This window comes from Rhineura floridana, chromosome 2 (assembly GCF_030035675.1).
Source record: "Rhineura floridana isolate rRhiFlo1 chromosome 2, rRhiFlo1.hap2, whole genome shotgun sequence".
Classification (NCBI taxonomy): Eukaryota; Metazoa; Chordata; class Lepidosauria; order Squamata; family Rhineuridae; genus Rhineura; species Rhineura floridana.
The window spans coordinates 152455060-152572149 of NC_084481.1; the positions used below are offsets into that span (position 1 = coordinate 152455060).

The following is a 117090-nucleotide window of genomic DNA, read 5'->3' on the forward strand; positions in this document are numbered from 1 at the left end:
AAAACACAGAGCCTCTTTCTGTCTTTCCAGTGTTAAAGCCTAGTGAAGAACTTGTACAAAAGCAAACCTGTATTGTGTGTCTACAGACAAGTCTTCCCCAAAATGTGACTATTGTTTTCAACTCACAGCTAGCTTGCCTGAGAGGGTAATAAGGATAAGCATCTAGCCTTCTTGGGCCTAACAGAAGATGTGCCTGGCAACTTTGCCACTGATTAGGGCTCTAAGCATACTAGTCACCTACAACAAAGCATTTTATTGGCCACATCTGGAGGGGCAATGGGTTGGTCTGCCGATCAGTTACAAAATCTGATCAGTTGTGAAATCTGTTTGAAGCTGATTTTTTAAAATAAAGCACTCAAGTGCTTTATAGTTTTACAGGTTTTACAGTAAAGGTGGAGATTGACTAGTGTTGTGTGCCCCCATTTTCAGAAAAAAGAGATGGGAGTGCACTGGAACTGGTAGAACAGTAAGTGTGTCTCTACCTTGTTAAGGGAGTATCAGCAGTTCTTCTGGCTCCATTCAGCTTGTTTATTGAGCCTATCTAAGAATATCTATTCTGACCAATGACAGGAGCTCTCCCATATTTCAGGCAGAGGTCTTTACCTCTGCTTGCATCATGAAATATTTTCACTTGAGATGCTGGGGTGCAACACTCACTTTTTCCTTTTTTCAAATACTTCTTTGAATCCCACACAAACAATATTAAGGGGTGCCAAACTTCCAAAATGGGACAAACAGATATGTAAGGTCTGGTGATTTACATCCTGCAACTGTGTGGGGTGGGTTGTATCCTATTAAGTTCTGCTCAGAAGATACTAATTGAAATTAATGGACACATCTAACTTAGGCCCATTGATTTCAGTGGGTCTACTCCGAGTATGATTAACATTAGATATAACCTTAGGTTCACTTCCCTTGGTAAAATGATGAGCAGACACATTGCTCACTTACATTTAAAAATTGCAACTTTAAAATTGAATGGAATTGAGATTTACAAAGGAGAAAGGAGGCAAAAACCCCACAACCACCTACCCAATCCAGTTGTGTTGGCAGACAGATCCAGGCGGGAACCTTAGTCATGTAATTTGATTAGCCAGTGTTAAGGCCGAGTCATAAAGCCAACCTGTATTACTATTGTTTATAAACAAGAAGCCAGGTCACATATTAAATCAAAAGGCATCAATGAATAACCACTTTTATTGGGAAAACCTCTTGTGAATAATCACATATTATCGCCAGCATGTCACCCTGCTGCTGAAAGAATTGTACTGGCTGCCTGTTAGCTACCAGGTTAAGGTCAAGCAATCTGTGCAAGATGTCCCTCCACTTTTTCTTCTCCATTTCCATCAAAGCAATAGTTTTGGCGTCAATGGTTTTGTGCAGCCTAAGTCCTGCTGCCAATGTTTCCCACTTTTCAAAGCAACGTAGGTGCTCTTCGGATGTCTCATGGTTATGTACTTTCGGGCTCAGTTTCCACCACTTCTGAAACCCAGTCACAAATTTGGATGTCGTATCTGTAGCACCAACGGCAAACAGTTGGCAGCAAAAACAGTATAAATTCTCGCTGACAAGTGAGTAAACCATCCATGACCGCAGAATTTTCTCGCCATTTGGCTTCATCTTGTAAAACCACTCTTTTGAAAGCTGGCGCACATCTCCCTATGCTTTTGCATCTTGCCTTGCCGCAACACTGAAAGGCCCATTTTTGTTCTGGAAAGAAGCACTTCCCCTTTTGACGATTTCAACCCAAAAATGATCTGGAACTGGTATCTCCCAGACAGAAACATCACATAAAATTTGCAAATCTTTCTCCTTAACGTCACTCATCTCATTTACAGTATCATGGCTAGAGTCACTCTCAGCACTCTCTTCTGCTTCAAATTCTTCCATTTCCACTCCTTCTTCTGCTTCAAATTCTGCCATTTCCACTCCTTGCTCTTCTGCAGAATGCATGCTAGCATCAGAAGAACGAGCTTTTTCAATTGGAGACTGACGAGCAGTGTCTTTTGATGAACCCTGGCCATCACCCGGTCTTTTGACATATTGAAGCATGGATCCAGCTAGTGTTTTGAGTGATTTATTTCTTGCCTCTTTTGCTTTCCTTTGCTGGCATCCACTTGGCCTTGTTGATTTATGCACTCCGTGTGGCATGATAGAATATCCCTGCACAATAAAAAGGGTTGTTGGAAAGACTCACAGGTTTGTTGGAAAGACTCCATACACACACACACACACACAAACACATTTGTAAAAATACACCCCACATAATAGTTTATTGTCAAACCAGTTGGTCATTGCAGAACTGCCTAATTGTTTTAAAAATAGGATTGGAGGGGGGGGGAAAGATTTACAACACAAACACAATTCTTTGTTATGTTTACTCAGAAGTCCCATTAATTTACGGCACAATCCTAACCATGTCTACTCAAAAGTAAGTCCTAATGAATTCAATGGGGTTTACTCCAGGTACATGTAAACCAGCATTCCTTTATTCCCAGAAAAGCAAGTATTGGATTAAAGCTTTCATATTGGAAAGGTTTTCAAAGCACTGCCCTCTCCAACAGCCCAGGGTCTGACTGCGTGCTACACACAAGAGAAAAAAACCTTTAACCCATTTTCTTACTTACTCAAACTGAAGACCTCAAAACCACCATTTTGACATTGTAATGAAGCCTAAGCACTGCCTGGGTCAACAAATCACAAGTCTGTCTCCCCTTATTGGCTACAATCCTGAAAGGGCGGGATTAGAGGCCAGAGCTTGGAAAAGTTATTTTTTTGAACTATAACTCCCATCAGCCCAATCCAGTGGCCATGCTGGCTGGGGCTGATGGGAGCTGTAGTTTAAAAAAGTAACTTTTCCAAGCTCTAGCTAAAAGCTGCTACACAGATTGGTTAAAAAACAGATTAAACAGTCGTGGGGGGGGCTGATGTTTTGGTGTATATCTTGGGAACCAGATGACCTAGAAACTTAGTGTTTTTTTTAAATTGAAGCTGAGAGTCCGGAGATTAAGGTAAGTTAGCTGGAGACCTGGAGGGGACCCCCCAAAACCAGAAACTCCAGCCAAAAATCGGACACGTGGTAACCCTACTCCATCTTGTACCCCCTGATTGACTGCATCCTGACCCCCCCTTGGTACGCCACTGAAGCATGCAGCAGGTTTACAGAGGCAGCGCTTGCCTGGGCTGGAGGTTTGAATCTCCTGCAGCCACTCTTTGGCTGCAGAGCGGTTTTTCCCCCATCCTGCCTGGGAAGCCACTCAGGCACACAGCCCAAGAGCAGGCAGGGGATTCAAACCTCCCACCTAAAATTCACAGGTGATGAGCGGGCAGGCCAGGCAGAATGGGGGAAAACACCGCTCTGCAGCCGAAGAGTGGGAGATTCCCCAAGAGGGAAGTGGCTGGCGAGATGGCTGCTGCAGGGCTGAAGATAGAGGAAAAACCCCACCGCAGCCCAGCTTCTCTATATCGCCAAGCGCGGGCCCCTCCAAACTCAAAGCGTGGGGCCCGGGACAACTGCCCCGCTTCTCAGTGCCTTGGTGCGGCTCTGGGTGTCACCCCCTCTGATGGTGTCACCTGGTGCGGTCTGCACCCCCCTAGTGACGCCACTGGGTCAAGGTTCTGGTTTTGGAGTACAAAGCCCTATACAGCTTGGGACCAGGATATCTGAAAGATTGTCTTACCCCTTACATATCCAATCAATCATTGCGCTCTGCAGGTGAGGGCCTCCTGCAGATGCCATCTTATCAGGAGGTCCGTTCCGCACAACACAGGAAGTAGATCTTTAGTGTAGTGGCACCTAATCTTTGGAATTCCCTCCCCTTAAATATTACAGGCACCATCTCTGTTATCTTTTCGGTGCCAACTAAAGACCTTCCTCTTTCAACAAGCTTTTTAAATCGCAGTCTGTGTTGGAATTGTTTCTTAAGATGTTTTTAAAGCTTTTTAAAAAAAATGATTTAAAAGATGTTTTGTTGTAATATATTTTGAAGTCTGTTTATTTTAAGAGTGTTTTTAGTGCTTTTGTTTGCTGCCCTGGGCTCCTACTGGGAGGAAGGGCGGCATATAAATCTAATAAATAAATAAAATAAATAAAAATATTTCTTATGAAGTGCTCACTTGTTTATTACTGCAGTTCCTTCATGTCTATATCTGATAGGCTCTCTCTCCTTGCAGACAGTGTTGTTCCATTTTGAGCAATGAGGTACAGAGATGAGAAGAAGCTTCATTAGCACCCTGGACAGCTCCATGCAGGGTTCAAGTTAGAGCTTCCATAAAAGCAGAGCTCAAATGTTGTTTCAGCAGCAGCAGCCATTCTCAAACTGAGCCTTAAATAGGAGCTGTAGCTGTGACTAACTAAGCTCTGTCTTCCATAAATGAAGCATCTTCCTTTAAAGTGGTCTTGCCTACTGTAGATATCATTGATTCTGACTAAGGGCAGGAAGACAGTGATTCCACTAGGGCTTTTGAGCTAGAGTTGTTGGAGTCAGAGGAAGGCAACACAACCTCCTTAGGCTGCAGAGGCCTAGCACAATGGGCTTTTCTTGCACAAGTGCTTCTGCTTTAATACATACAGCTGAGCCTGGCCCTAAGGGCAATTCCCTCTCCAACTTCAAATCCCAGCTTCATCCTCTGCAAATGGGGATTCCAACCCCAGCTTTATGACAGCATTCCAAGTAAAGTTTCAGCCCAGATATTGGAATAACAGCTTCAAATGGGGAAATAGATCTTTAAAATTTAAACAAAAAACGAAAATACTCCTTTTTCTCCAATACATTAATTCCTGAGAATCTGATTAAGATAACAGTAATCTGAACACCACTTGAATGCAGGGCCGGATTAAGCTGATGAGGGCCCCTAGGCTGATTGGTGTTTGGGGCTCCCTATCCCCACGCTTCACCTACCTTTCTGTTGTTTTTTGTGGCGTGCACAGGTTTGCCATCAATCAAGGTGGTAGCAGAGGTTTCCCTAAGGAGCTGAAGCCTCTGCCGCCATCTTTGTTGATGGCAGCAACGCGCGTGTAGCATGCATGCGTGCCATCAGCCAAGATGGTGGCAGAGGTGTCAGCTCCTTAAGGAAACCTCAACCGGCATCTTTATTGATGGCAAATCTGCGTGCCGCAAAAAACAACGGAAAGGTAGGTAAAGCGCGGGGATAGCGGGGGATGGCGGTCCACAGATGCTTACGCAGATTGTGGAAGGAGAGCAGAGGGCCCCCTGTAGCTCCAGGGACCCCCGGGCCGGTGCCCCACAGGACCCCAAGAGCTCTGGGCCCCTAGGCTTCAGCCTAAGCCTAATGGAAAATCCGGCCCTGCTTGAATGTTAAACCTCTGTTTTCCTTGCAGCCTTATCTTCTTATGATATCTGAATTTATTATCTTATTTCTCTGGAAAGAAATCCTGATCATAGTTCTCTCCCCCATGCCCCCCAAATATGAAGATAAAGAGGAAACAAGCTGTATCTTCCTTGCATAGAAGGAACACAATCATAGAGCTGAGATTTATTCATTTTTTAATAACCAAACACATTGATTCCTTCCCAGTTGATATCCGTCATCCAGGATGTTACCTCAATTAAACTGTGCTGGCAAGTGGCCCATCTGGAGACATCTGTGCTAAGCTGCACATGCTAATACGGGGTGCAGGGTAGAGAAAATTATATCCCTTCCCACTGCAATTACAGCACTATTTTGTCAATTTTGTTCTTTTCTTGCAGATGTATTCAGCAATGTATACTCAATGTATACTCCTCCCCCCCACACACAAAAAGTTATTTTCCCTTTTCTGTCCTTTCCCTGGTCTGCAGAAAGAATACTCTGGCTTGTCCCCATCCCTGTATGCACTAGAAGGACCAAGTGACTGGCTGTCTCATGTTGAATGACGCAGATCCATTTCCTGCTACTTTCTCAGCCAAGAGCAGTTGTGTCATGCATAGTCCTAACATCAGAGAGATGTATGTGTTTTTTGGCACCCGGGAATAAAAATGGCATTTGGTAGCTTTTATTCCTCACTTGAGGCAGGTATGTAGCTAGGTGAAGTTATATGAGAAGTGTGAGCTATATGGAGTGAGAACGTCATAAAAAGCGTGGAACAGGTTTGTTTAACCTGTACTTACTTGAATCAAAAACTTTATCTCAGATTTGTTTGCAATAATGTGCATGGAATTCCAATGTCTTGCAGTCATCATGTCTCTTGGATTACTATTGTAGATCATTAATAGTGACTGACAGTGTTATAAATACGCTGTTTGATAAATGTGAAGTGGCTTTTCTAGGCCTTGTTGTGTTCTGCTCTGTAATGGGCCATCAAACTGTACTTGTTAATAAAAAGACCATCACTGGTCCTTTGAAAGAGGACGAGATAATGGGGATGATTGTCCCAGGCCTCACACACCAGCAGGGCCCACATCAGCATTGACAAACAGTCCAGTCCAGCTGAGAAGAGAAGGAAAGGGGGCCACAAATAAACATTCAACGCTTGGGCCTCTCAAGGACTTAGGAAGCCTTGGGCCAACTGCTAGGGGTATCATAGTTACCTGCCTGAATGGTGCAAAAAAACCCCAAGGATTATCTTTGATCTGAAGGAGAAAAGAAGCCAATTCAGGCTGGCCAAAAAGTGTGAGATTTTGGAGCTACTTTGCAATAAAGTCTTGGGGGTGGGGATGGGGCGAAGGGTGTGCTATAACTTTGGAGAACTGATGGCAGCTGGTTGTTTCAGGACTAGCATTGCCAGTCTGTGTTCCTACTTACTCTACTTGTATATTTGTAAGTATACAGATACTTCAGAAATACTACATGTTGAAAATACAGTAATACCTCAGTTAATGAAGTACATGTATTCCTGGATATTACTTCTTTAACAGAAACTGGTACCAGAATATCATGGAAAGAATAGGGATAGGTTCCTGCGCTACACACAAAAAAGAGCAGTTCAACCTATTTCAGCAAACTTTTTTATTCAAAACTAACTATATGCATGTCTGAAATGAAACAACCAGGTCAGGTAAGCCTTGCATATGCACAACTTGAAGGCTTCTTCCAACATGCATCCAAGAATGCCTGCTTTGCCTTTTTTCTTTTATCAAGTAGCATCTTGCTACAGCAATCTAAAGCTCTGAGCACATTTCTCTTCTCCGCATGCTCGAGCAGGCAGGCAAGGGGAACCCCCCCTTGCTTGCTCTCTCTCTCTGACTTCCCTACACTTGAGCAGACGTGTCTGCAGTAAACAGTGCTTCCATGGCACCTGAAGCACTGTTTACTGTAGCGGCGCCTGTGCTGCCTGGCAAGGAGCACCATTCCAGTCACACGTGAGAGAGCTGCCGCAATCCAGTGCCCCTGCCACTCAAAAAAGACTTTTGTTAAAAGGTGCTTCTTTTCTGGAGGATTTATTAACTGTATTCTATATTCTCTGTATTGTGTTCTAATTACTATATTCTGTTCTCACAATGAAATGACCCCTCTAAAGCTGCCCAGGGACTTCCTTCTGCTTAGGGAAGTGAGAAACGAGCAAAACAATCATTGTGGGATATGCGCAGGGCCAAGCTATCCATAAGCTAAATGGCACGTTTGCTCTAGTTGGTGATACTGTAGAAGGTAAAAGAAAAAGGAAATGAAAATCCATCCTACAGAAACGAATAGCAATACAAAATTGGGTTTGTGTATCTGGGTCTAAAAACTATTAGTACCAAAGTTCATAAAATAAATAAAAGTGTCCAACTTTAATATAAAATAATTAATGTGTATGTGTGTATATGTAAAATATCAGCTAATACACCCAACAATGTTGTGACAAACCAAATGTAACATACAAAAACTTAGATAGTAGACCAAACGTGTTTCTAGCCTGAATAGGTCTTCTTCAGTGGTCAATATAGATACAACATATGTTTCAATTTTGTAACTACATATACAGTTTGCTGTTGTAACAGAGCATAATTTAATTACCTACCTTCTCCTGAGAGTATATTTATATCCTTTGATGGATTTTGAATGAACATATGATTTGCCCAATCATTCCTACTAACAGGCCCTTTTCCAAATAGGAATTTTCTCACAGGTAAGCCAGCAAACAGTAAATCACATGTTAATGTATATATTCAATACTGTAAATTTGATACTGTAGAAGGTGCCAAAAAACCTGCCTCTCCCACTCCTTTGGCTGACACCACTTCTGGGTGCCACCGTGAGGAAACTAAAGGTCTTGAGGGCTGGGAAGGAATTACTCTCTGCGCTTGGAGCCCTAGTCATTGGACATGCCTCTTAGAGTATAGATGACCGTCTGGGGCTGTACTTTTTGCACAGTTTTGCCAATAGCAGAAAGAAAGTGCCCTTCTTTATTTATTCCTCATTTATTTCATTCTTTTATTTACATTTTAGATACATGAGCTATTATAGGGTTGAAACACAGCAAAAGAGCCTTTGTTGTGTAAAATTGTAAACAAGGCTGTAATACTAATTTACTTTTCTTCAATATCATTTTTAATCTTCAGAGAACAATATTTACCAAACTCAGTATCACAAGTTCCTCTGACCTGAAACATGCCCTGATTTGTGACATCTTGCTCTTTTCATCCTGATGATGATACCATGCCTATGTTTAAATAATGAGTCATTCCAGGTGTTCCGGCTTGCAGCCTGAATGGACAAAGCTCATGCTGCCTCTTAATGTAACAGGGTTTAAGGAGAAGTGTTTTGTGTAAACTGTGTAAAAAGGGCATGCAGATGCTTACGGAAAGCAACTTTTCGCATTCTCTCTCCCCCCTCAGCCCTTTTCTACTTGTTGTTCTTAACGTTTTAAATTTGATGTTCTTCCTTCAACAGTTCTGAAGGATGACCTAAGTAGGATACATTGGCTAAAACTAACAAAACATGGTGATTTTGTTAAAAAATCTTCAATCAGTAGTAAAATAGAGACAGGTTCCAAACCACAGGACCATCTGGATAAAAAAAGAAGAAGATAATATATACATAGGCTAGCAAGGGGGACCAGCTGCTTTCTTGGACTCCCTCTTTGGCTATTTGTGGACATGCAGCTGGAAAAATCTCACGTCCTAATTTGGCCCCATCTGTTTCTGCTGTTAGATGCTCCACCTGACCCAGGTCATGGTAAGTCATCTGTTGAGCTTATATTGTGAAATAAATTGCCCTGTGGGTTATAGAATGAAATTTTATGGGGGTCTTAAATACTCACTTCAAGAGTGTCTACAACTGGATCAGAGACAGCTGATAATCTGGGGATAAACATGACCACCCAGAACAGTTGCCTTGTCTAAGACCTCTAACCAAAATAGAAAATGGATCAAATCTTCTCTAATGCTTATTCTTTTTTTTCTTTTTCTTTTGCAATAGGCTGAAGCTTTTCTTCTGAATTTCTGCCAGTTGATAGCGAGAATACTAATCGGAGGCTTTCTGCACAATCACCTTCTTCTGCACAATCACCTTCTAGTGCAACAACTGTATACTTATTGCTTGCTTGGTGCAGCAGCAGTCTGCATTGCTTTTGTTGCAGCCATTCACACTCTCTTAGAAAATGTTTGCTATATTTTATCATGCCATAGATGCAATACTTCCTCCAGGCAGAACACCCACTGCAGTATGGAACGTTATCTGAAGGATGGGTATAGACACTTTTTGTATATTATCTGTGACATTATTAGAGATGCCACAAATGGTCCATGACTGTACCCTTTTTGTGAATGTCTGTAATTGACTTGAAGGCATATAACAACAACAACATTTTATTTTACTATTAATAGCTGTGCATTCCCTAGCGGTGCAACACTGTGCTAGAGTGCTCATCAGTCCCTCTATTTCTGATGTTCAGGGATGAGTGGCATTGCTTAGGTAGACAAAACAGTACCATCTATACAAGAGGAAGGATCAGCAGGCTCAGGGAAAACTGAAAGGTTTGCATAAAAATCTTTAGGGATTAAAAAAAAACCCTGTTTTGGAAGGGGGGGGAATGTATCCACAAAACCAGCCCAGTGAGGATCAGTGGCCACGAATGCTAACTGACTGCTGGAGGGATGAGGAAGTTAATGGAAAGCCAGCCAGAAGGGGAGGGGAGCAGAATGGGGTAGACTGGATGGGAGGACCCCACACTGTATCATGTTGTTGCAGGCCTCACTTGTTCAGACCTATGTTTTAAAACATTGCCAAGAGCAACAAGACTCTTCTCCCCCACTTTGCCCTGCCATCTTCTCACACACCACCTGTGCCCTGTCATTCTTCTCTCCTGCAGGAACATAGGAAGCTGCCTTGTATCAAATCAGACCATTGATCCACATAGTTCAGTATTGTCTATACGGATGGACAATGTCTCTCCAGGGTTTCAGGCAAGGGGCATTCCCAGCCCTACCTCGAGATGCCTGGGACTAAACCTATGACCTTCTGCATGCAAAATAGATGCTCTACAGGTTTGCATAAAAATCTTTAGGGATTAAAAAAAAACCCTGTTTTGGAAGGGGGGGGAATGTATCCACAAAACCAGCCCAGTGAGGATCAGTGGCCACGAATGCTAACTGACTGCTGGAGGGATGAGGAAGTTAATGGAAAGCCAGCCAGAAGGGGAGGGGAGCAGAATGGGGTAGACTGGATGGGAGGACCCCACACTGTATCATGTTGTTGCAGGCCTCACTTGTTCAGACCTATGTTTTAAAACATTGCCAAGAGCAACAAGACTCTTCTCCCCCACTTTGCCCTGCCATCTTCTCACACACCACCTGTGCCCTGTCATTCTTCTCTCCTGCAGGAACATAGGAAGCTGCCTTGTATCAAATCAGACCATTGATCCACATAGTTCAGTATTGTCTATACGGATGGACAATGTCTCTCCAGGGTTTCAGGCAAGGGGCATTCCCAGCCCTACCTCGAGATGCCTGGGACTAAACCTATGACCTTCTGCATGCAAAATAGATGCTCTACCAATGAGCTATGGTCCATCCCATAATTACAAATCCACAATAAGTGCTGATGCGCCCATCCAGCCCTATTTTAAAAAAAAAGTTGTGAAGAGCTGCACATCAACCCCCTCCCCATCCTACCACTTTGTTAATCTTTTTTGGGGGGGGGAGGTGAGGTTCATTTGTTACAGACTGTGCACTTCTTCACTAGTGACCAATACACAATTATGTCATTACAGCCCACCTCTTTCCTCCTTCCACTGCATGGGGACAGAATATCATTTTTTTGCTTTAAAAGTGGGTTTGTTGCTCCAGGCAACAGGATGCTTTAATCCACTATAACTGCATAAACCTCAAATTACTATGTGTGCTTGAATCCCTCCCACAAAATACTATCTAGAAGCAACCCAAACGCTCACATTTGCAGTATATAAACAAAGAGCTTGTGTACACTGGAGTTTAATGTAGAAGCTGCTTGTGTCTCTATTTTGTTTTAGGTTTTTTTGGTGGCATCCACACAATGTCCTCTTCATCCAAGTAGCAGCCCACACTGTTCCCCTCACTAAATCTGGATTTTCCCGATGCATGGATAATCCGATGAGAGGGAAAAAATCTAATATAAAATTGCATGTTACCCAACTGTGAATGCACTAAAGCACATTGTATGGGTGGGTTTTTTTTCACATGTGTGGTGAAGTTTCACTGGATGCTGTCTGTTACCACAACCTCTGCTTCCATTTTGTTTCCATCAGCCCAAAGGAAAAGATGTAGCCTGCCTTTTCCCATCAGTTATTGTTATTTGTTATTTTTAAAACAGCTCCTTTGTGCACAACTGCTCTTGCACAAAACAACTATATTAAAAATAAAAAATGCCATTGCAGGTACAGGAGGCAGGAAAGGAAAAGAAGAAAGCAAGAGGCAGCCTTATAGAATCATAGAATCATAGAACAGTAGAGTTGGAAGGGGCCTATAAGGCCATGGAGTCCAACCCCCGCTCAATGCAGGAATCCATATTAAAGCATACCCGACAGATGGCTGTCCAGCTGCCTCTTGAATGCCTTCAGTGTCGGAGAGCCCACTACCTCTCTAGGTAATTGATTCCATTGTTGTACTCCTCTAATAGTTGGGAAGTTTTTCCTGATGTTTAGTCAAAATCTGGCTTCCTGCAACTTGAGCCCATTATTCTGTGTCTTGTACTCTGGGATGATTGAGAAGAGATCCTGGCCCTCCTCTGTGTGGCAACTTTTCAAGTATTTGAAGAGTGCTATCATAGCTCCCCTCAATTTTTTCTTCTCAAAGCTAAACATGACCAGTCCTTTCAGTCTCTTCTCATAGGGCTTTGTTTCCAGTCCCCTGATCATCCTTGTTGCCCTCCTCTGAACCTGTTCCAGTTTGTCTGCATCCTGCTTGAAGTGCGGAGACCAGAACTGGTTGCAGCACTCAAGATGAGGCCTAACCAGTGCTGAATAGAGGGGAACTAATACTTCACATGATTTGGAAACTATAGTTCTGTTAATGCAGCCTGATATAGCATTTGCCTTTTTTGCAGCCTTGCACTGTTGCTCATATTCAGCTTGTGATCAACGACAATTCCAAGATCCTTCTCATGTAGGCCCCTTCCAACTCTGCTATTCTATGATTCTATGAAAATATTTATATAAGCATGACTATCAAATATGTTTATTATTTATACAATCTGTAAATATATTTATAGTGCAATCCTATGTTTGTTTCCTCAGAAGCCCCAATGTATTCAATGGAGCTTACTCAACCAGGGAAAACTGTACCCTAAAGTGATAAGTAACAAGTCTTTTAAGTTGAGACCTTATCCCAGTCTGTGTCTGTGTTGGAATTGCTTTTTAATATGTTTTTAAACCTTTTCTTAAAAAAAAATGTTTTTAAAGCTTTTAAAAATGTTTTTAAAGATGTTTTGTTTTAATATATTTTAAAGTCTGTTTTTATCATTTTTAAAGTGTTTTTAGTGCTTTTGTTTGCCGCCCTGGGCTCCTACTGGGAGGAAGGGCAGGATAATTCAAATAATAAATAAAAATAAATAAATAAATAAACTTACATTCATTTTTAAAAAAAATCAGTATTAGTTTCCTACATAATAAAAACGGTGATAAACCCTGCCTAATTTCTTTAAAAATAGGGTTGGAGGGAGAGAGAAAGATTTACAACACAAACACAAGTCTGCGCTATGTTTACTCACAAGTCCCATTAATTTACAGCACAATCCTAACCATGTCTACTCAAAAGTAAGTCCTAATGGAGTTCAATGGGGTTTACTCCAGGTACATGCTTTACTCCCAGAAATTGCTTTACTCCCAGAAAAGCAGATATTGGATTAAATACTTTCATATTTCATAGCCCAGGGTCTGACTCTTAGACAGAAGAGGGAAAAAAAACGTTAAGCCTTATTACTTACGCAAACTGCAAAAATCTTAAAGCCACCATTTTCTGACATTGAGCCTAGGCATGCCTGGACCAACAAGTCACAACTCTGGCTTCATTGGCTACAATCCTGAAAGGGCGGGGTTACAGCCAGAGCTTTGAAAAGTTACTTTTTTAAACTACAACTTCCATCAGCCCCAGCCAGCATAGCCACTGGATTGGGCTGATGGGAGTTGTAGGTAGAGCAAGGATCTGTAAAAAAACAGTCGAGCAGGGGGGCGGTTGACGTTTTGGTGTATATCTCGGGAACTAGACCACCTAGAAACTTACTTTTTTTTTTTAATTGAAGCTGAGAGTCCGGAGATTAAGGAGTGCTAGCCGGAGGGGCCCCCCAAAACCGGAGATTCCAGCCGAAAACCGGAGATTATGCAACATGGAGGCAATTCTGGCCGGAGGTGAGAAAGGCAAGGGCGGGGCCGGAGATCTGGCATCCCTATTGCTGAGCCAAGTATTCCCCATCTTTTAACTGTGCATTTGGTTTCTTTTTCCTAGGTGTAGAACTTTGCATTTATCCCTTTTAAATTTCATTCTGTTGTTTTCAGCCCAAAGCTCCAGCCCATCAAGATCACTTTGACTTTTGTTCAAAGGGTATCAATTGTCCCTCCCAATTTTGTATCATCTGCAAATGTGATAAGCAATTCCTTCACCTCCTCATCCCAGTCATTAATAAAAATGTTGAAGAGCACTGGGCCCAGGACCGAACTCTGTGATATCCTGCTCATTACCTCCTCCCAGTTTGAGAAGGAACTATTGATAAGCACTCATTGGGTATGATTCCGTAGCCAACTGTGGATCCACCTGATAGTTGTTCCATCCAGCCCACATTTAGTTAGCTTGTTTATCAGAATATTTTAGGGCATTTTGTCAAAAGCTTTGCTGAAGTCAAGATTTATTATGTCCACATCACTCCCACAGTCTACCAGGAACATTACCTGATCAAAAATTGAGATAAGATTAGTCTGGCAGGATTTGTTCTTGATTAACCCTTGTTGGCTTCTAGTAATCTACCCTGCCTTCATTTTGTGTCTTCTGCTCCAGGTATATGAAGGGGGAGAGCTGCCTGAAGTTGGGTGTGTGCACTTAGCGTCGCACTTGGCATCATCTTGGGGTTGTTTCGGGGACAGAAGACAATGGAAGAAATGTTTATAGTGCTATTGGTTATGGAAGATGGGGCTAGGTGGGGAGAAACACAATGACATCGCAGAATGTTGTAGATATTGTTATAATTGCTATGTTTGTTTTGTTTTATTTATTCTGTTATGTTATGTATATTGTTGAGATTTATTGTTTACTTATGTTTATTTAAAAGGTGATGTATTGTTTTTCCTTTTAATTGTACCAAATATGAATTGTATATTTTATATTATATATTGATTTTTATGTTGTAAACCGCCCAGAGAGCTTCGGCTATGGGGTGGTATAGAAATTTAATAATTCATAATTAATAATGATACTAAATAATAATAATAATAATAATAATAAATGCATTGTTTTCAAGGTGCTTACAGATTGACCGGTTTATAATCTGCTCCAGAATTTTCCCAGGTATTGATGTCAGATTGACTGGTCTGTAGTTCCCAGGTTCCTCCTTTGTGTCTTTTTTGAAGATAGGGGCAACAATAGCCCTCCTCCAGTCATCCGGCACTTCACCCATCCTGCACGATTTCGCAAAGATAATAGACAATGGTTCCTTCAATACTCTAGGATGCAGTTCATTGGGCCCTGCAGATTTGAACTCGTTCAAAGTGTTTAGGTATTCCTTGATCATTTGTCTATCAGTCTCAAGCTGCAATCCTGCCCTTTCACCTTCATGTTTGCGACGGGGATCATAAACCTTTGGGAGAAGAGTGAGCCAAAGTAGGAATTGAGCACTTCTGCCTTTTCATTGTCATCTGTTATCATTTTGCCACCCTTATTGAGTAGTTGTATCACTATTTCTTTTCTCTGTCTTTTACCATGGATGTACCTGAAGAAAGCTTTTTTGTTGCTTTTAGCATCCCTCAGCTCATTCTCAGCTGTAGCCTTCCTGATGCTATCCCTTCAATTCTGTGCTACCTATCTGTCCTTTTTCTTTGTGGCCTGGCCTTCCTTGCACTTCCTGTATGTGTCCTTTTCGGTTCTCAGGTCATCTCTAAGCTTTTTGTGAAGCCACATTGGCTTCCTCTGCTGTCTTCCATCTCTTTTCCTTGTTGGAATTATTTGCAATTGTGCCTTTACAATTTCATTTTTTAGGAACTCTCACCCATCTTGGACTCCTTTTCTCATTAGGGTCCCTTGCCATGGAACCTTACTTACCATTGTTCTGAGTTTATTACAATTGGCTTTCCTGAAGTACTGGGTACATGTATAGCTACTCTCAGCTTTTGCTTCCTTTAAAATTAAGAACTCAAGTATAAAATGATCACTTTCCCCCAGAGTTCCCATAACTTCCACTTCATCCACTAAGTCATCTCTGTAGGTTAGAATCAAGTCAGGGATAGCTGATCCTCTAGTTCCTTCCTTCACTTTTTGTAGGATAAAGTTATCTCCAACACAAGTCAGGAATTTCTTGGAGGGGCCATGTTTGGCAGAATTTATTTCCCAACAGATATCAGGGTAATTGAAGTCCCCCATTACTATTACATCATGCCTGCTTGAAACTTTGGCAATTTGCTTTTCAAAAGGTTCATCCTTGTCTTCTCCTTGATTGGGTGGTTGGTAGGGAGTCTTCCACTACTAATACTCTTCTCTTCTTGTTGTTGTGGGGCATGGTTTCATTGCTTCTGCTTGACTGATCTTCAGCCTCTCTGTAGCTGTCCTGTAATTCTTCCTCTGCAGGCTGTCCTTCAGGTTCATCTTCAAGCGCCTGAAAGAGGTTCCATAGTTCCACTGGTGCAGGGTGTCTTCTAGCTCTTCTGTTCCTGTCACCCTTTACCATGGAGTTTCCTCTGCTTTGTTGTTCCTCTCCTCAACACTCTCCTCTTCTGTTTCAACATGCTGTTGTTCTTCCATCTCCCATGCTTCTCTTTGCTGTTGTTGTTCCAGCATTCTGTCTAAGAAGTTTTCCATCTTCTCTTATACTTGAGCATGGCCACACGATGCTCCAGGCCTCTCACTTTTTCTTCCAACAGCTTTCACTTGTTGTATGTGTATGCCATGCTCTTCTCAGGCAAGAAAACATTGCACACATCTTGCAGGTCACCATGATTGGAGTGTCTTTGCCGTCCATTGTTTCTATTACCTTTTGTTTCTTTTTTTTCCCTACTTGAATTAAATGGCCTGTGCTTTGTCCTGTCCTCCTTGAAAGTTAACAGAAGAGTCCCACAGGTATGTGGTGCATGCTACAATAAAGTTCTTTTTAGGCACTCCCCCTTTTTATGGGAGTGACTCCAAATCCTTCCCCTCAGATTCCTGAAATTTTGGGTGGACAGGGAAGTAATAATTGAGGGGAAGAGCAACAACTTACAGCACGAATACATCCTATTGAGCATCAACCACTAGTGTGGATGGGAAGCATCAAATAATAATAATAATAATAATAATAAAATTTAATTTTTGTGTCGCCTATCGGGCCGAAGCCACTCTAGGCGACGTACAAACTAAAATTCAGTAAAATACAATACAATGCAGATAAAATGCAATGAAGTCATTAATCACAGCAACATGAGATCAGTTAGGGCAATCAATAGATAATAAGTATCCCAAAAAAGTTAGCCCTCCCCAGAAATCCTAAAGGCCTGTCCAAAGAGCCAAGTTTTTAAGGCCCGGCGGAATGTATCCAGGGAAGGGGCATGGCGAAGATCGAATGGGAGGGAGTTCCAGAGAGTGGGGGCCACCACTGAAAATGCCCTCTCTCTAGTCCCTACCAACCTAGCTGTTTTCGTTGGTGGGACTGAGAGAAGGCCCTGTGTGGCTGATCTAGTTGGGTGGCTTAATTTGTGGTACTGGAGGCGCTCCTTCAGGTAAACTGGGCCGAGACCGTATAGGGATTTAAAGGTTAATACCAACACCTTGAATTGGGCCCGTAAAACAACTGGAAGCCAATGTAGGTGAAATAATACTGGCGTGATGTGATCACGGCGGCGGCTGTTTGTAAGCAACCGAGCCGCCGCATTCTGCACCAGTTGTAGTTTCCAGACCGTTTTCAAGGGTAACCCCACGTAGAGCGCATTGCAGTAGTCTAATCGAGAGGTGACCAGGGCGTGTACCACCAGTGGGAGCTGATGAATAGGGAGGGAGGGTTGCAGCCTCCGTATGAGATGTAATTGGTACCAAGCTGCCTGGCTCACTGCCGAAATCTGAGCCTCCATGGACAGCCTGGAATCAAGAACCACCCCGAGGCTGCGGACCTGATCTTTCAGGGGTAAACTTACCCCATTAAACTGTAGGTCAACAGCACCCAACCTCCCCCTGTCACCCACAAGTAGCACCTCGGTCTTATCAGGATTAAGCTTCAGTCTGTTCCTTCCCATCCACCCACTCACAGATTCCAGGCACTTGGACAAGGTCTCCACAGCCATCTCTGGTGAAGATTTAAAGGAGAGATAGAGCTGCGTGTCATCAGCATATTGGTGACATCGCAGCCCAAAACTCCTGATGATAGCTCCCAGCGGTTTTACATAGATGTTAAATAGCATGGGAGAGAGGATAGAGCCCTGTGGCACTCCACATGTGAGGGGCCAAGGGTCTGAAACCTCATCCCCCAATGCTACCTGTTGATGCCTGTCAGAGAGAAAGGAACGGAACCACTGCAAAACAGTGCCTCCTATTCCCAATCCTTCCAGGCGATCTAACAAGATACCGTGGTCGACGGTATCAAAAGCCGCCGAGAGATCCAGGAGGACAAGAAAGGTGGATTCTCCCCTATCTAATGCCCTCCTCATATCATCCACCAGAGCGACCAAGGCTGTTTCAGTACCATGTCCAGTCCTGAAACCCGATTGGTATGGATCCAAATAATCCGTTTCATCCAAGTGTGCTGACAACTGGCCAGCTACCACTCGCTCAATGATCTTCCCCAAAAATGGCAAATTTGAAACGGGGCGAAAGTTGTTCAAGACTTGGGGATCCAAGGAGACCTTTTTTAAAATAGGTTTTATAATTGCCTCCTTGAGGGCTGGTGGCAATGCACCCTCCTTCAAGGATGCATTTACCACCGCCCTGATCCCTTTGCCTAATTTCTCCCTACATTTCATAAGAAACCATGATGGGCAAGGATCAATCAGACAGGTGGTAGGCTTTACCGTTGAAAGCACCTTGTCCACATCCTCAGAAGGAAGAGGCTGGAACCGATCCCACTGAACCGGACTGCAATTGGTCAACTCTGGATCCTCCACTGCATACACAGCGTACGGAATCGAGTTCTTCAGGTGTTCGACTTTATCAGCAAAGTGCTTTGCCAATTTGTCACAGGAAGCCTTAGAGTGTTCCAAGGGTTCCTGAGCAGGGTTCATTTATTTGTCATTTTATACAAAAAAGGTCTCAAAGTGATGCAATAAGATAAAATACAGTACATACAGTACACAATTAAAACCATAAGAAATTAAAATAATGGCAATACAAAATCAATAAAAAAGATTTGGAAACCATAACACTGAAAGCGTTCATGTGTGGACAAAAGGGCACAAATTCACACACAGAAACAGTGACCCATGTACACATTAACTCCCTCATGGGAAGACAGACCAAGCATTACCTTGACCATTGACAACCTGCTTTGCCTGAAACAAGCAAATTACAGATGTAGATTCCTGACTTCCTCTCCAAATCGTTTGGTAGCTAAAGAGTATAGGTTGATCTGCATATATCTTATATCCAGTGTTTCAGCGTCAGACTTTTGTTCATTGATATGTTTCATAGTTATTTTCAAATAATTAGAGCTGAAAAAATACTTTTGAAGAGGGATATGTGTGAAAGGACCAGTGGAATAATCCCACTGACGTCAATTGCCTAGTGTCTTTTTCAGAACTGCTTTCAGTTCCCATTCTCTTCCTCTTTTACATGCTTTACATCTGGCTGGTGCTTTTGTTACTGCAGCTGGAACAACAGTTTCAGCAGTTTCTCCATCTCCATCATAACTCACTGCTCATACCCTCTGTCAACAACATCTTTATTCTGTTCTCTGAAGGCTTACGCAGGCTGATGGTTTTCATTAGTACATGATCTCCAGTTTGCTCCTAGACTAATTTATCTGACCAGTAATCTTGACATTCAGGCCCACTGCAATCTGATCTATGCCTTGGAATTCCAAACAAGAGCTCCATGGTTGACTTTCTTTAGTGCAAAAGTATTGAACCTTCATTGAAGCAACTCCGGAGAGCCCTGCCTGTTGCTCCTTTATCCATTAATACCAAGAGAAGGGGAGGAACAGGAAGGAAGTATGTGTAGATATCACGACACAGTGAGACACGGTGAGACCAGAGTTCAATTTCGGAGCCCCCCTCGTAATTCTGGTCTCCGCTTTTATTTTACCTCCGCCTGGAGGCGTGGATTATTTTTTCTCCATAAACAGCCTATGACCTTTAACTATTGTATAACATCACGTACATACATAGTACAACAGCATTATCTACGTGGCAATATGCAGGCAGTTATTTAACCACTACAGATGTCAGTATCGTTTACAGCCATAAAGTTAACCACATCCTGTTTTTCCACTGGTCAGATCGCAATGTCTTGAGAGATAGTGTACTGAGAACAGCAGCGTGGTTTGCCAACGTATGCTGTTCATTCAGTCCACCCCACATCTCCCCCTTTTTTATTTTTTAGCAAAAAGTAATTACTACGTAATGGTCGCGGAGCAACAGGTGTACACGTCTGGAAAAGGTATTGTAAAAAACAGCATAAGCCTATACTTAAAATGAGTAAAAGAATAGCATATCTAAGAATCTGACTTAGCCATCCAGTGGGCAGCCAACTCCAAAGCCACTGCCACCAAGTTGTAGGGGCGTCCTGCAAAATGTTATTAGCTAGATCCTTCAAGTTTTTTACCTGTGCTCTGATTTCAAAACTGTTGTCAGTTAAATTAAAACAGCACATATTCTTTATAGTTTCGCACCCCAACTGATGTTGTAATAGCAGGTAATCTATAGCTGCACGATTATCCAAGATAGCTTGTCTTAATATACCCTGCTCTTCATTTAACAAAGCAATGGCTCGAGAGGTGGCATTTATCATCTTAACATAATTACAGGCTAATTTATGTAATTGATTGCTGTTACTTACTGCCAATGCAGGAAGTCCAACAAGGGAGATGGCTAGTGATACACTTTCTGCTTTATTAAGCAATTCCACCTTGTCATTACAATCAGCCGGCATGGCAACAGCTTCTCTTTTCCTACGTTGGGCTAGCAACTCCCTTTTATGAAGGAAAATGGGAACCAGTCGACTCAGGCAACAGATGGTATCAGAAATATTAGCGGGAACATAATTAAAAGTGGTTTCTCCACATGTCCAAAACCATCCACCTGGTAAAGGAATGTGTCCGTACATACTGGATATGTTAATGTGCTGTGTACAATTCCATGTGGGTCTCCCAACCTTTAGACATCCCTTCTGCACCTTATGTCGACTACAATTAACCATCCGAGCACACGTATTATTAATGGAATTTGCAACATGTGATGTAAATAATTGAAAAGCATTAACAGGCAGCTGGAAGGTTGGAGTTCCCCAATTCGAAACAGTATGATATTTAATCTCTGAAGTATTCATGAACCGCCCAAGTCCTGTAATGTTCCCAATATCCCCAGGTGCTTTGCATACGGGTATTAAACATGTTCCCAACATACCCATTTCCTGTACATGTTCAGTCATGCAAAAGTCACTCACATTTGTCATTCTTGCTAACTGAACCCAGATATTGTGTTGAAACCGCATCCCCAACTCCTGCCCCAACCTGTCAGCCCCGGCGCTTCCTAAAATCCAACAAATGCAAAGTACAAAAATAGAATTTGTATTTAAAGACGCAATTAAAGCAAGAATGGTATTCTCAGTTGTCTTGTCCACCCCGGCTTGTTCCATTGCTTTTTCTGCTTGTGTTGCTAAGTTCTTTATTTGGCCCCAAGTCACGGGAGGTTGCGGAACATTCCGACCACGCTTCCTGGAAGACATCCCAGTATCCTGAAGTTGCAGAGAAAAATTAGGGATGGGATTCTTAAGATTATCGTGCCAGGACATCGTCTTTCCAGGGCCGGATACACCTAGCAGGTACCCACACAGGACCGTCAGGCGTAGACACAGCCGCGTAACCTCGACCCCACGTTATAAGCGGAACTGGGCCTTTCCACTCTGGATTTGGTAGTTGCCGAAACTGCACCCGCGGGGCAGGTAGAGACTCCGACTGCTGAAAATGCCGCTGCGCTCGAGTAGAAAAGGAAAAATGAGTATTGGGAGATTGAGACAAATTTAAATGATTAATGGTAAACAACACTTGTGCCAGCCACTCCTCTTTGGTGGCCAATCCCAGTGGTACTCCTCCTTTTTGTTTTTGTTTAAGCAAATGCTCTTTAAGGGTACGATTGGTACGTTCGACGACAGCTTGACCTGTAGAATTATAAGGAATACCAAACAAATGTGTAATGGACCACTTAGTGCAAAACTGTGCAAATTGCTGTGAAACATATGCAGGGCCATTATCAGTTTTTATCGTCTGAGGTTGGCCCATGATGGCAATAGAACGAATGACATGATTAATAACATTCTTAGTTTTTTCCCCTTTCTGAGGAGTTACCCATATGTATCCGGAATATGTATCTACTGTAACATGCAAATACTTCCATGGGGAGAAAGTAGGAAAATGTGTAACATCCATTTGCCACAACTGGTTAACTATGAGACCTCGTGGGTTCACTCCTGGTTCTGGGGATAGAGTTAACTGTGTGCATTGGGGACATTGTTGAATAATGGCAGAGGCTTCCTGGGCAGTAAGATGGAATTGCTTCTGGAGTGCTTTAGCATTTTGATGATGAAGGGCATGACTTTCTATGGGTGTGCAAAGGAGGGCACGAAGAGCCTGATCAGCATATTGATTACCTTCTGTTAACAATCCTGGGAAAGGTTGATGACTGCGAATATGAAATATAGCAAATCGACAAGACCGAGTATGTATGAGTTTTTGAAGTGTAAGCATAAGAGCAAGTAGATTAGTGTCCAGCATGGGAGAGACATAACTACCGGGTAATGCAAGTACAACATTCTTAACATAAAGACTATCGGTAATAATGTTAACCTCCTGATTTGCAAAAGTCAACAGCGCCATACTAACAGCGGCCAACTCAGATCTCTGAGCGGAAGTTTGGGGTAAGGTGAAAATTGTCTTCCAAACCCCCTGCTCGTGCCATGCAACAACCCCTCTAGTTGGACTGCCATCAGTATAGACCGTGACCGCAGGTAAGGGTTGTAAACTGATTACAGATTGAAACTGGATAGGAATTTTTTGTGTAATTTGAAGCCGTGGATCTGATGAGGAACGACATGAAATTGTGCCCAAATAAGAGACTAAAGCCCATTGAAGGTCATCAGAAAGTGCAACAGCATTTTCCCATGTGTAAAGTTTAAGAGGCAACGAAATTTCAACCGGATCGATACCTAATAATTGCCTTGATCGTAATCGTGCTTTTTGGATTATTTCTGCTGCTTGCATTGGCAAAGTTGTGATAGATGACTTTGGTGTATGGGCTAAGTAAAGCCACTCTATTATATGTGTAGCATTGGAGCCTGACTCCTGAGTGAGTGCAGCAAAAAGTTGGCTTCCATCAAATAAAACAAATAAAATCAGTGGTTTATTCAATATTTGTCGATCCACCCAAATAGCTTTTAACGTTGTAGAAACTAATTCTAGGGATTGCCTTGCCTGTTCCGTTAAAGTAATAATATCTGCAGGTTGACGTCCTTGTTTTAAACATTCAAATAAAGGCCCCATGTCTTGAGTGGTAAGTTTACAATATGGTCGAATCCAATTAATAGAACCCAAGAATTGTTGTAGTTCTACATAAGTTGGCTTCATTGACAAAGTAAGACAGGGCAATACAGGAGTGGAGTAGGATTGCATTAATTTATGTCCTAAATACAGAAATGGTTCTTTGAGTTGTACCTTTTCAGGGGCAATCTGCAACCCTGACTGTGACAAATGATCAGTAAGGTGTTGTTGCCACATAGATGGGAGGGTTCTCCCAGCCACCAAGATGTCATCCATATAATGGTAGACCAATAATGTAGGGTATTGAGCCCGAAAGGGTCGCAGGGCCATGTCTACAAACTGTTGACATAGGGTTGGACTATTTAACATGCCCTGAGGTAGCACTTTCCATTGATATCGTTGCGCAGGGCCAGAGTTATTATATACGGGAACAGTAAACGCAAATTTCGGTGCGTCTTGCGCTTGTAACGGTATTGTGAAAAAGCAATCTTTCAGGTCTATAATAGCTAAGGAATAGTCATATGGAATTAAATTTGGATTAGGCGTCCCACATTGTAGCGGACCCATGGGCACAATTAATTTATTTATTTCTCGTAAATCATGTAAGAGCCTCCACTTTCCAGATTTCTTTTTAATCACAAACACTGGGGTGTTATAAGGGCTATTACTTTCTGCTATATGATCAGCTTCCAGTTGCTCCTTTACCAGTTGGTGCAGAGCTTCTAATTTTTCTTTGGGTAAGGGCCATTGTTCTACCCAAATGGGTATGTCTGTCTTCCATTGTAAAGGAAGAGCTGCCTTTTGTTGGCTAATCATTAATAACAATGGTGGTCTGGAATTGCTCCAGTAAATCCCTTCCCCACAGATTTACTGAAATGTCCAAAATACAAGGGCGAATGTGGGCTATACGATCACCATCAAGAGCAACAACTTGTATCCAATCCTTACTCCGTTTTGAATCCTGAGCTCCGCCCACTCCCCACACAGAAGGGGCCACTTCTACTGGCCAAGAGGATGGCCAGTTATGTTCAGCAATTACTGTGACATCTGCCCCAGAATCTATAATACCTTCAAAAATAACATTGTTTAAACAATACTTACGAACCGGTTTCTCCCTGGTCACTTCTGCCAGTACTGCAGCTACCTGTGGATGGAAAGGATTACCTGAAATACTCACACTCGGCGATTTCGTCCTTGTAGATCCGAATCCACCAGTACGTTTTTGGGAGGAAGTGTTCGATGTGAAAAGACGATATGGCAATAACAATAGTTGCGCAAAAGAATCTCCCTTCTTCAACTGAAGGGGAAGGTGACTCCAATACTGAATATAAATAATTCCCTGATAATCAGAATCAATAACACCAGGTACCACCATTATATTATTCTTGGAAGCAGAGGATCGCGGTAGTACAAGGCCTACGGTGCCTTCTGGTAAAGGGCCAGTGAGTGTGGTAGGCATTAAAAGAACTGCTCCAGGCAAAGGAACATCTTTTGACTCTGCATGTATTAAATCAATTCCAGCGCTTCCTTGAGTAGCAGGGGTGGGTACACTTCCTTGAGATTCGGGGCTGGAAGCCTGCCCCAAGTTCAGTTTCCCTCAATAGGACGGGAAGACACATTGGTATTGGTAGTGGGAGCTGAACGACACTGATTAGCCCAATGATAACCCTTTTTACATTTCGGACAGATCTTCTTTGGCCGGTTTGTAACAGTGCCCCCACCTTTAAATGCTCCTCCGCCAGGAGCCCGACATTCCCTTCTGAAATGACCAGGCTTTTGACAATTAAAACAATTGCCTGTAGGTTTGTTACCCTGTCTTAATGCCCCAGCTAACAATGTCATGGCATGAACATGTGTACCTACCTCTGCACAAGCTTGAATCATGTCTCCCAATTCATATTGCGGTCTATGAATAATGTTTTTCAAAATCTTTTTACAGTCTGTGTTAGAATTCTCGTAAGCTAATTTTAACAATAATTCCCCTTGTGCCTGAGGGTTATCAACCTGCCGTGTCAGAGCCTCTTTCAAACGGTCAACAAACTGAAAATAGGGCTCTGTTGCTTGCTGCCGTACATTCGTAAAAGAACGTAAGGGTTCTTTCCCAGCAGGCACCTTTTTAAATGCTTTCTGTATACACTCAGCAGTTCGATGAAATGCGGCTTCAGGCAATACCCCTTGTTGTGCTATGGTAGCAAAATTACCTGACCCATAAATTTGCTCGGGAATGATATTAGCATCCCCAGCTGCTATAGCAGCATGTCTAAATTCTTGGTCCCAAACTACATATTGCGAAGGAGTCAAAATCATCCTAAAGAGATCCTTCCAATCTTGAGGGATCATGTTATATCCAGTAGCTACTCCTTCCAACATCCCTTGTACATAATTAGCCGTAATCCCATATTCTCTTACTGCCTTATTTATTTCTCTAATAACAGAAAACGGAAGAGCTGTCCAAGTTGCTATGCGATTATTAGCATTATTAGGATCTGGCTGATATGTAACGGGAAAAGCTGAAATTGTACCCTCCCAGTCTCCCATTTCTTCCATAGATAATAATCCTGAGGCTGCAGCCTGAGCTATGGCTGCTTTAACCTTCCCAGTAACCTGTTCTTGTTGGACTGGAGGGCTATATGGAGGAGCATTTACAAATTTCTCAATATCCTTTTCAGGTGTAGGTAAAGAAAGTTGGGGATAAAGAGGAGTTTTCTGGTCAGAATTGGCAAACAGCGATGTCTCTTTTATCCCTAAATGACTAATGGCCTCAGCACACTTTTGCCATAATAAGAGATGGTGAATAGGTGCTCTTGGTTCTTCATGTAATTTTCTCCCTATCTTTATCCAATCTGACTGACGTAGCGATCCTTGCTCTGGATACCATGGACATTGACATTGAATTGTTTTTAACAATGATTCAATGTGAGAACGACTTACAAAAGCTGAGGTATCCTGTTTTAAATTTTTTTGTAGCTCTTGTGCATGAACCTTCTGCTGAGCTGACAATTCCCCCCCCATACTCACGAATGGGAGCTGTACGCTGAGGTGCACCGTTGGCTGATCCTGCCAGTGGGTACGAGGGTGTTTGTTCTGAATCACGTCGGGGTCACCAGATGTAGATATCACGACACAGTGAGACACGGTGAGACCAGAGTTCAATTTCGGAGCCCCCCTCGTAATTCTGGTCTCCGCTTTTATTTTACCTCCGCCTGGAGGCGTGGATTATTTTTTCTCCATAAACAGCCTATGACCTTTAACTATTGTATAACATCACGTACATACATAGTACAACAGCATTATCTACGTGGCAATATGCAGGCAGTTATTTAACCACTACAGATGTCAGTATCGTTTACAGCCATAAAGTTAACCACATCCTGTTTTTCCACTGGTCAGATCGCAATGTCTTGAGAGATAGTGTACTGAGAACAGCAGCGTGGTTTGCCAACGTATGCTGTTCATTCAGTCCACCCCACAAGTATGAGTGTCTCAAAACCAACATGTCATGTCTGGAGTCTTTGATCTTTGAAGTTAAATCCATGAAATGTGAAATCTTTCCATTTCACCATCAAGCTGAGGAGAGAACCCCCTGAAGTCATAGAATCATAGAATAGTACAGTTGGAAGGGGCCTATAAGGCCATCAAGTCCAACTCCCTGCTCAATGCAGGAATCCAAATCAAAGCATTCCCGGCAGATGGCTGTCCAGCTGCCTCTTGAATGTCTCCAGTGTCAGAGAGCCCACTACCTCTCTAGGTAATTGGTTCCATTGTCGTATGGCTCTAACAGTTAGGAAGTTTTTCCTGATGTCCAGTCGAAACCTGGCTTCCTGCAACTTGAGCTCATTATTCCGTGTCCTGCACTCTGACATGATTGAGAAGTCCTCTTAAGGGTGGATGGAGTATGTCTCACAGGCCTGATGGAAGTAGTAGGATACCAGCAAAATCTGCCCCAAAGGGGGAAATACCAAAGGGAGGGTTTTTCCTTTGGGAGAACCATTTACCTCTCAGAAGGAAACCCTCTACAACTTGAAAAGATGCTGTCTGGATGACACAGTTGATTGAGTGCGAAGCATGGAGACAGTTGATATCCAATTGAATATATTTCCTAACATACTAAGTTACTTTCTTTTTGATGTCCTATAGGATACCTCAGTGGGAGAGGTGTGGGAAATTCTTTTTGAACTTTTTAGCAAGTATCTCTTGGGATTCCATAATTTAATATTTTGGGGGCAGGGTACCTGAAGGATAGCCTCTGGTTGGTCGTGTTACTGCTGCTTCCTGGGAGGTGAAGGGGAGTAAGCAGTTAGAAGTGAAAATGACTCTTGATTTGTATAAAATTTGCTCATGTATTAGTTGCTATGAACCTTGATTATGTATTGGGTGTCTATTACTGTTTACTCTACTGATGCTGATATATGCCTGGGGCATTTATTGAATAACCTGGGGAGGTGGGAGGTGTGGATTGCTTTTTTACTTTTTTTATTGTCAGGTTTGACCCTGCTTTAGTACTCAATTGTATCAATTCATTGTGTATTGAATTTGACTTTTTCTTATTTAAGTTTATGTTTTGTAATGAATTGTCTTTTTATGGTGATGTGTTTTGATATTTGATGTGTATTGTGAGCCACTTTGGACACAGTCTACCAGCGAAAAGTGTCTATAAATTAAATTAGGGAAAAACTGAACTATATGGATACAAAAATCACACAAAATTAGAGGGCATTGCCGTTCCAAACCTGACATGCTGTTTGAGTGAATAATGACTGCATTCACTTCCAGTTTCCGGTATTTAAACTGATGATTCAGAGGCATTCAATCTTTGTTAAAATTACATTTTTAAAAACCCCAAACTCTTTCTGGTTGCCACTTTGTTGACTGCCTCAGCGTGCAAAAGTTATCAAGGCAATATTTGTTTTTCTTTCAGTTTTATTATTATTTTTTAATCTAAACAAAATCTTTATTATTATTTGAGACCTCTCTCCACACATTATTGTGGTTTTGGTAGAACATGGAAACTCAGTGCTGCGATAATTTGCAACCAGAGGCCTCTCCACCAGATCACTAACAATGGGGCAAAGGCCTAACAAGTTTAAAAAAAAAAAACTTTTCAACAAGGCCAAATAAAATTTTCTTCCATAAAAGGTAGCATGTTTCTACCCAAAGGTTCACATTCATCTTTTTGGCGGGTTTTGCACTTGTGTTGGAGCTTGTAACGTTCTTGCATTGTTTCAAATCCTCTTTAATTTTTTAGTTTTGAACTAAGCTGGGTATAGCAGACGACAGATATGGCTCCCTTCCCCAATTCTCTAATATTTATGTCTGCAAATGTTTTACTTGGAACTAATTTGCCAGAAAAAAAATGCTGGGCCCAGCTCCAGTTCATTTCCCTCTTCCATCTTAAGACATTCCAGGATCTGACAACATGAACTCTCACAGATAAACATTTAGGAGAAAGCAGCAGGGTTGTGTTACTGAGACACACAAAATGTGATTTGGATTAAATACAGAGTCACCTCACCTGCAGGACTGTGGGGAGAAGAGAATATGGCTTTACCACTTGCATGCCAGCGGTGATCGGGGCTAATACAAAAAGTGGATGTGGGGCCTCTCTCTCTCTCTCTCTCTCTCTCTCACACACACACACACACACACACACACAGACACACAGACAGACACATTCATACATATTCACTAATAGGCAAAAAACCTTGCAGTTTAAGAGCATACCTATAGCCAGCAGATATTTCTATCAAACTTTAAAAAGCAGGGAAATTGGGCAACTATAGTGAATGCACCAGGGGAGCAGGAGACCTGAACTCCTCTCGGAGATATTGGACTGCCCTACAAATTTGTTAAAATGCAAACACCATTTGAGTTGGTCTTTCACAGTCCAATCCACTTCTTGTGTAGCTTGGAAGAATTTGATAACATGTGCCTCTGAGCAGATGATGAGTGGTGGCAATACCTGCCATCTCCAAAGATGGTGAATTACATCTTTGTATGTTTGTTAGTGTTCTTACTTTGCTTCATTCCTGTGTTACTATTGTTTCTACAGAGAATCTAATCTAGAAAAGTTTATTTCCCTCGTTATTCATCCTAGAAACCTGTGTCAAATTTATTTTTATTAATTTCAAAGCCTTTTTATTGGTCAGTGTCATATGATGGTGAAGACAGCCTTTTGTGTTTCAAATTGGAGGTCATGTTCTATTTCTATTTTGGGTGCATTAACAGTTGAATCTGAAACTGCAGTTTGACTTAAAATCAGACTGATTACAATATGTTGCTGCTTCAGGAATGATTCTAGCTGTTGAAAAAAACAAACTTAGCTGGCCTAAGATGCATGTTTTCAGCCTGCTATGTTTAAACCACTTCATTTAAGGAAAGGTGGGCATGGTCAATTAAAAACATAGAGCACACCTAGAATTTTGCTATAATATATTTCACCTCGCACTGTTTTATCTTTCGCAATCTGAGACACTCCTGAGGTCCACTGGAAACTATTCTGCATTATAGTCAGTGCCATTATTCCACAGTTATGTTTGGAGTTTTTTAGTGTACATTTTGCAAAGTGTTGCTTCATATATTCACAGAAATAGAAGCAAAAGAAAATGATTTCCTATAGGAAACCTCACTAAAATTGCAAAGTAACTCAGACATATTTAAAGTGACCATCTGAACTATGTCAACTGTCTTAATAATGTTGCTTCCTCCCTGCTAAAACAAGATCAGCACAGTACATGTCCTGTGTCTATTATTTGGGCTGATTGCAGGTGTTGCCACCACTCATCATATACTCAGAGGCACATGTTAACAAATTCTTCCAAGCTACCCAGGAAGTGGATTGGACTGTGAAAGACCAACCCAAATGGAGTCTGCATTTTTACAAATGTGTAGGGCAGTACAATACCTCAGAGAGGGGGTCAGGTCTCCTGCTCCCTTGGTGCATTCACTATAGCTGCCCAATTTCCCTGCTTTTTAAAGTTTGATAGAAATATCTGTGGGCTATAGATACGTTTTTAAACTGCAAGGTTTTTTGCCTATTAGTGAATTTCTCTGCTTTTTAATCTGGGAGGTAAGAAATGGGATCCTGTGCACGCTTGCCGAGAATGGATTGATCATTTGCATGCTTATGGAGTTCAGTGGGATTTACTCCCCTGCAACCATGCTTAGGATAGGTGAAACTGACCACAGGGGATGAGGAGGGGAGGAGAAGGGCAGGTTTGATCGTTTGCATGTTTATTGAGTTCAGTGGAATTTGTAAATGTACTGCCTTCAAGTTGATTCCAACTTATGGTGACCCTATGAATAGGGTTTTCATGAGGCTGAGAGACAGTGACTGGCCCAAGATCACCCAGTGAGCTTCATGGCTATGTGGGGATTCAAAGCCTGGTCTCCCAGGTCATAGTCCAACACCTTAACCACTACACCACACTGGGTCTCTTCAGTGGGATTTACTCCCATGCAATCATGCTTAGGATAAAACTGACCGGGGGGGAGGGAGGGATGGCTGGAGTGGGCAGGGAAGGAGGAAGAAGGAAGAGGGGAGGGAAGGAGGAAGGGAGAGGAGAGGGGAAGGATGGGAAAGCCAGGTCTGATCATTTGCATGCTTATTGAGTTCAATGGGATTTACTCCTATGTAATCATGGTTAGGATAGGTAAAACTGACCATGGGGGAGGAGCAGGGGGAGGGGAGAGGAGAGGGAAGGAGAAAGGGAGGGAAGAGGGTAGGGGGATGAGGGGATTGGAGGGGGAGGGGCAAAGGAAGGGGCAGACGAGGGCAGGTTTGATCATTTGCATGCTTATTGAGTTCAATGGTATTTACTCCCATGCAATCATGCTTAAGATAGGTAAAACTGACCAGGAGGAGGGGGAGGGGGGAAGGAGAGGATTGGAGGGGGAGGAGAGGGAAGGGGCAAGAGGGAGGGGATAGGAGGGATGAGAAGGGAGGGTGGGTTTGACCAGTTTCATACCTTTTGAGTTCAGTGGGATTTATCTCTATGCAATCATGTTTGAAAATGGAAATGGACTGCCTCCAAGTTGATCCCAACCTATGGCGACCCTATGGATAGGGTTTTCATGGTAAACGGTATTCCGAGGTGGTTTTACCATTGCCTTCCTCTGAGGCTGAGAGGCAGTGACTGGCCCAAGGTCACCCAGTGAGCTTCATGGCTGTGTGGGGATTTCAACCCTGGTCTCCCAGGTCGTAGTCCAACACTGACCTGGGGGAGGGGCGGGGAGGGTAGGAGTAGGGGGAGGGAGGAGATTGGGTGGGTGCGCACTGGGCAGAGGGGAAGCCCCTTTCCTTTCCAAAAGGAAAACATTGTGAATAGTATCATTGCTTTTCAGGGTTTCCACCTTTTTATTCTACAGCAGAAACATGTAGCCTCCCACTCAAATTTAAACCAAAGCTTTCCCTGGCCATATCCACACCAGGCCTTTATTTCACTAGAGAGTCATTTCTTCTCTCAAGGAAACCTGGGAAGTGTAGTTAGTGAAGGATGCTGAGAGTTGCTAGGAGATGCTGTGTTTCCCTCATAGAGCTTCAATCAGAGCAATTGACTGTTAAACCATTCTGGCCACTGGAGCTCTCTCAGGGGAACAGGAGTCTTCTCTCAGCACCCTTCACAAACTACACTTCCCAGGATTCTCCGAGGGAAGCCATGACTGTCTCACGGGAAATCAAAGTCTGGTGTGAGTGTGGCTCCTTGATTAGGCAAGCCAACCAGCTGTGAGTCTGGCTTTTAGAACACTGACAGTTGGTTCTTACTGAGCATGCCCGACATTATCATTCAGTTCAATGCAAGATTTATTAAATTTTAATTAAAAATCAGCCACGCTTTTAAACTGCAGAAGATGAAGGCCAGAGTATGGGGCAAGGACAGTAACAGGATTACAGGTACTCTGTGAACATGGCTGATTTTTAATGAACTTCAACAGATTATGAGAACTCTGAGAGAAAAAAGACCAAAAGGTGTTTGGGTTTCCCCCCCTCTCTCTTTAGACGTTGAACTCTCGATTCTTTCTGACTGTTTTGTTTATCACCATGAAAATTGAGAGGGTTGTTAAGCAAGCGTTTCTGAGTTCAGAACTATACGTTTGTAAGGTTTTGTTTTGAAATGAGCTTATGAGAATCATCAGAATGGCTTTGGGGGTATTTTCAACTTAATATTGCAGAATGCAAAAAATCCATGTCGTCTATAGTATACAGCCATTCTTGTGGCTGTATAATCCACATAAAAAACCACACACTTGCATTCAGGGGGAGGGGGAACTAGCCTCCTCAGCTATGCCTACCTGAAAATGTTGCTCCCTCTCCATGCATGGTAATTAAGCTTGTAAATATTTTCTCACTGGAGCCAATCAGAAGCTTTTTTCCAAGCCTAATTGCTACAAATGGGGTGGATAGGTTAGAGTTAGGGTTTGAATATGCCAATTATGGCTTTTTGAGCTGAAGCCGCCCTAGGCTGGGTGTAGGAGATTAAATGTATTTTAAGGTATAGTAAATCAGTGGTTTTCAAATGGCATTCTAGGAAACATTGGTGTTGCTTGGAAGTTTATCACAGAAAATTAGTTAGCAGCAGATAAACTTCCCTGAAATATATTTTGTTCATAGCAATACCAATTCATATCATTATGGGTCTCCTGGCAGGTTTCACTGTGAGGTGATACCTGTGCTTGACAAAGAGTGTTGCTAGCCTGTGATACCACTGTGATGTATCTCCATGGTAGCTAAGAAAGCTAGGTGATGGTCAGAAAAGATTACTCATCTGAACCCCTTTCCTCCCAGACATACATGAAAAGATCAACAGGCTGCAATTTAAACTCTGTGAGTTTAATTCTCACAGAGAATTGAGTTTGGTTGCTGAAAGCATCTTAGGATGCAGACGTTTGATGTGGGAGCAGTGAACTTGGGCTGCCTGTTGTTTAATCTGTGCCTCCACCTATGCCCATCCTGTTTATTTATAAATAAAATGCAAATATTGTGAAACACCAATAAGCCTCCAGCGACCTCCTTACAAAGGAAATCAAACCTGGATAAGCACCGTGCCCCTGGAACTTGTCACCACTTAGGGAAATTGGAGGAGCACAACAAATGTGCTCCACATTTCCCTGTTTACCAGGGGCAGTTCTTATTTCCTGGTCCTGGTCTCTAATAAAACACTCTGCTTTATTTTGTTCCTCTTTTTCCTGGGAGGAAGGGTGGAAGAATTTTGGAATGCCTTTGGAAAATATTGTGAGTGTACATAGACATGCACTAGAGTTAGTCAGATTTCAGATTCCTACAGTCTCTCTGGCAGTTACATCTCTGAGTAAGCTACTTTGTGTTCATCCTGACCTCCTTCCACGGGGGTTAGCATGGTGGCCTTCTTGTCCCATTTCATTCTCAACCCTGTAAGATAGTCACTGGTGCAAGGTCACCCAGTGAGCTTCATAACTGAGAGGTGACTGGGGCTCCCTGATCTTAGTCTGACACTCTAACCGCTACACCACACCAGTTGTTCACGTGCATCCTGCTGGACAAGATAGCAAATGTTGTTGAATGTGTTTTGAGTAGCGACTATTCTATAATAAATACAACAACCTTTGCAGGATTAAGTATTTAAATAAATGTACAAACTATTAATTGACAGTTTACTAACATAACAAAGAACCTTGTGGCACCTTAAAAAGGCAAAAATTTATTGTGGCATAAGATTTTGTAGACTAGAACCCTCTTTCTCAGATGTGTCACTTATATGTATCTGGGAGAGTTTCTTCACGTGTTTGATTTCCACTTCGTGTGGCTAAATCTAGTCACTTCCATTGTAGAAATTTCCAGAGGGGTAGCTCTGTTAGGGCCCTCTAGACTGTGCTTTTTGTGTATGTCTGTACGAGTGTATTCTACAACATGTCATTGATGCAATAATAGTGCATTAGTGGTGGATTTATACTGGACTGTCCACACAGCACTCCACTTTATTAGCTGTTCTTCCATGCTTCTCCGATGTTATTGCATTATTGCCATCTGGTGGGGCAATCTTGCACTATAGTGCAACAAAAGTGGGACAAAAAATAAACCAGAACAGTATTTCAGTATCTCATGCACTGACTGGAAATGAAGTAGGATGTCTGCCTTGCAAGTTTTTGCAGGCACAGACAGTATTGATAGTCAGATTGTGTATCATCACCCCGAGGACATCATGGACACAAATAATAATGAATGCATAATAAAAAGGATGTCTGGAGAAGCCCTCTGTTGCGGCAAAAACAACTCTAATCCACATAAATTTAACACCATAATAAATGTTTCAGTCTTTTAGGTGCCATAAGACTTGTGTTTGCTGCAACAGATTAACACGACTGCCCCTCTGGACATTTACAACTTATCCTGAACAGCAAGAGCCTGTTATGGGTTTGTCATCCCATAAACTGCATATATTTTGTAACCGTTTCAACTGATGGGCTTCTATATCTATATCCAAGTACTGAGAAACATATTAAGCATGTTCTGATCATTTAGGCTGTAGGACACCTCACCGCCTACTTTTACATCAAAACATACAAAGTTTACACATCAATATATATATAATTGAAATCTATGCCATTTTGATGTGGGGGGAAGGGAGAGGAAGTGTCCTGAGACACACAAAATATAATCTGACACAGTTTTAGTGGGATTTACTTCAAACACTCCCATAGCCTCCCTAGTCCAAATGTTTGTGCCATAAAGACCGTGTCTGAAACCAATGTAGCTTTGAGTGGAAAATCTGTTCTAACACTAGAAGGACAAACAATATTTCACAGGAACCCTTTTCACAGAAGAGCTGCTTTGCTCACCTTACAAAGCATACGTCGCTCTTCTCGCTGCCTCCTTCCCGCCTCCCTCCAAGGGGCTCCAGATGTATGTTTGTAAAGGTACACCTGTTTGGAATCTTATGGAAGAAGAAGTGACCTCTCTTTTCACATCACCCATTTAAAACACATTTCTGTCCTCCAAAGAATCCTGGAAACTGTAGTTTGTTTGGGAATTGTAGCTATGCGAGGGATGAATTGCATGTATTTACATGTAATGTCTAGTTCACTCAGTTGAGTATTTTTGAGGTATTTCCTTATTTTGCAAATTAATAAAATCACGGAATGGGGGCACTTGGGTTTTCCACTAACCTCCTGCCTTTGTAGTGCCATCTGGTTTCCAAAACAAAAAGCTATAAAACCTTGGCAAGATGCCATCTTTCTGGCTGTTCATCAGGCCAACTGAGAATGCCTTAAAATCCTCCTTTAAAAACAGCCTCAGTGTTAACTGCATATCACCCAGAGTGGGTGATGTGAGTAGAGAGTTGGTTGAAAACCACAAATCACAGTGTACAATTAAGAGGTAAAACTGAAAGCATTTTTAAGGACATCAGAGTTCAGAGTAAACATAAAAAGGAAGACTGGATGAGGAAAAAGTTAACAGGAAAACAACAAGATGAATCAGGCCTTTCTACACTACCTAAGGCATGGTGCCGTGTTTCAAGCCATTTAAAAGATTTTCAAAATGGAGCCAGACGGCCACATATTACCTGGGCTCTAAAAGTTCAGGGTAACATGCATGAATCTCATAGGTCCCTCCTTGGTCTGAAAGCATATTCCATTAGAACTGGCAGAAAAGTTTCAATGTGGGGGAGGACTGACAGCTAGCCTATTGCAGAAGAGTAGGCAAATAGGTTTTTTAGAACTCATGCAGATGAAAGGGGAGGGGTTTATAGCTAACTATATGACTAATAACTTACCCCTTAACCTGTGGCCATCTAGATATTATTGGACTCCAATTCCCATGATCCCCAGCCAGTGTGGCCAGTGATCAGGGATTATGGGAATTGTAGTTCAACAACATCTGGAAGGCTATATGTTCCTCATCCCTAACTTTCCCATCCCATGTCCCTTGTGTGGGACAGGATTCCTGTACAGGAAAGTGTGCATGCATACACAGCAGCAGGCAGACTGTTTCCAATAGGGACGGTGGTTTGGGAGGGCTATAGAAGAGATGGAGGTGGTTAGGTTAAATTGACCATGGTTTTAAAATCTAGCCAATGTAGGTTCTTTCCACCACAAATGAGCATATAGTTCTTTCTTTTCTAGTATTTTTTAAAGTTTAAATGTGTTTTGCATTGAGAAACAAGAGATAACACTTACCCCTCCGTAAGTACCACAAACAGTTCAAATAGTATTATAATCTGCAAATACTATAAAGCCACCACTATATATTGCAAGTGCGGTTCTTGTGATATATGATGACAACTTTGTCACGCTATACTAAAGATATAAAGATCCTTGAACCTTTAATCACATCTCTAATCCTCTTTGCCTCTTCGTTGCTTTCCATTCAATCTCGGGTTATCTATATCTTTCTCAAAAACAGGACCCAACTTGAAAGGACAAAGTTCTCCAGCTGAGGTCTGAACATAGTAAAGCAAAGTGGTACTATCACTTCTTGTTTCACAAAGAAGCTAATGCTGATTCTATGATTGTAGCCTCAGACAGTATTTGATTGTTTTGCAACAGCATCACATTCCTGGCATAAGTTCTTTTTGTAATCCACTAGATGTTCTTGTCAGATAGATACACACACCAGAGCTATGCAGAATCATGTAGGATAGGTCTATGTTGTTGTTCTTCAGTGATCATAACTCTTGAGCAGTTCCATTACCTTCTTTGGATTTTTCTTTTTTGGCTTCTAGACTGGGATAATTCCCTATCTACCAATAATACCCAGTGGTGCAACTAGATAGTCTACCGGGGGGGGGAGCCGGGGAAGGCATTGCTATTTAGACAGGCAATGTGCATTATTTCATATTGGAGAAGGGCCATAGCTCACTGGTAGAACATCTGCTTTGCATACAGAAGGTCCCAGGTTCAATACCTGACATCACTAGGTAGGTATTGGAATGTCTCCCATCTGAACCCTTGGAGAGCTGCTGCTAGCAAAAGTAGACAATACTGAGCTAGATAGACCAATGATCTTACTTGGTATAAATGTCCTACGCTCCTACGTTCCTCAAATAAAGCTAAGCTACAAAGTGGGAAACACTGCTCTAGAGTTACTTATAGTGATGTACTTCAACAATGGAAAGTAAATTTTCTGGGCCTAGTACACTGTACAGTAGGGCCCCGCTTTACAACGCTTCACTTTACAGCGTTCTGCTAATACAGCGGTTGTGAATTGTAGAAAGGCCCTGCTTTACAGCGCTTGTTCCGCTTTTACGGCGGTTTTTTGCCGCCGGGCGCCATTTTGGTCAATGTAAGTCAATGGGATCCGCTTTACAGCGGTTTTCGCTTTACAGCAGGGGTCCGGAACGTAACCCGCTGTATGAGCGGGGCCCTACTGTATGTATATTTGGCACTCTGCAAATTAAGATGGCAGGTGGCAGCGGCGTCACTAGCGGGAGTGTGGGGGGGTGCGGACCTCTGGTGCGCGCCCTCCCAGGGGCATGGACGAGGTGGCTGGCTTGCATGTGCACGCATGTGCGTGCGCACTCGAGGCCAGCCACCCTGTCCATGCCCCTGGGAGGGCGCGTGCCGGAGGGGCACCCAGCCGGAGAAGGCCTGGGAATGCCGGCGCGCCTCCCTCGCCCTGCCGACGCTGCTCCCGGTCTCACCCACCCGCCCGCCTCCAAGGAGGAGTTGGAGCAGGCTTGCCGGGCAACGGCGTGGGGCAGGGCGGCTCTGGGTGTCACCCCCCTCATGGGGACACCCGGGTGCGGGCCGCACCCTCCACACCCCGGTAGTGACACCCCTGGCAGGTGGCTGGGGTCTCATCAGAATTGTAAAAACTTAAGAACGTGAGAAGAGCCTGCTGGGTCAGGCCAATGGTCCATCGAGTATTCAGAAGCATACTGCCTCCAACAGTGGAGGCAGAACATAGCCATTGTGGTTAGTAGCCATTGACAGCCATATCACAGTGAACTTGTCTATTCCTCTTTTAAAGCCATCCAAGGCTTTGCAGGCAGCCAGCTGCCCTGTAAACAAAGGGGGAAAAGTTTTTAAATAAAAGGAAGGGGCAGGAGATCCAGAGCCTAGTGCAAAAACCTGAGGCACACCTCCAACAATGACCATGACCACTTGCCACACTACTACACTTGCTGGAGGCAGTGGAGCCTCTGAAGAGGATCTCAAGGTTTGTGCAGGTATATGTGGAAGAATGTGATATTTCAGGTAAGCTGGTCCCAAGCTCTTTAGAACTTTAAAGATTAAGACCAGCACTTTAAAATGCGTCCAGAAATTGACTTGGAGCCAGAGCACCTGACATAGCACTGGTGTACTATCAAACAGCCACTCCTAGTTTGTAATCTTGCAGCCCTATTTTAGACCAACTACAGTTTCAAGATCGTTTTCAAAGGCAGCCTTACATACAACACACTGTGATTATCTATAAGGGGATTGCCAGAGCATGGGTACCTATGGCCTGGCCATCCATTTGTGGTTGCAGTTATCAGCCAAAGCTGGTCAAAGGCACTTCAAGACGAAGAGGCTACCTGGATCAATAAGCACCCCCAGGCTTCAGACCTGAGCCTTTAAAGAATGGGTTGAAAACCACTCATCCACATTTGTTACTGAAAATCAGAGGAGTGGTTCTGGAACCTGGATGAAATACCATTGGCACAGATAGACAGATGACATGCTGCTTCTCAGATAGATATGTATGCAAGGAAGAGTCATTGAGTCTTTATATCCACACAGGCTTTTAATTTCTCAACCTCCTGTATTTGTTTTCTTTACATAATTTCTGGTTATTTAAAGCTAGCAATTTGGCCTTGATAATTTAATCAGTTGAACACCTGAGATTTTCCCATGTTCGACACATCTGGCAGCATTCTCCATATATTGTCAGTATTTGAATTTGGCTAGCATTTAGTAAAATGCATCACTGGAGTACCAGTTTTCTCTCTCATTTCCATCAATGAGCTGAATTTTCAAGATGGTAAGTAGTGAGAACAAAGCAAAAGGATGAGGAAAACGTACAACTGTCATTGTCTGTTTCAATGCTTCCCTAATCCAGGTGCCAAGTAAGTGATTGAACTACTCTGGTTTCTCTGTTGAATCCAAGCAACCCAAGACATTTAGTAGATCTCCCTTTCTAAAGGCCAGTATGGCAGAAGAGAATTTGGTTTAAAGCTGACTTGGGGATAATCTCAAACAGATCACCACCAGCTATATCAGGGTTTTTTTCAAAGTCTTTTCAAAAGTCAGTCAGATGTTCTCCGTCACATTTCTTGCAGATTGACAGGAGAGTAAACTTGAATTATCCTTTGAAAATGAATAGCATGATGTTAGATACTGGTGGATTCAGGAGGCTTCGGATGCAGGCCTACACACACTTCACTGGGAGTAAAAACAACAAAGAGTCTTGGGGCATTTTAAAGATTATGGCATAAGCTTTCACCAGATGCATGAAGTGTTCTGCATCTGATAAAATGGACTGTATTCCATAATAATGTTGTTAGCCTTTAAAGGGCCACAAGACTCTTTGTTGTTTTTGCTGCTACCCCTTTGGAAATGGTTGCATAGGATGGAGTAAGTCTAACTGAACTCATTGAACTTCTGAATTGACATATTGCACTGCTAATGTTGAGACTGAAGTCAGACTAGGTGATAGTTATGACTGCAGGCTTGAATTAGTTTAATTGCTAGCTCAATCAAGTACAGTTTTGAACTTCTGATTAAATCCCCTTCATGTGGAACTAAGTAGCATGGTGTAGAATAGTGGTTCCCCAACTCCCCCCCGCCAACCGCTTGAAAACTGCTAAGGGTCTTGGCAGACCACTTAATGATTTTATGCCTGTTGCAGCAATTGTAATGCACTGTGCTTGATGCTGTCTGATTTTTAATTATATTTTATGGCTCCCTTTATTTCTTATATATTGTATTTTATTGTATTTCAATTTGAATTCCATAGCTAGCTACTAGGAAAAACTTAATAAGAGCAATTGCACAATAGAACAGTGTCTTTCCTGGAAGTTAAGTGTTGGGTTTAGTGGGAACTTAAGAGTAAATGGCAAAGACATTGGAAAACGGGTACCTCCTTACTGGTAGGATGATTGATTCCTTTTATCCAAATTTGGGGGATTTTTTGTCAGCAGGGACAGGTGAGCAGAGGTGTAGTCATCCAAGGTATCAGGGGGTCTTAGACACCTTACTTTTTAAGGGATCAGGTCCTATGTCTCCAGCATCCTACAAGTGGCTGTGAGGGGGTGTGGCATATGACTATCATGAAGGGACCTTGCACTTCTGAATTTGCCACTACACTACTGCAAGTGAGTCAGATTGGTGTGATTCAGATTCTTCCAAATATTATGTGTTATTATTATTGAATTTATATCCTACCCTTCCTCTCGAAACAATTTGTTTATCATTGGGAGGACTGACTCTGACAAGCACATGGAGTGGAAGGAGCTGCTGATCAGGTTTTAAGGGGTTGTCTGAGGTTCAAGGATAAGAGAGACTTTCTTCTCCATGGCTTGAATGAGTTGGGTGTTGGGATTTTATCTATAAGGGCTACCTTTGAGATCCAGTACTGGCGATTCTATGAACTTTCTTACAGGTCCCCAGAATTTATATTTGACTGTAACTGAGAAGTGGTAATATTATAGGCAGGAGGTAGCCTTGCTACACCATTAAACCAGAGGGAAAAAAGTATGAAAAATCAGCATTTTGTTTGGGAACATCACAGACTCTCGGGATTAGTATCTGTCTATTGACAATAGTAGAATTACTACTATGCAATAGAATATAAATACCATGTTTTCAGAGATCTAACTATGTTTAAACACCTGCTTTTTCTCTCACACTTTTAATATTATTTTTTTCTCCATCCTCATTAGGTTGGCTTCTAATCTCTTTTCAGTTTATTTTACCTTCTGTCCCTTATTTTCCTCATAACTACCTGAGAAAGAAAGCAGTGTTGATTTCATTGTTCTTTGTATAGTAACTACTTGTGGGGAAAGGCCGTAGTGATAGAGCACATGTTTTGCATGCAGAAAGTCCCAGGCCAATCTCTGGCATCTCCCTGGCTTATTATTAGATAAGTTTATAATTCTCCTGATTTGAAATATTCCGTTTGCATATGGAAAAATCTTTGTGGTTTTTCTAATTCTGGTCCTCTGCTCTTCTGCTTGTTGTAAACAAGCTGTCTGTGAGCCAACTACAAGCTTCTGTGGCCTTATCAGAAATACATTTTGTGTAGCAATCATCTGCATCCACATTCCCATTACTTTAGTTAGAACATTTGAACTAGTTACTGATCTCTTTTCTGGATGAGTGTGCATGCAGTGCATTTCCAGTTATGAGGGAAGTTCTCCCTCTTTGGATGTTGTAAGCAGCTTCTGTTTGAACTTTGCAGTGATCTTTTCAATACTGTGAGAGCCAGTATGGCGTAGTGGTTAGAGTGTTGGACTATGACCTGGGAGACCAGGGTTCAAATCCCCACACAGCCATTGAAGCTCACTGGGTGACCCTGGGCCAGTCACTGCCTCTCAGCCTCAGAGGAAGGCAATGGTAAACCACCTTTGAACACCGCTTACCATGAAAACCTAGGGTCGCCATAAGTCGGAATTGACTTGAAAGCAGTCCATTTCCATTTTTTTTAAATACAGCGCTCATGAAGCCTTTGCTAGCTTTAAAAGAAACAGAAAATGCTGTCCTGAACGAGTAACCACAGGAAGTGTGCTAAAGATTTTCATACACAATTGTGACAACTGACTATCAATGCATTCCTATTACAGCTAGAAAACTGGACAGGTTGTATATTGTTATGCACATCCCAATCTCCAAGCAGTGAGAGGTTTCAGGTGTTCCATCACATATCTCCAGTTTGGTTGTCTTAAATGAAGGTCACTAGAGAGACCACAAAGACTTTGTAATATAATATGCATTTATTTTACTCATATATACAGACTGAGCATAATGGAAGAGCTTGCAGCATTAACACTTCAACAAATCTTATTCTCCCATTGGGTTTCAAGTGGGGTCCCCAAAGCCATAGCTTTGGACTCAGCACAGACAGCAAGTCAGGCCTCTGTGTCTTCTGAGCCCCAGATGAGGCTGGCTCAGGTCTATTGTTCTCTTCACACTCACCAGTGACATCACCTCCAGCCAGAGGGGGGAGGAGCGGGAGGCCTGCCTTCTGGAAGCATATCCAGCTAGTAATTTCTCTGCCAATCTGTTACTTCATCTGTATTCTTCAGTCATGCAAAGAAAGATTTAACAGACTTAAAAGATTTAAGGTTTAAGAGACTGGCTTGCCAACTTTCTTTTTCCCCAGAAGCTACTGCTTTCCTTCTTCCTCTTAATTGCTACCACTTCCTTGCTTGTCAGAGAGAGCGCCAATGAGCATACAGACAGTGGCATCTGCTGCTTCTCCTTCTCACCATCTCTGTAATCCAGGCCAGAATGACAGGTGGGGGAGCATGCAAGCCGGTTATAATGTTGAGGAGGAGCAGGTCCAAAGAGGTGTTGCCAGTGGGCCCCCTGCTGGGGTATGGGCTCTTGGCAAGATGCCCAACCATGCTCACCCTTGACACTGACCTTGTTTGACCCTAATCAGATCACATGAGAGCTGACCAAATCACTTTGGAGAGAAGTCCATCACCCCAGCATAGCTTGGTTATTGTGTATCATCCTGAGAAGTGACAGCAAGGATTTTAATATATCTCAGGAGCAGAGTATGGTAAACTGTGTGGCAGAAAGTATGTCAAAATGTTTGTTGGTAATGGGCTCTTGGCTTGACTGAAATCCGTGAAACGCACTTCAAGATAATGGCTATAGTCCCATGAGAGAGCTCCATTTGCAAGATCCATGTTCACCGTTGGGCACTTTGGGAAGCCCTGCCTATTCACAGTGCCCTAAATGTAAATGTACTGCCTTCAAGTCGATTCTGACTTATGGCGACCCTATGAACAGGGTTTTCATGAGGCTGAGAGGCAGTGACTGGCCCAAGGTCACCCAGTGAGCTTCATAGCTATGTGGGGATTTGAACCCTGGTATGGGAGGTGGTGTTAGAAGAGGACTGAGGCTGCCCATACCGAGCCACTCATGCTATATCTTAAGACACATTGGAGTGACCTCATCCAGCTTGCAGCTTGGGGACTGGACATCATTGGGGCTTACCTCTCCAGTTCTGCTCTGCTTACCTAGACACTAGAAATATAATAAACAACATGCACTTTACAGTTGGTGCAACTTTAGCTGCAGGATAGCAAGGAGGCTTAGATTACTGTAACACACTCGATGTGGGGCTGCCTCTGAAGACTGTGTGGAAACTTCAGTTGGTACAACATGCTGCAGCCAGAATGTTAACTGGGGCTGATTACAGGGACCATACTACCCCCCTGTTAAAAAAGCTCCACTGGTTGCCAGTCTGTTTCCGGACACAATTCAAAGTGCTGGTGATGACCTATAAAGAATTCAAAAAAGGGGTCAAAGACCAAGATGCTGGAAAATAGGAACTTTTTAATTTTTGATAAAACCCAACGCATTTCAGCCTGTTATCTACAGGCCTTCATCAGGGGATAATAGCTTATAAGATTATAAGACAAGCAAATCGCTTTCTGTACTGTGCCAATATCAAATGTCTTATAATCTTATAAGCTATTATCCCCTGATGAAGGCCTGTAGATAACAGGCTGAAACGCGTTGGGTTTTATCAAAAATTAAAAAGTTCCTATTTTCCAGCATCTTGGTCTTTGACCCCTTTTTTGAATTCTCTTTTGGATGCTAGGCACCCTCTGCTTATTCTGATGACCTATAAAGCCCTATATGGCTCAGGTCCAGGCTATTTATCAGACCGTATCTCCCTGTATGAGCCTGCCCGGGCCCTGAGATCCTCAGGAGAGGCCCTTCTCTCAATACCCACATCTTCTCAAGTACGACTAGTGGGGACACGTGAGAGGGCCTTCTCGGTGGCTGCCCCTAGGCTTTGGAATCCCCTTCCTAGGGAGGTAAGAATGACCCCCTCCTTGCAGTCCTTCCGCCGACAAGCAAAGACCTTCTTATTCCAACAAGCCTTTGGAATTGAAGGCTGTTAAGGATAGGGCGTGAAGGGTGCTGCATTGCTAATGTCTATTATATTATTTTTAATCTAGTTTGAACTCTTTTAGTTATATGTGTGTATGGTTTTAATATTGGAAATAGTTTAATCTTATTTTAATGTAGACTTTGTATGTTTTTAATTATATGTATTTTTATCTGGAAGCTGCCGTGAGTTCCAGTTTTGGAAAAATGGCGGGTTATTATTATTATTATTATTAATAATAATAATAATAATAATAATAATAATAACCTTGTCCATTAATTTAAATGGATCTATTCTAACCTCATTGAATATCACCCAATGAATGATATGGAAAAAGTGAATATGGAGAGAAATGATTCATCCTTGAAATACAGGAATGTGGGGAAAGCTGATAAAACTCACTAGGGCACTTTCAAAGCACTAAAAGGAAGCTTTTGAGGTAAGCAAAATTACTACATGTAGTTCATTTTCTCAAGATGTTGTGATGGCCACTAGCAAAAATGGCTTTAAATACAGAATTAGATGTGTGTGTATTTCTATCAAACATGAAGTATCTAGATGGCCACTGCCAGATAACAACTGCTGACCTAGACGAGTGCTGTTATCCAGATGACCCAAAGTGAGATGTGCAATAAATATGCAGCTAAATATGCAGCCTGGCAGGCAGCATATAGCTGCCTTCAGTCACTCCAGACTCCTGGTTTATTGAGCATTCATCCTGATTTGTTTGCACAAAGTTTGCAGGGAGGTTTGATGATGTTGCATTAATCAATTGTTGTCTTACACTTTCCAGTGCATTTTCCTATCTCTTTCCTTATCGCAAAAAGGCCAACATTTTTGGGGAAGCAGGTTTGTTGTGCAAGGATGCCAAATCAGCTTTAATTGTGCAAGCTGAAGTTGCTGGTATGTGACTGAATCCCACCCCAAAAAAGCAACAGTCTGGAAGCCCCCTCCTTCTGTCATTTCAGTCAGGTTTTCTTTACTTTGAGGGGGAAGGGGAACTCCTAAATAACTGCATTCTTGCAAAATGGCCATGTTTTCAATATGCAGGAGTAGAAGGCACGGGGCACCTTCCATAGCCTCATAGTCCATCTTCCAGCACTCTCTGTTAAAGGCCTGGTGCATGTTCTGTCTCATCTCTGTCTAGAAGCCCGGAATTCACAAAGACAGTTCAACTGGATGCAGATTCTAAAAATCTATTGTCTAATATTGAAAATCTATATTAACAAGTTAGCCAAGAATGCTTTCCATGCTGGTGTGCAAAACCAATAATCTTCCAACTTTGCCTTTGGTATTCTTGGTTGCATGAACCTGAGACTGTGATTTTCTTATGTCACTCACATTTTTATATTTACTTCAGACTACTTGGTGTTGTGGCTTGATTTATGGGACATAGAGGATTTAATTATTCAGCCATCAATTTAATTTTTTTTACAGTTAAGCCTTCAGCCATTCAGACTTAAAAGGTTGTTCCAGCAAGTCCATTATATTTATTTATTTATTTATTGTACTTATATACCGCCCCATAGCCGAAGTCCTCTGGGCGGTTTACAGTAACTAAAACATTAAAACAAATATACAAATTTAAAAACACATCTTTTAAAAACAATTTAAAACACATGCTAAAATGCCTGGGAGAAGAGGAAAGCTTTGACCTGGTGCCGAAAAGATAACAGTGTTGGCGCCAGGCGTACCACGTCAGGCAGATCATTCCATAATTTGGGGGCCACTACTGAGAAGGCCCTCTCCCTTGTTGCCAGACTCCCAGCTTCCTTCCCAGTAGGCACTTGGAGGCCTTTGATCTTGAACCTAGTGTACAGGTGGGTCCGTATCAGGAGAGGTGTTCCATTAGGTATTGTGGTCCCAAGCCGTGTAAGGCTTTGTAGGTCAAAACCAGCACCTTGAATTGAGCTCGGAAACATACATGCAGACAACGCAAGTGGGCCAGAATTGGTTTTATATGTTTGGACCGTCTGGTCCCTGTTACCAATTTGGCCACTGCATTTTGCACAAGCTGCAGTTTCCGGACTGTCTTCAAAGGCAGCCCCACATAGAGTGCATTGCAGTAATTTGGAGGTTACCAGAGCATGGACAAATGAAGCCAGGTTATCCCTGTCCAGATAGGGACATAGTTGGGCCACCAGCCGAAGCTGGTAGAAGGCACTCCGTGCCACCGAGGCTACCTGAGCCTCAACTGACAGATGGTTCTAGGAGAACCCCCAAGCTACGAACCTGCTCCTTCAGGGGGAGTGCAACCCCATCCAGGACAGGTTGGACATCCACCATCTGGTCAGAAGAACCAACCACTAGCAGCATCTCAGTCTTGTCTGGATTGAGCCTCAGTTTATTAGGCCTCATCCATTCCATTGTCACAGTCAGGCACTGGTTCAGCACATTGACAGCCTCACCTGAAGAAGATGAAAAGGAGAAATAGAGCTGCGTGTCATCAGCATACTGATGGCAACACACTCCAAAGCTCCAGATGACTGCACCCAATGGTTTCATGTAGATGTTGAACAGCATGGGGGACAGAACTGACCCTTGCGGAACCCTATACTGGAGAATCCAGGGTGCCAAGCAATGTTCCCCAAGCACCACCTTCTGGAGGCGACCTGCCAAGTAAGAGCGGAACCACCGCAATGCAGTACCTCCCACTCCCAACTCAGCTAGTCTTCCCAGAAGGATACCATGGTCGACGGTATCGAAAGACTCTGAGAGATCAAGGAGAATCAACAGAGTCACACTCTCCCTATCTCTCTCCCAACAGAGGTCATCATACAGGGCGACCAAGGCTGTTTCCATGCCAAAACCAGGCCTGAAACCCGACTGAAATGGATCTAGATAATTGGTCTCATCCAAGAGTGTCTGGAGCTGGCCCACAACCACTCGTTCCAGGACCTTGCCCAGGAATGGAACATTTGCTACCGGCCTATAGTTATTAAGATTTTCTGAGTCCAGGGAGGGTCTCTTCAGGAGTGGTCTCACTACCACCTCTTTCAAGCAGCCAGGGACCACCCCCTCTCGCATTATATGTAATTTTCACTATAATCAGATAATTGTAAGGGCAATCTTCTTGTAGTTGTCCCTGGAATCTGACACAAAAAACACAGTCTGAGGCTGTTCTTTCTCCCCTTACTTTATTCTTTTTTATTTTAGTTTTTTCCCTCAAAACTGTAAAGCAGTCTGGTCTGGCCAGGAAAATATCAGTTCAGATCTCTACTCAGCCCTAAAGCCTACTAGTTTACCTCAATTTAACCCCTCACAGGGTTCCTGTGAGAATATCTGTCCAGTCTGACAATTATACTCCACATTATAAGCCTGAAGTGATTCATAGAACAAAATCCATATCATGCAGGAAAACCAAGGTGTTTTTTTAAAGTACTAAGTTAGAATTAAAAGGAGTTCAATCAAAATCACAACCATAACGGTAGACCAAAACATACTAATACAGCCCCAAAGGCTTCTGAAAAAAGGAAGCACCAGTCTGATGGGCTTTCCTGGAATTCCAAAAAGGGGTTGCCACAACTGAGAAAGGTCAACCCTCCATACAATCTCTCCTGTCAACCTCCTGTAGATGTTAAGGTGCATGGTGGGGGGGGGGTAAGATGGATCTCTGCAGCACTCCATGAGATAGTTCCTAAGATGTGGAGCAGGCATCCTTCCAGCACCATCTCCTGAGATTCCCCTGCCAGGCAGGAATGGAACTACTCATTTGCCAACCCTGACTGATGGTGTGGAAGGGTATTGAAGATGACTGAAAGGTCCAGGAGAATCAATGGGGTCACATGTCCTGTCTCCTAGTGCAGATGAACCCCAGGCAACCAAAGCAGTTTCTGTCCCACAACTGGGTGTGAAACTAGACTCAGATGGGTTCAGATAAATAGATTGCCTAGAACTGAACAGTCATCACTTGCATTTTCATTTGCCCAGTTATGACAACTTTGAGCATCAGTGAAATGGCTCATCAGAATCATGTTTTTCCCCCAGGAATCTCTGTTCAGAGTACAAATGATGGGAGATCAATGCTCACAGCTTGATGCCTTTGAAACTTGGTATGATTAAGGGATATATTTTCCAAGGGTGCTTAGGATTCATATAACAGGAGCAGCAGACAAATATTGGTATATTGATACCACTATCATTATGGAATAAAACCCTGGAGTTCAGGATTGTGCAACTAGGCAGGGGAAACTTTAGATCAGAATGGAAAGGCAGAGATTCTGTTGGGGCCAAGAGGGTGGTGGTATTGTCACATACAGTATACCAAAATGCATGCACATTGCTTCTGCAAAAATGTGGGGGAAAGCCTATAGCACCCTGCTTTGTCTTTATTTCCTATAGGTTTTGAATTTCTGCAGTTTTCAGCCTCTAAAGTTAACAAAGCTTCATTGCAAAAAAAATAAATAAACAGCTCTAAGGCTAGGCGCACATATCCAGGATCCAAGCTAAATTTTAGCCACTTCGTTGGAAACTGTATCCCACCTTTGTCTTATGTGGTTATTCCACGGTGAAGTAACTGGAGCTGCTGACTGTTGCTGGTTGTATGCAGTACAATTCATAAATGTGATGGAATGAATAAATGAAACCCCATCTGATGCGGAGGGTTTCCCCAAGCAGTTAACAGCAGCTTTTGGGTGGAGCGAAGTAGATTTTTGTTGGGGAAATTGTTGAAGGGGAATGGGTTAACCCCCTCCTCCATTGTCATGGCCCCAATCCAATTTGGATCCTGTTGTTGCATTGAGTCTTAAAATCTGTGATCTGTGATTCCATTGCCCAGGCTGGGTATAGTTTGATTCTTATTTAAAAGCCAGTGGTTTAGCTCATTCCTTTCGTTTGATGTCTAAGCCATCTAAAGATTGAAAACAAAACATGATACTGGAAGTAACATGAGATCAATTTGTCTTTAAAATAATCTCCCATGGAAAATGATGGGGATCTCACAGCATGACATTCTGGACCCAGAAATGGACAAAACTGTGGAGCGTGCAGAAAACGTCTGTTTGGCCACTGATGAGATGCAGAATGAAATGTTGCATTGTAGTTTCATCACCTTATGTTCCCTAAGAACGTCATCAGATCTTGATAATGCATTATGGATTGCAGTATTTAATATTCTACAGCATTACATACAGTCATGATGACGGCATCCCTGAAGAGATTTTTTGGGGTGTTCCTTTTTTTATCCATCACTTTAAAGCAGTGGTGTTAGAAGTATGACAATTGTTCTGCTATGATGATCTCAGTGGACATCAACTTTGACTTTCCTAGCTCTGATTCCTCTGTTGCTGGAATGTTAATTCTAAGGTCAAAATATCTGTACGTTTCTAAAAAATAAAATAACCCTTCTCTATAAGCATGTTACAAGGGTATTCGTACTCCAGTACACTGCAGTGGTTGAACTACCAATGACGTTTGGACAAAATGGCACTGTTCTTCAAGAAGGCCAGGAAAGAAGAACAGTTAGTTCAGTGTCCAGCTAACATAAAATAGTGCAATGCAGTTGAAGTAGTGATGTCATCTGAAGTAAATTCAACTGCCCATTTCCTTCCATCCTCTCTTCTACAGGATTGAATTAATAGAACTGCTGAATCTAGGACTTTGGTCAGCTTTGGTGCAATGTGCACTTTTCATAATTCTCAGGGCTTCTTGGGAGACAAGACAGAATATGAAACAAAAGCAAAATCAAAAGTGGGGGAAAAGAAACTAGATCCCTGATTAGCTGCAGGAAAGGAACTTTCAGGATTGTTGGGTGGACCTTTCAGGACTATTGGGTCAACATGTAATTATAAAGGCATGGCAAAGAAATGTATAGGTTGTTAATTTGGAAATCCAATCAACACTGGGATATACTATGCCAATTCCTGGCCAATGCATCAGTGCTGCCTGTGTCCTTCAACTAGGGTTCTGCAAGCCTAGCAGAGTCCAGATTAACGTAAGTGTGAATGGTGTTTACATACAAATCATGATGCATGCCATTCAATCACACCCATCAAAGGGAATTTAATGGGATGCATTTAAAAAGGATACGTGTGAAATATGGGATTTAAAGTGCAATGTGGCCCTCTCACTTAATGTACAGCCTTCACATACTGCTAGTCTGCTATTACTAATAGTTTTAGATGAAAGGGAGCATATATTTGTCTTAAAAATGGCATTATTTACATCTTTGCTTCATGAAATCTGTTGCCTCATCTGGACAGCAATATTTGAACCTTTCAGTAGAGACTGAAGTATCGCTCAGAACAATGGTTTTTCTCTTTCAGCACTGTTTTATTCTGAGATCTACTATCCGCAGCAGTGTGTGGGAGCCCAATACTCATAAAGATCAGAAAAGCAAAGCTCACGCAAGGAGCTGAGGACTCACAGGGACTGTTAACAGCTCTGAGCTTTCTACTTCTGCATCTTGGACCGCCAAAACAATGGGTGACTCATGCTCTCCTGATCACCCATTAAGAGCTGGTGCAGGACTTCCTTGTACCAGCTGTAGACTTGTGAAGACAATCCCTGTAGCTGCCCTAGCTACTGCAATTTCATCTGCCGCAACTATAGCAATCAACTCTATGCCACAAAAAGCTTCACATGCTGATTTCTGCATTGCAAATCTCTATTAAAGGTACAGGGGAAGGGCAAACATTCCCACTCACCCCCAGGCTACCTGGCAGTCCTAATCAGGTATCTTGGATAACCTGTTGGCAAAGTACTCTGATCAATTCTGGCCCCGATCCAGAGGAAGTACCACTGATTTCAAAGCATGTACTCTGGCCAAGGGAGGACAGTAGTGGTCATATAGTGCTGGTTCACCAGATCTCTAGGAACTACTGTTGGATGGATCTTTTAGTATTCAGTGCAGTGGTGGCTGGTGCCCATTGAGACTGGTAGGGTGGAAGGCAGGAAGACCAACAGTAGGTGGAGCCAGAGCCAAAGATTGGCAGAGCCAACCAATTCTAGTTTACTCCCCATGCTCCTTCTTTCTGAGTGCCCCTGGTCCTCCCGACTGGAACAGTCTGCCGATTCAGTAAACTGTTTAACTAACACACTGTGTACTGCCTTCAAGTTGATTCTGATTTATGGCAACCCTATGATTAAGGTTTTCATGAGACTGAGAGGCAGTGACTGGACCAAGGTCACCCAGTGAGCTTCATAGCTATGTGGGGATTCAAACCCTGGTCTCTCAGGTCATAGTCCAACACCTTAACCACTACACCACACTACACCACACTACACCACACTACACCACACAAGGGAAGTGCAATGCCTGATACAGTTTAGTAGCCAAATGCTAATACAAATACACCCAAGGGGCAGAAATACAAACTCTGGAATATTTGAACTGCAGGCCCAAACATGGAGTTCTCTATAGGCATGGCAGCAATTTCAAATAGTCCCTAATGTGTATATTTGAAAAAATTGTTTTATTTTGAATCAAGTTAAAATGGGAGGACTGTGAAATTTGGAGCAAAATGGAAATGGACTGCCTTCAAGTCGATCCCGACTTATGGCTACCCTATGAATAGGGTTTTCATGGTAAGTGGTATTCAGAGGGGGTTTACCATTGCCTCGCTCTGAGGCTAGTCCTCCCCAGCTGGCTAGGGCCTGCTCAGCTTGCCACAGCTGCACAAGCCAGCCCCTTCCTTGTCCGCAACTACCAGCTGGGGGGCTGTCAGGATCCCACCTGTAGTCACCGCCTTGTCACGGTCCCACCTCAGGGTCCTGGTCTCTTAATGGTTCTCTCATCGGCTCTAGCAAAGATCTCTCAAGATCCCACTGCTAGGCAGCACTACCAGACACTCCTTGTAAACAATATTGCCTTGAGACTGTGCCTTAGTCTCCTCCTGGCTCATTGATACGTTGTGTCTGGGTGCACTTGCAGGCCACAACCCCCCTGTATCTTTGTGCCTATAAAGAATACAGCCCTTGGTTGCTCTGGATACCTGATGATGTTACACTATCTCTTCACTGCTGCCACCATTGATACTGTTTCCCAACCTTGGTATATGCCCTGCCCACCCTTCTGGTCTGTGTAAACCCAGCCAAGGATCAGGCATTAGGTAAACCAAGAAATATTTATTTATATACACCGGGAATAACAAGATTACTTAAAGGTTTAGTCAACAAGCATGTGGTTTCATAAGATGCGTTACTCTTTATGTTTCTAGTCATCAATAACCTGCCTCACTACCTGCCTAATTTAATCCACCCTCCAAAACCCAGAACCAACCAACGAACTCCTAAACCCACCAACTAAAACCAACCCTCTCTCAACTGTCATCCTCTCATTTATACCTTCAGACCCTCAAGCACTCAGCCAATCATAACAGAACACACATCAACATTCCAACCCATGTACTCCCCCCTCTCACTCAGTCCACTTACTTCATTTACTCTAATAAACCTACACTTACCATATTTACAGTATTATAAATACAGGGGCATCACAGGAGCAACTGGGCTCCTTGGGACTATGCAGCTGGCCCACGGCTGCACAGGTGGCAGGGCACGTAAACCCCTGAGCCACTCACTGTGGGGGTGATCTTTAGCTGGCCCTTTACTCCCAGGAGACATGAGCAGGGATTTGAACTCACAGACTCTGGACTCCCAGCCAGGCTCTCCTCCCCACTGTGCTATACCAGCACATCACTGATTACCCAAGTAACTTTTCTGTTCCTTTTGCTAGGACTGCCAACTCTTTACTGACCTGCTTCTAGGACTCTTCTTGCACCTTTAATAGTTGTGTAGAAAAGGGAATTTTAGTAATGTCCTCTTCTTCACTGCTTTTATTTTCCACTGGGGAAAGATAATAGATATATTTTTCCAGAGCAGTAGGTGTGTTGCAACAAAAACAAGAAATAGTCCCCTTCAAGATTAACACCTTTTAATAACATAAACCAGCCTTTGCCAACCCGGTGCCCTCAAGATGTTTTGGACTGCAACTTCAATCATTAAAGCTAAATTAACTAAGCACATAGAAGAACAAGCCTTGCTGAAGCAGAGCCAGCATGGCTTCTGCAAGGGAAAGTCCTGTCTCAGTAACCTATTAGAATTCTTTGAGAGTGTCAACAAGCATATAGATAGAGGTGATCCAGTGGACATAGTGTACTTAGACTTTCAAAAAGCGTTTGACAAGGTACCTCACCAAAGGCTTCTGAGGAAGCTTAGCAGTCATGGAATAAGAGGAGAGGTCCTCTTGTGGATAAGGAATTGGTTAAGAAGCAGAAAGCAGAGAGTAGGAATAAACGGACAGTTCTCCCAATGGAGGGCTGTAGAAAGTGGAGTCCCTCAAGGATCGGTATTGGGACCTGTACTTTTCAACTTGTTCATTAATGACCTAGAATTAGGAGTGAGCAGTGAAGTGGCCAAGTTTGCTGACGACACTAAATTGTTCAGGGTTGTTAAAACAAAAAGGGATTGCGAAGAGCTCCAAAAAGATCTCTCCAAACTGAGTGAATGGGCGGAAAAATGGCAAATGCAATTCAATATAAACAAGTGTATGCATATTGGAGCAAAAAATCTGAATTTCACATATACGCTCATGGGGTCTGAACTGGCGGTGACCGACCAGGAGAGAGACCTCGGGGTTGTAGTGGACAGCACGATGAAAATGTCGACCCAGTGTGCGGCAGCTGTGAAAAAGGCAAATTCCATGCTAGCAATAATTAGGAAAGGTATTGAAAATAAAACAGCCGATATCATAATGCCGTTGTATAAATCTATGGTGCGGCCGCATTTGGAATACTGTGTACAGTTCTGGTCGCCTCATCTCAGAAAGGATATTATAGAGTTGGAAAAGGTTCAGAAGAGGGCAACCAGAATGATCAAGGGGATGGAGCGACTCCCTTACGAGGAAAGGTTGCAGCATTTGGGGCTTTTTAGTTTAGAGAAAAGGCGGGTCAGAGGAGACATGATAGAAGTGTATAAAATTATGCATGGCATTGAGAAAGTGGATAGAGAAAAGTTCTTCTCCTTCTCTCATAATACTAGAACTCGTGGACATTCAAAGAAGCTGAATGTTGGAAGATTCAGGACAGACAAAAGGAAGTACTTCTTTACTCAGCGCATAGTTAAACTATGGAATTTGCTCCCACAAGATGCAGTAATGGCCACCAGCTTGGATGGCTTTAAAAGAAGATTAGACAAATTCATGGAGGACAGGGCTATCAATGGCTACTAGCCATGATGGCTGTGCTGTGCCACCCTAGTCAGAGGCAGCATGCTTCTGAAAACCAGTTGCCGGAAGCCTCAGGAGGGGAGAGTGTTCTTGCACTCGGGTCCTGCTTGCGGGCTTCCCCCAGGCACCTGGTAGGCCACTGTGAGAACAGGATGCTGGACTAGATGGGCCACTGGCCTGATCCAGCAGGCTCTTCTTATGTTCTTATCATCCGCAGTCACCATGGCTCGTACTGGGAGGAAGAGCGGGATATAAATCAAATAATAAATAAATAACAATAAATAAACTGGGGTTGATAGGACTTGTAGTCCAAAACATCTGGATGGCCTCAGGTTGGCATAGTCTGATGTAAGCTTCATTAGATGCATGGTGTAATATTCAGTTGCAGTTGGGATGTGGGGGATTATAAACAGTGAGAACAGAGTAGGTATGGGGAAAAAATTCAGTTAGCATTTCAATTCACAGTTCCCGAACCAAAAAATGAACTGAAACACAGCTCTCCTTTGAAATTCACACTTCTCTGAATTTTGCAGTGCAGTTTTGCATGCAAAGGATGGATGCCTTAGTGAAACATGCACAGCAGTTGAGTATATCAGTGCCAATTATGTACAAGAATGCAGTCTATTAAGGGAAAATTGCTTGCCAAATACTATTTATTTTTTATTTTTTAAAAATATTTCTATCCCGCCCTTCTACCCTATAACAGGGTAGGTTATACAAAAATAAAATCAAACATGTACATAATAAAATTGTGAACAGTAAAATCACAAAAACATGAACATAAATTTAAAATACATAAAATACAATTAAAATATATAAAATATAATACACACACACACACATATATACATACATATAGGGATTGTTACTAAAGGGACTACAAAGGTAAACTTTAATGCAGAAGGCATAAAATCAGTGTCAGGCTCTACCTTCAAAGGCTCTCTGGAACAAGATCATTTCAGAAGTCTCTGGAAAACCAACAGGGAGGGAGCAGAGCTGACTTCTTGGGGTACAGTATTCCAAAGCTTGGGGACCACAGCTGAAAAAGCTCTCTAGGCAAATCTGTATACAAAAAAAGTGTATATTAGGAGAAATGCCCAAGAAACTGTGTTCAAATTTTCATGTGGACTTTTTAAACAAAAGTTTGCATATGCAAATGGCAATGAGGTGGACCAAACTGAAAATGGAAAAAAAGAAAAGAAAAACACATAGAAACTGAAACTGACAGATTTGCCAATCTCTAGATAGAAGGGAAATGAAATGCAAAAGGCAATATTCCACTAAGTCCTTGCATAAGCCAAACTTCCACTTGTGCAGTGGGACTCTCCCTCCCTCCTATGTGCCCCACACCATCCCCAAATCTGCCCCAGAGGGTTGGGGCCCCAGAACAAATTTAGGGGGCATGCAGGGAGAGGAGAGAGGGAAGTCCTTGTGTGCAAGCAGTAGTTTTTCCACTCATGCAAGGATTTACATAGCGCTACATTGAATACAACCCCAAAAGTACACCTACTCGTAAGGCAATCAGAGCTAGAGATATCCTTCATACATTTCAAAGATGTCAGTAGATCATGAGGTTCTAATAAAAAAGTTTAAAAACAGATCACAGAAGACTGAAGTCAGCCTACGTCTGAGCTGTTACACCTGAGGACACTATAGCTATAACGTTTGGACTTTTTAACTTGGAAAAAAGGTTAGTACTAAAGGGGGGACTTGATAGAAGAGTATAAAAGTATGCATGGTGTGCAGAAAGTGGGCAGGAAGAAGGTTTTCTCATTATACTAGAACCAGGGATCACCCAATGAAGCTGAATGTTGGAAGATTCAGGACAAAGACAAGAAAATACTTCTTCACATAGTGCATAGTTAAACTATGGAATTTGCTACCATAGGATGCAGTGATGGCCACAGGGAGTTAGACAAGTTTGTGGAGGATACGGTTGGCAATGCCTGCTAGCCAGGTTGGCTGTGTGTACTGCCTCCAGTGGTATGTGTCTGAATACCAGTTGCTGGGGTACACAAGTGGGGAGAGTACTGCTGTGGTCAGGTCCTGCTGGTGCGCCTCTCGTAGGCATCTGTTTGGCCACTATGAGAACAGGATGCTGGGCAAAATGGCCTGGTGCTCTCATTAAGCAGAGTTTTTCTTATTTTCCTATGGCCGTATGACAACAATGTTCAATGATGCTTTGTTGTTTTCTTGTTGTTATACATTGTGGTATGCTTGGATAAAAGAAAGTTCCACCAACTTTTCAAAGGTAAATCTGCAGATAGTTTTTAGGGTGCATTTTAAAACATGATAACTAGATATTTACATATCTCGATCCCTCTGTTCTTTTGTAGAACCTGTGGAATTGGTTTGTTTTTATTGAAATCATCCTTATGGAAAAAAATGTACTTTAGAGAACAAAAAATAAAATGAAATAAAATGAAACCAATGCTGACATCCAAACACTTCTTAATTCTTGACCAAGGTCCCTACCCTGCCAACATCTTTTGGCTTGAATGTGTTCTTCAGCTGAACAGCCTGGTATGTTCCAGCCAGTGAAGTCCCACTGAAACTCCAAATTAGGTTGCAAGTTTAGAATGCTTTTTCCGCTCATCTTCCAGAAAAACTGGAGATTTAGCGCCATCTCTTGGTAAATCCCTTTCACAACTAGGGCTGCTTTCAAAGAATTTGTTGTTGTTATAGGCCTTCAAGTCGATTACAAGTTATGGTGACCAGATGACCTCTCTTGATGAAGATTAAGCAATCTTTCCATTTGGCCTAATGAAAGATTCCATGTCACTTGAAAGCTTACAGATGTAAGTGAACGAGGAAAGGATTGTTTTGTGTTATTCTTTGGAAGTCCCTGACTGCTTAGTTTCCATCAAGAGAGATCATCTGCAAACACATGCAATATTTCAGACACATCAGACAGAGACTTGTTGTTGTTATGTGCCTTCAAGTCAATTACAACTTATGGCAACCATATGAATCAGTGACCTCCAATAGCATCTGTTGTAAACCATCCTGTTCAGATCTTGTAAGTTCAGGTCTGTGGCTTCCTTTGTGGAATCAATCCATCTCTTGTTTGGCCTTCCTCTTTTTCTACTCCCTTCTGTTTTCCCCAGCATTATTGTATTTTCTAGTGAATCATGTCTTCTCATTATGTGTCCAAAATACGATAACCTCACTTTCATCCTTTTAGCTTCTAGTGATAGTTCTGGTTTAATTTGTTCTAACACCCAATAATTTGTCTTTTTTTGCAGGCCAGGGTATGCGCAAAGCTCTCCTCCAACACATTTCAAATGAGTTGATTTTTCTCTTATCTGCTTTTTTCACTGTCCAACTTTCACATCCATACATAGAGATCGGGAATACCATGGTCTGAATGATCCTGACTTTGGTGTTCAGTGATACATCTTTGCATTTGAGGACCTTTTCTAGTTCTCTCATAGCTGCCCTCCCTAGTCCTAGCCTTCTTCTGATTTCTTGACTATTGTCTCCATTTTGGTCAATGACTGTGCCGAGGTAATCCTCGACAAGTTCAATCCTCGACAAGTTCAATGTCCTCATTGTCAACTTTAAAGTTACATAAATCTTCTGTTGGCATTACTTTAGTCTTCTTGACATTCAGCTGTAGTCCTGCTTTTGTGCTTTCCTCTTTCACTTTCATCAGCATTCGTTTCAGATCATTACTGGTTTCTGCTAGGAGAAGGCGGCAGCTGATTGGCTGGTTCGAAGCTGAGGGGACAGTTGGGTGACTGCTACGGATGGCGGGCGCCATGAAGGATTACTGAGGAGAGAAAGAAGAAGATGGCAAAGAGGTGGCGGCAGGATGCCAGAGATCAGAATGACAAGCCCAAGGTCTTCATTATGGATGAGACAGTAGCTGAATATATTAGGAGAACTGCGCTATGGATCCCACGTTCAGAAATAGCAAAAATGCTGGCTACATGGGGGTTTCTGTCTGAGACCCAGCTCCAGTCTTTAAACATCCATCAGATAAAAGAAAATGTGTCCCAAGGAGTATTTCAACTCTGTGAGGAAAACTATCAAGCATGCGGCAAATCTAGACATAATTTACAATTACATTTACAGAGACAAAAAGCTTTAGACAGTTTATCAAATGACTAGAGAAGAAGGTGATGAAAGTGACTTTTTTGACTTGGCAGATTTCAAAAAGAAGTTTAAAAGAGGTCTTCGGTCAGCTCTGAAAAATGTAACTTTCAGCTTTAAAGAATATGAAGACAATGCCATTTGGATTCGAGCTGCATGGGGAACACAGTGTACAAAATCAAACCAACAAGCCATCCTATGTCGTCTACCATTCACAGACTCCCTATGTCTTCATATCCAACTCTGTATATAAGAGCTGCATACAATTGCTTTGTCAGGCGCTGTTGGTTGCTACCAGTTACAATGATATCCATGAAATGGACCTCCAAAGTCATTGTTTAGACTCTCTTAAAGATATTTTACTTAAGCGGTATAGCAAGAGCTTTCAAACCGATCATCCACGACCTCTACAAGAAAGAAGCAGCACTCTGGAAAGAGTGGATCCAAGGATAATTCAGGAAGATAAACTTAAAGAGGAGAGAAATCAAAGAATTAATCAGGAAGCCTTTAGTGATGGTCCTCAGCTTGAGGCAGCGTTCAGAAATGAACAAGAAAAGGGCATCTTGAGAAATAAAGAACCATTTAGATGTATGGTGAAGTTTTCTAGTCCTCATCTTTTAGAATCACTGAAGTCACTCGGACCTGCTGGGATGGCTCCCCTTTCACCATTACTTACTTGCATCACCCAAAAAGCTAGGAACTATTTTAAAATTAATGAGAAAAAAAGTGCACTTTCACAAAGCCTTGCACGCTAATGGCATTTTTAAAGTAGATGAAGGGACTGATTACTATACATCTCTGATTATTTGTTTCTCATCAGCAAAATAAAATATGGAATCTGCTCCCAGGCTTGCTACAGTTCATCAAATTACAGTATGACAAGAAAAAAATAACATATTGGCAGGCTGTAAGCTGATGTGACCTGTTGACAAGAGTCTGTACTTCCTGTACAAAGTTTTTCCTCTGTTCTTATTGCATTGTTCTTGTATTGTATTTGCATTGTTTTTCTTGCATTGCATTTTTACTGTATATTTTTTACTGGTTATTTCTTAATGTATTTTTGTAATATGTTTTATAATATTTTGTTCACCACTTTGTGGGCCTTTTGGCCAAAAAGTAGTATATAAATAAACTATAATAATAATAATACTATGGTAAAATGGAAATGGACTGCATCCAAGTTGATTCCGACTTATGGCAACCCTATGAATAGGGGGATTGTGGTAAGCGGTATTCAGAGGTGGCTGACCATTGCCTTTCTCTAGGGGCTGAGAGGCAGTGACTGGCCCAAGTCACCCAGTAAGCTTCATGGCTGTGTGGGGATTCGAACCCCAGTCTAGTCCAACACTCAAACCACTACACCACACTGGCTGTCTAGTAGTATGGTATGGTATCATCTGCATATCTTAAATTATTGATATTTCTCCCTTCAATTTTCACCCCTCCTTCATCTTGGTCCATTCCCGCTTTCTGTATGATATGTTCTGCGTATAGATTAAACAAATAGGGTGATAAAATATACCCGTCTCACACCCTTTCTGACTGGGAACCAATCGGTTTCTCCATATTCTGTCCTTACAGTAGCATCTTGTCCAGAGTATAGGTTGTGCATCAAGACAATCAGATGCTGTGGCACCCCTATTTCTTTTAAGGTATACAGAGTCTGTCTACTCATAAATTCTCCCCCTACCAAAGCACAGGAAAAGACTTTAGTTAAGGAGAAGTCTGGAGGGTCCAAAAAGGCTAGTTCTGTTTTTCTTCCTCCCCTTTCTGTAGAAATCAGGTGTACTTCAGCTTCTTTATCTAAACTTTTCAAGGTTTTTCTGTACAATTGGTTAAATTGTGGCCTAGACATGATTGCAACCTTCAGACCCAGAGGTGGGCTGAAGGCATCATTATTATTATTTATACAAATCACCAGGCCATGACTCTGGTTGAGATGAGGACCCTAGCATGGTGTGGAAACTTTGCACTTGACTGTCTGCTGTGCTCCTGATCCAGACTGGAGGTCCTGCGCCTGCAATTTGCATTAAGGGGAAAAAAGCTTCCCATTTGCTTCAATTGCAGCTTTTTTCCTATGCAAATTTCAGGTGCAGTGGGCCTGATCCAGGCTGGGATCACAGCTGAAGTACCCTACTCACCTATGCTAGGATCCCAGTCCAGAGCAGGGATCCATTAGCAATTTGTATAAAACCCCTGCATTTAAAGGCACAGCTATGAATCTTATGTAATAATAATAATAATTATTATTATTATTATTATTATAATTTAATTTGTGGGTCGCCTATCTGGCCAATGGCCACTCTAGGCCACGTACAATTTAACAACAATACATTACATCATAATAAAATACATCATAAAATACAATATAACAATAAAACAATAAAACAGTTCCAGTACAGAGTAGTAGGCTATTCGTCGTAAAAATTTAACCCTCCCCGTAAGTCCCAAAGGCCTGTCTGAAGAGCCAGGTCTTCAAAGCTTGGCGGAATACATTCAGGGAAGGGGCATGTCGAAGGTCATACTGGAGGGAGTTCCAGAGAGTGGGGGCCGCCACTGAAAATGCCCTCTCTCTTGTCCCCACCAACCTAGCTGTTTTAGTTGGCGGGATTGAGAGAAGGTCCTGTGTGGCTGATCTTGTTGGGCGGCATGGTTGGTGGCGCTGGAGGCGCTCCATCAGATAAACTGGGCCGAGACCGTATAGGGATTTAAAGGTTAATACCAACACCTTGAATTGGGCCCGGAAAATAACTGGAAGCCAGTGTAGGTTGAACAACACTGGGGTGATGTGTTCCCGGCGGCGACAGTTTGTAAGCGGTCGAGCCGCAGCATTCTGTATAAGTTGTAATTTCCGGACCGTTTTCAAGGGTAACCCCACGTAGAGCGCATTACAGTAATCCAACCGAGAGGTGACCAGGGCATGTACCACCAGTGGGAGCTGATGAGCAGGAAGGTAGGGCTGCAGTCTACGAATGAGGTGCAATTGATACCAAGCTGCCTGGCTCACTGCCGAAATCTGAGCCTCCATGGACAGCTTGGAATCAAGAACAACCCCAAGGCTGCGGACCTGGTCCTTCAGGGGCAATTTCACCCCATCGAACACCAGGTCAACATCTCCCAACCTTCCCTTGTCTCCCACGAGTAGCACCTCAGTCTTATCAGGATTCAACTTCAGCCTGTTCCTTCCCATCCATCCACTCACGGATTCCAGGCACTTGGACATGGTCTCCACAGCAGACTCTGGTGAAGATTTAAACGAGAGATAGAGCTGAGTGTCATCCGCATATTGGTGACACTGCAGCCCAAATCTCCTGATGATTGTCCCCAGCGGCTTCATATAGATATTAAATAACATGGGAGAGAGGATAGAACCCTGTGGCACACCACAATTGAGAGGCCAAGGGTCTGAAACCTCCTCCCCCAATGCTACCTGCTGATGCCTGTCGGAAAGAAAGGAATGGAACCACCGTAGTACAGTGCCTCCTATTCCCGATTCCTCCAGGCGATGTAAAAGGATACTGTGGTTGACAGTATCAAAAGCCGCTGAGAGATCGAGGAGGACAAGAAAGGTGAATTCTCCCCTATCTAATGCCCTCCTCATATCATCAACCAGAGCGACCAATGCTGTTTCAGTTCCATGTCCAGTCCTGAAACCCGATTGGTATGGATCCAAATAATCCGTTTCATCCAAGTGTGTCGACAACTGATTAGCCACCACTCGCTCAATGATCTTGCCCAGGAATGGTAGATTCGAAATTGGGCGAAAGTTATTCAAAACTTGGGGATCCAAGGAGGACTTCTTTAAGATGGGCTTTACAATTGCCTCCTTGAGTGCTAATGGCATTACACCCTCCTCCAAGGATGCATTGACCACCGCCTTAATCCCCTCGCCCAATTTCTCTTTGCAGCTCACAAGGAGCCACGATGGGCAAGGATCAGTTAGACAGGTGGTAGGCTTCACAGTCGAGAGCACCTTGTCCACATCCTCAGAAGGAAGAGGTCGAAACCGATCCCATTTGACCGGATTGCAACTGGCCAACTCTGTTTCATTTACTGTGTCCACGGCGTACGGAATTGAGCTCCGTAAATGTTCGATTTTGTCAGCAAAGTGCTTTGCTAATTTGTCACAGGAGGCCTTAGACTGTTCCAAGGGTTCCTGAGCAACTGGACCGACCAGGCTTCGGACCACTTGGAACAACCTCCTGGGACAGCACTCTGCGGATGCAATAGAGGCAGCAAAGAACCTCTTCTTTTCTGCCTTTATTGCCACTTGGTAGGCAGTTACTGCTGCTCTAACCTGTGTCTGGACATCTTTGGAGCGGGATTTCTGCCACCGGCGTTCTAGTCGTCTCACCTCCTGTCTCAGATTTCGCAACCGTGGAGTATACCAAGGTGCTAACTGAGTTCTGTTCAGGGGGAGAGGACGTTTCGGCGCCACGCGGTCCAGAGCCCTGGTGATCCCCTCATTCCACTCCATCACCAGGGTATCGACCGTGCGGCCTTCAGCAGGTTCCAATTCCCCAAGCGCAGTCAGGAATCCTTCTGGATCCATTAGGTGTCTGGGGCGGACCATTCTAATAGGTCCTTTTCCCCTACGGAGGGTGTGTGGTATCGAGAAGTCTATATTTACCAGATAGTGGTCTGACCATGACACAGGGGTGGAAGAAGCCACCCCCAACTTCAGAACACTTCCCTCCCCTCCCAGGACAAATATAAGGTCGAGAGCATGACCGGCTACATGGGTGGGCCCAATATTACTAAGGTGCAGTTCCCAGGAAGCCATGGTTTCCAGGAAATCCCGAGGGGCTCCTACGAGAGTGGCCTCAGCATGTACATTGAAGTCCCCGAGAATTAACAGCTCTGGGGACAACGCACGTACAGCCGAGACCATCTCTAGCACCTCGGCCAGGGATTCTGCTGTGCAGCGGGGTGGGCGGTACACAAGCAGGATCCCCAAACTGCCCTTCAGGCCCAACCTCCAGTACATGCAGTCAACAAACTTAGTCCTATGAAGAGGAGGTCTGGTAAAAACTAGAGACTCCCGATAGATGACTGCCACACCCCCTCCCCGCCTTCCCACCCTCGGTTGTTGTGCATAACGGAAACCCGGCGGACACATGGCCTCAAGAATGGGAGCTGAGGCCTCATCCAGCCAGGTCTCCGTAATACATGCCAGGTCTGCTTGCCCATCCAAGATTATATCATGGATATGCGATGTTTTTTGTACTACAGACCTGGTAACGTGTCATTGGGCTGGAACATGCAGTTACATATCTTGTTTTTCCTTAATTACAGGCTGGGAGGACCCTGCTTCTTATTAAAAAGTCACCACACGGAAGTGAGGCTAATCTCCCCGCTACCCCCATGAAATTATTTTAAGGGGGGGGGAATATGTAGCTGCATTCTAAGTATTGCATAAGCATCTATTTTGCCTCTGAGAGGATGTGGACAGAGGACACTACATTCTGCAAGGGCAGTACATTCGCACAGGGGCCTATAACAGCCCCTTGAGGTGAATCGTAGACTTGGAGGGGATCTTATAAACTATCTAGTCCCACTCCCTGTTCTATGAGAGCATCCCCATGGTGTTTGTGTACACACTGACACAGGTAGCAGCGTCCTTTGGGTTTCAGAATTGTGCCAGATGTCTAGCAGTTAAATGCTTGAGGGAGGTGGAAGATGCATCTAGTGCAGCCTTTCCCAACTAGTGGGCCACCAGATGTTGTTGGACCACAACTCCCATCAGCCTCAGCCAGCATTGCAAATGGTCAGGAAAGATGGGAATTGTGGTCCAACAACATCTGGTGGCCCACTAGTTGGGAAATGCTGATCTAGTGTATGCACATGTATTGACCGATTCCATTTATACCTCCCACCCTCCAAGAAAGTTAACATGGTGTGCATGGTTCTTCCCACACCTACATCATCCTCACAACAACCTTGTGAGGTAGGTTGGACTGAGTGATACTGACTAATCCAAGGTTTCTCAGTGAGCTTCATGGCTGGGGGTGGGGGACTTGAACCTGGGTCTCCCAGGTCCTAGTCTGACATCCTTTTTGACTTTGAAGCAAAAATGGGGCCATCCAAAAACAAGGTAATTGCTTCAACGTACTTGTGGGTACAAACATAGGTTTGTAAATTAGTTTACTTTTAAAAAAAATAAAAAACATCCTCAACAGACTGACAGGAACTTTTGAGCTAACCTATGAGAATGTTGATGTCTTTTTCCTCTCTCCACCCTTGATATTCCTCTCCCCTGAGACCGGAACAGCACTAGTTTCCTGTTTTAGACTCTCTGGAGACTTAAACAGTGCTCCTCTTATGGGATGGGGATACACCACAATATTGAATTGCAATGCACAGAAATTGCATGACTTACAGCACATTCCTATGCATATCTATTCAGGTCCCATTGAATTTAACGAGGCTTACTTCCAGGGTACAGGATTGCAGCCTTACAGGTTTGAATATGGTCCTTGGCTGATTTCAAATTGTGATACAATAACAAAATAGGAAAGTGACTAAAGATAGAGAAAAATACAGAGCAGTTATAAGAAGATGGGATTTTGTAACTCAATATATTAAAAAAGAATTACCAATCTCAGAAAAAGGAATATATTTTTCTACTTAGAAAAATAGAAAAAGAAAATAGAAAGACAAAGAGGAAAGCCAATCTCCTAGTTGTGAAGCAAGTGCAGTTGAAAAATATAATATCCTGTAGTATTATTTGTGTATATTTAATATTTATTAATAATTTATTCAAAGATGGGTTTTTTGCTTCCGCCCATGCTTATTTCATAAATATTAGCAAAATTCCTTCAAATAATAAATTGTATCAGTCTGTATTGTGTAATCTATATGTATAATATATATGTGTAAAATAATAATAATAATAATAATAATAATAACTGAAATGAGTATGTGTGCCATTCCATCACTTTTTTTTTCTGGCTTGTTTTGGCAGAACTCGGTATTTACCCCTCACCTTTCTGTCTGTCATGCAGCTGTTAAAATAACAGACCCATAGGCAGGAAAAATGTGGGAACTTTCCTTTTGAAGGGGAATGTTGGCAACTGTTTGGATTCATTCAGGCTGTAGCAATGATGAGTGAAACAGATCTCTTTAAAGTACTTCTAGTCGAGGAAGTCAAAACTCTTAACATCAGCCTGGAAAAATAATATGATTTTCAAAAAAAATGAACATCAAATTCTTAAGAGTACTGTGTAAGTAAAAAATCCAACATTTTGAAAATTAGTTGAATAAAAATTGCACCTGTCATATGCTTTATGTTTCGCAAGACCAACATGTGTGGACAGATATGTACAATCCCCCAACCTCATTACACTTTCTGCAGCATGCTCTCCTTGTTATAATAATTTATAATTTTCCCTGATTTTTGTGTATTTCCCTGAAATATAAAGGAGGGTTTTAAAATGAATGAATGAATAAATAAATCCCAGACAGAATAGCCCTCCCAACGCCATCCATAGAGGTTTTAGCAATGTTGATTATTGCGGCGGCCCACGCTTTATATGTGGAACTGTGCTATGCCTGAATGTTACTAGTTTGGGAGTAGAATTCACTTTTCAACCACCCGTAGGCGTTACAAGCCCATTTTCGCATCATTTCAAGACAAAGCCAGTTCATAGCCTCTGATCTGACTAAGACTCGATGGCCTTTCAACCAATGCGTACACCTTCGCCCGTTTATTTGCTCGTCCGGGAAGTCCAGCTTTTCCGCGTTCGAAACGAGAGACTCTTTCGGGTTTTTCCTTCGGTCTATTCCAGGAAGCGATCAAAGATGGAAAAAGGGGGGGCGGTACCGTACTCCGGAGAGGGCGGAGCTTTCCCTAGGCCCCACCCCCTGATGTCTTCTCCCGGCTCTGTTTTGTTTAGCCCAGCCCAGCCTAACTCGGCCGGGCTTGAGGAACGTGTGATTGACACGGACCAAAAATATCCTGGAATAAAGGAAGCACGCATGTGCCATCACACCGGATGTGAACATGCTCAGATTGCCCCCCCCCTTTTCCCCGCCTCCATCACCCATTAGCTCGCTTTGTAACGAAAGGCAGCAACCGGGCCGAGCTGCGCCAAACCGATCCAATCCCTGCTGCGGCGTGAGCAGCAGATGAAAAGGAGTCAGGGAGGAAGGGGCTGGGGAAGAGGATACAAAGTAGTCGTCTCACACCCCAAAGACTCTCCTAAACACGACCCCCAATAAGTAAAGCTGTAGCACCAATAAACTGAACCGGGTCAAATCCGTTCCAGCCTCAAATGGGGTTTTCTAAGAGGGTTTAAGCACTCTTTGCCTTGTCTGTCGCTCCATTGCCGTTCCGTTCTTCCTAATGCCCCCCTTTTGTTGTTGTTGAGACCTTTTGAATTTTTCCAGTAGAAGGGGCGCGGAGTTCAGAAGTCGGGTGGACACGGCATGGATTTCCGAGGGAAAAAGTACGAGCGGGGCAGTAACTGGTCAGACCCCGAGGTGGTGGAGCTCCTGCATTTGTGGGCCGACGAATCGGTGCAGGCGGAGCTGGAGAGCTGCCTGAGGAACCAGCACGTCTTCAACAGGATCGCTGAGGTGCTGCGGGAGAAGGGCATCCACCGCACCGGCGATCAGTGCCGCGAAAAGATCAAGAAAATGAAGCTGGAATACCGTCGGATCAAGGATAACAACAAGGCCCCGCGCGGGGGCAGGACTTGGAAGTTTTACGAGGTGATGGATCGGGTCCTGGCCAGCCGGCCTTCCCTTGCCTACAACGCCGCCGCCGCCGCCAACAGCAGCGGCTTGATGATGGCTCAACAAGTGCTCCCGGGGAGTATGGTAGAGAATTACCATCACCACTTGGGGCCCTCCTCGGCTCTGCCTTTCCCACACTCTCAGCCCTCCGAGCTGATGGAGATCAAATGCGAGGAGGTGGATTCGGAGGACCAGTGCTTGACGCCTGAACCTCCCCCTTCTCTCACTTTTCAGCCGGAGGGTTCCGCTGAGGAGCATGAGATAGAGAGGGCCTTTTTGCATAGGTCTCAGAACGACTCTCCCATCTCCAGGGTGGAGATCCCCATTGAGACCAGTGTCTCGCCTTCAGGTAGGAATGTCTCAACTCTTATGTCAACCTGCAGGCCCTCTTCTCTATCCCTGCAGGAGATTGTACCTCGGCACAGACTAAGGCCGGCCCAAGACATTTTTGTATCTGAGGAGGTGTTGCCCTCTCCTCTTAGGTCAAGGTACATAGTATCCATGATTGGTTAAGTTATTTTGGCACATGAGACAGAAAATCCCACAAGCACATCCCTCCCCACGACAGATTCAACAATAACAAATAACCCAAATTTTTCTATCCTTCTGTGACATCCAAAATCAACTGCCTGCAGTGGTTGCCACACTCTTCCTAATTGTAAGGCCTACCCTGACATGGAGTAAGGTTTATGCATCTTTTTGTGTCTTGTGTTAGTTTTATGAGATCTGGCACATCATACCAGCATCATCCAGGAAAGTGAAGGATCAATTTCCTGGATATCTTGGCTTCAGAAGTGGTCAGTTGCCTACCGGATGCCTGTGGTTGTAGGGGGATGATCTCTCCTTGGCTCTATAAAAGGTCAGGTAGAAGCTTATGCTCTACCTGCCAATGTGTGTTTCCCCAGGGAAAGACCACCTCATATTTTAGTTATCAAACTGTCCTTCAGTCAGGCATCAGTCAGTCCTTCAGTCAGGCATCTTCACTTATATAGATCTGTCTAATCCGATAATTCCCAGTCATTTGATGCCGAACTTGTCTTTTCTGCATAGGCCAGATTCTGTCTTCTGTTTCTGTAATTTTCATTGGGTGGGCAGAGACAAAAATTTGGGGGGCAGAAGGGTTGGGGCGTCAGTCACTATAAAAGAGGTTTCTGAGGGGAAAAGTTTTCTTAGATAATGACAAAAATAAACTCCAATTTATCTATTGTAATTAGGAACTATGATTTAGGAAGTTTACAAAAAAGAAAATAAAGTTGAAATACGATATTTTCCATATGCAAAATAATTGTGTAAGCTAGATAACAGTGTCAATGCATATTGTGCAAATCATCCTACCATAATGATTTGAACTGTTACTAAAGTCTAATACGCCATGATTTCTCTGCAGACTTGCAGAGGAACTGTTCACTTGAAATTCCTTCAAATATATTACTTTCAAAAGCCAAGATTACGAAGTTTGCTTTTCTCTGATGAAGCATTGAACGCCTGTATGGTGTCAGCACATGTCAAGTTTGAGACTGAATTTTCATACACAGCTGTAGATGCACCAAAGGTGAGTCCTGCAGCATACAAAGTGTACACGCGTGGAAAGACTTTCTTGTGCAGGTACAATGTTTTAATAAGCTCGTGAACTTGTGAGTTCTGTTCACCTGAGGCAGCTGCTTCCCGGAACCAACTACCCTGATCTCCTTTGCCATGCCAGGAAAGCAATTAAGAGACGTTTCACTTTAAAAATTGAATTAATACATATAAACATCACTTTTCATAAAGCATGTCATATAGGAACTATACATCTCTCTGAACTACAGGTACTAGAATTAACTGAACAAGCACACAATTTCTCTTCTACAGAAAGGCCCTGGGCCAGTCAGCTAACACTGCTTCTGATGGTGCTACTAGCAAATTGCACACATTCTATTTTGGTAATATTTAAGATCGCATGAGATAAGTTAAATAAGGTGAATTATTTCTAATGGCCATTTGTACAGTTGGATGGAGGTTCAAAACTGTTGCAGCTCAGGTTCTAGTCACATTATACTCTTCAAAACCATTTTGAAATGCAGCCAGCTTGAAAGGATTGAAAAGATATCTTTTTCAACCTTTTAAACAAAATAGGGAAGAAATGCCCCCCAGACATGCACTCACGCAGAATATTCCAGCTCCCCATTGCCTGGGCTAAGTTAGTAGGGTCTCATTAGGCTTCCTGGGCCTTGGAGAGCCAGCTCACTCACCTCTCTGCTTCTTCTCAGGTCCTGTCCTGGACTAGGCTAGGGTTCCATATGGCCTAGGCCCCAAAGCCTAGGCACACCCACCAGATGTACTAATAATACCCACCACCTAGAGAGGCTGGCTGAGCACTATGGGGAGGGGGAGATGCTCTCCGGTGCATAACAATACTGTCCTTCCCGCCTTGCCTTCTTCCTGTTGCAAACTTTTAAGGCAACTCCCTTGCCCATCCATCAAGATTTATGTTCACATCATTCACACCTATAACTCTTATATTTGCTGTGTTTGTATTCCCTTGGTAACTTTGCCCAGCCCCCTCTTTGGATGCCTAAATAGTATTTCTAAAAGCTCAACTGAAGTTTTTGCTGCTGTTGTTATATGCCTTCAAGTCGATTCTGACTTATGGCAACCCTATGAATAAACGACCACCAATAGCATCTGTCATGAACCACCCCGTTCAGATCTTGTAAATTCAATTCATAGAATCATAGAATAGTAGAGTTGGAAGGGACCTATAAGGCCATCAAGTCCACCCCCCTGCTCAGTGCAGGAATCCAAATCAAAGCATTCCCAACAGGTCTGAGGCTTCCTTTATGGAATCAATCCATCTCTTGTTTGGCCTTCCTCTTTTTCTACTCCCTTCTGTTTTTCCCAGCATTGTTGTTTTTTCTAGTGAATCATGTCTTCTCATTATGTAGCCAAAGTATGATAACCTCAGTTTCATCATTTTAGCTTCTACTGATAGTTCTGGTTTAATTTGTTCCCAATTATTTGTCTTTTTCGCAGTCCATGGTATGCACAAAGTTCTCTTTCAATACCACATTTCAAATGAGTTGATTTTTCTCTTACCCCCTTTTTTCACTGTCCAACTTTCACATCCATACATAGAGACCAGGAATACCATGGTCTGAATGATCCTGACTTTAGCGTTCAGTGATACATTGTTGCATTTGAGGACCTTTTTTAGTTCTCTCGTAGCTGCCCTCCCCAGTCCTAGCCTTCTTCTGATTTCTTGACTATTGTCTCCATTTTGGTTAATGACTGTGCCAAGGTATTGATAATCCTTGACAAGTTCAATGTCCTCATTGTCAACTTTAAAGTTACGTAAATCTTCTGTTGTCATTACTTTAGTCTTCTTGATGTTCAGCTGTAGTCCTGCTTTTGTACTTTCCTATTTAACTTTAATCAGCATTTGTTTCAGATTATTACTAGTTTCTGCTAGTAGTGTGGTATTGACTGCATATCTTAAATTATTGATATTTCTCCCTCCAATTTTCACACCTCCTTCATCTTGATCCAAACCCGCTTCCCATATGATATGTTCTGCATATAGATTAAACAAATAGGGTGATAAAATACACCCTTGTCTCACACCCTTCCCGATGGGGAACCAATCGTTTCTCCATATTCTGTCCTTACAGTAGCCTCTTGTCCAGAGTATTGGTTGTGCATCAGGACAATCAGATGCTGTGGCACCCTCATTTCTTTTAAAGCATTCCATAGTTTTTCATGATCCACACAATCAAAGGCTTTGCTGTAATCTATAAAGCACAGGGTGATTTTCTTCTGAAATTCCTTGGTCCATTCCATTATCCTATGTATGTTTGCGATGTGACCTCTGGTGCCTCTTCCCTTTCTAAATCCAGCTTGGACATCTGAAATTTCTCACTCTATATATGGTAAGAGCCTTTATTGTAGAATCTTGAGCATTACTTTACTTGCATGGGATATTAAGACAATAGTTCTATAATTACTGCATTCCCTGGGGTCCCCTTTCTTTGGAATTGGGATGTATATTGAATGCTTCCAGTCTGTGGGCCATTGTTTAGTTTTCCATATTTGTTGACAAATTTTCATCACAGTTTGGACAGATGCAGTGTCAGTAACTTGTAGCAACTCTGTTGGTATGCCTTCTGTTCCTGGTGATTTGTTTCTTCCAAGTATTTTAAGAGCAGCTTTCACTTCACATTCTAAAATGTCTGGTTATTATACAGTTGTTCCATGAATGGCATCTCTTTCATATAGTTCTTTAGTGCATTGCTTCCATCTTCCTTTTATTTTATCTCGGTCAGTCAGTGTGTTCCCCTGTTGATTATTCAACATCTCTTGGTTTAAATTTCCCTTTAATTTCTCATATCTTTTGCAATAGGGCTCTTGTTCTACCCTTTGTGTTGTCCTCTTCTATTTCTATACAGTAACTATTGTAATAGTTCTCTTTGTCCCTACATACTAGTTGCTGTATTATTGCATTTAGGGTTGTGTTCCAGTCTCCTTTTGCTTTCCTTCTCTCTTTAACCATTTGAAGTTTCTTCAGTCATCCATTGAGGTCTTTCTCTCTTTTTAACCGGAGGTATTGTCTTTTTGCATTCTTCCCTGATATTGTCTCTGACTTCACTCCATAGTTCTTCTGGTTCTCTGTCAACTAAGTTTAAAGCCTCAAACCTGTTCCTTATTTGATCTTTATATTCTTCTGGGATGTTATTTAAATTGTATTTTGGCATTATGATTGCTTTATTGTTCTTCTTTAGCTTTACTCTGATTTTTGATATTACCAGTTCATGATCTGTACTGCAGTCTACTCCTGGTCTTGTTTTTGCAGAAAGTATGGAACTTCTCCACCTTCTGCTACCAATTATTTAATCAATTTGATTCCTATATTGACCATTTGGTGATGTCCACATGTACCGTCGTCTTTTTGGTTGCTGAAAAAATGTGTTTGCAAGAAACAAATCATTGGCTTCACAGAATTCAATAAGTTCTTCTCCTGTTTCATTTCCATCTCCTAAGCCCTATTTTCCCATAATTCCTAATTCTTCTCTGTTCCCTACTTTTGCATTCCAGTCCCCCATGATTATCAGTACATCTTGTTTTGGTGTGTGATCAATTTCCTCCTATACTTCTGTGTAAAATCTTTCCAATTCCTCTTCTTCTGCATTTGCCATGGCAGCATAGACTTGGATGATGGTTACGTTAATAGGTTTCCCGTTAAATCTCATTGATATCACTCGCTCTGACCTTGCGTTATAGCTTCTAATTGCTTTTGCTACATCACTTCTCACTATTAAAACAACCCCGTTTCTTCTTGATTTCTCATTTCCTGCATAAAATACTTTGTAGTTGCCTGATTGAAAATGTCCCATTCCTGTCCGTTTTAATTCACTCATGCCAAGTATGGTAATGTTGATACGTTCCATTTCTTGCTTGACAATTTCTAACTTTCCCTGGTTCATGCTTCTCACATTCCATGTTCCTATTGTGTATGTCGTACAACTCTAGACTCCTTTTGCATCTGTGCGCATCAGCCTCTGGGCTTCCTTTCAGCTTTGACCCTGTTGCGTCATTAGTCACAGCGCTACTCGTACTTGTCCATTGTTCTTCCCCAGTAGCTCATTGAGTGCCAGCTGACCTGGGGGTCTCATCTTCCAGCAATATCTCGTGTTGCATTTTGGATAGTCTGTTCATAGGGTTTTCGTGGTAAGAGATATTCAGAGGTGGTTTACCATTGCCTTCCTCTGAGTTTGGATGCATCTTAGTCTGGTGTCTCAGCTTTGACCATTCCTCCTTGGGTGACCCTGCTAGTAGCCTCTTGGTCTAGACTCGTGACAGCATTGCTCTCAGTTTCTTCGACACTCTCACACCTTTAGTGTGGCAGCACCTACCCTGTGGAATTCCCTCCCCTTATATATTAGGCAGGCGCCATCTCTGCTGTCTTTTCGGCGCCTTTTGAAGACTTTCCTCTTCCAACAAGCCTTTTAAGTTGAGACCTATCCTAGTCTGCATCTGTGTTAGAATTGCTTGTTAATATGTCTTTTAATATCTTTAACCTTTTTTAAAAGATGTCTTTAAAGTTTTTAAAAATGTTTTTAACGTTGTTTTGTTTTAATGTATTTTAAGGTCTTTTATGATGTTTTAAAGTGTTTTTAGTGTTTCTGTTTGCCGCCCTGGGCTCCTGCTGGAAGGAAGGGGTATAAATAAAATAATAAATAAATAAATAAGCCCCCTCATCATGTTAAGGTGTGCATCCTAGATGGGGAACCGAAGTTTTAAGTTACTACAATGCTAGAAATTTGGGGACAGAGGAAAATTTCATTAGAGGGGCAGAATTATCATTGGGGGCAATGCCCTTATTTCCCCCCCCCTTTGCTACACCCCTGGTCACCTCCCCTTATTGTAGATCTGGAAAAGGTTCAGAAAAGGGCAGCCAAACTGATCAAGGGGATGGAGCGACTCCTCTATGAGGAAAGGTTGTAGCATGTGGGGCCTTTTCATTTAGAGAAAAGGTGAGTAAGAGGTGGCATGACAGAGGTATATAAAACTATGCATGGTGTGAAGAAAATGGATAGAGAAAAAGTTTTCTTCATCTTATAAAATACTAGAACTTGGGAACATCCAATCAAACTGAATATTGGAAGATTCAGAACAGACAAAAGAAAGTACTTCTTCACACAGTGTGTAGTTAAACTTTGGAATTCACTCCCAGAAGAGGTAGCGACGGCCACCAACTTGGATGGCTTTAAAAGAGGATTAGACAAATTCACAGAGGATAAGACTATCAATGGCTACTAGCCACTATGGCTATGTTCTGCCTTCACTGTCGGAGCAGTAAGCCTTTGAATACCAATTGCTGAGAATCAGAACTGGGGAGAGTGCTCTTGTGCTCAGGTCCTGTTTGCTGGCTTCCTGTAGGCATCTGCTGAGCCACTATAAGAACAGGATGCTGGACTAGATGGGCCATTGGCCTGATTCAGTGGGCTCTTCTCTTGTGTTCATTTCCTAAGATTTTTTACTAGCCTAATTGATTTGCTTTGAGATTCTACTATGGACAGGTTTGATACTTTTGATAGAAGGGTGGCAGACTATTCAAGCAAGTTTGATCTTAATCAAGAAGTGTATGATGATTTAAAAGAACTGCTGTGCAGGATTTCCCTTTATGTGTTTAGGTTTCAGTGAGCCCAACATGGCTTCGTCATCCCGGATCCAAAGTCTGGGGCCACGGCCTGGTTTTTCCACCTTGCACCGCCTGCGGAAGAAACGGAAATCCCAGCGGCTGAAAGACCCACTGGATGCGCTACTACTGAAGACCCTGACAGCTCAGCGGGAAATGGAGGAACGCTTTCTGCAGATGGAGGAACGGCGGCTCCAACGAGACCTGGAGGTGGAGGAGCGACGGATACAGCTGGAGCAGCGACGCTTTGAACTGGAACGGGACCATGAATTCCGTATGTTCAACGTCTTTGCCCAGATGCTCAGCATCCTGAAGCAAAGCAATAATGGCTCCCCTGCAAGTGGGCTGTCCCAGGGTGTGGACCTTAACCAACCATTTTCCGATAGTGGAGCAGTAGGAGAAGGGGCACAACGGGGACTAAGGACCATGCCGTTGGGGCGACCCATCTTGGACAGGACAACCAATGTGTACAGTTTCTGCAACCATAGTGATTTCCAAAGCAGCCCGTACCTCTCTGTCCGAGGCAATATTGCTAACATCTTCCGGGGTTCCACAGAAGAAGGGTACAAGGCCTATCACGCTGACAAGTATGATGAGGACAAAAACCCCAATGTGAGTAAACAATCTTTCTGCTGCATGCTTAAAAAAAATTATTATAATGATTTCATATGGTTATTTGTTCTTTATGGAGCAGGAAGTTCAACATCGGCAAGAAAAGGTAGGAGCCGTAGGAGCTTCCATTCTAATGTATGATCATGGATGGAGAAGGGTGAGATGGGGGTAATAAGAGAAGAATCTGAGCTAATACACTTATGAAGCTTGAGCTTCATTTTGGTTGGGGGTAAAAACCAAGCTTGTAATCCTGTGTATACTTACTTGGGAATAAGCCTCGTTGAACTCAACAGGATAAACTTTTGGGGAAATATGTGCAGTAATGGGCTGCGCAGGATTAAACCAAAAGCTTTATAGGAAAAGGTGGCTTTGAGGGAGGGAAAGGGGAGTCTTAACAAAGGCTTTGTTTTTTCAGCTCCCTGGTATGGAATTTAATTTAGGGAGTGGACAGAATCCTCTCTGTTGTTTAAAAGCAGCTGAACAAACCATCTATCCCGGGAAACTGGCTGTTACATACACTGCTCCTAAATTTGTGCCAGAATTAGTTTTGTGTCTTTTGATACCTTGCCTCAGTGTTAGCCTAGAAGGGCCTATAATTAAGTTGTGTTTAAAGCTTTTAAAGAAAGCTTTTTTAAAGATGTTTTGTTTTGATATGTTTTTGAAGATGTTTTGTTGTAATATATTTTAAAGTCTGTTTTTATGAAGTTTTAGAGTGTTTTTAGTGCTGTTGCTTGCCGCCCTGGGAGGAAGGGTGAGATATAAATCTAATTAATTAATTAAAATTATGGCTCTTTAGAACTCAGTAGTCATGTTACCTTGCAAAATTAAAGAATGCATGGGGAACCTTTGGCCCTCCAGATGCTGCAGAACTACAACTCCCATTATCCCTAGCCATTGTCTATGCTTGCTAGGGCTGGTGGGAGTTGCAGTTCAGCAACATTTGGAGAGTCAAAGGTTCCCCACACCTGCACTAAACCATGGTCTAGCACTATGTGGATGAGCCAAGTGAAGCATTGGGTGTGCACATCCAGCCCTTTCCTCCTCCTCCTCATGCAACCGAGAGGAGGACTTCTGCAGAGTTTAGTTTTGCTTTCAGAGAGTCTCACCTTTGTCTTCTGTATGTTGAACTGGACAGAAGAGACTTGGGTGTCATGCCTTCTGAAACTTACTGCGTTGACTTTGGACGAATAACTATTTCTCAGCCTGATCTACTTCACAGGGATGTTGGGAGGATAATATGACGTCCATGTACATCACAGTTCATCAGAGAAAAAGCAGTATACAAGTGTAATTAATAAATGAATAATTTTAGTAAATATGGCCAAGACAAACTACTGTCTCTAAGGAAAAAAATGTATCTGCGTGCCAGCCTGCAATTTCTTTTTATGCTGCATGTATGAATGACAAAGCTTCTGTAGATGAGCATAAATTAGTGGCATAAACTCATTTAATTGAAAAACATGCATCTGGGCTATGTAAATGCATGCAAATTTACAGCTGAAGCTTCTCATGTAATTATGCAGGAAGGTAAATCTTGGATCCCTCTGCCATGAGAAGTCTCCCTATAAATTGATCAAAAGTCAGTTACATTCACAAGTGAATTGAAAGCTAAATTACTTGCTATTATAAGTGTGATCCTTAAAAAATACTTTCCAACGTGCTCATTGGCTCCAGTACGTAAATTAACCATCTGATTTACACACTGAGTGTGATGTAGGATATAATTTTTGAGATGGCATCATGGGATGCTACCTAATGTGAAATTCATATACACGCAGTGGTTGTTTTTCTTAACAAAACTTCTGTCTCTTGTCTGCAGGGCATCATTAATTTTGGCACCAGTGAGAACAAACTCTGCTTTGATCTGATGTCCAAACGGGTAAGAGTCTCGCAAATGCTTTTCATTCTTAAGCCTGGCTGGTGGTGTTGCTCTTTCTCTTCCCAAAGCACCTAGCCATTGGAGGCCTCATTTGACCTTCTGAAGCATCTTGATATGGATATTTTCTCTTCTGTTTGGGCAACTTATGAATGTGTGGCTTTTCCAGAGTGGGGGGGGGGGGAGGAAGTACACCTCTCTGAGGTTGTTTGCGGTCACCCTGGAGATCCTGTCCAACCCTTTCAAAGGGTTGAGATAGCTTTGTGCCCTACTCTTCCTCCAATCGCCCGCTTCCCTAGTATCTATAATTCAGCTTTCCTCAGAACAACTGAGAAAGAAAATGCACAAAGGAGGATTGAGGCAGAACTCGGCACGACAGCTTCACTCTTTAGAAGAAATGGAAATGATTCCCAGGGTTCTGAGACAGCAATCTTACACCTCCCCTAAAGCTCTAAATAACAATAGAAGGCAAAGGTATTGTTATTCTTTTGATTTAATTTAATTTCTTCTAATTTCACATTCTGGGTGCTTCCAGATAGACAGTCTCCCTCCAGACAGGAGGCTGTTGTCTGTAATGATATCCCTGTTTCCGTGAAAGGAAATGGAGTAGACTATCCTTGCTGATGGATCTAGACTTCTGGGTTTGCAGGGGTGTGTGTTGTAATTTGTAAGATGAAATTGCATCAGGGTGAGGGCAGGCCTTTAATAGGATCATTAGATCATTAGCCAGTGTGGTGTAGTGGTTAAGGTGTTGGAATAGGACCTGGGAGACCAGGGTTCAAATCCCCACACAGCCATGAAGCTCACTGGGTGACCTTGGGCCAGTCACTGCCTCTCAGCCTCAGAGGAAGGCAATGGTAAAACCACCTCTGAATACCACTTACCATGAAAACTCTATTCGTAGGGTCGCCATAAGTCGGGATCGACTTGAAGGCAGTTCATTTCCATTTTAGATTCTACAGGTTTGATTCTTACCTTTCTAGATTAATTTGTGGTGTCTAGCTTAATTATTATGCCTTCTTATTCTCATTGCTGATAGCTGACCCAAAGCGACATGAACCTCATAGAACCTCCACTACTACAATATCCTGACTGGAAGGGCCATATGTTGTAAGTAGTCTTTGCTCTGTGCCTTTTTCCTTTTGTAAACAACTTCACCCTGTTTTCTCCATCTACAAGAAACAGTTATTATCCTGTTTTGCTGGAGCTTGCAGGGGAGGTAGAAGCAAGAAAGAGAGCAGGTGAGGACCCTGGACAGCTCTAGTGGGTCCTGCTGGCTAAGCTATGAAAGGTATTGTTTTAGCAGAGAGCTGGGTCACCTGAAATTCTGAGGTCTTACGTACGTTGATTATGCCTGTACTTCAGTTGGCCCCCAACTCTTTGAGGATATGGCTGAGGTGGATTAAAGGGTCCTTGTCCAATACTGTAGGAGGGGATGTTATTGGGGGAAGACCTACACCCTCAGGCTGGGAGGGCCCTGGAGGGAGGGGCTGAACCCCCCCCCCCAAGATGGGTCTTTCCTCCTCATCTCTGTCTTCCTTGGAGTGGTGGAAGGGGCTGAGTGGAGGTCCTGACATGGGGTATTATTAAAAGTGCCTAAAATTGCTGGATGGTATGCAAAATTTAAAAATAATGTATTAAGATTCGTGAAAGACTAAGATTAATGAAGGGAACATCTCTCTCTCTCTCTCTCTCTCTCTCTCTCTGTGTGTGTGTGTGTGTGTGCGTGTGCGTGTAAAAGACATTTGAAAATAATATATATGTGAGGTGTGGTGGTGTTACTTTGAAATAACACCTCAAGAGTGTCATGGTCTGTTTAACTGTGTGGCGTATGAAGTTTTTGAGCCTGAGAATGTCTCCTTAATAGAGTTGATCCATTTCATAATCAGCTATACTAAGAGTGCCCTCATTCTCTCATGTGCCAGTCTTTATGTAGCCAAAATGACACCACCCACACCCATGGGAGGTATCAACAGACTTGTAGGAATCCCAAAGTTTGCAGAAGGTCAAAAAATCTTTAGAAAAATATTCTTAAGGATAGCCTAGTGAGGACTGAGCATGAATGGCCATAGAACTGAATGTTTCTGGCAGGTGGGGAGAAATGGAAAAACAAGGGGAGAGGAGGCATACAACGGAATGGAATATCATGGTGGAGTATATGGCTGGCTAGCTGGAAGAATGCAACATTGTTGTTTTAATTGCTTGCATTTTTGAAGTATTGATCTTTAATTATCATGGTATTGCCTTATTGTTCCTATAATCTCATTTGATTAGATAGTATGTGAATGTTTCTTGGGTATATCTGTTAAAATTTACTTCCTCCTATTTGGCCAGTGGCAATTTTCTAGCAAGTTTGCGACTGAAAACCACCAATTTATGCTCATGATTCTCATCAATAGCTCTTTTAGTCTTCACACTGATGTAGTATTATTGTTGTTGTTGTTGTTGTTGTTGTTGTTATGTTGATTTATATCCCGCCCTTCCTCCCAGCAGGAGGAATATATATATTCCTTATAAATAACTTATATATAAATTATAACCATTGGCAATGCTGGCTGAGGCTGATGGGAGTTGTGGTCCAACAACATCTGGAGGCACACTGGTTGGGAAAGGCTGGATTATATGGTATCTGATGTATGTGAAGCACTGACATGTTTTGAACTGGCCCAGTGAAATGTTATCCTGTCTTCATGGCTACTGTATAAGTGTTATTTGTGTTGTTCCACGATACAGCCTGGTGGGGAGCCAAGCCTTGGGAGAAACTAATTTTGCTGGTTGTTTTTGTCTCTCCTTCAGCTTGCGAGAGGAAGTGGCTCGATTTTTGACCTATTACTGCAAGGCACCTGCACCTCTGAAAGCAGAAAATGTAGGTCACCTTATTGTCTGGCTTGCTTGTTCTTTTCATATTGGCATTCAGAACTTTATCTAGCGATGGTTACCAGTCACACCAGGCATAGAAAACATAGCAACAACTGGGTATGATGGAAACTCCATAACACCAGAAGGAAACACCAGGCCAGAAAAACCTCACTGAGTGTGTGCAGGTCAATATTTCAATCTCTAATTAAAAGAACCATACCCCAGGGATGGAGGACTTGCGGATGTTGCTGGGCTACAATTCCTACCATTCCTGACCATTGACCATGCTGCCTGGGGCTGATGATTGGAATCCAACAGCATCTGGAGGCTCACAGGTGTCCCACTCCTGATTTACACATAGGCACCGTGTAAAAAAGTAGGACACAACCAAGGAATATATGGTTTATTTTTATTTATTTATAAATATATTTGTATACCACTATTTCATTTTTTAAAAAATCAAAGTGGTTTATAACAAATAAAAGCCATATAACAAAAACCAGTAAAATACAGCAAAAACCAAAGGCCAACTTTTGTAAAAAGACATCTTAATTGCCTGCATAACTCTGGCGGAACAGAAAGGTTTTCAGCAGGCGTTTAAAGGTTAAAAGAGAAGGCGCCTGCTAAATCTCTGTTGGCAGAGGATTCCAGAGAACTGGGCCTATGACAAAGAGGGCTTGATTTCGTGTCACTGCTAAGTGGTTGATGCCATAATGACTGAACTAAGTGGATTGCATTGTAAATGGGTTTCTGTGACATGAATTACTGGTTTCCTTTGATTTATGGATTGTTTTTATGATTATTCGTTTCATCACTTTATTTTTATTTTAGTCTAACTCTTAAGCCTCCCTCAGTTTTGGCTGAGAAGAGGGGATCAAAAAAAGGACTGAATATTTTTTTGGCTTGACATAAAATATTTAATGATATGTGGATAAATAATAAATGCTAATAATACCAAGATGACCGATTTCCCAACTTTTGAGTTTCCCATATGCTCTTTCTACCACAGTGTTTGGTTTCTAGGACTTGCACAGTCATTTTCAAGTTGTATGCCCCACCTGCAGTGTCTGCCCTTGTTGAGAGGAGCTTCTTCAGTTCATAAGTGGAGCAGTTGTGTGGCTTTATTTATGTAGTTGGAAGAGGTGGACAAGAGCAGACTTTAATCCTTGGCAACAAAAATCTTGCATGATGAATGTTATCACCTAAATGGGAGTAAATATTCCAATATCTGTTTTACAGGTGATTGTCCTGAATGGCTGTGGCTCGTTGTTTTCTGCTTTGGCTACCATTCTCTGTGATCCAGGGGGTATGTGAGATTGCTAAGAAATTTAATATAGAGATTTGTTGGATGGTAAGAAAGCAGGAATTTTGCAGAGAATAGTAATGAACATTTATGGTGGCATCTCTGGTGGTATTGTTCCTTATTTTTATATGTGCCTGACGAGATGCATTGTGCTTGCATTAAATAGCTCACATTAATCAGGATGAGTAAAAGTTAATTCCAAAGTGGCCTCTTTAGACTTACAGAAAGGAACTTTAAACAAAGACCCTGACCTCAGCTGCATTATCCTAGCTGTAATCTGCAGGAAAACTAATTGGGGCAGCAGAATAATTAGCTGTATTCTTTTTATTTCAGAAGCCTTCCTGATCGCTACCCCTTTTTATGGGGGCATCACCCAAAGTGTGTTTCTCTATGGGAATGTGAAGCTGGTCTATGCGTATTTAGAGAGTCAGGTAAGAAGGATTCTATAATCCAGACATAGCCAGCATAGTGCCCTCCAGATGTTGTGGACTACAATTTCCATCAGTCCCAGCCAGCATGGCCAATTGCCAGGGATGATTGGAGTTGTGGTCCACAACATCTGGTACTTTTTGGCTGCAAAGATCTTTACAAATCTTCTAACTTGACAGTTCACTGGGACAGTAGTTCTAAACAATGGGTTCAGATCCAGTCGCGGGGAATCTTAGGGATGGATTTCCAAACTGGCTGGCACACAGTGTTAGAGGCAATATTGCACACAATGTAAGTTTAGTTTTTAAGAGAAGAAATGGTTCTGGAGAGAAATTACACGTGTGCATCCTTTTTGTAAGAAGCTTTGGAATACCTTTTCTAGAAGAGGACTGCTGAATTTAAATTGTATCTTGGACACACTGAGGCTGAAGTCATTTGGCTACAAACAAAGACTACCATTGCTTGTGTCAGGATTAGCACTCTGGCATTAGTTGTGGGCTCTCAATACAGATCCATGACAATCCAAGTCTCAGTAAAAGCTACACTCCAACTTCTGTGAATGGCTGCTCTATTCATGATACTGTCTGGAAGTGTTTTAAGAATTCTTACCTCTATAATGATATGAAACTGAAGGGAGCAAAATCCTTGTTGGGCTTATTGGGTTGTGCAGCACAAATAGTTTTGTTTGGTTCTGAAAGGCAATCATACTCAGTCTTCCATTCATTGTGTTTCAGGTTACTGGCACATGCAACCGTCCATTCCAACTTACTGTGGACAAGCTAAAGAAGGCCTTGCAGGATGCACAATCAGAGGTGAGCATGGCTGATCTTGCAGTTGCTGAATCTACTAACACCAGATTGGTGGATGGGGTTACAAATCAAAGGGATGTTGTTGAGTGCAATATAAAAAAAGGTTTTTGATTTAGTTTTGATTTATTTTGGTAGCCAAGGGTGGTCTGAGTATAGCATCATTGAGGCTAAGTATGATGTAGGTTGGATGCACGGTGCTGTTTTTATTGCTGTCTTATGGCATTAGAATCGTGATAGACAACCACTTTATTAAAACCTGGGCTGTAGTTTGAATGGACCAAAGGGTCAGCAACATTGGCTCCACCCACTAACTTATGGCTACTTCAGGAGGTGCCAACCCTTTTGGACTAGAGGGCACATTTCAAATTTTGAGCAAGTGCCGGGGGCACCAGTCACAAAATGGCTGCCATGGGAGCACGGCATAACATAAAATTAGAAAGTAGCCATAGTGAAGCTTTTCCCATAATTGTATTTCCATATTAGAAAAGGAATGACGTTGAATTTCTGCCTGCCACACACTTTTAAAGGCACAAGAACCCTGTTTTTCCCCAATGCCAACCCTAAACCAAAGCCTAGACCAGCCTTTCCCAACCAGTGTGCCTCCAGATGTTGTTGGACCACAATTCCCATCTTTCCTGACCATTGGCAATGCTGGCTGAGGCTGATGGGAGTTGTGGTCCAACAACATCTGGAGGCACACTGGTTGGGAAAGGCTGGCCTAGACTGCCAGACAAGTCACTTATCAATCACAGTTCTGACTTCATTCATTGGCTGGTAACACTGATAGGAAGGAGCAGCCAGACTGGCTCATTTCACATAAATTAGAAAGATACCTGCACATTTTGCTCCATAAAATTCTTTCTAGTAGTGGTAGAGACTTACTTTTAAAAAAAAAATGATTCTGGGCTACCTACTGAAGATCCCATTGACGGTCTTTGCGGGCTCCATGGCACCCACAGGCAATGGGTTGGCAACTCTGCACTACATGAATCAAGACACAGGAAAGAGCTTTTTAAACTCCTTTAAGCCTGCCTTTCTCAGCAACAGAGGCATTGTTGTTCCTTTTACCATGTCTTCCATCACTTTCTTCAAGGTACAGACAAAAGTCACTTTATCTCCTCCATCCTATGTGGATAGCAATAGAGTTCTTTACTTGTGCAGAGAAATTAGAAGTATTTTTGTCTTTATTGTCGTTTCTGAATTTATTTATTTATTTATTTAATTTAATTTATATACCACCCTAAGCCCGAAGGCTCTCTGGGCGGTGTACAAAAAGATAAAAAACAAGCAATATATAAATACAATAAATACAATAAATCAAGAAAACAAAACAAACAAACAATAAAAGAACCAAACAACATCCAAAAATACAAATAATGATGAAAATACCATTAAAACACACATTAAAATGCCTGGGAGTATAAAAAGGTTTTCACCTGGCGCCGAAAAGATAGTAGCGTTGGTGCCAGGCGCACCTCATCGGCGAGGCTGTTCCACAGTTCGGGGGCCACCACAGAAAAGGCCCTGGTTCTAGTCACCACCCTCCGAGCTTCTCGATGGGATGGCACTCGGAGGAGGGCCTTAGATGTTGAGCGCAGTGTCCGGGTAGGTTCATATTGGGAGAGGCGGTCCACCAGGTATTGCGGTCCCATGCCGTGTAGGGCTTTATAGGTCAAAACCAGCACTTTGAATCTAGCCCGGAAACAAACAGGAAGCCAGTGCAGACGGGCCAGAACAGGTGTTATATGAGCGGACCTTCTGGTCTGCGTCAGCAATCTGGCCGCTGCATTCTGGACTAGTTGTAGTTTCCGAACAGTCTTCAAGGGCAGCCCAACGTAGAGCGCATTGCAGTAGTCCAGTCTAGAAGTTACCAGAGCATGAACAACTGAGGCGAGGTCGTCACTGTCCAGATAGGGACGTAGCTGGGCTACCAGGCGAAGATGGTAGAAAGCATTCCGTGCCACCGAGGCCACCTGGGCCTCAAGTGACAAGGAAGGATCAAAAAGAACCCCCAAGCTACGCACCTGTTCCTTCAAAGGGAGTGTAACCCCATCAAGAACAGGATGAACATCCTCCATCTGGGCAGAGAAGGCACTCACCAACAGCGTCTCGGTCTTGTCTGGATTGAGCTTCAGTCTGTTAGCTCCCATCCAGTCCATTATCGTGGCCAGGCAGCGGTTTAGCACATTAACAGCCTCACCTGAAGAGGATGAAAAGGAGAAATAGAGCTGCGTGTCATCAGCGTACTGATGGCAACACACCCCAAAACTCCTGATGACCGCACCCAGCGGCTTCATGTAGATGTTGAAAAGCATGGGGGACAGTACCGATCCCTGCAGGACTCCACAATGGAGAGTCCAGGGCATCGAGCAGTGTTCCCCAAGCACTACCTTCTGGTGGCGACCCACCAAGTAGGAGCGGAGCCACTGCCAAGCAGTACCCCCAACTCCCAACTCCGTGAGTCTTCCCAGAAGGATACCATGGTCGATGGTATCAAAAGCAGCTGAGAGATCAAGGAGAATCAACAGAGTCACACTCCCCCTGTCCCTCTCCCAACAAAGGTCATCATACAGGGCGACCAAGGCTGTTTTGGTGCCAAAACCGGGCCTGAAACCGGATTGAAATGGATCAAGATAATCAGTGTCATCCAAGAGCCCCTGGAACTGGCCGGCAACCACCCGTTCTAGCACCTTGCCCAGGAACGGAACATTCGCCACAGGTCTATAATTGTTCAGGTTATCTGGGTCCAAAGAGGGTTTCTTCAGGAGCGGTCTCACAACCGCCTCTTTTAGGCAGTCAGGGACCACTCCCTCTCTCAGAGAGGCGTTTATTATCTCCTTGGCCCAGCCAGCGGTGCCGGTCCTGCCAGCTTTCACCAGCCAAGAGGGGCAAGGGTCCAGCACAGATGTGGTCGCCTGCACCAGTCCAAGGATCTTGTCAACATCCTCAAGCTGTACAGACTGAAACTCATCCAATAAATAAGGACAAGACCGTGTTCTGGATGCTTCATTAGATCCCACTGCCATAATATTGGAGTCTAAGTCCCGGCGAATGCCTTTCTATTGATGTCTTTGTTTTTCTGGATTTTTTCTATTAATAATAAAAAATAGGAACATAAAAGGCCCAGCATCCTGTTTCCCACAGTGGCCAGCCAGAAGCCAGTGTGAAGTCCACAAGTGGGATAAGAGGACAATAGACTTCTCCTGGCATTCTTTCCAGCGACTGGTATACAGAGGCATGACTAGCAGCCATTGATGGCTTTATCCTCCATGAATTTGACCAGCCCCCTTTTAAAGCTGTCTAATTTGGTAGCCGTCACCACATCTTGAGAAATTTTGTTAAATGTTCTGGACTGGTGTTCATACTACAGTTCAGAAAATACACTTTTCAGAAAATACAATTCAGAAAATACTGACCTGTAATTTCGTAGATTCCCCTGGATTCCTTTTTAAAAACTGGTATTACAATGGGTTACATTCCAGTCCTGAGGTATGGAGGCTAATCTTAGGACAACTTACATATTTTTGTTAGAAGAACAGCAATTTCATATTTAAGTTCTTTAAGAACTCTCAGTTAAGAACATAAGAACATAAGAAGAGCCTGCTGGATCAGGCCAGTGGCCCATCTAGTCCAGCATCCTGTTCTCACAGTGGCCAACCAGGTGCCTGGGGGAAGCCCGCAAGCAGGACCCGAGTGCAAGAACACTCTCCCCTCCTGAGGCTTCCGGCAACTGGTTTTCAGAAGCATGCTGCCTCTGACTAGGGTGGCAGAGCACAGCCATCATGGCTAGTAGCCATTGATAGCCCTGTCCTCCATGAATTTGTCTAATCTTCTTTTAAAGCCGTCCAAGCTGGTGGCCATTACTGCATCTTGTGGGAGCAAATTCCATAGTTTAACTATGCGCTGAGTAAAGAAGTACTTCCTTTTGTCTGTCCTGAATCTTCCAACATTCAGCTTCTTTGAATGTCCATGAGTTCTAGTATTATGAGAGAGGGAGAAGAACTTTTCTCTATCCACTTTCTCAATGCCATGCATAATTTTATACACTTCTATCATGTCTCCTCTGACCCGCCTTTTCTCTAAACGAAAAAGCCCCAAATGCTGCAACCTTTCCTCGTAAGGGAGTCGCTCCATCCCCTTGATCATTCTGGTTGCCCTCTTCTGAACCTTTTCCAACTCTATAATATCCTTTTTGAGATGAGGCGACCAGAACTGTACACAGTATTCCAAATGCGGCCGCACCATAGATTTATACAACGGCATTATGATATCGGCTGTTTTATTTTCAATACCTTTCCTAATTATCGCTAGCATGGAATTTGCCTTTTTCACAGCTGCCGCACACTGGGTCGACATTTTCATCGTGCTGTCCACTACAACCCCGTTGGATGCCATCCAGACCCAGTAATTTGTCAGTTTTTTATTTGTCAACAAGGCATTTCTGCTATTTCCCCCAGTTCCTCAGACTCCTTTCCAGAGGAAATTAGTTCAGGCACAGGAATCTGCCCTACATCTGCTGTGAAGGCAGAATCAGATAATTTATTCAACTTCTCTGCCGTATCCTTTACATCCTTTAGCACACATTTGACCCCCTGGACATCTAAAGGTCCAACCATCTCCTTAGCTGGGTTCCTGCTACTAATGTATTTATCTGCAGTATACTAGCAAATACTTCTATTATTGTGGTTTTGAACAACCCCCAAGCATTCTGGAGAGATTTGATTCTCTTGACTTTCTCTTTCAACTTCCTTTTTATAAATCCCCTCAGCTTGGGGAAGTTTCCTATTTTGAAGTCACGTGTGCGTGTGTTGGATTTTCTTGGCAGTTGTCCACTTTCATATATGTTGAATTTGATAGTACTAAAAGATTTTTGATTAAAAAAAACCTTGCAGGACTCTGTATATAAAAGGATTTATCCAGACTCTCTCAATTTGCCACATTCTGCAATGTGCTGACAATGGACAGCTAAAGCCAGTTGTAATGCTTCTGTCACCTCATAATGAGGGTCACCAATGCTATAAAAGCAAACTTCTCTCAGGATAAGCAGCTTTCTTTACAGGCAATGTTTTATATCAGAGCCCGTGTGCTTGTAATAATCTTGTGTTTTTGTTTTATAGGGTATCAGAGTTAAGGCTTTAATTCTCTTGAACCCCCAAAATCCCTTGGGGGACATCTATTCTCTCTCTGAGTTACATGAGTACTTGGAATTTGCAAAAAGGTATGTTTGGAGCCTGACAGTCCAATAGGCCAAGTATCGTAGACTAGCTAATTCACTTAGAACATTTTTTTGTGCAATACAAATAATTTATTCTGATTGATGTAGCAAAGAGAAAAACAAGCATTTTTACATCTAGATGAAAAAATAAAGAGAGGGAGAGGGGGGGAGGGGGGACGTTTCGTATACTTACTGGCCAGAACCCTAAGACACAGAAGTACTTGTTCTGCAGGGTGGTAGAGGGATCAGTTGAGGACAGATTTATACATTACTTTTCTCATACATTAAAAATACTGCGTTGTATATATTGGCACATGTCTTTCCCTGGACAGAGATACTCTTGTTTATCTAGAAAATTTGGAACCTGCTATCACCTGAGATGGTGGCTAACATAAAAGGACTACTAAAACAATAATAATATAGAAATGAAGCCTCTAAAAACTCCAATAGAAAAGCTTTGGAAAAATAAAAATGTCTTTACCTAGTACCAAGATAGCTTAGACTGTGTGCCAGGTGAATATCCATGGAGAGTATATTCTAAAGTAGGGCCACCAGAACTGAAAAGCCTATGTCACTGGTTGCCACCCATCTCACTTCCAGGGGCAGGAGAACCTTAGAGGGTAGCTTCATATAGGAGAAGATGGTTGTGACGTCCTTCCCCAGCACCACCTGTGAAGCTTTCACTTGTGGCTGCCAGCAGACAGGAACGTCAGGTTTTCGTCTTACCCTTTACAGCTCTAGCACAGATTTCAACAAATCCCCCTGCTAGGCCTCACTACCCCACACTCTGTATCTCTTATAGCCTTTAGACTGTGCCTCAGTCTCTGCCAGGCTATCTTGATACCTTGTGTCTATGGGTATAGGTAATTCACACACACACCCCCCGCAGCCTCTTGTCTCTGAAGCATACAGCCCTGGGTTTCTCTGTGGGACTGGATACACTTTCCTCCGATCTGCCGCTGCCACCATTCGATACAACTGTTCAGCCTTGGTTACTTTGCTATTCCCCCTGGTATGTGTTCCCAGCTGAAGGAATCAGGCTTATGTTTAACCAAGAAAGTATTTATTAAGAATTAGAAATAACAAGATTACTTTTAGAATGTTTCACAAGCATATGGTTTCATCTATATTCTGTTAGGTACTTGACTTCTTACTAATTGCCTCAGAACTCCGACTCACTCTCCACAACACCACCGACCACCATCCACCTCCTCAATTCACCACTTCCAAACACCTTCTAAACACCACCACCTCAACCTCAACCTCCCAGATTCAACTGTCATTCTTCCATTTATACTCCCAGCCATTCAAACGCTCAGCCAATCATCCAGCATTCTACTGCTCATGTACTCCCCCCTCCTCTTTCACTCCACTTACTATATAAACAGCACTTACCATATTTACAATATAAGCAGGAACATCACAATGGTCTGTAAGATACTAGGTTTAGGACTTAGATTAAAACTTAAAGTTTGAATTGTGCCCAGAAACAAACCAGGTTCCAGTGCAGCTGTTTAAGAGTGATGAAATGTCTTTGTTACTAATCTAGCTGCCATGTTTTATAATAAATAACTGTAGCTTCTTAACCATCTTCAGAGGAGGTCCTCCATACAAGACATTGCAGTAATGTAAACACAATGTTACCAGAGTGTGAACTACTGCAACCAACCTATCTTAGCCAGAGCTTGGAAAAGTTACTTTTTTGAACTACAACTCCCATCAGCCCAATCCAGTGGCCATGCTGGCTGGTGCTGATGTGAGTTGTAGTTTAAAAAAGTAACTTTTCCACGCTCTGATCTTAGCCCAGGAAGGGCCACAGTTGGCACACCAGCCTTAGAAAGTAGAAGGTGCTTTATGCCACTGAGGCCACTCAGATCTCCAATGAATGAAAGGACTGAATCTAATGGCAGCCCCAAGCTGCAAGCCAGGCTTGTTCAAGGGGAGCACAGCACTATCAAAAATGGGCCAGACTCCACCTCATAGAACAGATAAACCACACCTACCAACTGCATTTCTGTCTTATGAGGATTGAGCTACAGTTTATTGACCTTCCTTGAGTCCATTACTGACTCTAAACACTGGGTTAGCATATTAGCAGATTTACCTGAATTTGATGAAAAGGAACAACAGAACTGGCTACCTATTTGCTACCAGGCTACGTTCAAGGTTCTGGTTTTGGTGTATAAAGCCCTATACAGCTTAGGACCAGGATACCTGAAAGACCGTCTTACCCCTTACATACCCAGTCGATCACTACGCTCTGCAGGTGAGGGCCTCCTGCAGATACCATCTTATTAAGAGGTCCGTTCTGCACAACATAGGAAGCGGACCTTTAGTGCAGTGGCACCTACCTTGTGGAATTCCCTCCCCTTAAATATTGGACAAGTGCCATCTCTGTTATCTTTGCGGTGCCTACTGAAGACCTTCCTCCTTCAACAAGCATTTAAAGTAGAGACCACTGGGATGTTCATGAGAATTAGCACGACTGCACTTTCCCTGTCCTTCTCTTGACATAGACCAACCATGCTCAAGTTACATGTGCTTAGTTTCTGTAGAGCAGGGTTGGGGATCCTGTGTCTCCCTAGATGTTGCTGACCTACAACTGCCATCAGGCCCAGCAAACACAGCCAATATCCAGGAATGATGGGAGTTGTAGTTCAGCAACATCTGTAGGGCCAAAGATTCCTCATGCCTGTTGTAGAGGGTGAGGGTTAAAGGGTTCAGCCAAAGGCTTCCCAGAAACGTTAGGGGGTTTTGGTGGTGGGAGAGGGTATTTGAAGGCAAGAGAGGGGTGACACTAAACATAATTTCAGGAAGGAGCTCTAGGCATAGGGGTCAGCAAGGGAGAATTGGGTAGGGTGGGGATCATTCAGTGGAGCAGGAAACCTTCAGCTGCCTGAAGTTGGTGGAGTTGGAGGAGTAAATGTTGTGGGCGGGAATGAATTGCTGATCCTATTCCAGTAGACATTGATATTGCTTCCTCATTAGGAAGAACTAGAAATGCCAAGGAAAGAGTTAGAGCAATGTAGCATTCTGGTCACTTCCAGATGACCAGCTGTACTGAGTGCTCATTGTGATTTGTTTCCAGACAGTTTGCGGAAAGGTTAGACATTGCTGGCTGTTTATTGTGCAGTCCTTCTGATTTGTATGCAGGACTGGTTATACGACGCTGCGTCAAGCAATTCCAGACTTTCCAGTGCAATTTCCAATCACTTTCCTTGTCACAAGAAGTCCAGTTTGGGGGAGGGAGAGGGGAGAGCAGGTTTGTTGCACAAGAATGCCAAATCAGCTTTCATTGTGTGACCTGAATTTTCCAGTCCGTGATTTCCCACCTGAAAATAGCGACTGTCTGGAAGTGCCCTCTTTCTTTATCAATGGGCTGCATTGTGTATCAGAGAAAGGTAGCCTTTTATGGGAGAAACCTAATGTTCTTCAGAACATAGAAAAAGTCCAGCATCCTGTTCTCACAGTGGCCAAACAGATGCCTGTGGGAAGCCCCATGAAGGTTTTGCTGCTATCTCTAATAATGGGGAAAAACTGTAGCTACTTGGTGTGATGCTTTCACTCTGTTCCTGCTGTCTGGTTTTAACATCATTATCTTATTAAAACTCTGAAATCCCCTTTCTGTTCAACCAAGTGGCAGCCTGTTGAACTCTTGAAACATTGTGGCTGTTCCCTGACAGCAATCAGTCTGTCTATCTGCTGCTGAAAAATTCCCCTCTGTTTTTGTTTTCTTCTTTTCTAGGCATGAGCTGCACGTGATAGTAGATGAAATCTACATGTTGTCAGTTTTTGATGATTCTGCCACATTCCACAGCATCCTCGAAATGGACAGGTAAAGAGAGCTTTAGTGCTTCAGGCACCTCTTAACGAGGGTCAGCAATACTATAAAGTTTTGGGGAAAATAAAAGCAGCACAGAGCAAACACTTTCCCAGCAGAAGCAGCTACTAAGGGCTTCGCCGGGTCAGAGGTTGGCAGCTTCTGCTGGCAGTAACTTCATATATTCCCTTTTTAAGGGCTTGTAAATGGAAAAAGTGCTTTCCGTGCTCCTGCACCAACTTATCCCAGGGCTTCAAAAGGCTGCTTTTTGACATAATGTCAACAGAAGCAGCACTGAGAGAATGACTCTCTGGATCAGGAGTGAGGAACCTGTGGCTCACCAGAGGCTGATGGATTACAACTCCCAGCATTTCCTGACCATTGGCCATGCTGGTTGAGGGTGATGGAAGGTGGAATCCAACAATAGCAAAGGTTCCCCACCCCTCTTCAGGACCATATGGGAGAGGCACAATATGCCATTGCCCTTGAAATTCTTTTGCATTTGTGTGATGTTTTCCTAAATGTGGCATGGAAATACACAGCTTGAAAGCAGAGTGGGGAGACCTCAGGCGTTTTTGTGTGTGGTCTTCTGACTCCCTGAGGGCAAACTAGACCTGACATACATATTTTTGTTAGGAATTCACTGGGTATCCTGAGCAGCCTTGAGAGTGTGTGGTGATGGAGAGGGGAGAGTTTTAACCCTTTTTCTCTCTGCCATAGTCCCATGGACAAAAATCCCCTTTCCAAGCTATAACTTACTTTTCAAGAGGAAACTTTGTTGGTGCCACTGGAAGCTTCCCCTGAAATGTAAATAGGAGCTTTGGGGTGGGGGTGGGGTCATTTCATAGAATCATAGAATCGTAGCGTTGGAAGGGGCCTATAAGTCATCGAGTCCAACCTCCTATCAATGCAGGAATCCAAAGTAAAGCATACCTGACAGGTGGCTGTCTAGCTGCCTCTTGAATATCTCCAGTGTTGGAGAGGCCACCACCTCCCTAGGTAATACTGCTGTAACAGTTAGGATTTTTTTTCTGATGTTCAGTCGAAATCTGGCTTGGCGTAACTTGAGCCCATTATTCCCGTGTTCTGTACTCTGGGACGATCGAGAAGAGATGCTGGTCCTCCTCTTTGTGACAACCTTTCAAGAACTTGAAGAGTGCTATATCTCCCCTCAGTCTTCTCTTCTCAAGGCTAAACATGCCCAGCTCTTTCAGACTCTTCTCATAGGGCTTTGTTTCCAGTCCCCTGATCATCCTTGTTGTGCTCCTCTGAATTTACTCCAGTTTGTCTGCATCCTTCTTAAAGTGCAGTGTCCAGAACTGGACACAGTACTCAAGATGAGGCCTAACTAGTGCCAAATAGTGGGGAACTAGTACTTCACATGATTTGGAAACTACTGTTAATGCAGCCTAAAATAATGTTTGCCTTTTTTGCAGACACATCGCACTGTTGGCTAATATTCAGCTTGTGTTCAACAATTCCAAGATCCTTTTCACATGTCGTATTGCTGAGCCAAGTATCCCCCATCTTATAACTGCATTTGGTTTCTTTTTCCTAGGTGTAGAACTTTGCACTTATCCCTGCTAAATTTCATTCTGTTGTTTTCAGCCCAATGCTCCAGCCTATCAAAATCACTTTGAATTTTGTTTGTGTCCTCCTGGGACAGCTTATCCTCCCAATTTTGTATCATCTGCAAATCTGATAAGCATTCCCTGTACCTCCTCATCCCAGTCATTAATAAAGATGTTGAAGAGCTTTTTTTTAAAGCTTTTTTAAAAAAATGTTTTTAGCATTGTTTTGTTTTAATGTATTTTAAGGTCTGTTTTTTATGATGTTTTAAAGTGTTTTTAGCGTTTCTGTTTGCTGCCCTGGGCTCCTGCTGGGAGGAAGGGCAGGATATATATCAAGTAATAAATAAATAAATAAGAGCACTGGGCCCAGGACCAAGCCCTGTGGTACCCCACTCGTTACGTCTGCCCAGTTTGAGAAGGAACCATTGATAAGCACTCTTTGAGTACGATTCTGGAGCCAACTGTGGATCCACCTGATAGTTGTTCCATCCAGCCCACATTTAGGTAGCTAATCAGAGTATCATGGGGCACTTTGTCAAAAGCTTTGCTGAAGTTGAAATCTATTATGTCTACAGCATTCCCACAGTCTACCAGGGAGGTTACTCAATCAAAAAATGAGATAAGATACTTTGGTAGGATTTGTTCTTGATAAATCCATGTTGGCTTCTTGTTGGCGTTATTTTCAAGGTGCTTACAGACTGACTGCTTTATAATCTCCTCCAGGATGTTCCCAGGGATTGATGTCAGGCTGACTCGTCTGTAGTTCCCAAATTCCTCCTTTTTGCCATTTTTGAAGATGGGGACAACATAAGCCTTCCTCTAGTTTCATAGAAGGCAAACTTTTTCTCTCTGTCTGTCTGTCAGGCAAGTCACTCATTTCATAAAAGGAAAAAAAATACCCGTTTCATGGAAGGTAAACCTTTCTCTCTCTCTCCCTGGATCATCACCTAATCCCACATGCACTCCCTTTCTCCTCCTCCCCCTCTCTCAGCCACGCTCTGGTTGCTCCAATTTCTCCCTGCTCTAGGCCCAAGACTGTGGGTTTTTTCCTTCATATCTACATTTCCTGCTTGCTACCTCTTCCTTTGCTGGTGCTGCCTAATTAGAAGCGGTGCCAATAGAGAGAACTGTTCTTTATCTCCTTTTTTCCAAGTCTGCTGCCTATCAGATCAGTAGAGGGCCTAAGTAGACAATGTGGCCAGTGCAGGGGAGAATGAAGAGGAACTCAAACTGGGTGGCCATTATCATTTATAATGTGGTGCAGAGAGAATTAGAAACACTTGCAGGTGCCCTGATAAGTCTTTGTGGGTGCTTGTGAGTTCCACATTGGTGACCATAGCTGTATAAGTTCCTCTGGAATTTTAGAATGCTCCAGAAGCTTCATTGAAATGTTGCTAAAATCTCTGTATGCATCCTCTTTACACACAGATTACCTGATCCACAGAGGACCCATGTGATGTGGGGAATTAGTAAGGTGAGTGCTGTTTTGTGATGTTCAGGCTGTATTACCTCAACAGTCTGGGCCATGCATGAGAGAGAATTTTTAAAAAATGCTGGTTGGATGATTATTAACTTCCCCCCCCCTGCAGGATTTTGCTGTCTCTGGGATTCGGTTTGGAACCCTGTACACACTGAATCAAGATGTTGCCAATGCTGTTGCTTCTTTGTGTTACTTCCATGGGGTCTGTGGGCCAGTCCAGTACAAAATTGCCCAGCTACTCAGAGACAGAGGTGAGGCAAAGAGCATCGCAGGACCCCCAGTATTCTGTTCTCCCCTTGAGAAGGGAGCTTGCAGCTGTTGCCTGTGTAGGATTCTCAGGATGCATGGTGGAGATGATTTAGTGGAACTGTCAGTTAAATCATAATAATTTCACACTGCATTTCATAGGCTCTACACCACAGAAGTGGGAAGTGGGACCACACTCCAGGCCACACCCCTGACTTCCACTCATTTAGTTGAATGTGTGAAAGGAGGGCCTGTGCATGTCTAGCTCCTATGAGATCTGGAACTCTGCTCAATTAGGGTTCCAGATTGCATGAGAGCCCCTAACTGCGTACTTAGGGGCCCCTTTCAGACATTCTGCCGATGTTAGAGTGAGCTTGGATGGACCTGCTTAGGGTCTCTTCATTTGTTACATTTTTAGATGTACTTTTTCTTAAGAGTGTTTTCATGTGGATACCTGAGATGTTATCATGCTTTTGACATATAATGAGAAGACATGCATTCACTAGGAAAGACAGTAATGCTGGGAAAGACAGAAGGGAGTAGAAAAAGATGTCCAAACAAAAGATGGATTTTCCATAAAGGAAGCCACAGACCTGAACTTACAAGATCTGAACAGGATGGTTTACAACAGATGCTATTGGAGGTCACTGATTCATATGGTTGCCATAAGTTGTAATTGACTTGAAGGCACATAACACACACACCCCTGAGATGCGACAAACAGGCATTTGAAATATGTAGCATAAACAGAAAAGGCCATCATGTTTTGTTGCTGCAATAGTTGATGGCAGAGAAGGAGAAAGTGAGAATAAGAAAAGAAGGGAGTTGACTGAGATCCGTGTTATTACACATAATCTTGACCAGTTTCTTTGTGGGCTGGTTCACATCTGCACATTCCTCGCTTGAGGACCAAGTGATGATCAGCATATGTGAATGAGTCGTCACAGATCAAATACCGCAGGCAGACCTTGCATAATGCCTTGCATTGCTTCAAACAGTGCTTTTCATTGTGTAAGTTCACATGTTGAACTGCCAGTCATCAAGTGATGAGAAATCACGCAATTATATGTGCATGTCTGAACTACCTTAAGTGTCTTCTCCTCTTGGCTAGACTGGATCAACCAGGTGTATGTACGGGCCAATCATGACAGACTGAAAGCTGCCCATACTTTTGTGACAGATGAACTCAAGACCCTTGGGGTTCCCTTCCTCAACCGCAATGCAGGCTTCTTTGTATGGATTGACTTCCGAAAGGTCAGTGATCGTGAATGGAGGTCCCTGCTGGATCAAAGCAAGAGTCCCTCTCATTCAGCAATGTTCTGTTCAACAATAGCAAGCCAGATGTTTGTTTTTACTAGTGGGATACGAGGGCAACAGCTCTCACCTGTTCATACACACGTTTATATGCCATAGGAAAATAGGAATTTGCCTTATACCGAGTCAGATTATTGGTCCTCTACAGTGACTGGCAGCAGCTCTCCTGGATTTCAGGCAGGAGCCTCTTCTAACCCTACCTGGAGATGCCAGGGATTGAACCTGGTGCCTTCTGCATGCAAGGCAGATGCTCTACCACTGAGCTATGACCCTTCCCTGAGGGGTACTGCATATGAACCCTCGGAAGTGTACTGATATGAACATGAAGGTTCCATTTGGCTGTCATGGCTAAAAGACACTGGTAGACTTCTCCACAAATTTATATAGTTGTTTTGAAGATAGATGTATCGCATGACTCAAGTAGGGATCCCGTATTATGGTTTTTTGAAAGCATTTGATCTGGTTGGTATGTACATATATGTATGTACATATATTGTCTCACTGGCAAGGCATTCCTTTAATTTGTAAAAACAGCCCCTACCCCCTTTCACTTTGGAGATTTAGTCTCCAAAATGACCGTTTAAAATAGCTCTTTGGTATCTCACAGCTTACTCACAAGTTGCCCCAAAGTATAGAAGGGTTGGAGTGTTTAAAATCCAGAAACACATCTGGAGTTCTTTTTTATGTGGTAGTGTTCTTGGGACCTGTATGTCTCATTTTTCTAGGATTTTTTTGTATAACTAGCATTTTTGCTTTTAGATGGTTATTGAAAACTTATCTTTTTAAGAGGACTTCCCCTGAAGAGTGACTCAGACATTTTATATTGTATATTATATGGGATCTTGTAATTAAATGCTTTTAAGATGTTTTTAGACTGTTCTGTTTACTTAATTTTTATTATGCATGCCTTTTTTATATAGTTTTCTTGTACACCACTTCGGAAACATTTGTTGGGAAGTGGTTTATAAACCCTTCCAGAAATAAAAATACTCCAATCTGACTGGTGCGTCCCCTTCATCTCCCCAGCCAAGGAAAACATTCTTGCAATGATTGTGGTCCACTGGTGAATGGTGAAGGAGTTCCCAGTTTTCTTAACTCCCCTGGGACCAGTGCTGTCCCGTTTCCAGAAATGGGGAAATGCCTCGCTTATCTCTTCTAACCTTTTAAAATCTGTCCTTGTTTTTGGTGGGCAGAGTCTTTGTTTTATTTTTGCTTGATTCTCACTTTCTCCTTACTCTGTGGGGTAAGAGTGGGCATAAGGTAGGTCTGGATCTACTAGTTAGATCTCTGGGTGATTCAGAGTAAATGCACATGGGGTTTCTGACTCCCAGTTGTTTAATAATAGTGATAACACCACCACCCCAAGTCCTTAAGCTGCTGAAATGAGAAAAGCTTGGGGGAGAGAAACTTTAGAGTGGATTTTTGTGTGAAAGGCCTGCGAGTTCACTTCTGGCACTAAAAAGAAATTCTTAGGCTGAGTCTGTGCTCAGTCATGCATAAGTCATAAGTGTGTCTGCTTCTTGAATCCCTATGTTGCACCTAGTTCTGCTGGTGGATCTCAGGGTTCTATTGAACAAAGTAGACTCCACAAGCCTGAAGCCTGCTGTAGGGGATCTTAAGTCTTTGGCTTCTTCCTACAGTTAAGAGCATGTGGATATAGCTCCTTCTTACCAGTTCAAGCTTGTTTCCTGACTCTTTTTTCTTCAGTACCTGCGAAGAGGAACATTTGAAGAGGAAATGCTGCTCTGGAGGCGCTTCCTGGACAACAAGGTCCTGCTCTCTTGTGGTAAAGCTTTTGAGTGCAGTGAGCCTGGCTGGTTCCGCATCATCTTTGCTGACAAGATACATCGGCTGCAGCTAGGTCAGTGCCGTCTTTGTCCCGTCTTCTATCCCAGGCCTGCACAGCTGGTGATCCAACACTCCAAAGGCCACCCATCAACCAGTTAGAGTGGCCTGCTAGGTCAGATGGATGGTCATAGAATCATAAAGTGGGAAGGTACCACAAAAATCCTCTGGTCCAACCCCCTGCTGAAGAGAAAATCCTCTGTTGCTGGATGGGTGGCCATATAAAGCCTCTGCTTTAAAAATCTTTGTTAAAGGAGATTTTTAAGCACAAGCAGGATGGCTACGTATTAGGGATGCATCAGCATAACAGTATGATCTACTCTGATATTAACCCTCCAGGAATTGAACGTGGGGTTTTCTGCCTGCAAATCATGTGCTTTCCACTATACTATAGTCCTTTCCTTGACAACTCTCCTATTTTTACAGTCCAAGGCAAATGGCAAAAACTGCTTTATCAAATCCTTCATGGGATTAATATATATTGTACCTGGTAGACTACATTCAGCTTGGCAAGTCAAAAGTTGGGCAGACCATTATTTCTTGATCACTTAAAGAAATAATGGTTTGCCAAAGTTTTGACTTATCAAGCTGAGTGCAGTCCAACAGGTATATATAGTCACTTTCACCACCCTTGTCCTTTCTTAATTTTTGAGAGTTCTTGGAAGTTCAAGAACAACAGAAAGGAACATGCACGTCTCATCAAAATAAAAGTTGAAAAAAATCTTGAAGCTTGTTAGAATAAGGCTAATTCTGTGCTCACTTACTTGGGAAGAAGTCCCATTGGACTCAGTGGATTTTACGTTTTCATTCAAAGATGGACTGAAAAATCCTGAAACAATGAATTTGTAGACACCTATTGGAAAACATGATGGCTACTGGCAAATGTAGATTATCATGCTAAACCAATGCAGCTTCTTTTTTGGAGAGGTTCGGTTGACTCAAAGGATATGACCAATGGTATAGCTGTGCTTTTGACCATATCCAGAAATATTTCCAGAAATATGTTAGAGCCAGAAAGACATGGCTATCACTCAAAAGTATCACAACTGATTAGAAGACTGCATTCAGGGAGTAATAAATTAATGCTCAAACGTTTCAGTTGTGCCCCTGCCTCCTAATTTCCAGTTTGGGTCATAGTCCCCAAGGTACTTGCCAGTCATTTATTGCTTATATCCCACTTTTCCTTCCCAAGGGAAGCCCAAAGCTAACAATTCAGTTTACAAAACTAATCAGAATAATCAATATAACAAAAAATAGCATATATCAAAATATATAAAAAGTAAACACCAGTCATGTCAAAAATACAATATTGTATTGTGGAATATAATAGATCTGTTGTATCCTTTCAAATTAATTCAGTAACAGAGTCCTCCTTCCCACCTTTATGTCCCCATACCTAGTTTCATTTGTGCAGTGATAGGAGCTGCACCCCACTGCCACTAGGGAGTGTATCTAAATGTTTTTCACTGTCTCTCCAAATTTCTGCACCCTTATTTGCATGTTGGATGAGGCAGATGGAACGTGGGTAGGCCCTTCGCTTGAACACTCTGTTCTTTGTGCTTGTCTTGGTCTGCTGGCTGGTAAATGACCATGCCAGCCAAGGAAGCACCAGGAGTGATACAAATGGTTCCTTGCCATTGTGAGTATAAAGATGGTGAAGTGGGGAGAGATTGCAGGAGCAGCAGTATGTTTTCTTTCACCTGCCTTTTCTACAAGGGTTTCTGTAAGCCAGAGAAGAAATCAGGTTGGTTCCACTCTCTCTCTTGCTTTTTAGCCAGGGCTGTACATGAGGATCACCATCTTTTGATGCAGGTGTTCCACCCATCAAATAGCTGTGTTCATGTTTTCACCTAGGGGAGATGGCTGGAGCAGTAGGCTGCCTTAAGGGTGACTTTCAATTAAATTTTTGCGCTAGCAGGAAGACTTCAACTAGGGGATTTTCCTCTCCTCCCCCTGTGTCTATCTTGCACTGTCCTCTAATCTGGGCTCCTACTGGGAGGAAGGGCAGGATATAAATTTAATAAATCATCATCACCATCATCTGCACCGGAGAGTTGGGGGAAAAACCCAACAGATTTAGGGAGTGCGTGGGGATAGAAGAGGGGGAAAACCTCCTGTTGCACAAGGAAAAATCCTTGTGCTGACAGAACATTCGATTTCTGGCTACACTGAATACAATCTACTGTAATGTCTTTATATAAATCTATGGTGCAGCTGCATTTGCAATAGTACAAATTATTGATACCTCTTCTTAAAAGGATGCGGAAATGAGCAACCAAAGTGATCTTGTGAAGAAAGGCGAAAGTGAGGAAATGACTCTTACACCATCTCAAATTAACTTTGAGGTTTTCCTCTCCATCTTCATGCCAAGTGTTAAGACCCCTAATTTAATTTCTTTGGCATCCTATTTTATTTTATTTGTATTAATCCATTCTCATTCAAGTATTTCCAGCATATTATCTATAGAAAATATTGAATTACACTGTTAAAGTGCTAAATTATCTAAGCTTAACATTGCTATTTAAATAGTTTCACTGCTGTGCTGTTTTAATGGGCTTGTAGATTCTAATTGTGGATGTTTATTTTCATGTTTTGATGAACTGTTTTATTGTGTATTTTAATTATGTGCATTTTTTGTAATTGGTCTTGTAAACTGCTTAGAGGCTGCCTTGGCAATTAAGCGGTATGTAAATTAATAAATAATAGTAATACAAATAGATAAATACATGTCATAAATAAATGCTATATATAAATATAATTACCATATAAATGTATAGATAAATATTCATTCCAGGCAGGTCTATGTGGAGAAGAACATCTTTCAGATACCCTAACCCAGTTCCCTCCAATGAAACCTGGGAGCCAATGAAGATATTTTAATACTAGAGTGATGAGTTCATCAGCAGTTTATGTTTACATACATTTTTTCCCAGGCAGCCCCACACATCTCAGGAGGGCTCTGATCACATGATTCTTTGGAACATGTAGGTTGGCCCTGGGAAGAGGTGCAAGCCAGGAAGTGGTGACCTGCAGGTTATCTACTTGACTGTGACATGTTAATAGGTTCTCTTGAACTGTCATCATTTCTTCAGGACCATTTCTGAGTCCAGCGCTTGTTTCAACTGACAGATTTTTTCTCCTTCTCTCCCTTTCCATCAGGTATGCAGAGGGTCCGTGAGGTGCTGGAAGAACATGAGCATGAAATCCTGAATGAAGATAAAGACCAGTCTTGTCAGTCTGACTCTGAAGGCAAAGCAGATAGCACAGACGAAGTGATCTTTGTATCCCACCATCAGGAACCAGCCTCAGCTGGTAGCTCCAACCTTGGTGATCTTATTGGCCTCCTACAGCAGCAAATGCGCTCATCTGACTGGCTGCAGAAGAATACGGTGGAAAAGTTTGCACAGGAGAAACCAGAGGTCTATGATGTCTTCAGCAAGTTGGTGGGGAAGCAGTAGATGACTTTGGTGCATTTATGCAGGGACTGCCATTAAATGTGGTTCTTGCTGCTGAGCTTTAACTAATCTAACGATATATTTTCCTATATGGCAGGAAGCCATTTATAAATCTTCCTCTTTTGGTCATCCTCTTACAATTTTATTAAAACGGGCCAAACTACAGATAGGTGGCTTTTATTCTGCCTCCACCCCGTGTCATATTTTGGTGTTTGTTTGTTTTTTGTCAGACATCCAGGCTGGTGCTCTCTTGTGCAGAGAGAGAAAGAGAGAGATGTCCTTTGTGCTGCTTCTGGCTTCCTCTTTTCTTGAGAAAGATTGTTACCGCTAAAGAATGCCTTAAAAAACAAAATCCTCTGTGACCTAAAATGAAATTCAATTCACTTTGACCTGAGTATTTCTTTAACAAGTGGCTTTAATACAGAATTTAGGGGAAGGTTCAAATCTTCACCGGCTCAGATAATCTACTACGGGTACTATGGGTATCTCATCAACTCCAGTGTGTTTGCTGCTAGTAGCACTGGTTTGCTGCTGAATTACAACGATCAGTACAATTATAATAAGAACATGAAAAGAGCCTGCTAGACCAGGCCAATGCCCATCTAGCCCAGCATCCTGTTTTCTGAGTGGCCAACCAGATGCCTGTGGGAAACCCACGAGAAGGACGAGTGCAAACACACTCTCACCACTTGTGATTCCCAGTAGCTGGTAGCCAGAAGCTTTCTTAATGCTTAACCATGCCTCTTAACCATGGTTGAGGTCTTGGGAACAGACCACAGCCTCACACACACTCCCCTCATGCCTGAATTGGCCAAGTGGGGAGTTGATGCTGCCCTGGGCTCCTGCTGGAAGGGCAGGATATAAAACAAACAAATAAATAAATAAACCTGGTCTCCCAGGTTCCAGCCTGACACACTAAGAAGATGGATGTGACATGCTTCCATCAAATTTCTGGGCAGCCTAGTGGGAGCATAACCCTCTCTTCATGGCCATACTCTGAGCCAAGCATAGCTATAAAGGAAGAAAGGGTTGTGAACATTGCTCCTTGCCCTTTTCTCAAGCTAAGTTGTGGGGTTGAGGATGTGATGCTGGAGCAGGACTTTGGGCCCACCAAGTCTAATACAGCTACGCATTGTGTGGCCTGCTGGGGGAAGGGCTTCTCAACACCCTACTTTCACCATCCAGGTCAGGCACACTTTGTGGGTAGACCATATTTGGCCTGGGCCACTAGTTTGCATAGAGGAGTTGTGGGGGTCCCGTGACCCTCCAGATATTGCTTGACTATAACTCCCATCATCCCTGACTATTGGCTATGCTGGCTGGGGCTGATGGGAGCTGGAGTCCAATAACATCTGGAGGGCCACAGGTTCCTGATACAGAGACTTGTGACAAAAAGAGCATGTCAGGAGTTGGCTGTTTATAGGTTAAACATTAAGAAAAAGGTAGTCTGTGAAGTCAAGGTCCAGGTTTTTCAGCAGTTTCTTGTTCAAAAGAATTTACTTTTTGTCCTCAGCTTGCTTAGAACACTTATTCTTAGTAAAGGACACAAGCAAAACCAAGCATAAAAAAATATACTGGACAAATGTTGGGAGCAAATGCTATTTTTAGCTGCTCTGTGTATTCCCTGCTGTTCTCCACCGGATTCTGAATGTGCACAAAAACATGCACCAGGGCTTAGCTGTTCTAGGCAAGGCCTCCTCGTGACTTTCCCGTCTGAACACCCAAATGCAGAAAATGTAGGGATTAAAGATGAAAGATTCAGCAAAAGTGTGATAACGCTTTTCATTAGCCACCATTTTATTCTGCTTTCTCAATGACAGAAGAAGCTGAGAGGAGTCCATCGAGCACTTTTAAGCCTAGGGAAGGAATTGAGATAAATGACCCAGATCAAGCTAACTCAACTCACCAGATATAAATTGGGGTGTCATTTGGCCTAAACACTGAAAACAAAATAGTGTACAATTGGCTTGCATTCTTCATGAGCAAGACCATGGTTGATCCCAAATGCTGTAACTGCTAGTGACTGGATGGCTCATAAAAGTAGTCAGCTTGTTCACCTTGTAAAATGAACATCTAGCATAGCAATGGGGATCCATTTTCTGACTGCGGACTGCATTATCTTGTGGGCAACCTTCTGGGGTGCACTTGCCACTCACACACCCCTCTATCCTCCATTCAGGTAAGGAAGAAAAATCATTAGAGTTCATGGACACGTTCCAGCTAGGCAAAAATACTGAAGGAGACTGCAAAGCAAGGTTGGTGAGGGATGTGCCTGAGGAGAATTGGTATAGCTAAGGAGGGTATGGCCTGAGGAGAGTCCTGAGGGCATTTGGCCCCCAGGCCTGAGATTCCCCATCCCTGATCTAGTAACATGCCTGGTGTAGTGGAGTGTGCTGGATTGTGACCCAATGCTCCATTTCCCTTCTATTTTTCTCATGTTTTACTGTTAGAAACAATATGCTGTTTCTGATCTAGTACAGACTTTTCATGGGACTCTACCACTTCGGAATGCACACTGGAGAATATGCATTTGAAAGCACTCTAGTGCAAAAAAAAAATCTCCCTGCATGGAAGGCCTTACTCATCAGAGAAAAATAGACTTACTTTAGAGCCTCAATTTATTATGAATATCTATTACTTGTGCTCTGTGAAAGGACTGTACCACACCAGAAATTATACATTTGAATGGGTTCCTAGTTGACCTTGACACCTTTCTCTGCCAGTGACCATGCCATTTATCTCGCTGTTGCAGAAGCGTAAGTCCAGGGATTAGTCTAGTGCATGTGTGGTTTGCTGAAGGCCCTCAAACCCTTCTGCTGCCTCCAGATGAGCTTTATGAAGCAGTAAAACATGGATACCCAACATGGTGTTGTCCAGATGTTCTTGGACTATAGCTCCCATCCGCCTCAGCATGGCTGATGGTTTTAGATGATAGGAGTTGTAGCCTATGGAGGACACCACGTTGGCTACCCCTACAGTAGAAAGACACATTTAGCATCAGTACCAGGGACCTGTAGTTAAGCTGTTAGTATCTTTGCATGCACAATGTGCAGGAAAGTCGTATTAGTTCAAAGAAATTTTGGATGAAACCTTTTTTCTCAGCTTAGATTATGAGATAAATAACTTCTTATATATTATTATTTATATTTGTTGCCAGCCCTTCATCAATAGGTCCCAGGGCGAGTTACAAAATCTAAAATACAATATTAAAAAGAATTAAAACATATCTCAATTATGAGAATAGAGTGAATCCTCAAACATTCATCTCAGGAGCTGAAGGCCAGGGTCAGGAGGTGTGTCTAGCATTCACTGAAAACTGTGTAGTGAAGGTGCCAGGTGAACCTCTGTAGCGAGGGAATTCCACAACTTAGGGGTTGCCACAGAGAGAGCTCTCTCCTGGGCCACCATAACCCAAATTTCTGAGGGAGGTGGAACTACTAGGAAGGTCCCCTCTGCTGATCATAACACCCAAGAGGGTGTAGGGACAGAAATGGTCTTTGAGATATTTGGGGCCTAAATCATTTTGGGCTGCATATCTTGAATTGGGCCCAGAAATGAACTGGCAACCAATGCAACTGATTTAGAACGGGTTATATGAATTCTAAAGGGAACCCCAGCCAGTAACCTGGTTGCTGCATTTTGGACCAGTTAAAGTTTCCAAGTCATCTTCAAGGGCAGACCCATGAAGAGTGCATTGCAACAATCAAATCTGGAAGTTACTAGAGCATGGAGTACTGTTGCCAAGTCATCACTGTCCAAAAGGGGCTATAGCTGTCAATCCAGCCAGCACTGGAAATAGGCACTCCTATCTGAGCATTCTACAATGGCCAGGAACCACTGCCAATATCCCTTTCAAAGGAATCTCTTGGAGAAACACATTCATTTTTCAGTCCTATTCTCAATGGCCTCATACCACCCAAGTGCATGAGCTTTGTTACTGCTAGGTAGTACCAACATAAGAAGATTAGAAGAGTCCTGCTGGATGAGGCCAAAGGCTCATCTAGTCCAGCATCCTATTCTCATAGTGACCAGCCAGATGCTTATGGGAAGCCTGCAAGTCTGCAGATGTGTTAGAACAGTCCAGGGAGGGGGGGCAGATGTTTCCTGGTTTGATGTCCAGATAATAGAATGGTTTCCAAGAATAAGAAGCTGGCGCTCTTAGAGGATGCAGGTAGTAAAGGTTAATAAGTTATGAGATAAGGGACTGTACTAGCCAACCACAGCTCTTTGTGGTAATATTATCCTTAAGTACACAACACTTCAAGAGAGCAGGCTATGAGGTGACACCTCACTATCTGGCCTACTGTACGGTGTCATCACCACTAAACATAACCAACTAAGGAATCCCTGCTAAGCCCTGTTGCTAGTTTGCCCTCCTCTATGGTAATAATAAGGAGCAAAGGGAACCAGGTAAGCAGATACATATAGAATATGAATGAACAGCAGAAGAGTAACTGGCTGTGAGTGGAAGGCTCTTTATTTGTGGTCTAAAACTGACCTCAGTCATGCTGCACATGAAAGCAAAAGGGTAGAGTATTGGAAAAAGCTCTGCTCTGACGTATTTATACAAATTAATAGCTTGTCACCCTGAAGCCGGTGAATAATTTTCAGGATATAAATGGCAAGTCAGAGTCTAAAAATAGACTGCTTTGCTGCAGACCTGTCTGCCTCCACTAGACTGCTGGAATACAAACAAGATCCCTTGGCTGGTTTTTTCCTGCAGAGCCAAGGAAATCTCTGTTCAAAGACGTAGGGTCACAGTTCTGAACAATGCCCCCAAACCTAAGCAGAATGGAAAGGAATCATTATATAATGTAGAAGCTTTGCTGATTTGGTTATACTCTCCCCTGCTTCCCCCACCCCAACGTGGTGAGAATTTCCTGTTTTATTAGTGAAACTATCAATCTTCATATTTTGCTTTTGTAGTTGACCAAATGCAGGGTATTCATGCTGGAAAAGCACAGATACAGGGACACATGCTTGTGGGCACTGAATGAGCATCAGCTTGGCATGTTCATCAGCCCTCGCTCCCCTGCCCCTCAGCGACATGTGGACTGGCCAATGTTCACATGACACAGCTCTCCTTTAGGGCTCCATGACATCCAGTCATCACCATTTACACAGATGAGAGCCTCTCCATTCATAAAGAGGAAACACGCAATTCATGACACACCATTTGTTCCTGGGTATTACTAAAATAGTGCCAGGGTATGTGTTTTGTTACTGGCAACATGGCAACCTACAAAAAATACCTTTGTGGAAGGTTTCTGTACAGAGTTCCTCACATTATTTACATAAGAGGGTGCTATGAGGAAGTGGGTAGGGTGATCTCTTAGGGAAAGGGCTGTAGCTCAGTGATAGCACCTCTTCTGTGCATGCAGAAGGTCCCAGGTTCAATCCCCGGCATCTCCAAGTACAGCTGAGAGAGATCCCTGCCTGAAACTCTGCAGACCCACTGCCAGTTAGTGTGAATACTGAGCTAGACCAACAGTCTGACTCATAGAAGCGAGCTTCCTAAGTTCTTATTCAGGAGTCCTAGTGGCTCCATTCAGACACCTGCAAATGCAGCTGCGGAGCCACTCTCCTTCCATTTGAGGAGTGTTTAAGTGCAGGCATCCCTTGCCCAAGTGCTGCCAACTGACAAAAAATGGCACGGCACACCAGCTCTATCTCTAGAAACCAGCTAATGAAATTTTACTACATAATATAAAAATGTAGGAAAAACCTGACTGGATCAAGCCATAGGCCTGCTTGGTCCAACATCCTCACAGTGGCCAACCAGATGCCTATGAGAATCCTGCAAGCAGGACCTGAGTGAAACAACAGCACATACTACCTCTAACAGTGGAGGAAGAACAGCGCCACCATGCTAGTAGCCATTGATAGCCCTATCCTTCATGACTTTGCCTAATGAAGGTAATGAAGATCAGTTGCTAATGTGTGTTCACATCAAGCTGCTGTTAAAGGTGCAAGAGGAAGGGCTGACTGGCCACTGCTGTTTGGTGAGAGGGAGAAGGGGACATTCATGGTGCTCTGGGTGGAGAAAGGTTAAATTAAGTGTGAAGTCTCACGTTATTGCTGGAGTACGAGATCAGCAACAGAAGATTAGTTATAGAATTCCACCTTTAATCAACTCTAACCCTGAAATCTCAGGGTAAAAAGCAATAATTCAGTTGCTCAAGTAATGCACTTCTATACTACCCTTGTCTTTGAAGAAATATATTTGAGAGCATCTATGGCAGCACCTCTGCTGCTTGAAACTCCCAAGGATGTGTGTGGGAGTACTCTGCTTGAAAGATGTGGGACACTACTTGAATGCTAGCATCTCTGGAGTGATATGTTCACTTTCTTATGACAATGCCTGGAAGTAGAACCCCAATCTGGGACAAGAGGTGCAGAATGAATCCGGAGTCCATGGTACATTCATGGAAGTAACGTATGAAAAACAGTTGGTGCAGTAAAATAGGGGTACTGTTCTGTAAAACATAGATGGTGCAGAAGCCCCAAGGTGATCTTTCCTTCATTGTTGAAAGGGGTGTTCACTGAGAGAGGAGAAGCACCCCAAGGCATTACTTTTGAATGAACCTTCCCATTTCATGAAGCTTGGAGAACAGAGGTAGCAAGTTTTTTTAAAAAATAAAGTGTGCAAAGAGCTGTTTCTCTCTTGGCCAGTGTGCCACCCCTCTGTCCACCTGCAGCAAGGGAATAGGAGAGGGGTTCACCAGGTTTTTTTTATCCTTGAGAGGTTGGATTCTCCCCTGCCAAGCTGCTGGGAGTGGGTAATAACATAACTGCTGTGAGGTATCTAGCCCCAGTGAAGGTTTGTGTGTGTGTGTGTGTACAAATTCAGTCGCTGAGGGCTTAATTGCTCTAAACCAGGGGTGGGGAACTGGTGGCCCTCCACATGTTGCTGAACGACAACCTTCATCACTCCCAATCATTGATGGGTATAATGGGGCTGATGGGAGTTGGAGTCTGACAACATCTGGAGGGCCACAACGTACCCACCTTTGGGTCTAAACAATCCTGTGACTGATTTGGAGGCCCATAGCAAGGTAATGGTGGTGACCTACAGCCAAACCAAACTGTGATGGTGGGTGCTAGTAGGGACAAGAATCTTATATGACTGAAAATGATACCTTTGTCTCAGTCGGAAGGCCAAACAAGAGATGGATTGATTCCATAAAGCAAGCAGCAGACCTGAACTTACAAGATTTGAACAGGGTGGTTTATAACAGATGCTATTGGAGGTTGCTGATTAATAGAGTCGCCATAAGTCAAAATTGACTTGAAGGCACATCACAACAAGTCTCAGTTGGAAGCATTGGATCAATTGCTATGAGCTGGACTATATAGGCTGAGGGGCTAACTATATGTGATGATTTATTTATTTATTTGCTTATTTATTTACTTATGGAATTTCTATGCTGCCCTTCTTCCCAAAGGAGCCCAGGGTGGCAAACAATAAAGCAGCAAAACAATATAAACATTGTAAAAGCATTTAGAAATAAATATTCTCAGAACAAAAAAACACAAAGGTTGCCAGTAACAGTATATTTTAGGTATAGAAAGCCTGTGTTGAATAGCAATGTTTTTAAATTCCACCTGAATGTTCAGTAATGAGGGAGACAGAAGCACCTCACTAGGGAGGGCATTCCATGAACAGGGATCGACTATCAAGAAGGCTCTGTTGCAGGTCAGCTGACAGGGAAGCACCCAATTGACTCACACTTTTTCAAAAGCATACTCCAGCTGGCCACTGGTATTTTGAAGCAACAGCAACTGGGGGTCTTGATCTGGAATGTGTTCCAAATCAGACTGAGGCCTCGCACACCCATTTCAAGGCTGCATGTACACCATACATCTAAAGCACATGGCTTCCCCCAAAGAATCCTAGGAACTATAGTTTGCCCCCTCACAGAGCTAGAATTCCCAGCACCATTAACAAATGACAGTTCCCAGTCCCAGGATTCTTGGGGGAGGGGGGGATGCACTTTAAATGTGCTTTAAACATATGGTGCATACACAGCCCTAGCCCTGCTCGCTCTCACTACAGCTGGGATTTTCCTGTTAAGGCTCTGTTTACAACATTGTAAGCACCAGTGTGTGCATGTGCCCAATTTTTAGCAGCAAATCTTCACAAGGTCCCAATCTAGATCAAGAGTATGGTCTAGACTAAAATTTCACAGCTGTTTTCCCATCATAATCACAATTGCTAGCTGGATCACAAGTTTTTTTTTTAAAAAAGGAGTGAATAATGTAGTTTGGGGTTGGTGAAGAGGTGGTTGCAGCCGTGGGAGGGGTGTGGAGAGCAAGTTGGTCCTTTCAAATTCTTACCATTCTGTACAAATGTTTCTTAAATAAAAGAATATATCATGTATGCCATCTTTCAGAACATTTAAAATTTGATAATGATGAAATAGCAGTTTGATCATAATGAAATAGCAGTTCTTTTAGAAAAAAAAGATAGCTAATTAAATAGCAAAGGAGAAAATCTGAAGCACACTATTTACGTACCAGAAGCCATCTCCACCCCACCCACTTCTCATCTCTATCCATCCAGTGCCCCATTTAGCTATGGATTAGAATACGTTACTTGATATTTGGGATGTGAGTCTTGGGAACTTTGCTTGCTACTTAATCACGTAGCCTGGGGGATGTAGCACATGGAACAGATCAACTTACTAATATAGCGGCAACGCACAGCATTGTTTACATTTCACAACCATAGACAAGTTCTGCAGCCATGACCTATATCCCATAGACTTTTAGCTTAGATCTTGTCTTCACAGCCATCTCATTCCAAAGGTGACGTGACAATGTACTAAATGCAGAGCCAGACCTAGCTGTGCAATGAGTAATCTCACCATCAACATGAAGGCTTGCAGTGACAGCATGCTCCCTAAAAATAGCAGGATGTAAGGTTAAGAACAGCATTGCCAATTTTAATGGCTGTGTGAATGTGCACATTCTCAGGAAGAGGCCCAGGCAGTACTTGTGTTTTCTTTAACCTCCCTGGGAAAAAGCAATTGGCGACTTAAGCAAAGCCGTCAGTGCAGTGCAATCTTATGCATGTTTACCTGGAAGAAAACCTCACAATGTTCAATTAAGCTTACCTCCCAGTAAGTTTGCATGAGATTACAGCCATAACTAAAACAATACCATCAACAAAATGGGAAATTAGTGCATGAACAAGTAGTTGCTCTGTCACTTTACCATGGGATCATGAAAACACTTAGGACCAGCCATTCACCTCAGTACACACCTCTGCCAAACCACCTCAATTGTTTACACTCAAAAATATTTTTAAAATTTTAAAATTAATTTTAAAAATGACAAATTTGTGACGGCTTGGGAAGCTACAAAAAAGCTTTTGGCACAAGGGCATTACAGTGGGGGATCTGCAGGACTGGTCCATAACATTTAAAAAACTTAACTTTTTTCAAAATGACAAATTTTGGTGTTTGGTGTTTTTTTGGACTAACCCATGCTTACAGCTCAATGCTATGCATGCTTACATAGAAATAATTCTCATTCAACAAGGCTTACTACAAGGTAAGTGTGCAGAAGACAGCAGCCTGATTCTAGATATAGCCTTTGTTGTTGTTGTTCTTATGTGCCTTCAAGTCAATTACGACTTATGGCGACCCTATGAATCAGTGACCTCCAAGAGCATCTGTCATGAAACACCCTCTTCAGATCTTGTAAGTTCAGGTCTGTGGCTTCCCTTATGGAATTCATTTCTTGTTTGGCCTTCCTCTTTTTCGACTCCCTTCTCTTTTCCCCAGCATTATGGTCTTTTCTAGTGAATCAGGTCTTCTCATTATGTGTCCAAAGTATGACAACCTCAGTTTCATCATTTTAGCTTCTAGTGACAGTTCTGGTTGAATTTGTTCTAACACCCAATTATTTGTCTTTTTCGCAGTCCATGGTATGCGCAAAGGTCTCCTCCAACACCACATTTCAAATAAGTTGATTTTTCTCTTATCCGCTTTTTTCACTGTCCAACTTTCACATCCATACATAGAGATCGGGAATACCATGGTCTGAATGATCCTGACTTTGGTGTTCAGTGATACATCTTTGCATTTGAGGACCTTTTCTAGTTCTCGCATAGCTGCCCTCCCCCGTCCTAGCCTTCTTCTGATTTCTTGACTATTGTCTCCATTTTGGTTAAGGACTGTGCCGAGGTATTGATAATCCTCGACAAGTTCAATGTCCTCATTGTCAACTTTAAAGTTACATAAATCTTCTGTTGTCATTACCTTAGTCTTTTTGATGTTCAGCTGTAGTCCTGTTTTTGTGCTTTCCTCTTTAACTTTCATCAGCATTCTTTTCAAATCATTACTGGTTTCTGCTAATAGTATGGTATCGTCTGCATATCTTAAATTATTGATATTTCTCCCTCCAGTTTTCACACCTCCTTCATCTTGGTCCAATCCCGCTTTCCTTATGATATGTTCTGCTTACAGATTAAACAAATAGGGTGATAAAATACACCCCTGTCTCACACCCTTTCCGATGGGGAACCAATCGGTTTCTCCATATTCTGTCCTTACAGTAGCCTCTTGTCCAGAGTATAGGTTGGCCATCAGGACAATCAGATGCTGTGGCACCCTCATTTCTTTTAAAGCATTCCATAGTTTTTCATGATCTACATACAGTCAAAGGCTTTGCTGTAATCTATAAAGCACAGGGTGATTTTCTTCTGAAATTCCTTGCTCCGTTCCATTATCCAACGTATGTTTGCAATATGATCTCTGGTACGTCTTCCCTTTCTAAATCCAAGTTGGACATCTGGCATTTCTCGCTCCATATATGGTAAGAGCCTTTGTTGTAGAATATTGAGCATTACTTTACTTGCATGGGATATTAAGGCAATAGTTTGATAATTACTGCATTCCCTGTGATCCCCTTTCTTTGTAATTGGGATGTATATTGAACGCTTCCAGTCTGTGGGCCATTGTTTAGTTTAAAACCATAAAACTCATGGTATGCCTAAAACCATTGAGTTGAAAGGGCTCAAATGTAGCTGTTTTTTAGGAGTAAGTGATTATCTGTGTATGAATGAAACAGGAAAGTCCAAGCCTAAACTGTTCAGGCTGATCAAGGATCTCTGTCAACATTCCACAGAGGTAATCCCATGGCAAGCACTTTGGGTATTCCAGAAAGCTAAAGTGTGTGCTCTGCATTTGGAGGAGGCCAAGCAGGGTTGGATAATGCTGGACAGGAGTTAGGAAGCTAAACTTAAATCTGGGAGATCTGGGTTCAAGCCTCAATTCTCATCTGTAAGAATCGGAATAAAAATGATTTTCCTCATAGGTCTGATGGAATAGTTAAAGGCATGAATAGATGGCAAGACACTTTGATAATTTAAAAAGGCTCTTTTTTAATCTGAAGAAATTATTATGAAATATTATTAAAGAATATTTATAACCCACCCTTTGTCTGTACAATTTTCTTTTAATTACTAATTCTTCTTGTACAGAGCACCACATACCAGTGGGACTCTCAAGTTTACCCTGAAGTAGGACAGGACAAAACACAGGACAAAACTCCAAAACAAGTAGTTAGAAAGAAACAAAAGGTAGAAGAGAGTATGAATGGAAAGGATTCTCCAGTGGTTGTGACCTGCAAGGTGTGTGCCATGTTTGTTTTCTTGCCTGAGACCAACAAGGCGTACACGTGCAACAAGTGCAAGCTCGTGGCACTGTTGGAAGAAAAAGTGAGAGGCCTGGAATGGCGGGTGGCCACAATGAGGACTATAAGAGAAGATGAGGAGTTCTTAGACAGAACGCTGGAACAACAGCAGCAAAGAGAAGTGGAAGTGGAAGAACAACAGCATATAGCAGCAGAAGAGGAGACTGCTTTGGAGAGGAACAATGAAGTAGAGGAAACTTCATGGGAAAGACTGACAGGAGCAGAAGAGCTAGAAGACACCCTTCCCCAGTGGAACTATGAAACTGCTTTCAACCACTCGAGGATGAGACTAGAGAACAGCCTGTGGTAGAAGAATTACAGGAGACCCCATGTGACAACAAGCAAAAGGTTGAAGCTCAATAAACCAGGGGCAATGAAACCACACCCCACAACAAGAAGAGTACTAATAGTGGGAGACTTCCTGCTGCATGGGATTGAAACCCAAGTATGCCGAGATGATCCAGGGACTCACCAGATATGCTGTCTACCAGGAAGACGGATTAGATATATGCAGAAGGGTTGCCATCACTCATCAATCCCACTGACAGGTGTCCCTTTCTCCTCATCCATGTGGGAACAAATGATACTGCCAAACGGAGCTATGAAGAAATCACATCAGACTTTGAAGTTCTGGGAAGGACACTCAAGGACTTTGGGGTCCAAATAGTTTTTTTCATCCATCCTTCCAGTACTTAGAAGAGGAGTAGAAAGGGAAAGAAAAATACTCCATGTGAATGGCTGCAAAGGTGGTGCTGACATGAGAGATTTGGATTCTGGGACCACGGACTATGTTTCCTGGAAGATGGACTGCTGGCAAGCGATGGGTTGCATCTCACAAGGACTGGGAAGAATGTGTTTGGCCACAGCATGGAGAAGTTCATCAGGAGGGCTTTAAACTGAATCCTAAGGGGGAGGGAGACGTAAACTTGGTGGTAACGACTGATGAAGGCTTGTGTACAGTAATGGGAACAGAGAGATCGGCTCTAATAGGGCCCAGTAACAGTCTTCAGAAAAATGTAGTAAGGAAGCCAAGCCACAGTTCACATGGTCTTCAATGTATACTAATGCACAGAGCATGGGAATCAAGCAGGACGAACTTGAACTCTTAATACAGGAGGGTAATTACGACTTGATAGGTATAACTGAAACTTGGTGGGATGACTCCCGTGATTGGAATACAGCAATTGAAGGATATAACTTGTTCAAAAAGAGCAGAAGGAATAAAAAGGGAGGTGGAGTTGCACTATATGTTAAAATATATATATCCCTGCACAGAAATACAGGAAGATGAGCTTGGTAGCAAGTACTAAAAGGAATGTGGTGCTTGGAGTCTACTACCCAACACCCAATCAAGGAGAAGATGAGAATATAACTTTTGAAAAGCAAATTGCCAATGTTTCGAGGAGTCATGATGTAGTAGTAACGGGGGACTTCAATTATCCCGAATTCTGCCAAACACGGCCCCTCCATGAAATTTCTGACTTGTGTTGGAGATAAATTTCTCCTACAGAAAGTGGAGGAAGCAACCAGAGGATCAGCTATCCTGGACTTGATTCTAACCAACAAAGGTGATTTGGTGGATGAAGTGGCAGTTATGGGAACTCTGGGGGAAAGTGACCACACCATACTTGAATTCTTGATTTTAACAGAAGCAAAAGCTGGGAGTAGCCATATGCACACCCTGGACTTCAGGAAAGCTGATTTTAATAAACTCAGAACAATTGTAAGTACGATTCCATGGCAAGTGACCCTAATGAGAAAAGGAGTCCAAGATGGGTGGGAGTTTCTAAAAAAGAAAATTCTAAAAGCGCAATGGCAAGCAATTCCAACAAGGAAAAAAGGGGGGAAACAGCAGAAGAAGCCAATGTAGCTTCATAAAAAGCTTAGAGATGACCTGAAAACAAAAAAGGACACATACAGAAAGTGGAAGAAAGGCCAGGCCACAAAGGAAGAGTACAGGCAGGTATCACGGAACTGCACGGATGGTGTCAGGAAGGCTAAAGCTGAGAATGAGCTGAGGTTAGCGAGAGATGCTAAAAGCAACAAAAAAGCTTTCTTCAGGTACGTCCATAGTAAAAGACAGAGAAAAGAAATGGTGGCACAGCTACCCAATGAGGATGGCAAAATGATAACAGATGACAAAGAAAAGGCAGAAGTGCTCAATTCCTACTTTGACCCTCCTGGGAAACATGAAGTAGAAGGGGCAGGATTGGAGCTTCAGATTGATAGACAAACGGTCAAGGAATACCTATTCACTTTGAACGAGTTCAAATCAGCAGGGCCCAATAAACTGCATCATAGACAACAACAACAATTTCTTTATTCGACCTTTTGGTCAGCTTAAAACATGGTATACAAAAATATACATGTAGCAATATGCTATATGGCATTTTAGTTAATACACAGTTTTAAATTTGGTCATAGATTAATAAAATTGGATAAAACATTAACACTTTGATTTATTATTTAAATTTCTATAGGTTTAAGATTAAGCGTTTATTAATAAAGTTTATATAACCTTTCTAATTTATAACTTGTTATCTTTTATTAATTAAAATTCAATTAAATCTTAAATACCAGTATTTTTATCATATTTATCTATTCAATGTCTATCTATCCAGTATAACCTTTATATTTTCATTATCATCGAGGGGTATTTTTAACAAAATTGGATCGTAAATTTTGTGCAGCTACACTGAACTTTGCTACTTGAGTTGTTATTTTAGATGATGTATCACCAAGGAGATATTCTAACTGATCCGATTCTGATTTGTATGTTATGGATGTTATCAATGGAGTTATTATTTGTTGTCTTAAATTCTCGTAGAGAGGGCAGTGAAGAAGTATATGTATATTATTCTCCACAGCGTCTTCCCCACACATACATATTCTCTCCTTATATGGAATTTTTTGTATTCTGCCATCCATAACAGCTGAGGGCATCACATCTAATCGTATCTTAGAAAAGGCTTTACGATGTTTAGGTAGTTCTAGAGTCAATAAATATGACATTGGTTGAAAGAATTTTGGGTTATGTCTTTGTTTTTTTATTAGAAGCAATTGTTGTTGATGGTCTATATCCCTCAGACGCTGTCTCACCTCTGTAATTGCTGTTTCATATCCCGTAAGTTTGATAAGATGTTTAGAAAAGCCTATCCGTAACAATTTGTCCGTGACTAATTTAGCCCAGGGAGATTGATAATTATCAATCAAAATATCTGGAGTTATACCTATTGGGTTAAAAATAAGTTTTAACCATAGGTTAATCCTCAATGACCATATCTTAGTTTCAATCAATTGGGTACCTGCCTCTAATCTTATGATATTATTGGAGACACATGTCGGAATTGACATAATAGATCTTAAAAATATTGTTTGGATTGATTCAAATGCGGTAAAATTCAGGTTCTTATTTGTTTGAGATCCAAAAGTTAATTGTGATATTATTTTAGCATTAAATATCTTCATAGCTGGATGAAAGGCTTGTCCCCCTCTTGAATAGAAATAAGCTAGTAAAACTTTTAAGGTTCGTCTTGCATTCTGAATCATACATTGATTATGCATCTGATGGCTGCCAGAAGATTGGAATATATATCCTAAATATTTTATGGAATTAACCTGTTCTATTTTGTGTCCATGAATTTGCCAATCAAATTTCAATTTTTTATGAGTAAATGCTATTATTTTTGTTTTTTGATAATTTATTGTTAATAATTCACTGGAACAATAGATTGCTAATTTGACTAAAAGTCTTTTTAGATCAATTGGTGTTCGTGCACATAGTGCTACATCATCCGCATATTGCAGAATATTTCGCGGTTTCTCAGCCAAAATGGGAGGATGTGTTGAGACTGATGTTATGTTGTGTACAATGTCATTAATATAGATGTTAAATAAGACAGGCGATAATACACAACCTTGTTTCACTCCTCTGGATGTATTAACTGGATTAGATAAATGGCCTTTACTGCTACATCGTATTTGTAGTGAAGAGTTTTTATATAATCCTTGAATCAAGGCTATAAGGCGTTTATCCATCCCTAAATGATTTAATTTCGACCAAAGGCGGGTGCAAGAGATCGAATCAAATGCCGCCTTTAGATCTATAAAAGCCATATAA

General features: G+C 42.7%; 1 protein-coding gene and 1 pseudogene across 2 annotated transcripts; both read left to right on the plus strand.

Annotated features, from left to right (window-relative positions):
* The first annotated feature begins 58226 nt into the window (after positions 1-58226).
* Positions 58227-59284, plus strand: LOC133378335 (centromere protein N-like; annotated as a pseudogene).
* A 7230-nt stretch (positions 59285-66514) lies between these two features.
* On the plus strand, positions 66515-101605 carry ACCS (1-aminocyclopropane-1-carboxylate synthase homolog (inactive)). 2 transcript variants are annotated; one of them, XM_061610820.1, is made up of 16 exons: positions 67525-67614; positions 68653-68817; positions 74432-75048; positions 76868-76927; positions 77964-78034; positions 79721-79790; positions 81023-81089; positions 81420-81517; positions 82250-82327; positions 87442-87542; positions 91285-91374; positions 94359-94404; positions 94520-94661; positions 95768-95910; positions 97678-97831; positions 100975-101605. In XM_061610820.1, the coding sequence occupies exons 3-16, from the start codon at positions 74449-74451 to the stop codon at positions 101271-101273; spliced, it is 2019 nt and encodes a 672-aa protein (XP_061466804.1). In that variant the 5' UTR covers positions 67525-67614; positions 68653-68817; positions 74432-74448; the 3' UTR covers positions 101274-101605. The 2 variants fall into 2 exon arrangements, with proteins under 2 accessions (XP_061466803.1, XP_061466804.1); XM_061610819.1 differs by lacking the exon at positions 68653-68817 and having other exon boundaries at positions 66515-67614.
* The last annotated feature ends 15485 nt before the right edge of the window (positions 101606-117090 follow it).

Bases quoted from the DNA above. Each gene is read 5' to 3' on its own strand.
- ACCS (XM_061610819.1), top strand. From the start codon at position 66,957: ATGGATTTCCGAGGGAAAAAGTACGAGCGGGGCAGTAACTGGTCAGAC. The intron at 67,615-74,431 runs GTAGGAATGTCT...TTATGTGTTTAG, and splicing joins GACCAGTGTCTCGCCTTCAG to GTTTCAGTGAGCCCAACATG. The intron at 97,832-100,974 runs GTCAGTGCCGTC...CCTTTCCATCAG, and splicing joins GATACATCGGCTGCAGCTAG to GTATGCAGAGGGTCCGTGAG.